Source organism: Peromyscus leucopus, chromosome 8a (assembly GCF_004664715.2).
Source record: "Peromyscus leucopus breed LL Stock chromosome 8a, UCI_PerLeu_2.1, whole genome shotgun sequence".
NCBI lineage: Eukaryota > Metazoa > Chordata > Mammalia > Rodentia > Cricetidae > Peromyscus > Peromyscus leucopus.
The window spans coordinates 48,933,935-49,078,113 of NC_051085.1; the positions used below are offsets into that span (position 1 = coordinate 48,933,935).

Genomic DNA, 144,179 nt, shown 5'->3' on the forward strand with positions numbered 1-144,179 from the left:
AACGTCTGTAGGGACTGCCTTGATTGTCAGTTGTTATGAGGAGACCCAGCCCACTGTGGATGGCATCATTCCTTTGGCAAGGGATCCTGAACTGTTTAAGAATAGAGGAAGCTAGCTGAGAGCGAGTGAGCAAGTGTATTTCTTCCTCTCTGCTCTTGACTGTAGGTATGAAGTGAGTTCCTGCCTTGACCTCCCTGTAATAATGGTCTGCAACCTGGAAATGTGAGCTATGGTGGGCCCCCTCCCCCCAAGTTGCTCTTTGTCAGGATTTTTTTTTCTTTCCTTTTTATCACAGCAACAAAATGAAACAGGACAAGGATCTTGCACAGCTTTACAGAACAGCACATTTAGTATGTACCCCTTTGGGTAGACACCAGGGATGGCTGTGAATCACGCATGGATCAAGTCAGAAGTGATACACACTGATCATTAACTGTGATGGATTTTCCTGAATGATGGGGTTGGAGGTCCCTTCTGACATCCTTTATACATTGCTTTCTGTGTGGGTGTTCTTAAAAACATCAGGGTTTACTTTTTGGAGCAGACGGAGGTTCACAGTAAAATAGAAATTGAGGATATGGAAATTTTGATCTCCTTCCTACCTCAGGCACAACCTACACTGTGGCCCACACCAAAGTGAGCAGTGCATTAACACAGGATGGGAAACTATCTCGGTGTGGCATGGTCACCCAGAGCCTGTGGTTTGTGTCCACTCTTGGAGCTGCTGCGTTTTAGGAGTTTGGACAAATGTACATGTGGGTGGACCCATCATGGCAATATTGCACTGAATATCTTCATTACTCTAAAACCCCGTCCCTTGTCTGTTTTCCTAAATCAATTTTTTTTTCTAACAACTTTTTCTTAAACTTCAGCATGTTTGGGCAGCCTCTGGAAGCTCTTGAAAACGTAGACTTCTGGGCCACACATCACTTTTCTGATTCAGTCTGTTGGAGCAAGTCCTGAAAACTTGCATTTCTGACAAGTGGCTGGGTGAGTCAGAGGCCGCTGCTCTGGAGTCCTGCTCGTCATGCTGAGAATCATTGCTCTTGAGAAGGAAAAGGGCATTCATTTCACACCAGAAATAATGATCTCTTTTTCCTGGCTTGTCTAGAAGCAGTGCTCCATTCATTCATTCATTTATTTATTTAATATGCAGTGTTCTATCTGCACTCCAGAAGAAGGCGTCAGATCTCATTATAGATGGCTGTAAGCCACCATGTGGTGGGGACCTCTGAAAGAAGAGGCAGTGCTCTTAACCTCTGGGCCACCTCTCCAGCCCCTGCAGTGTTCCTTTTAAAACACACAAAACAATGGGAAAGATTTCCTAAATGCACGTGCATGTGCATGTGTTTGTGTGTTCTTAAAATAGGTGACACACAGACAAAAAAAAAACCATAAAATCCACAGGAGACTCCCAAACACCTATAAATTGAATTTCAGCTAAAATCCCTTCTCTTCCCCGAGTCCTGGTATGTGACAGCTGATGTTTGTGTCTACCCACAGTCACTCCTTAACCTGTGTGATGTTTTTACGTTTGATCCGTTCTTGGCCCGAAGCCATTGCTCATAAAGTCACACCGTGATTGACATCCCACCTTGAAGAATCTCAGTGAACCGGAAGAGGCCTGCACACCTTGTTTGAAGTCTGTAGCAGCTCTTTCTTCTCCGAGCTCTGGTCTGCACGCATAGCCTCCACCCCCCGACCCTCATCCCCGGCCCCCAGCCTTTGACGGCAGCCCCTCCCTGCCTACTTCAGAGTTTTTACACTTCATCTGTCCAGGCTGGTGGAGGGTGCTGGGCACACTTGTCAATACCCAGGCTCTGCTTGGTGCCCCTGGGAACTCCTTCCCCCATTTCTTTATGCTCACCACTTACAAGGCTGCCATCAGGGTGTGGGAGCAGCCCATGGCCCAGATCCCCCGAGATAGCCATGGGAACATCCTGTGGGGCACCCGGGGAAATCATAGACCCCACAGGGCTCCGTGGGTTTCTCCAGCTGGGTGGCTCCGTAGGGCTTTTCTGTGAGATTGACCTTGGCCTAGCCTGCTCCCTCTTTGCTTCCTTCCTGTTCATTCCCGGGAGCGCCATTCTCATGACAATAATTCGCCTCCACACAAATCTTCATTGTAGGGTATGTTTCTGTGGAGTGTAATTTAAGATACAGTGAGAACTATGGGGCATAGGAATCTGTGTATTCTATGTGGGATTATTCCCAGCAAACCAAGATCCTGGAGAGTTAGACAGAGGTAAGTCACGACCTTGCCTGGAAGATGTCAAAAACAGAGATGAAGCTGAATGTCACAGAGAGCAGGGCAATGTTTAAAGTCCATGAGTTCCTCTTTCAACTCAGTTTTTTCCCTCGCCCCAAACATTGTTCCAGCAGGCAGTAGGCGAGTTCTGAGCCTCGCACACCTGTGGTGCTGAAACTACCAAATGGGCCCTGTGTCCTTGGGTTGGGCACAGAACTCATGGAAGCCACTGTCAAGTAAGAAGGTACTGTAGTTCAGGAACATGGGGGACTCGGGAACAGAGGACATGAGGGCTACAAGTCCTCACCACTGTCTAGGTGTCCTAGAACTTAGAAATGCCTCCATGAGGCCAGGCAGTGGTGGCGCACACCTTTAATCCCAGCATTCAGGAGGGGAGGCAGAGCCAGGCAGATCTCTGTGAGTTCAAGGCCAGCCTGGTCTACAGAGTGAGTTCCAGGACAGGCACCAAAACTGCACAGAGAAGCCCTGTCTCGAAAAACAAAAAACAAAACAAAACAAAAAAACAAAAACAAAAACAAAAACCATGAAAAGAAATGTGTCCATGGTAAGGAGTGGGAGTGTGCCTCCCTCATCCTGTTAGGATGGAGTATCAAAACAGAAAACTAAGAGAGGTTCAGAAAATAAAGCTTTACTTTGGGGCTGCGACACCTGCCCCTAGATGCGCAGGACACATGGAAATAGTAACGCACCCTGTGGCGGCTGTCATAGAAAAGTTTATGGTTCAGGAAGGTGCCAGCGTGCATGTGTATTCTTGTATGAAAACCCTAATATCTTGGGCCCTTAGGGAAGTTAAAAAAAGAGTTGGTTAAGCCAATAAATAAGAAAAATCCTGTACAAGAATCACACCCTCTTTCTGTGCTTTGGCTTGGCTTGCTTTACTTTAAGCTTGCCCTGAGGCCCTGTAATCCCCAACCCAAGGCTGGTTAGAGCTAATCAGAGCGGTTTCCTTAACAAAGCCGAGGCAGGTCAGTGGTTCAGAAGCGAAAGACTCAGGAGTCTAGCTTTTATGAACACGAATGTGTCATATTTACAGAGTCCCCGATCTGTTCCCGACACCGAGGGGCCTCTTGAGCCCTGTGAGGATAAATAAGGGCAGCGGGCTTGGTCCCTAGCCAGTTGCTCCTTGTCTAACTCTCAGAGTGAAGGATAGGAGTGCCAACCCTGGCTCCTTAGGGATTCCTGTTTTACTTCCTTATTTGTAGCTTGGGAAGGATTTTTCTACTAGTCATGAAAGCAAGAGAAAAGGGAAAACCATTTCACAGTGAGCATGGCCTCAGACAGCTACAGAAGCATCGATTGATGTTGATAAAGATGTTGGCAATGTCAATGCTAGTAAGTGCCTACATCAGCCAGGATCCAGCAAAGCAGAATCACTGGGGAAATGATCTATCCTCTCTCTCTCTACTTATCTGCTTATTATCCATCTATATATTACCAATTAGTCACCTACCTAGCAATTATCTATTTGTCTACCACCTACCTATCAGTTATCTAGCCTCTATCAATCATGTTTATGTATAGGTATCAATTATCATCTATCTTGCTATTGATCTACATATAGATTATCTATCTACCAATTATCTAGCTATTATTATTTAACTGTATCTACCCACTTAGCCACCTATCATTTATCTATCTTTACCTTATAATTATCTATAGATATCATAGGTATGGTGATATTTTATTTGTGCTGAAATGTAATTTTATTTGTATGCTAATAAAGTTGCCTGGGGATCAGAGCTAAGAGCAAGCCATTAAGCAGAAGTCTGGTAGTGGTAGCACATGCCCTTAATCCAATCACATGGCAGGCCAAGTCTCTGTGTGTTCAAGGACACAGCCAAGCGGTGACACGAACCTTTGATCTCAGTACCAACCATAGAGACCTGGAGGTCTGTATAGACAGGCAGTGTTGAGGAAGTCATGTGGTTGGGTTTAGAGCCAATGAGAAGGCAGAACAGAAAGGCAATACAAAGACAGGACACAGGAAGAAGGTCTCTCTCTCTCTCAGGGGAAGGACAGCAATGAGTGGTAAGATAAGGTGGTCTCAGCTCTTGGCGACTGCTCCATCTCTGGGCTTTTAACTCTTTATTTGGCTCCATGTTTCTTATTTAATAAGACTGTTTAGAGTTACATCTACACATAGGTACAGTGACACACATACACACAAGTACTAGGGACTTGGTCGCAGAGATTTGAGGCTGCACAGTTTTGGGAGCTGGGCAAGGTGTGCCAATGGCAACCTGTAATGCTAACTCAGGCAGTCGGGTAGTCTATGCTCTTGCTCCTTAAAGGCCAGCTTGCTTCTGCTTTAAGGCTGATTGTTTCTAGCTGATTGTTTCTAGCTGATTGGCTCTAGGCTGTTACAGACACGCCACAGGTGCCAAAATAAAGGCCTCAGCATAACTCCAACTCTGTAAGAATATTTTTGTGCCGGGTGATGGTGGCGGCGCATGCCTTTAATCCCAGCACTTGGGAGGCAGAGGCAGGTGGATCTCTGTGAGTTCGAGACAGCCTGGTCTACAGAGTGAGTTCCAGGAAAGGCACCAAAGCTACACAGAGAAACCCTGTCTCGAAAAACAAACAAACAAACAAACAAACAAAAGAATATTTTGCATCTAGACCACAGTACTACATCTCTCCACAAAATCTTCATGGTTATCAATTCTTGAGATACTTTTAGTCTCCGAAGGCCCCTGAAGTCTATTATGATTAGATTGACTCAATTTATTGGCAGCCGAAAATGACAGCATTAAAATGGACGGTGTCAGCGCCCCAGCTTCCTCACCTAAACAATGGAGATCATGATGGAACCTCACAGAATTGTCATGAAGAGTTAACACAGCAATGTGTTGACAGCTAGGGTAACTGCACGACCAGTTATTACCAGTTTCAGGTAGACAGTGGTCCTAACTAATGGCACGTCTAAAGTTAATATCTCCCCACAAATATCTCGTAGAACTTTAAACCGCCCCTCCCGTACTAATGGGTGGTGTTAGAAGTGTGTTGGGTAGTTAACCACATCCACTCAGGTACCTGGAGAAAATGGGAACAGAAGATAATGGAGTCAGTTTGAAAGACTCACAAGACACCCAGCTAGGAAAGACAAATGGGCTGCAAAAGTTGGGACTGAACTAGAAAAGCAGAAAAAACAAACCAAACAACCAAACCAAAAAAACAAAAAAACCAAGCCAGCGGAAGCACACATCTGATCAGCCGAAGGACATTTGTGAGCAGTGTATGACATTTGCAAGTGGTATATGACATTTGTGAGGGGTATATGACATTTGTGAGGGGTATAAGACATTTGTGAGGGGTGTATGACATTTGTGAGGGGTATATGACATTTGTGAGCGGTGTATGGCATTTGCAAGGGGTGATGTAGGACGTCAAATCTTATCCTAAAGTACAGAACGACTGGAAGATGAGAGGGGAGTTGGTGAGAAAGTGCTTGCCCTGCCTAGGGATGATGGAGAGTCTGCTGACATGGGACTGAGAGGACTACAAAGAAAGATGCTGCCTGCCGGGGCTGAGAGGGCTGAGTGGAGGGTTGGCTAAGGAGGGCAAGATCGTGCCCAAGGTTCTGTGGCTGAGAGCCTTCTGGAGTGGAGACCACTGACAGAAGTAGGTAGAGTTAATGGTTGTAGGGCAGGGTTTGGGAGATGACAGGAAATTATATAGGGTACCTTTCATTTGATGTTGATACTATAACAATATCCAAGTGGAAATATCCAGGAGGAAGTCAGGGAGGGGAGGCTGGGACACTCGCCCATCTTTGCAAGGGCTGAAGACGAAGCTGTGAAGGAGGAGGATTCCCAGGAACTCGCCTTATGGTAAGTTTGAAGACACACCAGGCTTGGTCGGCCATCTTTTCTCTGATTGCAAACTGTCAACCAGTGAAGCGCAGCAGACTCTCATTTTCCGTGGTAATTACGACCAGTGAATTTGCTGTGAACACTGCGTTAGCAAGTCCTGAGGGGATTCTCCTGGGAGGAAACACGGGTTAGGTTCCCGTGAGTCACAGCATTTTTATCAGCCCATCAATACGTGATAGTTTTCTCGGAATAGTAGTGTGTGTGTGTGTGTGTGTGTGTGTACATATGTATGTGTTCACATATGTGTGTGTAGGCTGAAGCTGATGACTAGGAGACTTCCACTATTGCCCTTCATCTTATCTTTTGAGACAGGGTCTTTCACTGAACCCAGAGCTCAGCAGTTGGCTAGCGCTAGGCTTACAGATACACAAGACCGTGCCCAGCTTTTACAGCGTGCTGGGGAACCAATTCTTACATAGCACACTTTTATCAGTTGATAAAGTTACCTCCCTAGCCCCCTAAGTTGGGTGTTTCTGTTTAAAGACACTTGATTTAACATAGTTTGTCCACTTACCACTTTCGAGTTCATGATGACCCACAGCATATCCTCTCCCTGCATGAACCATTTAGGAGAGTTGGTCTTCAGCACTCTAATGGGGACCATTAGAGACCCCATCAATGAGTGGCAGAGAAATGTGAACAGTGGTACATGTTTATCAAATGAGTTCTGGGGCAAAACAGGCTGATAGTTAATTTGTTGGCTCTCTACTGGAACAGGCTGGGTGGGGGATTCAAAGTTTTCACGACTCGACATGTCCACCCCCTGAGTGCTCTGAGCACTCAGACATTATAAGCAAGTGTCGGGAAATAGGTGGATCAGAAAATTGGGATGGGGATAATGGGATCATTGTGCTTGCCCGAGAACATGAGGTGAACATCAGCGGGCACTGTTTGCCTCTTAGTTCCCAAAGCCCAAGGCTTTGGAGCCCATCTGCAGATCAGCTTGTAAATATTTGTCATTGGGAAGTAAACTTGGACATGGACTGCCACAGAGTTGTTGGGTCAACCTCAACCAGAGCTCGCTCTTCTACATTTCTTCCCATGTAAGCAGAGTTGTGTCAGCTTCTCGTTAGCTGTGCGGATGAGCTGCTTGTCTCGTTGCTATGACCAAATATCAGATCAGAAGGAACTTTAGGGTGAACAGTTCTGGCTCACAGTTGGAGGGGATAGCCCCGACGGCAGGAACCCGAGGCTGCTGCTCACGTGTGCACAGTTGGGAAGTAGGTACTGGTGCTCAGCTCACGGTCCCCTTTCTACCCAGTCTAGTACCCCACCCCATGGGATGGTGCTGCCCACACTGAAGGGGGACCTTCCTTCCTCAGTTAAACCTCTCTGGAAATGCACCCACAGGTGTGTCTCCTAGATGAGTCTAGACACAGTCAAGCTGCGGATGGTGATTCGCCGTCACCCCACTTCAACAACCCCGGGATTTTAGCGACTCACTCTACGTGATAAGGTGCATTTCTCGTTCACAGCAGTGTGGGAAGCAGTCAGGTCAACAGTCATTTGGGGACTCAGGGGCCTTTCCATTGACTCAGCTGTTGGAAGGGCCCCGAATCTTCTGCTGGGCTTTCTACAGGTTGACCACCAGAGGGCGAGAAAGGCGCCGATATTTTAGGGGCCAGGGCTTGCCGATGGCCCAGTACTTCGCTGGGCACTTTGAAGGCCAGAACACAGTCACGATCCTCCTTTCCTAGAGGCGACCGGAGAAACGCTGGAGGCGGCACAGGGTGGGTGCTTACGCCTGGTATTCCAAAAAGACCACACTCATTTATTGTCCAGGCCATCTGCAGGTCAGAAGTCCAAACCGAATCCGGTGGATCTTAATTCTAATTGGATGTCTACATGGGGGAAATTCCCGGAGAAACAGCAGCAACAGTCACCCGGGAAACAAAACCAGAAACACCTGGCCAACATTGTGTGAGGTGCTGTGAACGGTTTCCATCACAAACTCTTCAAAGGTGGGATTTTATGATAGGGGGTCCAACTTATGTCATTCCTGTGGGGCAGGAGCTCCCCCTTGGGGTCCCTCCCTCCATCTCTTTGACCTTGACCCTGAAAGGTCAGACGCCATCAACGCTGGAAACGTCTATGGAAGAGAGGCTTCAACAGTTTGCAAGTTCCCAGATGCAGCAAGGATTAAGTAAATACAATTTATGTCAAGTCTGGGTTAGACGACTTTGGCGACTGAATTGGCACTGTTTGTGGCTTGAAAGGAAAGGAGACTCATTTGGTGGTTTAGTGGCCTCAGGAGTTACGCTTGTCTGAGTTTCCCTCTGAGGCAGAAGAACTTTATCCAATGAACATACTTTAGAGAGCAGTAACTTCTAACTGAGCTTAAGCGTGTTCCCTGTTGAGCCCACCCCAGGGTGCTCCCTGTGAGCCCACCCCAGGGTGCTCCCTGTTGAGCCCACCCCAGGGTGCTCCCTCTTGAGCCCACCCCAGGGTGTTCCTAGCTAGGTGTTCCTTGCTAGGTGCACCCCTTTCCAACAGTTCACCCAGCGGTGTTGGGGGTCTTGGTGCCTCAGCTTGGCTGTGTGTTCGTGGTCTCACCGCGGCTTGACACACACTGCTGTCGTTCACCAGCTCAGGATTCTGTAGCGGAGACGAACAACTTTTCTCCTCACGGGTGGGCTACGGGCCACCTTGTCCATCAACTTTGTGACATGGATGAATGGTGTTCTCGATGTGAGAGTGAACAGAAATTGTTTGATCTCTGCCTCCCGGGTTCCCTCCTTCTGAGAGCGGCATCCCCCTCCCCCAGTGGAGCTGTAATAAGGAAGTCCTGCTGTCCTTGTTTACTGCTCTTCTTAAATTATGACTATTGCTCCTGTCTCAGTCAGGGTTTCTATTGCTGTGATGAAACACCCTGACTAAAGCAACTCCGGGTGTGTGTGTGGGGGTATTTGTCTTACACTTCCACAGCACTGTTCATTATCAAAGGAAGTCAGGACAGGAACTCACACAGGGCAGGAACCTGGAGGCAGGAGCTGATGCAGAGGCCATGGAGGGGTGCTGCTTACTGGCATGCTCTCCATGGCTTGCTCTTTCTTACAGAACCCAGGACCGCCAGCCCAGTGATGGCACCCCCAATAAAGGGCTGGGCCCTCCTCCATCAATCACTAAGAAAATGCCCTACAGGCTTGTCTACAGCCTAACCTTATGGAGGCGTTTTCTCCATTTGAGCTTCCTTCCTCTTTGATGACTCTAGCTTCTGTCAAACTGGCATAAAACTAGCCAACACCCTCCACCCTACCCCTCATCCCTCTGAGGAAGAACGCTCTGCTTCCCACACTCTTGTGGAGCAAGGGAGGCATGTGATCCAATTATGCCTGACATATACTCCTTCCTGGGAACATGAATTCTGGACAAGCTAATAGAAAAACGGGAAATGATTGGAGACGGTGTGCCCCAAAATAAGAGTCTAAGAGAAGCTGGCAGAGAACCTGCCCTAGGGCTTTCCTGAGTCCTGTTCCCAACCTGTGTGATTTAGCTTTTTCCTTCACCCACTGAGTGACTTCTTATTCTTCTAACACTCTTTGAAAGCTTAATTTTTCAATTCTTGGCTAACAACATTAAGAGTTAATTTGTTAAGAATAATTAAGTTCATTTACTATTCCAGAAATACCCTTATTGGCCCCCAATCTGAGGTAGTATGGAAACAACATCTGGAAGAATCTGAGCTTTATTTTTATCTACTTTTTAACAATTCTGTGGTGTTATAGAGAATCTTCTCTTACATCTTCTCAGTTTTCCTACATAATACGACTATTATTTTCTTAATTATCTATTTTTACTTATGTATATGTGTGTGTGTTGTCTGGGAACACGTGTGTGAATGCCCAGAGGAGGCCCAGAGAGGGCATCAGATCCCCTGGAGCTGGAGTTACAGGTGGTTATGAGCTGCCCAATGCAAGTGCTGGGAAGTGAACTCAGGTCCAGAGCAACCATTCTTAACCATGGGGCCATCTCTCCAGCCCCCTTCCCGACTTTGATTCCTTAAGAGTTGTTTTATCTCTTAGTACAACGATTATGGCTTTGGACCGGCCAAGAAATAACTCATTTGTTGCCGCCACAGTACAACTGGTTTGAATTAACTTGCAAGAGGCACCATTGATGAAATGATCTAGTGTCCAATTAATTTTGCTGTTAGGTGGGGCGATTCTCGAGGATGTTAAGCCACAGAATTGGACACAGCATTCTTACACAATCACCTTAGAGACTATAAACAATGACATGATTCACAAATGCTGGCAAAAAGGACAACCTAGCATGATATTAAGAATCTCTTCAATTAACATATTTGCCATTACTATAGCCTTACTTTAAGTCTACATCAAGAAAAAAAAAAACAGCATAAGAAAACAGTTCAGACTCACCAACAGGGCCAGACACATCATTACATTTATAGTACATGCATGTAGAGTTTCCTGTGTTAGGTAAAGAAAAATTTCCAGGTGACTTACACAAAAAGTGAGTTCTACACAAATATGAACCACAGTGGGGACTGGATCACTAAGAACTATGTGTCCTTGGGAAGAGTGTGAAGAAATGAATCCATGCCCACAAACCCCTCAAAATATTTCATAAGAGGAGACATATGCCTGTCTTCCTAATTCTGCTTACTTTTGCCCAGACTTTTAAACACAGTGGAAACTTTCCAGAGGAGAGGGCTTCACAGAGCTGGAGCCGGGGCATTGTCATGCTTCTCCTAAGAGCATTCACAAAATTTGAGACCCATCCTAATCATGTAAATGAACGCATCAAACGAGATGAAATCAGTACCCGGCACTGTGCTTTAGAGGATCCCCTGCAAGGAAGATTACTTAAGCAAATAGAGTCGTGTTGTTCTGTTGCTAGGACATGTGGAAAGATTGGCTTTCGTGGGCCAAGCCATGCAGCTGACTGCAGGAGAAACTTCCAAGTGCCTGGGAGAGATAATGGATTCTGTGCCAAAGCCTCTGGCGTAGCTCGGATAGGACTGATGACCATGAACATCCCATACTTCCTGTGTTTCTTATTTAAGGACAGCTCCCAGGAAAGTCCCCATCAGTCTATGGATCTCCCTTGGGTCCTAAGTTTAGAAAGAATCATTTCATTTTTTTTTTTCAACACAAGATGTGGAATCTTATCAAATACTTTGAGTCAAAAGACTGTTCTCCTAAAGGCGGTAAATTACATTTACTCTAATGTTAAATATCCTCTGAGGTTCCTAGGACACAGGGAATTTGAATATGTTTTCATTTTCTTAATATTAACCTGGGTTTGATTTGTTAATTTTTAAAATGATATTTGTATCAAAACTCATCAGCTAATCTTTAACTTCCTATGTTATCATCTTTGTCTAGTTTTGCTATCAAGTCTGATTATAGGATCATTTGGGACTTCCCTTTTCTGGGGTTGAATTTAAAAATATCATTATTCTAGGAACTTTCTGTGTATTATTATGAGTGCCAGGGCCTGGTGAACTCTGGGTAAATGATCTCCATCAAGTCGCATCCCCAGCCATTGGTATTTCCATACAGGATCTTGCTATGTAGCTTGAGCTGGTCTTGGTATTCATGCCTCAACCTCCTGGGTGCCAGGATTGCAGATGTGCACCAGCAGACCCAGCTCAGGAGTTTTCTTGTTTTAAATAACGTTTCAAATTTACCAACATATTTGATGAAGTAATTTTAATCAGATAAAATAGTCATGACAATTCAGAATTATTCTTTTTAGCATCTACTGCTTTAGTTGTTTGTTTTTAAAATCCTATTAGTCTTTATCTGTGTATTCTCTAGATTTTTCTTGTTTCTTACATATTTAAATATAAGAATTTAAAGTTGCATATTTCTCTCATATTCAAACATTGAAGCTATACTTTTTTTTTTTTTTTTTTTTTTTTTTTTTTGATTTTCGAGACAGGGTTTCTCTGTAGCTTTGTGCCTTTCCTGGAACTCGCTTTGGAGACCAGGCTGGCCTTAAACTCACAGAGATCTGCCTGCCTCTGCCTCCCAAGTGCTGGGATTAAAGGCGTGCGCCACCACCGCCCAGCCGCTATACATTTTCTACTTTTTAAATTCCTTTATGCACACGTGACATGATCTTCATGTCTATACTTTCAAAATCTTACAAGCTACCATGTACACAAAGTTTATTATTGTTCATTTTTTTAGCATCAATTGGTTCTATTATGGCATTGTCTAATTTCTAAAAAATTATTTAAAATTTCAATTTTGACTTCCAATTTATCTTCATCTTAAAGTAAAAAGAGAACAAGAGTTGTATGATTTCAAGTTTGTAAAACTTCCTCTGCTCCTGTCTGATCTGATTTAAGGTCATATTTCCTAAAAAAGATCCTGTGTGTACTTGAGAACAATGTGCTTTATTTAATTTATGTCGGGCTTCTCAGTGCATGGCTCATGGTTTCCACCATGTTGGTATTTCATCTGGTTTACCTACTCACAGTGGAGAAAGGGACAGTGGAAGCCACTCACTCCTCTTGGCTTCCAAGTTGACTGCTCTATAAAAAATCTAGTTCTTACCAGCTTTCCTCCTGAACAAAGCCAGTTCGTTTGAACACCTTTGTTCATGCTCACAAGGACTCCACTCTTGCCGGTGTGGAGCCAGAATTTCCACGATCTTTTTCTAGGTTCCTGATCAGATGTCCTTACCATATTCTACATTTGGTGTCTGACTGGATGCACCTGCACATTTTAAGAATCTTTTTGTTCCCCTTTTCCTCTGGCACCCCGGACCTTCCTTCCAAGTCTGCCTTTCCTTCCTGAAGCACCTTTAGAAGTTTCTCTAGGGAAAGATCTGCAGGCAGTAATTGATTTCAAAGTTTATTTTTCCTGATCCTCGGAAGACAATTCTACCGAGCATACAGACCCGGGTTTGCAGTTACTTCTCTCCAAAGTCTGAAGATATGGTTGCGTTGGCTTCCTGTTGAGAGCTCTGCTGCTGAGCGTTCCCTTTCCCAGGCATCCCGTACTGCTTTCTGGCTGTTCTTCATCATCAGTTGCACCCTGATGTGTGCAGATGTGGGTTTTGACGTGCTCCCCTGGCTTCCTGTGTCTGGGGGTTCATCTCTGTCGTCATTGCTCAGCCCCAATTCCACTGAGGGTCGCTGCTTCTCTTCCGTCAGCCCTTGTCTTCCTGGGCTTTGTCTGGACACACGATAGACCTGCCAATGCCATTTTAATCCTTTTGCTTCTTCACATCCTCTATTTTCTTGTGTCTTTGTGCTGCAATGTTGGTGATTTCTTTTCCATTGTTGGTTTTGTTCTTGAGACAGGGTCTCTCTACATAACCTTTGCTGTCCTTGAACTCTTGGCATAGACCAAACTGGCATTGAACTCACAGAGATCTGCCTGCCTCTGCCTCCAGTGTGCTGGAATTAAAATCCTATGGCACCATGCCTGGCAGCCATTTCTTGAGGAGACTTTCACTTTTCTAATTTTCTCTTTTGCCATGTCTAGTCTACTATCTAGAATGTATTATACATAGTAATTTTTTTTTTTTTTTTGTTTTTTCGAGACAGGGTTTCTCTGTGTAGCTTTGCGCCTTTCCTGGGACTCACTTGGTAGCCCAGGCTGGCCTCGAACTCACAGAGATCTGCATGCCTCTGCCTTCCGAGTGCTGGGATTAAAGGTGTGCGCCACCACCGCCCGGCATATAGTAATGTTTTTTAATGTTATGTTTGGCCATGCTTAAATCACCATTTGTTTCATTGTTTTTATTTCCACAAGCACATAACATTATTTGTATTTTGAATTTAATAGTTTTAATATAGGAAGCACATAGAAGCCTTGTCTTGCTTCTGTTGGGTCTCTCATGGTATTTGTTTCTTGAAGGCTTCTATGTTGATTTGTTTGATTGATCTCAAATTGTGGAAGTTCTGAGGGCCTAATTTGGGATGTTTTACTCCGAAGAAGCTCTGTGTTTGTAAGAGGAGTCTCTGACCTAGGACACTCAAGTGTTTAGACTGATGGAGAGGTCGGAAGCTGCCAGAGCCACTCTTGGTCTGTGATTAGCCTAGACATTAATCACGGTGTCCCTCTAAGCCTCTTGACACACATATGTGATGTTCAGCCAGACTTTCCCTCACAGATGTTGTCTAGGGATTTGTTTCTCTGCTGATGTTCTCATTCGGGCCCTTGTGATGTCTGACCTGAATTATTTCAATACTTTCCCAACTTCCTCGATCTCTTTCTTCTCTGCCCCCTCCCCCCTGCCCTGCCCCGATCCCCAGCCAACTGCCTCGTATTTCTAAATCATGACTCTGAAGTCTTTAGGTTTACATCGCTTGTCACCTTTTTGAAGGACTCCCCTGGGCTGGGTCCCCTGCATCTATGACTGAGGCATGGCCGCTGTCTCCCCTACATCTATGACTGAGGCATGGCTGCTGTCTCCCCTGCATCTACAACTGAGGCATGGCCGCTGTCTCTCTCCCTACATCTATGACTGAGGCATGGCCGCTGTCTCCCCTACATCTACAACTGAGGCATGGCCGCTGTCTCTCCTACATCTATGACTGAGGCATGGCCGCTGTCTCTCCTACATCTATGACTGAGGCATGGCCACTGGCCTCCCCTTGCCTCGAGTCTTCCTTTGAAGTGCTTCTGTAATGAATTCTGACTTGTCTTTAACTCCTGATGTCCGTAGGTCCCTCATATACATCCTTCTGTCTATCCAACATGCATGCTCAGGTCTCCTGTCTCTGCCTTCGTCCCTCCATGTCCCTCTTGTCATCACTGATTTCCCTTCAAGTTCTAACTCGGTGATTACTCTTCTTTACACCCCACACCCCAGCTGACGGCTCTTGGAAGCTGATGGCTGCTGAGGGACAGAGAGTAGTTTTCACTAAGGCTGTGGTCCCTGGTAGGTAGGTGGATCGGGCTTCAGTGGATGGTCCCACGCCTGTGTCTATATGGGCAGTCCCAATCTGACTCAGTGGGCTATTAAAACTAACAAAGAGGGGGCATGCAGTTGAGGGGGTGCATCTGGGAGAACTTTCGGGGAGATGGGGGTGAATGTGATCAAATATACTGTGGGCATGTATGAAATTCTTAAAGAATTATAGAATATTATATTAAAATAATGACTCTTCTAAAATGCCCTGGTGAGTGAATCCTGTTCCATCTCCCCTGTGTTTTCGGCTGTGCTCTGTGCATGTACACACACACATGTGTGTACATGTACAGATGTCTTTGTCTTAGAAAGTAATATCATGTTCATTTCTTCCTCCCTACCCCCACCCGTCTTTTTCTTTCCAAAGTCTTGCCTTTGAAGTCAGGTTCTCCTTCATCTTTGCAAACCACTTTTCTCTTCTGTTCATTCCTGCCCCATCTTTAGTGATTTTCGTCAAGAAGGCAAATGCTTTTATGACATCCTAAATGTTTGTCTGGAGCACAGGCAGACGTGATGGAGAAAACCGCAGTGTGCACAATTACTTGATTCCACCCAAGGCTCCCCAAGACTCTCTGGACGGAGCAGGGGATGTACAGGGATGTATTTAGAGTATGGTTTAGGGACCAAATTGTTCCACCAGAAGTCAGGAAAACCCTTCCTCTGTGACTGGAGGAATTTCCATGAGACCCCATCTCTGAAAATTCTTACCAGCTCTCAACATTAGGCCACAGAAAAAAACAAACTCCAACACAGGAATCCTCCAGCAACAAACCACATCCATGACATAGCTGTCCTGAGGTCCAAGGTACCTTGTCTGTATATCCAGGGTCATTCATAGCCAACTGCTGACAGAGGAAGCAAGGAGGGTGAGTGTTACCAACGGTGAAAAAAATTGAATCTGATGAACGAGCATCTGCCACTCACACCCCCACATTGGAAATAAATAAACAGCCTCTTGTACATGGCTAGATGCATTGCAGTAGTGACTGAAAAAAAAAACTGAGTATTTCTAAGATGCAATGGCTGTACTGCCCCTCTGCCCCAAGTCCCCTGTCTACAGGGCACAGGATCATGCAGGGTGTTCACCATAGCCAGAGGGTGGGATGGGGGGTGGAATGACCAGATTACACTGACTTCTTGCAGAGGGCCAGTCTACCAAGTCTGCACCACCGAATAAAGAATGTGCCTACATGGACCCACAAGCCTTTCCATGTATTTGCTATAAGGCAGGGCTGGCACCAGGTCCTAAGGATGCAGAGTGTAAGGTGTGTAATTTGGATCAAAATGTCCCTTGAGTGTCTTTGTGCTAAAGCTTGGTCCCTACTTGGCACTGTTGGGAGGTGGTAGAAACGTTGAGAGGTGGGGTTTAGTCAGAGGTGGGTGTCTCGAGGTCATTGGGTAGATGCCCTGGAAGTGGATGGTGGTACCCTGACCTTTTCCTTTTTATTCCCAAACAAGAAGTTTCCTGTTGATGAGATGAATGATTGTGATTTCCACGAGTTTCCACTGAGATGTGCTTTCCTGCTACAGGCCCAAAGCAGTGGAGTCAAACGACCCTTTCCTCTAAACGAGCTGATTGTCTCAACTGTTTGTTATAATGAGGAAAAGCTGGCAGACATGCAGGCGGTGAGCAGAGCCAGACACGGCACATGTTCTTATGGAATTTGTACTCAAGCCAGAGTGGGAGACAAGGGTTAACCTCAAAGACAAGCCTAATTCCTCAGTCAGGAGAGTGACCACAGAGGAGAGTTATATGGCATAGAGAATGGGGGCAGGCAGGTTTCCCCGACCAAGGGAGGTTTGTGGGTGACTCTGGGGGCAGCTGAACTTGAAAGTCTAAGAGAAGGCAGAAAGGGTCAGGGGTCAGTGCCAAGCCGTGAGGAGATCCAATGGCTGTGGCCTGAGCAGACAGGGTGTGGATGGGTCTCCTGTGGAGGGCAGAGAGGACACAGGAAAAGGGCTTAGACTGCCAAGGGGATTCAGGGAGTGCCTGGGTTGTGTGTGAAGAGGAGCTGGCAGAGGCAGATGCTTCCAGACCAAGAAGATGTCTTGGCGATGAATGTGCCGAGGACTCCTTAAGTCCAGACTGTTGTGCAATATTACTACTTTAACTAGGCAAAGATGCGTTACATTTGTTTACGCTGCTTTTAATTATGAGAAGATGTGTTGCTGTTTCACCTTGCCTGCCTAAGGCACCTGATTGGTCTAATAAAAAGCTGAATGGCCAATAGCTAGGCAGAAGAGGGATAGGTGGGGCTGGTGGGCAGAGAGAATAAGTAGGAAGAGGAATCTAGGCTTGAGAGAGAAGAGAAGGAGAGAACGAGAGAGGAAGAAAGGGAGACTCCAAGGACCAGCCCAGCCAGCTGCCAGCCAGCTAGACCCCTCAGGTAAAATGTAGATGAAGAGTAACAGGTTAAATTATAAGAGCTAGCAATCAATGAGCATAAGATAAGGCCGAGCAGTCATAACTAATAATACGTCGTGATTGGGAGCTGGTTGGTGGCCCCAAAGAAAGGCTGTTACACACAACTGAAGTAAAGGCAGAGCCGACAGGTCCTTTCCTGTTGGAGACTAGAGAGGAGCTCACGTGCCCCTTTTCTTCCCCACAGCATCGTGTAAATAAGAACGAGGAATCTCCTGCGAGCTGCGTTAGAGAATGCTTTCATTCAGATGACACAAAAAAACCACAGAATGGTGCTGATGAGACACCTCGGTGATAAACTGCTTGCTACCCAGGCATGAAGGTCTGAGTCAAGTCCTTAGCATCCATGTAAAACCTGGGCATGGCAGAGCATGTCTGTAATTCCAGTGCTGTGGAAGAGAGGATGCCCGGGGCTTGCTGACCAGCCAGTCTAGCTAATCGCTGAGCTTCAGGTTTAGTGAGAGGCCCTGTCTCGAAAATAGCGTGGAGAACAGTAGAGGAAGGCAGCCTCCATGGCTAAGTGGGCTGGTTAAAACTCAGATGTGGAAAATGGCCACTTTTCTCAGGTTAGAAATTCCTTAAGTAGAAATAAAAGAGGCCTGGACCTGATGCCTCTCAGCCGACATTCTGTTCCTGTTAATGTCATGTTGGAGAATCTTTCTTTCAGTTCTGAGTCGGTGCAAAGACCACCAAGCTTGTCCACAGAAGATCAGGCTGACTTCCCTGGCTGTGCTGTTTGCTTGACTGAGTAAACATGAGTGGGATACAAACCCCACTTCTACCTCTGCAAAATGTCTCCACTGACAGTCCGTGAGCATGTTGGAGTGGGTGCTTCATGAGCTGCTAAGTACCACGTATGCACAGAGAACACTTGAAGGCTTCCTGGCCACTCACACAACTCAGTCAGAAAGAGGTGGTTGCCTCCCAGTCAGAAAAAGGGTGAGATTTTGGAGGGAAGGATTATTTATTCTACCGAGGCTTGAAGGTCTTGCTTGGCCTTTCCATAGCTTGCCATGGGGCAGCTCACTAGGGTGGTAACAACCAAGCCAGCTGGTTCTGATATCATTTCATAGGTGACCATGGGCCTGTGCCTTCCTTGTGGGCCAGGTGCAGTTAGGGCTCATCTCAGGACTACTGAACCAATAATTAGTTCCCCATCCTGAGAACAAGTGCCTGTCTGTTCTCACGCTGGCTGAGGCATGCGGGACTTGCAGGACATGGGGCTTGGAGGACATGCTCTGGATGACCCTGCAGCTTCGGCTTGTGAGGATAGCTCTGTAGTGGTGTTTGCCTCATGGTTGTCCGCTGCCCTCGGCAAGGGGCTGGGAGTCAGTGAAGTGCAGCCTGGGAAGGCGGCCAGACATGTTTCCCTACTATGGTGCCTGGGCCAACTTTTAAAAAACTGTGACGGAAACGTGAGGACTACACTTTGAGCCCTCTTTCTACCCAGACTTGCCAGTGTCTCGAACTCATACCATGCTCCCGTTAACTCCTCAGATTCAAGTGAATGTGACTGTGTCTCCCTACAGCAACAGTTCTTAGCTCTGGGTTGATACCTCTTTAAATATTTAATGCTACGATTCGTAACAGTAGCAAAATTATAGTTATGAAGTAGCAATGAAAATAATTTTATGGTTGGGGTCACCACAACATGAGGAACTGTATTAAAAGGTCTCAGCATTAGGAAGGCTGAGAACCACTGATCTATAGGACACGTATATGGTGTTGTACTTGGGGTCACACACCTCCTTGTGGGGGTCAATAGAGTGAAGGGAGGTAGGCAACGTACGTAAAATATCCTTTGAGCTTTGTACGGCCTTCATCGTACTGGACTGCAGTTTGGTTTTGATTGACTGGATGCACTGCATTTGATCTGGCACTCCTTGGCCAGATTTTATGCTCAGATCCCATCACCCTGCATGGTACAGGAGTAGATGCTGAATAGGGAGAATGCACCAGAGGTGATGGATGTAGAATCTCTCTTCATATAGTCCAAACCAAAGGCCCATTGAGGAATGTAGATACAGCTGCTTTGAGATATGTGTGCCTAACTGACCTGGGACATTGAACAGAAGGGTACAACCCAAGTTTGGGGCTTTCTATAGATCTGTGGGCACTCTCTCTGTCTTGTCTCTGTCTTTCTCTCTCTCTCTCTCTCTCTCTCTCTCTCTCTCTCTCTCTCTCTCTCTCTCTCTCTCTCTCTCTCTCTCTCTCTCTCGGCAGGGCGGGGGGCGGAGGCGGGGATGTGAGCACACTCATAACGTGTACCTGGAAGGCAGAGATCAACACCAGGTATTGTTCCTCTAGAGTCGTCCACCTTGCCTTTTGAGACAGTCCCTCATCGGCCTGGGGTTTGTCAGTTAGTCTATGTTGAATGGTGAGTCCTAGAGACCATCTGTCTTCCCTTTCCAGTGCTGGGATTATAATAAGAGGCTGTTTAAAAAAAATTTTTTTATGTTATTTTACAATACTATTCAGTTCTACATAACAGCCACAGATTTCCTTGTTCTCCCCCTTCCTGCCCCCCTCCCCTTCCCCCCAGCCCACTCCCCTTTCCCACCACCTCCAGATCAAGGCCACCCCAGAGGACTGAGATCAACCTGATAGACTCAGTCCAGGCAGGTCCAGTCCCCTCCTCCCAGATTGAGCCAAGCGTCCCTGTATAAGTCCCATGTTTCAAACAGCTATCTCATGCAGCGAGCCCAGGACCTGGTACCACTACCTAGATGCTTCCCAAACATATCAAGCCAATCAACTGGCTTTTTTTTTTTTTTGAATAGGTTCTTGGGATCTTACCTGGTCTTCGTGCTTGTACTGCAAACATTTTTTCAGCAGAGCAGTCTATGGCCTTGTGTTTTGCCCACAGAAGCAGTCTCAGCTAGAGCTTTTTAAAGATTTATTTATTTATTATGTATACAGTGTTCTGCCTGCATGTATGCCTGCAGGCAGAGAGGCACAGATCTCATACAGATGGTGTGAGCCACATGGTTGCATTGAACTCAGACTTTAAGAACAGCCAGTTCTCTTAACCGCTGAATCCTGCAGCCTCAGCTAAGCAATCATCTCTGTCTACACTTATAGGAAGATAATTGCCTTGGCACTGCCTTGCGGTGGAAGCAAGTCAGAACTTCTGTGCTCAGGAACTGGGCAGTGACAGAGCAGCAGGAGGATCCCCTAACCCCAGACACTGTTTCTTTCCTGTCCCTTCCAAACTCTGAGAAGACGAATGATGTAGCACCCAGGTCTTGCATAAGTGCATGCTAAAGATGATTGGGTCCCATTTGGATGCTACCAGAGTGTTTCTCTCAAATTTACTGTGGTATTTGGGCATGTGAAATAGACTTTTATCTGCACCCCTCTGCCTTGATCACATTCCAAGTTGTCATTTATGGTAGATTCAAAGCTTGGCTGGGCTGTCATGCCCACTGATTAGAGGACCCAGGGCATGCCAGACTCCCTGGATCACGGATCTCTCCATAAAAGCCTTTGAGTGACACTGATGAGACTCTTCCAAGGGCAGAATGAACACAGGTCAAGGAAAGGTTTGCAAAGCATCCTCTTAATGCCAGGTAAAAGCAGATCCATCCAGTCCCGCCCCCGCCCCTATAGCAATGGAATGAATGAGGCTCCTGTCGACTTCTAATTTTTTTTCCTGCCTTTTCCATTTGTTTACTGAGTCCTAGAGAAACATGCTTCCCTCCTGATTTGTCATGATGAAATTGTTTTCACTCCAATCACCCCAAGCATGTTGGGTATGTTCTCTTTTCCTGCAGAACCTGTAAAGACCGTGTGAGCACCACCATTGTGTAAGGGCATTTCACCGTATCTGTAGCTGCCATCATGAGGTACATCTGCAAAGACGGTGTTTCCAGAGGAATTGAAGAACCAAACCCAAGACTGAACAGGACTGGCTGACCTATGAAAGGGACAAGACGCACGCTTTCAAAGCTTGCGCTCTCTCATCTCTCCAGAGATGGCCATTTGGACTTTGGTTCCCATTTATCCACAGGAAGTATGAGAACAGCACTCTGATCCTCACCCTGCCACACAGGAATGCCAGGACAATGTGTAGGGAGAGTGCTGAACTCTTCTGATGCATGGCTATTTAAAACATAACTAGAACCAGAGACAGTGTGTAGACACAGCCTGATGCGTGAAGCTGGGAATAAACCATAGAATGGAGCTGGAGGCAGGCTGGCAGAGGACCACATAACTGAGGATCTACACAACCACTGAGAGACGACTTTTCCTCTTTCCTTCCTTCCTTCCTCTCTCCCTCCCTCCTCCCTTCTCCTCCCTCCCTTCCTCCTTCCTTCTTTCCTTCCTTCCTCCCTTCCTCCTTCCTTCCTCCCTCCCTCCCTCCCCCCCTTCCTTCCTTCCTTCCTTCCTTCCTTCCTTCCTTCCTTCCTTCCTTCTTTCCTCCATTCCCCCTTCCATTTTATATATTTATTTATCTTTGGAGACAGGATCTCATGTAGCCAAGGCTGGCCCCCAACTCTCGATCCTCTTGCCTCCAATTCCTAAGTGCTGAAATTTTAGTCATGTGCCACTAAGCCCAGGTTTTGTTTTAATTTGATGAGTGAAATTAAAGCAACAATCAGGAGATTAAGAAAGTGTGTGAAAAGATAGTAAAATGTGTTAAGGCAGCATTGGTGGTTGAGTCCACTCAAAATTAAAGCAGAAGGGACACTGTGGGAGAGGGAATTAGCCCGGGGTTGGAGTTGGGGTTGGGGAGGGGAGTGCAGGACAATGATGGAGGGGGCCAAATTAGAACAAAGTGTGTGTGTGTGTTATACATATATGAGCAAAATATACATGTGTATATATATGACACACATATAGGAAAATACCATGTTGAAAAACATTACTTTGAATGCTAACTAAAGAAATAATAATTTAAAAAAGGGCTGGGGATGTAGGTAGGTGGTAGAGCACATTTAAACACAGGAAGCCCTGTGTTCTAACCCTAGCACCACACAAGCCAGGTGTGGTGGTGACACACACCTGTAATCCCAGCACTTGGGAGCTAGTGGCAAGAAGAGCGAAGTTCAAGGTCATCCTCATCACGTGGCGAGTCTGAGGTCATCCTGGAATAAATGAGACCCTGTCTCAAAAACAAACAAGGAAAGCGTCAGCCTGCCTATGTTTCTGAGGCTGTCACAGGCAGGACAGACGGCAATGACTCGGGTCGGTTTAATGTCTCTCCTTGTGTGTTCTGAATCTAAAAGCTGGGATGGGGAGATGGCAGTTGGTAAAAGGCTGCTGTGCAAGCCTGAGGACCAGTTCTGATCTGCAGCACCCGGGAAAATGCCAGGTGACGGGAGCCTGTCATCCCGGCCCTGGGGAGGCAGAGACAGGAGGACCGCTGGGCCTCACTGGGCAGCCAGTCCAGCTAAAGTCGTCAGCTCTGGGTTCTGTGAGAGGCCCTGCCTCAAAAAATGTGGTAGTGAGTGACTGGGGAAGACACTGATGTCAACCTCTGGCCTACACACACACACACACACACACACACACACACACACACACACACCTAAAGTTATGATACCCTAGAAATCTCTTTTCGAACTTTAAAATTTCATATACATTGTCATTTTTTTTTTTTTTTTGAGACAGGGTCTCACTACGTAGACCAAGCTGGACTCCAATTCGCAGTGATCCACCGCATCTGCCTTCCAGGTGCGGGATTAAGAGTGTGTACCATCACACCTGGGTCAGATTTGTATTCAATCTGAACCAGGACTTGTAAGTGTTGGCTACTTCACTGAGTGTCCCAGCCCTCACTGACTTCGACTCTGTCAGAAGTCTAACACTGGAAGCTGGTTTGGCCTGGGCTGTCTGAAGAATTCCCCAGGAGAAAGTTACTCTCACAAGCCACCTTCTGGGGTGGGAGATAAATGCATGTGTGTCTCACACTAGAAGAAGGGACACACTGTCTGCTGAGTCTCTGCCCATGATATCTCACTGGATAATCTTATTGAGTCTAAACTGAGGAGTGAAGTCTTGGGATCACAAAGGTCCCAAGGTCGGGCTGAGGAGGGCGTGCCAAGGAGGGTGTGCCTTTGGGCACTGTCAATCTCTTTTCTTCACAGCTGGTCTGTTATGGAGTCACCCTGGCCATCCTTTCAAGATGATCCTGGGATGTCCCAGCTACATGCCCTGTTCTTTGTTAATCCCAAAGAGGGAAGGAGAAAGACCACTGGCCCAAGTCATCCTGGCCAAATGAATTAAAACAAGCAGTAAATTAAAGCAAGCTTTTTAAATTCATGTACACAGGCTGCCTCCCCCTAAGGCAGGGTTAGAGAGGGCAGCATTGGATGTGAGGAGGACAAGGCTCTTACAGTCCGGGTAGGGGGATTCCAAATGGGGGGAAATAGGCGGGGTTACAGGAGCAGAACAGGTGGTCCAAGCAAGGTAGTCATGGGGGTCATCTAACCTGAAACAAAGGTAGGGTTGCAAGATGATCATAGACAACTTTGGAAACAAACACAGTTGCCATTCCTGGAACGGGCAGTATAGAACCATATGTAGTTGAGATTACAGGTGGGACACAGCCCAATCCTTGAGAAACAGATTTAATCATAAACAGGAATGAACCTAGTGTGTCTTTACTATAAGTTGGTTTTTAAGCCTAAGATGGAGGCAGGCTGGTTCATCATCAGTCTTCCCTGGGTTATGAGGGCCTATTCTGGTGCATCTCCTGCTCAGAGTTCTGAGCCCAGCACTCCTCCTACCCCCAGCCCCCTACCCTCATTTGGTGGTGTTCTGTGGGAGGTTCCCTTCTCTCAGGTTGCATCCCTTGGGCCAGAGCCATAGCTTATTTTGGCTTCATTAGGCTTCTCCGGCCACTATCACAAAGTATCATACACTGGGTGGCATAAACTTCGCATGTTTCTTTTGTCACAGTTCTAGAAGCAGAGGTCTGAAGTTAGGTTGGCTGCACTCAACAGCCAGGGCAGGCAGGGCTGCGCACAGGCTCTGATGAGAACGGACCTTTGCATCTTCCTGCTTCTGGTAACTCAAGTCCCTCTCTCCTTTTAATAAACACGTTACGCTCATAGCCTAAACTCTCTTCGACCTCAGAATGCTCAGTTCAGCCACAAGTCTTACCCCCATGCGAGGTGCCCAGTTATCACAGGCTCCAGGGATGAGAGACAGTTTGGGGACTGTGTTTCAGTAAACCATGGCACTGCCCTTCACCATCCAGAGGCCAAGGAGGAAGAGAAGAGTTCTCTCACCAGCTCCACCTAGAGAGATCCCCACCTCTGTCGGACCAGCAAGAGCCACAGGAGCCCTGGGCCAGCTGGCTTGGAAGGAATGATTGAGAAAGAGTGGAGAGAAGGGAGGGTCCCTTGTGGGGGACCTGCTCCCCCCCCCCAGGGTACTCTTGAGTAGGGAGAAGTGATAAATATTTAGAACTATAGAGGGTAGAAAGACAGAAACACAGGATAGCCTCTGGAGGGTCTGGATCAAAACCCACCAGCCCCTTCTGTCTCTTCTAAAGGGCTTTTAAAGGAATGCCAAGGGGTGGAGCAAAAATCTCTCCCTAGCACAGCCAAGTGCAGACCCTTCTAAACACCTGGTTACCACGCACGTGGTCAGTCCATCCCCTTATGCAGCCCTGCTGGGTAAAGCAAGCTCAGCTCTCACTAGGAAACCTCTGTGGGCTCCCACAGAACCTGACACTCCTGAAAGAAGACCATGCTGGTATGACAAGTGCCAGCGCGCCGCTAACTGGCATGTGGAGAACCTAGAGCCCTAGAGGGGTGAGGCAGGAGTGTGTTTACAGTAGAATGTTCCCAAACTCTAAAGAGGGAATCGATGGAGGGCCCTCCGTGGGGAACCTGGAGACAGTGACTGCAGGCTGCAGCCAGGCTGGGCTCAGCATGTGGATGTCTTGATTTTGCTGTCTTGTTTCAGAACAGGATTTCGTGTTTTATTGCCAATCATTCCACACTCTGTTTAACGTGCTTTCCTTCCTGCGGGATGAAACAAGTCCGGTCAAGTTTGGGGTTGCCACGTGGGCGAGCCCATTCCATGTTCTGTCGCTTTTCAGCCGCGTCGGGTTGGTTTGCAGAGAGCCACACTCTGCTTCCCTAGCGCGCATCCTTGTCGCCTCCAGGGGCGCTCCGATTCCGCTTGCGTCTCAGGCCGGGAGTGGACCAAAACCCAGGCTGTTATTCCGCACAGCGGGACCCCAAGGCAGTGTTTAAATTACAGAAAGGGAGGTCAAATAAGTTCTTGGCCGGGCGTGTGCGGCTTGCTTAAAGCCTGCTTCCGTTTCAACTGGAATCACGCGCTCCAGCGAAATGACAGCCAGGAGCAGCTCGGTCTAGTACAGCTCATCACCCTTCCCCAAGTGCTCTGGCTGCGTGGGAAGGTCATGGCATGCCCGCGGACCTCTGCCATGTGCAGAAAGGGTGAAGGGTCCCGGCTTGGTCCCCGAAGTTGAAACCACACAGAGAGGTTAAGGGGGTTTAGGGGACAAGCTTACGTCCGGTCTTGGCACCAAGATCTTGGTTGCAACGGGCCAGAAAGTAGAAGAATTAGACAAAGAGAGGGACTTTCCTGTCACCATTTTTTCTGGTCTAGATAAACCAAGTAGGGTTCCGGGACTCCTGGACTCCTGGGTCACTCACCCGGCGCCCCGCCCGCCCTGTGGAGCCCCCGTCGCGAGCGCACCGGCAGGGGGCGCCCGAGCGCGGCTAAAAGGCGCGGCGGGCAGCGGGTGGCCTCAGTGGCGGACCGCGGCGGCCGTGCGCGGCCAGGAGCGATCATCGAGGGGCTGCAGCGCCGCCCGCACAGGACCCACCCAGCACGCCCGGCGACGGGCACCCGACGGTGTTGCCTCTGCGCCCCCCTCACTCCGGCCTGTGCCCCGCCGGCCACCCGCGCTCGGTACCCCGCATCCCGGGCTCCCGATGGCCCCTGAGGCCGGGGCGTCCCCGCGCCCGCTGCCCTGGGCGGCGCTGCTGCTCCTGGCTGCGCTGCTCCCTGTGGCCTCCTCGGCGGGGCCCCCAGGTACGCGCTTGCGGGGCTCCACGGTCGGTCGGCTGTCTTTTTCTCTGCCCGCCCGCTTGTCACTCTGGGGACCGCTGCCCCGCTCTGACTCCGTGTTGCCTGCGTGCGTGTCTTTTCACTAACTTGTGCATCCTCGTGGGTCGAGTCAGGGCGCGCTGGGTGTGGGCACTGGACACTCTGAGTGTGGGAGATGGGCTTGGGGACACCTTCAGCACAAGAGAACTGGGGTGCTTTAAACCGCGTCCTAGAACGTCCGGGAATCAGGGGACTGGAACTTGCCTAAGTGTCCTGGAGATCCAGGCAAAAGAAAGGAAAAGCGACTTTGGGCATCGCGAGGGGGTGGGAGGTGGAGGGCTGGGGAGCTGGGGGACGCTTTCTTTGGTCAGACTCTTGCTGGGGGTGTGGGTGGTCATCTTGTTCACCTGTCTCGAGGTAGGACAGGGTCACTGGGGAGCCCAGAGGAGGCAGACAGGCAGGACTGTACTCCAGGACCAGCAACAGCCAAAGCCCTAAGTTTCAGGCTTGGGAACTTTGCAGCTGGAAGAAGACTTGTGTCTTTGGTGGAGGGAGAGGGACCCGGACAGTCAGTGATTTTCCCGAGAACCTCACCCTCTCCTAAGCTGGGACTGCAGCGTGGATGGACACCACTTGCTTTGCAAGCAAAGAAGCTTGGCGGACTCTCAGTTTTCTTGCGTGTTTCACCCAGGAAGAGAGAAAGAAAGACACAAGCTTTTAGCGGGCTTTCATCCCTATGTCCTTGGTGTCTTGGTTTCCACCTCCGTGCATGTATTCCTACACTTGGAACTGTGGCTTTTATGTATGTCATCAGTTTTTAGGAACCCAAGAAGCAGACTTACTTTCTCTCTCTCTCTCTCTCTCTCTCTCTCTCTCTCTCTCTCTCTCTCTCTCTCTCTCTCTCTCTCTAAGTTTCTTTCTCAATTAGGGCTACTGGCTTTGTATGCTGGTGACTGCATTATTCTCCCCACAAGGATAAAGGGAGACACTGCTCTAACCTCTTTGGTAGCTCTATCATGCATATTGCTTGGTGGCATTGTATGTCACATACTCTGATGCCGAATTCCTTTTCCATAAAGAGGTCATCTAAGGCAGTGAAGGGTCTTTTCTTCCCTGTTCACGATCTTAAGGCAAGTATTCATATTTTATACAATGCCTGACAGAATAAACCTATTCTAGTTTTCCAACTTCCCCACCTCCAGTCCCAGGGCTGCTTCTCTCTTTCTAATCTAAGCTAACGTTTTCTGAGCGTTGAAAGAGTTTTAGCTACAGAAAGCGACTTGAAAGCGGAATCACTAGTAAGCGAGCTTTGTGGTGGCCCAGCCTCCCTTTCCGATTCCCCGATTCCAGGGTCGGTGGGTCTCCTGCGGGATGGGTTCTGCTTGTGAGTGTGGGGAGGCAGAGCTGTTTGCGATCCCCGGGGGTTCCACAGCGCTGCTGTCAGCCATCCTTTCTTAGGCGCGCTGCTCTGCAAATCTCTGCACTGTGGAATGTTGGAACTGGAAGGCTTGTTGGCACTTCTCTCCGCTGCGTCGACGTGGGATTTGCAGTAAAATGATGATCAGACTGGAAACGGACAAAGAAGACAAGCATATTTCCAAGTGCCTATTTACCCCACTTAAGTTCAATTAGTGAAGGGAAGAAGTGGGCACAGCAGCCCGCGGATGGCTCCCGTGCTGGGGAAGAAATCACGCAGCAGCATGTAATTTATTCCATGGGCTCCTCGAGGAGCCTTCCTGTCTGTCTTGCCATTCAGTTGCAGCAGCTGCTTGGATTTGTGTCTGATGGGGAAGGCCATGGGCAGACTTAATTCATGCTTCCTGCAGGCGAGCGGCTGCTGTCAGCCTCATCCCTCCTCTTTTGGGTCCAGCGTTTTGGGCCCAGGCGAATTACCCAGAGCCATGCTGACAGTAGCAGACAGTTACAGTGCCACAGAAGTTTTCTTTGCAGCGCACCCCGAAGATCCCACGTGAGCCCTGAGACTCGGGATTGATTAAAAAACCAAAGTAAGCAAGCCACGCCCCCTACGCCCACCGCATCCATTACTGCAATAGGTTACCATGCAAACATTAAAATAATAGTAGTGCTCCCTAGTCTGTAGGACACATTTTCCTAAGACCACGTATTCATTTACGGTGGACATGCAGGGATGGCTTGGGATGATTTTTATTTAAAGCTAAAGTTCTTTTCAATAAGTCCTCGAGTCAAACTTATTCTCAAAGCTCTTTGCCTCTTTTCTGCGTTGATGTTCACATGGATGTTGCAAAAGCTTCCTGGGTATAATAAATGGTGGCTAGTAATAAGGCCAGGCAGGGATGCTGAAAACACGAACAGTGTTGAAAGAATATGTGGCAGTTTAAATGACTAATATCTTTGATATCATTTTTTAGTAGAAGTATTAACTCTAACCCCAGGGAGAAACACCTGTGTGACTCCATGTCAACAGCTGAGTAACTTGCTTTCTAAGTGGAATGCTGTATTTACTTAAAAGAAATGGCTACAGAGAAACTTTAGTTACTGACTTGGGTAGCTCTGGCACATTTTTTTTTTCTTCAAAAATGAACAAAGTAGTTGCAAATTTTTCTTGTCAGTGATACAACTTGAGTTTTTTTTTTTTAAGTTAAAATTTCATGTTTTAACTTAATGTTGCTGAGCTGTCTCTCCGGTTGGCAGGTGCTTCTCAGTATTAGACACCTTACTCATGACAGTGGTGGTGTGAATGAATGTGGTTTTCATAGCAATGTGAGATGAATGTGATTTTAAAACGTCACATGATGAAACATGCCAAGTCCCAATGGCTACCATCCCCAGTATTACCCAGGGGCCCGATGTGGCGGCACGCATCCGTAACGCCAGCGCTCCTGTAGTGAGATGGGAGGCGGAGATGAGAGGGGGAGTCACTGGAAATCCCTCACAGTTGTGAGTCAGCTGGCCTGGGGTGCATAGCACAGCAACAGAACCATGAGAGACTCTGCCCCAGCGAGGTACAAGGTGAGAAGAGACTTCCAAAAGTCTTGTTCTGGCCTCCAGTGCAAATGTGTGCACATGCCAGAGCACACGTGAATCCACAGCTCTCTCTCTCTCTCTCTCTCTCTCTCTCTCTTGTCTATCTTGAACTTTGAATCTTTTACCCTTGTAACATTTTATTGTGTTGAGAATTGAACACAGGGCATTATGCTTGCCGGGCAAATGCTGTACCACTGAGCTATACCCCTGCCCTAGAGGGATGCATTTTTAGTGTACAAAAAAAGTGAAAATTCTTTCCATAGTTTCGGATTCTACAGTGCAACCAGCCTTTAGAGAAGCTCCATGGAGAGTTTGATGTAGTTGAGATAGATTCCCAAAGTTGTCCACAAAGGCTTTGGAAACACTTCCCCACCATACATCTGTAGGAGGCCAGATGTTCCTCAGCCCAAAAACAATGTGTCCTAGTGGATGGAAATAGAGGGCCAGCTACCTTTTGTGAAGATGCTTTGCCAAAACACAACCAATGCGCCGCCCCCTTCCTTTACCTTCTCAGTTTGGAAAACATAGTTTTTTTTTTTCAAAGCTTTACTTTGTGTCAACATGTAGGGGCCTCATATAGTTATTTAAACATTTTTAAATTGAAATGTTCTGTGTGTACGAGTGTCTGCACTATGCATGTATGCTGTATGCATGTATGCATGTATGGGAGTGCGTGGTGCCTGTGGAAACCAGAAAAACAAAACAAAACAAAAAAAACCATTGGGTTCCCCTGGAACTAGAGTTACAGATGGTGTGAGCCACCATGTGGTTGCTGGGAATCAGACCAGGGTCCTCTGCAAGAGCAGTAATCTCAAGATCTTAATAGGTGAGCCATCCCTCCAGCTCTATGGTTATTATTTTTAAATGCATTGGTAAGTGCATATCTTATTATTTTGTCTGTCACTGTGGATCAAACACAGGGCCTTATACATGCTAGGCAAACACTGCCACTGAGCTACACCCTTATTATAAACTAATTTTTAGATGAGTATAATTCCTAGCACAGTAGAGAAGAACAGAGGCAACCCCAATCACGCACAAGTTTTATGGGAATTTTGTAAGTTTAAGGGTAAAAAGGAATCCAGAGGCCACAGCGCTTCAGAGCTCCTGGGATACACAGCTGAATGGAAGTTGGAAGACAGGGCGCTGGGTCAGAGTCAGCTCCATCACGACTTCTCGGCTGGCCTTCAGCAGTCCGTCATTATTTGCAGATAGACCTGGTCAGTGCGATCCTCTCGCCCTTAGAAGTCTTGGAAACCTCCCCATGACCCAGCCTGCTCCAGCTCCAGCTCCCTGTTACGGGGAGATCTTTGGGAACCACTACTCTCCCAAGGGATGTGAATAAAGAACCTGGACACAGACAGGCCCAGAGATGCTCTCGGAGGCTGACTCGGATCGGACCTCTGCTTTGTTCCCTATGGAATTCCAGGGCTGTCTTAGGCTGTAATTAAACTTCTGCTGTCAGGAGCTTTTGTTTTAATTAGAAAATACGGGGGTGGGTATTTAAAGCTATAAAAGGAACAGGCCTGCTGTGTACTTGTGAATGCGCGGGATTCATCTGTCCAGATACAGAGCAGACAGGAAACCCCGTCGGTGCTTTGGGGAGAGCAGGTAGTTGGGGGAGGCGGGAAACTGTGGCTGTTGTTGCCCGTACTGCTTCGCCAGCGTAAATAAGTGCCCACTCGAGTACCTGGAGCAATTGGTTAGTCACATAAACCAGCACCCTCTTTGCCTTCCTGCTAGAAGCCCTCCCCTTAAGACTTGGTTTCATTCCTGGACCACGAGCTCGGCCGCGCTTCCAATCTATGGCCCATAGAGGGCGCTCCCGGCCTTTCCGAGGCGGTCCCATCTTCTGTGGGCTTCTCTAAAAGGGATTTATTTATTGGTGGCTGGGCCTCAGAGAGAGAAAATGAGCACAAACGCCCAGTTACCTGCGTTGTTCCCTTAATGCGCGGTTTTCTTTCTGTTTGCCACTCGTTGGAGCTTCCTGCAAATATTAAGTTGGGAAGGTCAAATTACTCATTAATGGTCAACATGGCTGTGCATTAACAATTGCTGATTAAATACTAATAAAGAAGGAATTTCAAGCCTAAGTCTAAAGATGGGGTTTGCAACCTTTTAGCTGTTGGGGTACTCTTGGCACCCTTGTAGGCCCAGGCCAAAGTTGAAGCAGCTAGACCACGGGGAGAATATGGAACATGGCCGGGGTGGGGGGGGTGGGGTGGGGTGAGTGGGTGGGGGTGGGGGGGGAGTGGGAGGGTGGGAGGGAAGGGTTCATGGTCTTGGTAACCATGTTCTCTCTCCTTCTCCCCCCTCTCTCTCTTCCCCTTCTCCAGCCTAAAGCTTCACTTTTGTACCTATGGAGAGTATTGCACATTACTATAATTATAATAATCAGAATATATCATATATCATGTTAGACTAAAAAGGAAGTATAACAACCTGTGGTGGTTAGAAAAAATGGCCCACCCCCAAAGGGAGCGGCACTATTAGGAGGTGTGGCCTTGTTGGAGGAAGTGTGTCACTGTGGAGACAGGCTTTTAGGTCTCATATATGCTCAAGCCATGCCCAGTGAGACCGACGACTTCTTTTTTTCTGTGCAAGATGTAGAACTCTCAGCCACCCCTCTAGCACCATGTCTGCCTGCGTACTACCATGTCCCAACATGATGATGATGATGGACTGAACCTCTGAAACTGTAAGCCAGCCCCCAGTGAAATGTTTTCCTTTATAAGAGTTACCACGGTCATTGTAAGTAAGCATAGTGGCCCAGTTCTAAAAGTATTCTGGCAGTCGGGAGCCAAGGAATACCACAGGTCACAGTAAGCATAGCAGTTTACCGCCCTGCTCCAGGGAAAGATTTCCCCAATGTTAACAGCTCTGGCAGGGGAGGGTTTCCCAAGCGAAACTGTTAGATTTCTGCTCCAGTCCCCAGGGGCAGAGTGTGTAACAACTCCGCTCTGCTAGGGAAGATTTCCCCAGAGAAAAGTGTTATATAGCCTTGCTCAGCTCTGCTCAGGCTCTGTCTCCGCTCCTGCTAAAGAAGGTCTCATCCAAACCTCTTTTAAGAGGTTTATTGGGAGGGAAGAATTCAGGAGAGGGGCTGCCTCTGCCAGGGTGGAAAAAGGCGGCAGCAAACTGAACAGGCACAGGGCGGAGTTTTTCCAGGGAGAAGATTTTCAGGGTGGGAATTGGTCAGATTTCAGTCCTTGAGCCCAGATTGGCTAGATCGCATGCTCAGGGATTGGTTGGTTTTCCTGCCCAGGGATTGGTTGGTTTTCCCGCTTAGTTGGTCAAGGGCAAATTTGGCTGTGGGTTCAGGACCAACGTGTGTTTCTTTCAGTGGCCCATTTTAGCCTTTTGGCTTTAATTTCAGGGGCAGGGCATATTTCTTTCACTGGCTCTGATTCTAGGACCAAAGTGTGTTTCTTTGGTTTCAGGGTCAGGGTGTGTTTCTTAGGTTCTGGGTTCAGGGCTAAAGTGTTTCTTTCACTGGCTCTGGTTTCAGGGTCAGGGTGGGTTTCTTTGGCTGGCCCTTTTACCCTATAGCCATGGTATGTCTTCACAGCAACAGAAACCCTAAGACATAATCTAACTGGAGATCTGTAAATTTTGATTAAAAGGGATAGTGTTGTAGTTTTCTACTGTGCCACCAAAACGCCCAATATAACACAAGGTGCAGACATGAATTTCCCCCTTGGGGTGTAGGTAGACTTTTTGGTTTCCTTTTCATAACGGACTCTTCCCAGTTTGTTCTTACACTGAGTTTCCATGGTCACCATGTGAACTTGGTGAAATTCATCTTCTTCCTGTGGGAGCCAGGTTCCAAGCAGTTAACGTGAGCTGTTCTCCCAAAGGCATAAGCTAGTGCATACTTGTCCTGGGATTTGGACTCAAATCTTAGAAATCCTACAATCCTCCCCTGCAGGCTACCTGAGGTTGCATGTCTTGGAATTAACTGTGCTACTCTGATTTTTCTCCCTAGGCTACATGTAAGGGCTGGTGCCAGCATTTCTGACCTGCTCTCTCGGCCGGTTGGTTTTAACTGTCAACTAAATACAACACAGAGTCATCACCTGGAAAGAGAGTCTGATGTGGAATTATTTAGACTGGGCTGGCCTGTGGGCGGGTCTGTGGGGATTGTCTTGGTTATTGATTGGTGAAGGAAGACCCAGTCCACTGTGTGTGGCACTATTCCCTAGGCAGTGTGCCGTAAACAGTGTAAGAAAGGAGAAAGCTACCTGGGAGCAAGCCAACAAGCCAACACTCATACATCCATTTCTCTTCACTCTTGGCCATGGATATCATGTCTCCCCTAAATTCCTGCTGCCTCGACTTCCCTACGTGACAGACTGTCAACTGGAACTGTAAGCTGAAGAGATGAAACTAGAACAGGCCCCTTTCTGGGTCTCTTCTACTGTGGCAGGCTGCTAAGGAATGATCCCATCACACCGTGGTGTGCTGAGCTCAACTAGGGCTTCCTTGAAGAAGCAGTTGTTGAGAATCTGGTCCCTATTACAAAAGGGACCAGGGGAGTGGCCATAAACAAGGTCCTTCCTGTGATAGGGCTTGATAAACTTGCCCCATCAGCAGCTCGAGAGCTTGTGTGTCTAATTCCATCCTTAATCCCATCCTGGTCTAACTCCACACACTCACAATCCACACACATGTGTACCTCACACCTTACGCTTTCTGCCTGTAGAAATTTTGAAAGCATGCGCTATGATTTCAGCCAGATAGGGGTTGGATCAGTGTCCCTGGCGAGCTGTGCAGTGGGATTGGAGAGAAAATGGCTACCACAGGTGACTGCGTCTGAAGTCACTTCTGTATCCTAGTGACTGCCTCAGGACACTGATAGCTAGTACTGTTGGATAAGTGAATGATCTGGCTGATGAAAGGTATCTGTTCAACCAATGCTCATTTCCTTTCTTCTTTAAGATTTTACACATGCACGCTCGTGCGTGTGTGCTCACATACACACACACACACACACTTTTGTTCATTATATGGTTTGTATTGCCACTCTTTTAATAGACCATTTGTCTATCCCCATTAATAGCCAACCATTCAGTGGCTTCTGGTCACATCTGTCCCACTTGTCTTTTTTTTTTTTTTTAAACCTACCTCCCCATACATGTCTGGCTTCTCTTATTGGTGTTCTGTTTTGAGTCCCAGGATGGCCATCAACTCACCATCTCACCAAAGATGATTTTGAATTTCTGATCCTTTTGCCTTCACACGCTGAGATTGCAGGCATGCACCACCATGCTTGGTTTCTGTGGTGCTGGGTAATGGACTCAAGGCTTTTCATGCACACCAGGCAAGCACTCACCATCCAAGCCCCATCCCACGCCACTGCCTGGCACATTTTCTAAGGGAATTTTCCAGTGAGCTTTCAGGGCTAGCTGAGTGGTGACCGGGGACACAGGAATGCCTGAGTGTTTAACATAGTTAGACAATGACTTTCACATTTTGGGGAAAGCAATGCATTTTTAGAGGGCTGTGTGTGTGTGTGTGTGTGTGTGTGTGTGTGTGTGTGTGTGTCTTGGCTGGCATGTCAAGCAGTTGGTAGTGGGCTGAGTCCGAGTTGGACCAGCGAACAAAGGCAATTCTTTAGGAAGTCATTTCTTGGTTGCAAATTGAATTTGAAGAATGTGCAAAAGATCCCATGAAAACCTGGAAAGTGCCGATGTCCCGTAAGTCCATGGCACTGTCATGGGCAGGCATGACACTGTGCTGCCTCCACAGCTCCCAGCATTTGCTCTTTGGCATATCTTCTCATGGCTGTTACAAGGACACTATCCACCGAATCCTTCAGCTTTATCTTTCTAATCCATTCCAGACAGCTAATGGTGTAGATGGGAGGGGGGTGTGTCTTATTTCCCCCGAAACAGTAGCTTTTGTTTATGTTAGTTGCTAAACAAAGTGTCCGAGAGCTTTACGATTTTAAATCCTAATGACCGCATTTTGCCAGTGGGATTGGTTAAATCCTCCCTCTTTTCTGGTTTCATTGTTCTGGGGACAGATGTACTCAATGGCATTCTGACAAAAGGACTGACATTGTCAAAGTGATATTTCCAGAGTGAACCCCTAAGATCGACAGGAACAAGTTAAAGTGAAAGCAGTTCTCACTTACAAGTCAGAACTGATTTGACATCATGAATCCGCAAGCAACAGTGTGGCTAACCCCAAACCCTTTGTGATACCAGCGGATAAACAACAAGGGGACTGTTTATCTCTTCCGCTGTAAACTTGGGAGCAGAGAGTCCAGGACTGGTTCTGGGGTTCAGTGAGGCCATCCTTACTTAAGCGGGGTCATCCCATGTTTCCACTCTACCGTTGCTGTCCATGTCACCATCTCCCATTTGTCACTTCCTGTTGCTAGATGGTGGCTGCTGCCTGTCTGGGGAGATGTGTGAAGAAGAAGCTAAAAGAGGACCTGAGCACATTAGGGCCCCTTTAGGTTGCTTTTCCACAAGCGACAGCACATTCTCTCACCTGTGTCTTGTAAGTGTATCCTAGCTGCAAGGGAGGCTGAGAGCGAGGGCTTTCATGTGTTTAGCATTCTAGCTTTCTGGCAGGTGAAAGCAAGGGACAGAGAAGTGGGGAATGGCCTTGGGGTGGGCCATAGGCAGTGTTTATCATGGCAGTTTCAGATTCTGTCAAGCTGCTAAACTGTTAAAATTACTTAGGAAACTTGAATCGGATTGATAAAAATCCAACAGAAAGCATCTTGGGAGATAAGACAGGCTTATTTTAAGCGTATCCTTGGGCACCTAGTCAGTCTCTATTGACTTATGCATTTCATTTTAATTTTGTCATTTGCTGCTTTAAAAAAATTCCTTAGTGATTTCTTAATTATTATTGTTATTGTTGTTGTTATTATTATTTTAAAATTTAAAACAGGACATCCCAGGCTGGCCTTGAATTATGTAGTTCAGGATAACCTGAACTATTTTAAACCAGAGATTTATTTTATCTGGGTGTCTCTGCAAGCTGGTATTGGGCATGAGTATGTGCAAGAGACCAGAAGAAGACACTGGCTTCCCTAGGATACCGATCAGGGATAGTCCGTGCCATTGCTGTCTTTAAGAAGTTGCTAACCCCAGGCAGTGCAAGCTGCTTGGTGGGAGACATCATGAGCCAGCATCTTCCTGGGGAAGCTAAAAGAGGACCTGAGCACATTAGGGCCCCTTTAGGTTGCTATAGCGTATTTTTGCAAAGAGAAGTGGCCCTATGTGGTGGCCTGTATGTGACCAGTTCGAGTGCTGCTCCCATACAGATCTCCAGGCGACATGGTGTTGGGTGCAGTTTCTACAGCCAAGTGTGAACCCCCTGAGGTGGCCCACCTTCCACAGAGGTGAGTGCAGACTGGCGGTGCTCACAGGACAAGGGAAGCAGAGTGGGCTGTGGCATAGGCTATGTAAAGGTTAGCGAGTGAGATTTGGATAGTGTCACCATTTGGCTTCTGGGGGCCGATGAAGAAGGAAAAAAAAAATGTGATTCACAATTGTATTCAGAGCCTGCCCGGAGCTGTCATGAGCACTTTGGCATGCATGCAGGGGGATGGAGCCTTCTGTTCTGAATAAAGTGATGCTTTGTTATCGAGAGACTGGCTGGGGAAACAACCACGGGGAATCCAAGTTTAGCTGAAGTGGCAGTAGATGCGATCCCGGGGGTCCAGCCGGCTCCTGTGGGCATCAGGGAGTGCTGACGGCATCTGGGGATGCTGTGGCCACTTGCCAGGAGCAGCCCAGGTCATTCCGGGTCTCTTGAGCTGGCGCTCACTTGTGCATGGTGCTTTCACTGTGCAAATGCAGCTGGGCACAGTGACACCTGCAAGCAGACTCCAGCTAGTGAGCACTCTGTGGAAAATGATTGGCTTATGAGGACCATGAACCTGGATGAAATCAGGGCACCCAGGCTGTTGCCTTGGCTGTCCTTGTCCTTGTGGGGGACCCGGGATATCTGCTTGTCTTGACGCTTCTCTTTGCAAAAATACGCCATGGCTTCCCTGTGGTGGGGTCAGACTCTTTCTGAGCAAAGCTCTTTCAGCTCCTTGAGATATTTTATTATTTATTGTTTTATTTTGGGTTTTTCAAGGCAAGGTCTCACTATGTAGCCTTGGCTGTCCTGGAATTCACTATGTAGACCTGGCTGACCTTGAATGCACAGAGATCCACCTGCCTCTGCCTCCCGAGTGCTGGGCTGAAAGGAGCACACCATCATGACAGGCTCCCTGTGGTGTTTTAGAAGAGCATACTTCACAGACCCTGAGTCAGAATCCCAGAGAACCAATGTCAACTGTGGAAAACCCTCTTATGGACCCTTGAAGTTGAGAAATTTCCAAAGAGGAACCAGGCCATTGTTTTAATGTGCAGATTGTCTCTACCTGATGGCTGCCTCTCAGGGAAGATCCAGTCAGCCATCTGGGGGTTGTACTGGTACCTGTTCTATGTCACATGGCCTTTAATCACCCTGCACCGTCAGTTCCCCCCCTTTGGGGAGACAGGGAGGGTCACAATTATTTGGCAAATACCTTTCCATTTGGAGACTGATTTAAACGTTGGCCAGTTAACTCAGAGATCTGGCCATGTGTGCCAGCCTACTGGATGTTTCTGGATATTCCTATGCTGTCCAGTGTTTGGGGGAGATGGCTGAGGGATTCTGCTTCCCTCTCAAATAAATCTCAAGCTCACCTGTCACCTGATTCCCACTAGCAAGCTGGACAACAACCTAAGTACGTCCTACCCCTTTTCAGCTTATCTGCTGCGTTTTTGGTTAAGTACTTGCAGTTGAAGCTGAGGAGATGACTCAGTTGGTAAAGTACTTGCCTCATAAGCACGAGACCCCGAGCCTAACTTCTAGAACCCAGCCAAATGCCAGATGTCATGGTACATGCTTGCAATCCCAGTGCCGAGAAGACAACCCCAGGTGCATCCCCAGGGGCTCACTAGGCAGCCAGTCTAATGGGTGAGCCGCGGGGCAGGGAGAGGCCTTATTTCAGGGAGGGTGGACAGTGTTCCCGAGGAGGACTCCTGCGGTTGTCCCTTATCTCACCACACACACACACACACACACACACACACACACACACAGAGAGAGAGAGAGAGAGAGAGAGACAGAGACAGAGACAGAGACAGAGACAGAGAGAGAAAGACAGAGAGTCAGTCTAGTGGTTGCACTGAACTCAATGCTTTCTTCAATGGAGAAGCTCCAAAACATTTAGATCAGTGATTCTCAACCTGTGGGTTGTGACCCCCCCTTCCAAACCAGGGGAAAACACAGATATCTACATTACAATTCATAACAGCAAAATTGCAGTTATGAAGTAGCTATGAAAATAATTTTATGGTTGAGGGTCACCACAATGTGAGGAACTGCCTCAAAGGGGCACAGGATTAGGAAGGCTGAGAGCCACTGGTTCAGATGTTTCCAACGGATGGTGAACTTGATTTTCAAAGACGAAGCGTGGAGGCTTCTGCCAACAGCCAGACCTCACACCGCTGGAGAATGATAATATCAGTGTGTTTGGGGTTAAGTGACTTACCTGTTTCAAAGGCCAAAACATTCCTCTGGGGGCTTTCTTTATAGCCAAGCTTGTCCTCGCCTGCACCGTGGACCCGCCTGCCTCTCCTGTCTATGGTGGGTGCTCACTGGGCATGACAGCCTCTTTCTGCTGGTGCTGGCTCTCCTTGCCTTGCGTGGTTCATCACTGGCAGCTTTTGTGACCGCATGTATTGGCTGCTGGGTTAGTGTCAAAGGTTGCTGTTGATTTTCCCGGAAGATCTTTATTAACGGTGTCCTAGTCCACCTGTGTTTGAATACCAGTAGCAGAATCTCAATTTGGACTTATTTAAATTTCAGAATTCATTGTTTCTTGGAGCCAGATTATGAAAAGTCCAGGAATTGGCTTTAGGGACCCTTAAAACTCAGAACTCCTTATTAAGTCTGTTTTAGTTGCTATAACTAAATATCCAAGGCTAGATGCTGTATAAAGAAAAGATGTGTGCTCAGATCATAACTTTAGCTCTCTAGTCCCTTCTGTTTGTGACAGCTAGATCAGGCTTCCCGGAGTCCAGTATCTCCCTCCTTAGCCTCTTGGTGGTGTCCCCGCTTAGAATAAGTGCAGAGAAGACTTCTGGGCTTGTTGGGGTCGCAGGGTCACAGGGTCACAGGTCTGTTATGAATTGAGGGAGCCTTACTGGACAGGCAGAAGAAGATGCAGCCATTTGAAGCTCTCCTGAGCCCACTACAGTCCTCAGGGTCTCCACCGTGTGAGTCACTGGCTGACTCTAGACTCAGTTTCTCTTACTTTAGGGTGTCATGAAGGTTTGGCATTGAGAAGGTTGTCATCTGAGGGAGCCCTGTTCCCACCTGAGCATCGAATGAATCATCTCTAATGGAGGCCAGCTGGAGTAAGAAGCCGGGGAGGAAAGAGGTTTAGGTGTTTATTTCTCTTGATAATAAGCTAGAAGACATTGAAGGCTTCATGTCTGCACTCTAACCATGCCTGGGGACTTTCGTGATGGGATGGGTGTACCTGAACACTGACTGGAGCGTGTTTCTCTGCCGGTGTCATCTAATGAGGACATTTTCAGGATGTCACAGCTTCTCCTTACACTCTGCTGAGCTCCTTTGGATGCCACACAATTTGAGATCAGGCTAGGACAGGCTAGCAGGGGACTTTCAGCCTAGAAGTCAACTTGGGTTTGGAGTTGGGTGGTTTTTGCTCATTTCAGAGCCTTCCAGGGCTTAGGAAACATTATCTCCATTTCTGATCCTGGGAAGTCATGTGCTGGACATCAGTGGGTATGGCAAGGGTCTCCTGAACATAGGGTGAGGTCATCTTGAACCTTGCCTGGAGGAGTTAATACGGCCTGACCACAGAGTAATTGTCATGCCCAGTGTGGGCAAGAACAGCCCACCAGCTGAGGCTATTTGTAAGGGCACACACTTCCTTTGTCCTCTGTTAGGGAGTGCCTGGCTAAAGGGCTCTGGCTTCTATCCTGGACTCCTCTGTACAGTGCTCAGAGGACTATATTGGGGGACGTTTTCTACTAGGCAGGATTACTGGCTCAGAAGCTCCAGGACCAGCCTCTTCGTGGGAGCTTGCATTCCGCTTTCCCCTGGTGCCCATGAGTAGCTCCATAGGCTAGGCCAGGCCTGGTGCCCTGATCCCCTGGGATCTGGCAGCCTCACAGCTCACCTGGGCTTGTCTGATGGTCCGGAGCTTGAGAAGATGGACAGAGAAGCAGGAAGGACGGTGGTGGAGACACACGAAAGCCACATTCTCTGATTCAGTGTCATCAGCAGTGACCTTGATGTTTTCATTTTTGACCCATTTTTTTCTCCCTCCATTTGGTGTTGAATTTAGGTATCTAAAATAAATACATAGAGAAGTTCTCTTATACACCTGTCAGACAGAATAAAGGTGATGCCTGGTTTGTTATTTATTGATGTGGAGGAAACACGTGGCTCTTCTCTCTCTCTCTCTCTCTCTCTCTCTCTCTCTCTCTCTCTCTCTCTCTCTCTCCCGCATGCAGATAGTGTTTGCTATCGAAGACTTGCAAACTTGCTCTAAGAACCCATGACTGTCATAGCAGAGTATGGCCAGGTCTCTGGAGAACCAGTGAGTCACTTAAATTACTTTTCAGATTTTTTTTTTCAGCCCAAACAAACTCACTTTTAGTTACATAAATTTCTTCAGTAAGTACTTGGGTGAGTATCAAGGAATTAGTATTTCTTTTAAAATCATCATTGTGCGGTTGGTTGGTTGAGCAAGTATCTGCTCCTCTCTCTCTGGTCAATATTTTCATAGTGGTTTTCTCTACAGCTGTGGGGTTTAACTTTGGGATCTAGAACGATTCTGTCTGCAGTAGCTCTCTGGGGCAGAACCCGAGGTGGAGCATGGCTGCGTGGTTATCGGCTTTCCTTTCTTTCTAGATGGTAAGCTGCCTGTAAGTCAAACTTCAGTATGGACCTAATTCATCTAATGCTCCTTGAGTGCCAGCTTGATCCAGCGCTTTCTGTGATGTAACAATTTGGGCTAAAATCATTCAGCTGCAAAATTACATTGTAGCAATTCAAAGTGAGTGGGCCAAACAGGAGGACATTCCCGCCTTGTTTCTTCTTGGGTTGGTGTTCCCTGGAAACCTTTCTCTGGCCTGCCTTCTTCTCGTCTCCCCCCAGTTCCTCCAGCTGTTTCTCCACACACACCTTCCTTTTTCTCTTTACCTGACGAAGCTACTACACTTTAAAAAAGAAAACAAAACCTGGAAGGAATCCGTTATAACTTTGAATCCATTTTTCTGAGCATGGCTTCTCCATAGATGCTGCCTGTATTGGGTCGTTTTACTGACCATGCTTTGGACCCGGTGTCTGTCTTCTGAGACGATGTTGCTTTCCACATGGCTCTCATTAGTGAAAACCTGTGTTTTGACCCAACATGGACTGGCCTGGGATGCAAGGAGGGTTCTTAGCATCTGGCTCCAGTGCTCAGGCCAGGCTTATCTGGACCGAGACACTGAACACTGAGATGGTGAGGTCGGTCTGCAGCTCACACAGAGCTGAGGTGTACCTGGAGCCCTTAGGCCACACATGGATATGCAAGTCATTAGTTTTGCTAGTCACTAAGCCTGGGTGGCACCCCACACCCTCTCTACCCACCCACCCCTGTCTCTGTTAACTCTTTGTAGCCCAGGTCAAGCCATCTCCAGAGTCCTTGTGTTTCTCGGGAAGAGAGGGATGTCTGGATGTGGAAGGTGATAACTGGACTGATCTGTACATCCTCTATCAGGCACGGGTGGGGAGTTCTGCCTCCTTCTCCGTTTTAATCCTCAATCCTTGCAGTCTTTCCTCATGGATGCATACTCACAGAGGCATCTCTGTACTGCAAAGGACCAAAGGATGCTGGAAGGTTGTCTGGGTCAGCAACTAGAAGAGCTCGGTCAAGCTAGAGGTTGCTGACCCGCCATCAGTGGACTTGGTCTGGCCTACAGATTGTGTGTGTGTGTATGTGTTCCCACACTGTTTTTAAAAGTGGAATTAATTGCTAATTAGCTTAAGAATTGAGATATTTAACCCCAAACTAAGATTTCTGTCTTGGAGCTTGTAAGGTGGCTTAGTGGGTAAAGGTGTCGGCCAGAAAGCCTGACCACCTGAAGTCAATCCAATGTGGTGGGAGGGGAGAATGGACTCCTATGAACTGCCCTCTGACCTTGACACATGCCCTAGGGGGTATATGTGCCTCTCTTCCCCCCTCTGCCCCGCAAAGTAAACAGAGTGCAGGAAGAGTTGAAATGACTTCTGTCTTCTTAGGAGAAGGATCTCTGCGCACCTGCCAGTCTGGAGCCTGAGGGCTGTGTTGTCAATAGGTGCCTGAGACTAGACTTTGACCCCAAATCCACAGGCATCCTTTGCTACACCTTCCTGGCTCTTATGAGCAGTTGGTAGGAGAACCCTGGGTTGATGTGGTTATCACACACCGTTTCCTTCACTTATTGCCAGTGTGTGGTTAGTGATGGGTGCCAGGACATATCAGGCAGAGCGGGGGCCAGCCAAGGGTGGGACCTGCCTACTCTGGAATGGCCACTGTAGACTTTGGGCAGGCTGGCCCTGAGGACTTAGCTCTGGCTTGGGGTTAAGGTTGGGCCTTAATGCTGGAAGTCCTCTGAGTTCTGTTCTCAGAAGCTGAAGACTTCCCAAGGACAGTCATTGCAGAGATGCTGGAATCTAGCATCTGTCTTGACTACTGATAGCTTGATCCTTTGACCTTGAACCATACTGGCTCCCAGGAGCTGCACTTTGACTTTTGAAGCAAATAGCCCTCTTGGAGTCCTCTTGGGTTAGTCTTAAGGTTTGGAACTAGACTCACGCCTAAATAAGCAAGTAGATATCTTGTGGCAGCTGAGATACAGAAGTGTGGCAATGGGTGGCTACCTGAAATTTCACCAGAACAGCATTTTTCTATTTAGAAACTGGCAGAATATTCTCAAGTCTAGACAAAGTCTCCTGGCATGAACTACTGGCATGATTTTGCCACAGTAAGGAATTGCTGGAGCCCTAGCTGACTAGGGTTGGCTGCTGCCTCAGGATGAAGCACCTTCCTGTCTTGACTTCAAAGCCAGCCTGGGATGCGAGGGAGGGGCAGGGTGCAGCCAGAAAATTCTTCGAATCTAACCCTAAGCCCCTCCCTTCAGCCGTGGCTTAAGCACACCTCCTCACTTAGCATGCCTTGGAGATGAAAAGCAGCTTGCTGGGGTCCTATCTGCCCCCCCCCCATTACACTTCATAATACTGCAGCATTGACATTTGAGTTTGTCTGGTTCCTGACAGACAGACAGAGCTCCTGGGACAGACAGCCGTCAAGCTGCACCACTGTCCTCCCTGAGACGTGTATAGAAAACTATTTTTCAAAGGCTGTGTGTTCCAGCTGTATCCTGGGCACTTAAGAAGAGCCTGGCCCTGGTGGTTCAGGCCTGTAGCACCAGCTACGTGGGAGGCTGAGGCAGGAGAGTGGGGTCAAGGCCTAGTTGAACTATAGAATGAGTTCAAAGGAAACTTAGGAAGAACCTGTCTGGAAATAACATGTGTGTGTGTGTGTGTGTGTGTGTGTGTGCTGCAAATATAACTCAATGATAGAACACTTGCCTAGAAGTACAGGCCCTAGATTTGATCCCTGGTGCCATAAATAAATAAGGGCCTCTGTGTGGTAGTTCAACTTCACGCTATCGGAATGCTCATTTCCTACCCAGAGCCTGGAACCCAGCCTGGAATTCCAGCAACCTCTACCCCTTCGTGGCTTTATTTCATATTTAGAGAATAGAATCGATAGCCCTTCAAAATGATCATCAGAAGTAAGACATGTTGTCATGTTTCTAGACCAGGTACCAGCCTACTGTGATCCGAATCTGCATAGTGGTATGCACTTTCTGGAAAGACTGACCTCTCTCTGTACCAGGTTGGTACCCAGTACCCAGGCACTGATGGAGGAGGCAATTATTGTGGGGCCTGCGTGGCCCACGAGGTTGTTCTTGTTTACCATCTCGTCCTCTTGTCTTAGTTATCCATGTGTTACTAGGAGATGTTGGGAATGATGTCAGTCTGAAATATCAAAGCCGATGGAAATCTAGGAAATGAGAACATATGGAATCAGGTCAAAGGCTCCATTTCACTGGCTCCGTGTGTATTTTGGGAGGAAGGGGAGGTGGTATGTCAACCTAATGAGTTTTGAAAAACCTTAATTCCAGAATGAGTCTAGGGCTGCCTCTGAGACATGACTGCAGGGTGCCCCCAAAGCCTTTATGCTCAAAAGTGATTTCTACCAGGGGCACTCGGGAAGGCCTAGAAAGCTATTTCTCTGGTTCTGTTTTCGTCATGAGAATGCAAACATCCCCAAGAAAGCACATGAAGGTTCAGTTCCCGCTTTCTTCCAAGAAGGCAGGGAGGAGACCTTGGCCAACTTTGGTTTGGAAAAGGATTATTGTATGAAGTCTAAACGACAAGGCTGCTGTGGCTTAGATGAGTCTGCAGAGGTTCTCTGTTAAAGGCTTACTCTTTAGCTCATGGAGGTGTTGGGAGGCTGTGGAATCTGTAAGAGGTGGGACCTAATGGGAGATTTTAGGCCATTAGAGTTTTGCCCTGGAAGGGGACAGTGGGACCCATCTGTTTTGCTTCCTGGCCACTGAGAGGTAGGGCGTGTTATTATACCATAGGATTCCACCACTGTGGCTGCCTCACTACAGATCCAGGGGCCACAGGAACAACCAATCATCGACAGACACTTCCCATACGATGACCAAGAGAAGGCCCTCCTGTTTCTAAGTTGACTTTCCCTGGTTGGTTAGTTGGAAGTTAGTAACCAGGAAGTTGGTTAGGACAGAGGCACAGCAGGGAAGTAAAGCGAATGTTTGTAGATGGCTCTTCTTTCTAGATGGCAACGATGAAGTGTTTTCTGACTTGGGAAAAGCAAGTATGGCTCGTTTCTCATGCCCAGGAAGCATTGGCATTCTGTCTCTATGGCTTGAAGATGGTTTACCTGTGAATTCTCCTCCATGGCCCTTCAGAGCTTCATATCTGGAGTTGGGAGGGGTCCTCTGTGGATTGTGGTCAATGAACATCACCTAACATCTTGTTTTTTTGTCCCCAGACTGAACATCCTTCCTCTAACGCTTCCAAAGGCATCACATCCTCTTTACGCATGTTGTGAATACTCCCAACACGCTTTCCTCCAGAGGCGGTGGGGCAATGTTCAGGGAGGGAATGTGTGGCGAATGTTACAGTCACCTGTGTTCTTCTGTTCAGCAGGTTCATTGGTATCAAAATCACATGCTAACCCATGTATGTGTGTGTCCTCAGGAAAACATTGGCTTCTACTTCCTCTATGAGAGTCCAAGTGCATTTTTCTTTTTTCTTTTTTTTTTTTTTAAAGATTTATTTATTTACTATGTATACAGTGTTCTGTCTGCATGTATGCTGCTGGCCAGAAGAGGGCACCAGATCTTATTGTAGATGGTTGTGAGCCACCATGTGGGTGCTGGGAATTGAACTCAGGACCTCTGGAAGAACAGCCAGTGCTCTTAACCTCTGAGCCATCTCTCCAGCCCCTGCATTTTTCTTAATGCTATTAAAATTAAGGGTTTCTCCCCATGCGCCCCCCTTCCCCGCCACTTTGGTGTTTTTGGAGTTTTTTTTTCTGAAAGTTCTTTGTGTTACTGAATAGTCAGTTATCTTATTGCCCAAATGAGCTGAAAATCTGTTCAGCTGTTGCAATTGCTTTGTGAATATCTAGCACACATTACCACCATCTTGCACTACAGTTCTAGTTACGCAGTGAACTGAGAGACGTTGTTAGGTAAAACGTTATGTGTTATCTTGGTGATTTTGAAAATGAAGAAAACTTTAAGACCTCATAATTGAAGATACAATGGTACTTTTAAAAATTATTTTATGTGTGGAACTATTTTGTTTGCATTTCTGCAAGGGCATCATCATGCTCATGCGGTGCAGTGCCGACGGAGGCCATGAGTGGGTGTTGGATCCTTTGGAACTGGGGCTACAGATGATCCTGTACCATGTGGGTGCTGGGGACCTGCATGTGTCCTCTGCAAGAGCAGACTGTGTTCAGAAGCACTGAGCCAATATTCCATCTTCACAATGGTCCTACTTAATGGTCTATTTTTTCTTTTTCTGGGAAATATGAAACAATTTAAAAATAAAGTATACATACAGATAAAAGCAGAGTTTTACATTCCCTTTAACCTTGCGATGGCCTTGGTTTATTTTCTTCATGGAAATCAGCACTTTTATCTCCTCCCTTTAAGTATGGTGGATATTCTTCCTAACTCTGGTCATACTGCCGCCTTCAAGGTGTTCCAAAGCTGTCCAACTTAACGTACATGACACCGGGAACAGATGTAGTGAACAACTGCTTCTGGAGAATCTGTGAAATTACTCCTTTGTTTCGCTTGCCCCGACATGTCCGCATAACCAAGGCAAGGAACACCAAGGGTTTATTTTAACTCCCCCTGCCCCCCGGTTTGGTTTAAATTTACCACCCACAGTGATCCAAACTACAGAGCCCCATGTGGGATTGGCATGTTTGTCTCGCTGTCATGCTGTGATGGTGTGCAAACATGATTGCACTCAAGTCTGTAGGATCAGGCAGATCAAATGTCATTTACATTCTTACTAACAATGTCAGGGAACACCAAAAACTTCTTCCCCCAGTCTGCCCTCGATGTGAAGTTGATAGTTGCACTGTTTGTATAGTTGACCACCCACTGAAGCCAAGGCATGTGAAACTGCTGTCCACTAAAATGGGCCTGAAGGTCACATGGGACCCACCCAAAGATGCCACCAGTAGACCCGTGGAGTATTACAACATTGCCTATGGGAAGGCACTGAAAAGTCTTAAGTACATCAAGGTGAATGCGGAGACAGACTCCTTCCTTATTGAGGATGTGGGTAAGTGACTTGCTCTTCTTCCTGCTCGCAACTAACTTTCCGCTCGCATCAACATTTGCAGCTGTGGTCTTAGATAACTGTCAGCAAGTCAGAGTGTGGCTGGCCCCGGCTGCCCAGGACTCGCTGGCAACAGGAAGCCGAGTTCGCAGACACAGCAGGTTATTCCTCAAGGCTTCACTGTGAGGCCGTTTGGATTTACCTCAGGCTTCTTGCCCACACACTTAACCCAAGCATTCCTAACCTCAAAATGAAATTGAAAGTTTTAGTTTTTGAATGTGCTTTGGAAAACATACTGCTCCTTTATTTTTCGGTCTTATAGAAACTTGACTATTAGATGGTTTAATAGCCTAATATGAACATTTTCCCATTCAGTGGCCATTTAATAATTAAGTACAGCTGACCCTTGAACAACTTTGGTTTAAACTATGTGGATCTGCTCATATGTGGAATTTTTTTGGGGGGGGTGGAGACTTGTGACAATTGGGAAAAAAAATCTTGCTGAAGAACTGCAAAGCCTCGTGATACCATGAAAAAGTTGGTTGTGTCAAAATGCAGAAAATACATAAATAACTGCATTATCATCTACTACTATAATGTAGTATATACAAATCTGTTTAAAGCTAGCATTTATCAATTATACACGCAAACACTTAGAACCACACACAGTGCCTGTCTCAATTAGTCTTAATCGTCAACACGACCCAGGCTAGAGGCATCTGAGAGGAGAGCCTTAGCTGAGAAGTCACCAAGATCATCTTGGCCTGTGGGCATGCCTGTGGGAGACTGTTTTGAGTATTAATTGATATAAGAGGACCCAGCCCACTGTGGGCAGCAACATCCCTAGGCAGGTGGTCCTGAGCCATGTAAAAAAAAGCTAAATAAGTCCAAAGGTGAGCCAGAGAGCGAGCCAGCAAGCAGCCTTTCCCCAGGGTTTCTGCTTTGAGCCCCTGCTTGAGTTCCTGTCCTGATTTCCCTCAGTGATGGAGTGTGACCTGGAAGTGTAAGAGAGGTTGCTTTGGGTCAGAGTGTATTACCACAGCAACAGAGAAGATGTTAGAGCAGTACCCCTTACCTTTGTACCTTATACAAGAGATGTATAAACAAAGGCTGTGGTATTAAATCATGACTGCAGAAAACGGACCCTCGCAATGTCGGCCACCTCTCTCTGTGTACAGTCCACCTCCACGGTAAATCACACATCTCAGTAAGAAAATTATACCTTGTCGCTCTGATTTACCTGTTGTTCACTGTGATACATGTGAAATGGGAATAGGTATCACTTGACTCCTGTGGTCCATGAGGCTTCCAGTCAGCAGCAAGCTCTTTGTAGCTAAGATTTTTGGGAAGGTCAAAGTTATTATATGCAGGCTTTTACCTGCATGGGGGGCTGGGGCCCCTAACCCCTGAATTGCCCAAAGTCTAATGTATCATGTCACTGTGAAGGCATGTAGAAGATCAGGCATGTGGACAGGACAACCTTTTCTGAAACTGGAACTTTATTTTCAGTTAATTCTGGAAACTGGGAACATTTTAAGCTTTGGGGGTCTGGACTCTGCCTTTGAGATGCTGCCTTTATACCCTCTTTTCTTCTGCTGAAATTCCTATCATCATATTAGGTCATAACTCGGAGACTGGGCATGAGGATGCTACAGAGCCAGCTACAGAAAGCCAGGCATTTCTTGTGCCATGTCAGCATTCTGGTCCTGGCATGAATTCTAGTCGACCCCTCAGCATCAATGCCCAGGCTGAGTCTCTGGACTCACTCCTTCTCCACCTTCTGCTGGGTACCACTGTATTCTTTGGGTAACTGAGAAGAAAGTGAATAAAGCAGACATAGAGGTGTCCAGCTTCCCTTCTTCCTGCCTCCAGCTAAACACACAGTCCTCTGAAGCGCTGTGGCTCCCACCCCCAGTCCAGCTGTGAGGTTAAGTGTGGATGCCATCAGGCCAAAGGCATGAGCGAGGCCCTATTTGCTTACATGCTGGGTTATTGTGTTTGCTGTCGAGAAGAAAAACACGCGACAAAGAGCTGTACCACCCACTAAACAACATCTCCCAAGTAAACGATGAGTTAACTGGATGGGAGTCAGAGACATGTGGACTCCTTTGCTGGGAAATTCAAGAGTCCAGAGTGAAGAAAGTCTGGCAAAGCACAGTTCTGTATTCCGGTGGGACCTGGAACATTTCCCCGTTAGCTCGGCAGCTTGTGCCAGACCCTAAATGCCACCAGCTCCTTCCATAGAGAGACACAAGTCAGGCTTGAGCACAGCAGGTGTCCCAGATGGTCTTGAACTTCTGGCTCAAAGATGAATGAGGCTTTGTTTTTAAAAAACACCCCTGACTTTGAGAAATGCCATTATTACTTGGGCTTTCAACAGGGCAAACACCCATCTCTCCAACCCTCCATCTCTCCTCATGCTCACAGACTTTTATCTCTTTATAAGGATTGACTCCCTGCCCACCTGTCAAAAGACAGTCATTTTGAGGAAAATTGGTGTTGTTTAGTTTTGGTTTTGAAAACTCTAAGTCCGGGGTGTGTCCTCTTTGGGCTGTGGTCCTGTGGGTTTCCTTTTGAATCCCAGCAGCTTCAGGGGTTCAGCCCAAGGAGATCTCTGCTGCTTGCCTTGACCCTGAGACCAAAGTGAAAAAGCAAAGCCTAATTATTTCAAGATTAGCATTTTCAGAATTCCAGGAAATATTTTTCTAACTTTTTTTTTCTTTTTTAGTTGAAGTAGTCAAAAACCACATGCAGACATAGCCTGGGGAACATTTTACTGTGAAAAAGAAAAATTCCACGGAGCTTTATGTAGAGCAATAAAGAGTTTATGAGTTTCATTGATATTTATTTATTTATTTTTTCTAGATCTTTCCATTTGGAGCTTCTATGTTCAGTGTTAGTAGTTTGTGACACTGTGTTCAGATACTGTGTGGTTAGTGAGTTCTAATCCCTCAGCTGGGCTCATATTAAAAACCTTGAGTCTGTTATCAGTGGCGTAGGGATCCAGGTTTGTTACACTTGCCTGCACTTTGTACTAACCACAGCCAGTGTTCTTAGGGTCAGCCATGTTTCTGCTGCATGGGGAGAATGTTAGCGATTTTCGTAAAACCAAGAGAAAGCGACTGTTGGACTTGCTACTGTATTTGGGCTTTTATACTTGGTTATAACTGGTGTAAGTGAGACGGTTAATGAAGGAAGTGTGTGTTTCTGGAGGCCTGGGACGGTGGTTTGATGTGAACCGTGTGTTGCAGAGCCGGGGGTGGTGTACTTTGTGCTGGTTACCGCAGAGAACCACAGTGGAGTGAGCCGCCCGGTTTACAGAGCTGAGAGCCCACCCGGTAAGTCTGGCCTGGAACGGGAGGCTGTGCTGAGCTGATTAGACTGGGAGAGCACTCTCTCCTTGCTTCTTCTTGCCAATCAAAACACAGAATTAATGGACGGGTGAGATGGCTCTGTGGGTAAAGGCACATGCCACCAAGACTGATGACCTGGGTTTGATCCCTGGAGCCCACACAGTGGAAGGAGAGAACTGACTTCTGTACGTTATCCTCTGATCCACACATGCACAGTGTGGAATGCACACACCCCAATAAATAAATATAACTTAAAAATTAAAATTAGAATAACCAAACAATTCCCAAACAATCCACATGGTAGGCTTGTAATGGCAAGACCAAAGGTGAAAATTAGGAGAGAGGTTTTTTTTTTTCCGTGTGTGTGTGTGTGTGTGTGTGTGTGTGTGTGTGTGTGTGTGTGTGTGTGTGTGTGTGTGTGTGTGTATTTTCCAATTTGGGGAGTAGTTTTGGTGCAGTTTATAAACATTTTGTCCGATGTTTTTCAACATGGCTCAACTAGTCATGTGCAGACCCTACAATTAAGCTTAGGTGTGGAGTTGTTCTCAGCCTGAGCCCAGCCTTCTGAAAGACCATTTGACTAGTCACTAAGATGTATGGAACTTCTGAGAATCCCGAAGACCTTGTTTCTAACTATCCAGTTGCATTTCCCCGATTTAGGAGGTGAATGGATCGAGAGTGATGGTTTTCCCATTAAGGGTCCAGGACCATTTAATGAGACCGCCACAGGTACTTCTTGCTCACTTGGTTCATGTCTTCACCGAAGCCACATGTCCCAAGAGGGCTGTGGTTCTGTCACACACATGTGCTCACAAGCCTTCATCTTGTTCCCATCGCTAAACTAATGCACATGCTGGTGGCCCAGACTGCAGCTGGTGGTGTTTGTGGCTTCCTGTTCCTTCCCATCCCCATGTGGGCAGCGTCTGTGTTTACATCTGGAGACCGTCACCTGCTAACAAGCAAATATGGTGGCCGAGATGGTAAACTGGCCCCGTTAGGAATTTCATAGCCTTTTATCTGGGAACAGCGTAATGGACTCAGACCCTTAAAAACAATGGCTCCCATGGGCCGCTGTGTGTCCTCAAGTCTTGCACTTTTCTTGGAATACTCGGGAATATTTTGTGATATACGAGATCCCTGCCTTCCATCTCTGCTCCATATTTGCCTACGTGTGTGCTGCTGTGTGGACATTGATGTCGTCTGGTCATATTGTTTTACTTATTGAAAGAAGAGCAGCTATTTCTTATGAGCTGTTGCTTGAATACATTTACTTGATGGTTAAAAAAAAATAATGCACAAGAATGTAGTTATTTCAGAATGTGGTTGGGCAGTAGCCCAAATGTAACAGGGCAAAGAGCTGTGCTTTATTTTTGTATACCGTGTGTTGAAACACATTGGCCTGGTAGTGTTTCTCAGAGAAAGGTGAGTATATGTTGAAGCTCATGACCATGATAGGTTTTTCCAATCAGTGTTTCTGGTGCAGACAGTTGACGGTGTTTTATACCAGAACAGGGGATGGAAGAACAAAACAATGAGCCAAGGAAGCTGGCTGCGGGGGAGGCAATATGCTCTTCCTTAGGTATGCTGGGCTCCAGGCAACGATGCAGCGTTGCCATGGAAACATTTTGTAGGTGAGTAGAGATGAGGGTCTGAAAGCTGGAAGAGGGAACAGGAGTTAGATATGGTTTGGGGAGTCGTTCTACAGAGTGAGGGTTGAATTCTAGAAAGCATAGTAGGAGAAGATTGGGAGAGAGAAGAAGAGGGAACCAAGGATCAAGCTTGGCACACACTGGTAGTATAGAAAGTCCCTTTATCCGCAGGGAGCATGTTCCAAGAGCCAAGCAGAACCTGAAATCACAGATGGTACCAGATTCTATACACATCATGCTTTTCTCTCTGTTTAGATACCTGTGACTATTTAGAACTCATAGGTTAGGTACCATAAGACTTTAGCACTAACTATAATAAACAAAAAAGTTTTAACAATGCATGATAATAGTAATGTGAATGTGACTGCTCTCTCCTACCTCTCAGAATAACTTGTACTGTATTTACTCTTCTTCTTAGGGTAAGACTAGGAGCTGATACAATGTGCAGGTGATTAGCTAATAGGCATTGTGATCCTAGTAGTAGGATACTATGTGTAAGAAGATGTTACTAGAACAAAAGTACCTAGATACTTGCAAGAGCCAATTGGATGACTCAAAAAGTTACTAGGTAATTAACAAGTGGGTAGCGTGTAGTGTATACACAATAGATACACTGAATGAAGGTATCGTTTCTGTCTTGGGCAGGATGGAATGGGATAATGGGAGAGTTCATTACACTTTACAGAACAATGCCCATTTTTACTATGAATTGTTTATTTCTGGAATTTTCCACTTAACTTTTCAGAGGATACAGTTGCTTACAGGTAATTGAACCTGGGAAAGTTAAGCTTTGGAAGGGGGGTAGGAGGACTACTGCACATGTAAGATAAGGGCAATGTAGGAAAGGATATTTATTTCAGACATGTTCACTCATGAAGATATACATATAATCAGTCAGACACAAACATTTTACTGACTGGTGTACATGTCTTGTATTTGAATTTCATATTTTTATTTTATACTCTTGATCTGACATTAGTTTTAAAACTAGGAAATTTCTTACCTTTTCATAGATAATCATTTTCTTCTTCCACCTTTAATGGGAGTGTATGAGTGTGTTTGAAAGTGTTGATGCGTACATGTCTGTACATGTGTGATGTGGCCTCCCAAGTGTTACAGATTAGGGCTTGGGAATCAAAGAAATCCATGCTCTGACTCATTGTTGGTTTTAGGCACCGTGACATTATTTGGTTTCTTTCTGAAGGAGTTTTTGGATCCGTGACTGTCAAAGCTCTCTGTTACAATACATGATCTCCACTTACCATTCATAATGAATAAAGGATACTTGAAGAGGTCCCTAGCTGAACTTTCGGCATATGATGTAGGCTGTACCTCAAAACACTGACTATATAATGCCTGATATCCAGGGAGCATAGACTCAGAAAATGCTATATTTCACTGTCAATGAAAATAATAAGACTTTTCAGAAAATTATCCATGAGTGATTGCCATGTTTTCTCTATCTTTTGCTTTTGAGACTTAAAACAAACAAACAAACAAACAAACAAACAAACAAAAGAACCCAGCCATTTCTTGTTCAGGGCAATGGTTAAGTGGATAATTCGATCGAACAAAAGGGGCATTCAGAATGGTGCAGGTCCTCATTCACAGGAAAGCATTTGCCTTTAAAAACAGAAATAAATAACACAACCTCAGCGTCAGCGCTCGGCGAGAGGCCTTGCAGGAGCTGTTTGATGCTGCGGCTGACAGTGTCTGGTAGTCCACCAGTGCTGTTTGAAACCAAGGGAGAATCCATTCTTTCTTCTGCTGAAAACAAGGATTTCAATCCAAATTCCAGGAGGCCTCCTTTGCTGGCTTAGATCTCTCAGGTCCAAATACTCTTTACCTAAAAATAGAACTCTATAGTTGTCAATCTATTCCTCCAGTGCCTGTGGTTTGGCAGGCATAGGACCAAGAGGTCTCTAGCACGGGGGGGGGGGGGGGGGATGGATGGACAAGGAGGATCACTGGCATGAAATGTGCACACTAGTGGGGAATTAAACCAGGAAGCGGCTAAATGGACCACAGTGCATCTGACTAGTGTTGGGTAGGGCGGGCACCAACAGGGGTGGGGAGGGCGTGCACAGCAAACGTGTTTCTGATGGTTCTGGAGTGTGGTGGTCTAGGAGCAAAGTGTGGGCAGGTTTGAACCCTGAGAAGCCTCTGTGTTTGCAGATGGTCTGCTCTTCTGTCTTCACCCAGACTTCCCTCTGTCTCACCCCAGACAGAGGCAGCAAGCATCTGTGGGTCCACACTCCTTCCTTCTGAAAGGACACCAGTTGGGTTGGATGAGGGCACACCCTGATAGCCTCATTTAAACTTGATTATCTCTTTAAGGACCCTATACACCAATATAGCCCCATTCTGAGGTTCTGGGGTTAAGACACCAATGTATGAATTTTGAGAGGACAGAATGAGATAATCACAAATTATTAAAAGATAAACTGTATAGTAATCTTAAATAAGCAGATGGGGAAGCCTGGTGATAAGACAGTGTCGTCAAGCTGAAATGGTGAAGTAACATGAGGAGGAGGAGGAACATTCCAGAGAGTCCTGGAGGTCGGACAGGACCTAAGCGCTCTGAGTACTGTTGCTCAACCAGATATGAAAAGTTTGGACTCAGAAACACTAGACTAAGCAAAAACTCAGTTCCTGGGCAGTGGCCTCGGCTTCTTCCCATCCATCCGAATGTCTCCTCTGATCTTCATGCAGAATCCACTTTCTGGGACATCAGTCTGTCTCCCCCTCTTCTCATCCCAGGGAAGTGATGTCACGAGTCTGTTCATTTTCTAGAACACTGGTCTATCATTTATTTCAGAATTCTTCACTGCTGTCTTAGCTTTTCCAGCAGCTGGCTCCAGAGTAACCTGGTCTTATAGAGGCAGACCCCTGGGATCAGGACTGTGCATATCTCAACTTTGATAGTGAGCAGCCCACAGGTACAGCTGGGCCAGTCAGTCTTCATTTGCTAAAATTTTGTCTTGGAAACCATGTTGCATCCTCGTTAATTTTCGTGCAGACTAGGCTCGTATCTATTTTAGTAATTTTTATGGCTTTCTACAAATCCAGTCCTCTGTGCTTTCCCTCAAGTTGTGGAGCTGAAATGGATCCAGAATTGAACCAAGGTCTGAGTTTTGCTTCATGGCGTCTTTGCATTGTATTTTAGTTATGAAGGTTGTTTATGTGCTCAGTAGCTCAACGATAGTTTGATCTAAGTTGGGTGTGGTGCACACCATTGCCACCAGCACTGTGGTGCAGACATTCCCTTTGGGTATAGCCACTGGCCTTTCAGCTGCTCCCCCAGTCCAGGAACATGAGTGCACATATCTAGTAGTTTATCTCACACACCAGGCATCCTGGGCCGTGTCAATCTCCATGGTGACGGTCCATTTGCTAACCCTACCTCCTAGTCTCTAACTGCTAGGTCTTTTTTTTTTTTTTTTTTTTTTTTTTTTTTTCGAGACAGGGTTTCTCTGTGTAGCTTTGCGCTTTCCTGGACTCACTTGGTAGCCAGCTGCCTCGAACTCACAGAGATCCGCCTGGCTCTGCCTTCCGAGTGCTGGGATTAAAGGCGTGCGCCACCACCGCCCGGCAGCTAGGTCTTATCATAGATCTAGAGTTAGGCTAAAGCTGAACCTTGCTCAAGCTGGAGTTCTGAACTCCTCTGTCTGTTGGCAGGATATGTTGTTTCTTCTAACCCTCACACCATAAGCCTGCTTCCAGACCTTGTCAGGCCCCAGCTCTGCAGGCCTTTCCCCTCGGCAGAGTCCCGAGGCCACCCTTGGCTTGTTTCTTCTCTGCTTCAACCCAGACATGCACTCACACTACCTCCCCTTTCTGAACTTCCTTCACTGGTTCCACCAGGACCACCCAGCTGCTTAGAGCTCCCTCGCTGGCCTCTAATTAGCTGGACCAGGGGAGAGAAAGAGCTAAGCCACCCTGTGTTGTCTCTACCATCACAACTGTGTTTCTCAGCCTGGGCCCTCGGTGCCGCTTCAACAAATCTGTAGCACGAATTGTTAGAAGGTCTCATTAATAAAAACAAATCTGGTGCCAGGTATTGGGGTGAAGGCTGGAAGATCAGAGGAACAGAAGAAGCCACAGCTTCCTCACCTTGCCAATTCCTCAGCTGATCCTGTTTCCTCAGACTGGAAGCCTCTGAGTCCTCATCCAAATGGATCTCAACTGAACTGCGGCTCAAAAGCCTAAAAGCTTAACCAGCTCTAGTTTCTGGTCCTCACGCCTTATATACCTTTCTGCTTCCTGCCATCACTTCCTGGGATTAAAGGTGTGAGTCACCATGCCTGGCTGTTTCCAGTGTGGCTTTGAACTCACAGAGATCCGGGTGGATCTCTGCTTCCCAAGTGATAGGATTAAAGGCGTGTGTGTGTGTGCCACCATTTTCTGGCCTCTATGTCTATCTAGTGACTGTTCTGTCCTCTGACCCCAGACAAGTTTATTAGGATGCACAATATATTGGGGGACACAGTATCACCACACGAATCTGTCTGTTCTTACACAGTTACCTTTTTCTCTTCCAAGATGGCGGCTGCAAAGGGTGACCACTTCCACCGGCTTCTCTCCTGGCCTGTGTCCTCCTCCCCTCTGCCAGGTGCTCTTGCTTCCTGCCCCTTGGGGTAAAGGTGATTAGGTGACATACCTTGTCTTCCTTAGGCGACTTCCATCTCCCCTTCTCCCTGCTTTGGGGAAAGGTGAGTCACCCCTTCTCTTGAAGGCTGGCTTCACTCACAGAATGTCTTTAAACCACAGTGAGACCGTGGGGTACATTTGGGGTTGGATTCCTCTTCGGAGCCTTCCCTCCAGTAGCCTCCCCGGTGCCTGGTTCAAAAGGCTGAGATACACTGTTGCACAAATAATTTGACACTGAAACAACTTAACCATGAAATCCTCAAAAACCGGTTCAATCTCTTCTTGCTGTCTTGCTTAGCTGGTTGTTTCTTTTGTGGTTAAAGCGGAATGTCTGAGGCTAGATAGGTTATGAAGAAAAGAGGTCCGTTTTGGTTTGTGGTTCTTGCCATGTGAGTGGCTGCTCCTGGTCAGGGCCAGCATGCCCGAAAGCTGGAGAGACTGAGCTGTACTTGCTCATGCAGCCTTGAATGAGTGTTCTAGAAGGACCTCCATAGTTTAATAAAGGCCAGCATTTGTTCAGAGCTCAACATTTGTAGGGCCATGGGCTGCTGTCTGATCCTGTGTCTACCAGAGGCTCTTCTTTCCAAGTTTGAAAATAAAAAATCCCTGCAAGTGCTCCAGTGAGGGTAGCCTGAAATATATTATCTAGGATCCCTGAAAAATGCATTAGTCTGGAAAAGATACACCTCCTTCTTATCAAGCCATTCATAAATTACAGATGGATTTTATTACAAATTACAGATGGATTAGCTAAAAGCAACAGGCCAAACGAAACAAGCAGCTATTCAACAAGACCAGGCCTCTCATTCTCAGAAAACACATGCCTTGCTCTCCATTCAAGCCCTCGATGAGGCAAATGCAGAAAGACTTCTGTTAAAACCATCCCAGAGAAAATCAAACCTTTGAATGGAGACATGGCTTTCCCTAGAACATTTCACGCGGGTCCTTCTTAGACTCCACAGTCTAGGAGGCTGCCCCTGCGTTGTCCTGAGGGGCCCAGAAACATCAGCTATTAAAGTCAGAAAAGAATTACTGCTCTCTTTGCTTTTGGTGGCCCTTGTGAACTGTCAGGAAGTGTGGCTGGAAACTAACATGCTACCGGATGGGTCCATGGCAGCTGTGGGATCTGACTCACCCATTAGGAGCATCGGGAGCCTTCACAGCTGGTTACCCTGAAAATCTGGATGATCCCTTCATATGTGTTGGGAGAATCAGGCCAGAAATGGGATCCAGTAGGCTGGTCTTGGCAAGGGCTAACTCTGAGTTCCTTTCACAAGTGAGATGGTGATGTTGCCATCAGAATGACATCAGAATCTGACATTGGTTTCCTGGGTGTATGGATAAGTCCCTGCCACTGAAAGGGCAAAGACATTGGCTTTGTCTACTTAGTGAGAGTCCCAGGGAAGGTCTGTGACTCATGAAAGTGTAGACATGTCCACACAGGCAGTTGTAGAGCCTCCTGATTCTTGCGCTACTATCAAGGGCTTCTTCACTGACCTGTGCAGAGTTCCCTGATGTCAACGAGTTGTAATTTGTGGGTGACTTGGCCTCTTGCAGCCCAGCTTCGGCCCCATGTGGTGAAATAGATGCTGGCATTGATGGATCTTCTGATGGTCAACTCTGGTGGGGTCAAAACAAAGCCACCTGCTGACTGACAGAATGTGATCCTGACTGTGATTTATGGAGTTACTCAAGCAGGCCTCCAGAACCTGAATCCACAGGATTTAATCAGGAACCAGCAAAGGCATGAGAAAAACTGGCCACCTCCAGTGGGAGTCCCCTCACAATGATCAGACATTAAAAAAATGTTATTTTTAATTGTAGAGTGAACACTAACATTTGGTGGTGTTGTTTACAACATTCAAATGCAATCTTGAGAATTTAGAGATTAAAAACAGATTGTAAATAAGCAGTAGCACTCCAGGCTTTGGGTGGGGGCACTGAGATAACTTTCTTTGCTCTCCTGTGAAAACCTTGAGGAAAAAAATTTAAGTGGTCAAGTGCTGCACCCTGAGTGGCCCAGGGTAGCGCAAGGTGTTTGCCTCGATTCTGGTTGGTGGTTTACTGGACTTTAAGGGCCAGTTGTAGGGTATAGATGCTGGCAGTGTGGTGGTGGCCTGGGGTCACTTCTGACTACAGCAGAGTTTTCTGTCCTTGTGATGGGCAGGCTTCTGGTGGAAGCAGGAAGGCAGGGTCTCTGACATACTCCACAGGCCCAGTGAGCTGGAACTGAAGGGCCCTGTGGAGGATGTTTGAAGTTAGTTTTATGTCCTTTATGAAGGCTCTTTGACTTCTGTCACCTGTAATGTTTTACCTGGTATTAACAAGCCTGGGGAACATCAAGGTTCTTCTCTCTCCCTTTTCTCCTTTTCATCTTGTTTTGCTTTTTAGACTGTTATCTTCACCTCCTGCAAATGCTTTCCTGATTCTAGGCACTGGTCAAGAGGCACTATTCTGGTGTCTCTGAGGGTGCCAGGATGTCTGTGTGCTGTCTTTCTCTACTTCAGGTTCTGAATGATTCCTTGGACAAGTCAGCCAATGGATCTATTGGCATGGTTGCCTAGGAACTTGGCTCTTCATCCTATGGTCCTTCCTTGGAGCACTGGGTATACCTCTAAATTTGAAAGAAACAGGGCAATGAGTAGACCTCAGTAGGACAGGATGTCACTGGCTAACTTCCTGATAAGGAGCCAGATCAAACCTTTCGAATCTCACTAATAGTTTGTGTAAGCAGGTGTGTGTGTGTGTGTGTGTGTGTGTGTGTGTGTGTGTGTGTGTGTGTATGCATGCAATGGACAGGGACTCCCACTTCACCTGAAACATTCAGGAGGCACCAGGGTCTTCTCCAAGACTGGCTGCTGTGTTTATACCAGTGTGGCTACAGGGATGCTCCCAATGCAGCCACCAGGAGCTTCCGAGTAAGTGCTACAGCGCATTGAGCTAGGACTACAGATCCAACAGCAGGGCTCTAATTCCCGCTCAGTGCCTGTTGCCATCCAGCTCCAAAATGTTCCCCCCACCTTTGCCTCTCAGATTCTTTGTCTGTTATTGGTAGGATATATTTCTGGTGCATGATAGTCTCATAGATCCTTTCCAAAAATAAGGAAATTAAGAGTCCTTCTTTGTAATTATTAGATAGTTGATCTTATTTCATTATCACCCCAAAACTCACTTAGTAAAGAATTAAAAGTATTGAGGTTGTTTATTGGAGAGGACACTGGCATTAAAGAGACTTTCAAGTGTGTATAGTCAGGTGCTGCCTCACAGTGGGCTGTGTAAACAACTAAGGCCCTGGAGATCATGTCACTTAGTGATGTCATAGTCACCTTAGCAACCATATAACATGCACAATGCATTTCCCAGGGTTGTTTCTGCTGTTGATGACACAGGACTGTGTTGTAAATACTGGGTGTGTTCAAGAGTTTTGTGAATCCATTCAGAGATAGTTCAGGAGTCTGTGTATCAGAATATGCCCAGAAAGAATGGCTTCATGATGGCTATAGGCTGGTGAGGCATTGCTGTAGCCAAAGCTATCCCAGGACCCGTTATATACCCCAGGCTGGCCTTCAGTTCACTTCATCCTCCCAAGTGCAGGCCTTACAGGCATAAGCTCTATACCCTACTCTTATATACAGTCTCACAGAACAAGAAACCGATGTAGTCAGGGAGTGTTCTTGGAGTCCCCCTGTAAGTAGTAGATTTGATGTAGACTCAATCTACAGGCAGATTTAAAATCTGCTACATTTAACTAGCATAGAATTATACCCGGGCAAAGCATCGAGTGGAATTTTTGCCTCTTTCTTCTTCTTCTTTTTTCTTCTTCTTCTTCTTCTTCTTCTTTTCTTCTTTTTTTTGTGGTGAAAAGAAAAGTTTGATTCCCCACAGCTTCAGAAATGTGCTGACTTGCAAAGCCAGTGACACAAATCTGGAGGAGACAATCCAGTGCTGCCTGGCTTCCTGATCTACAGCCAGGTGGCACTTGTTTCGTTCTGAGCCTGGCAGGGGGACAGTGTGTAGCTGTCACAGGTCTTCTGTGACTTACCTGGTTGTGTTGCGCTAAGACCGATGGGGGGGAGTATGCCCTGCCAACTGTGAAATTAATATGCTCTGCCCTGGTGGGTGTGAGCCTGATTGCTGTTGGCAGTTATGACTTCCTGCTTTCAAGATAAAAGACCTACAGAGTGTATTAGAAAATATCGGAGGGCTTTTGTGAGTCTATTGCACACAGCTTAGAGAAAATAACTTAAATCATTTAATTGCAAATGAATTCTAACCATATGGAATGTTTTCCGGATGCATGCATCTGCTTTAAGACAGGCTCCCTGGATGATCTGGAAAAGATAGTTGACAGATTCCAGAATACAAGGAAAAGAGAGTTTCAAAGTGTTTGAAAATCAAACCCTTGAGAGAGAAGTCTAGGGGAGTGGACCCTCTCTTTGTGACTTTTACCCACACTCCTGTTGTTCTGGGAATAGCCTCTGGCCAAAGTCCTTCTCTTCTCCCTGGAGAGACTGCAGTGTGGTTTGTGTAGAGTCTTCTGGGCAGGGCATAGTGTGCCCACTCCTCAGGGAGCCTGTCTAGACCCAAACTCCTGTTTCATACTTGTGAGTAGTAGAGATGGGGTCACTAGTGGGAAGGTGTGTGGAGCGAGTCATGGGTTTAACCCAGGATCAGAATGGGTGGCTTCATGTCCCTGGTTGACACTAAATGGTCCCGTGACTTTATTTGCTTTTTCTCCTGGATGTGAATGTCTTCCGCCTCGCCCCGAGGCACTATGTGGACAACCAGGATGCAGATGGGTGAGGTTGTTGCTGACTTTCATTAAAGTTCTATCTAACATAGGTCACTGTGTTGGGTTATCAGCTGCTCTGTGGGGCAGGCCACACTCTAGGGCCCCTGCAGGAAGATTGGCCACCACTGGTGGCAGAAGCCACACAGTCCATAGGACAGCTGTTGTCTCTGCCATACAGATGTGTGGTTAATGCTTGATAGGCACTACCGTGCATCAGAGTTCCAGGATGCACACCACAGCCAACAAACGTGTGTGGTCTTGATGAAGCCTCCTGCTCTGGGAACTTCATCCTTTCCTCTTTGTCCATCCCATCACTACAGAATTCAAAGGTCTTCTTACCTCTCAGTGTTCTGCTAATGAGTGCAGGGCTTTCCGAATGACAATCTGTTCAGAGACAAGACCTGCAGCTACCCTCGAGGACAGAATAGTCCAGGGGACACCAGGTCTCCTTCAAGTTGCTTGACTAGAGACAACTCAGGGATGAAAAGCAAGTGCAGGCTGAGAGTGTTGGACCTATATGCATCAGCGAGTGTCTCTCCTGGACTCACAGAGGTCCCCCTGTTCATTGCATTCTGCTGGACCATTCTGTTGAATTACAAAAAGTTTAAATTTTTGTATATTGGGGAAAACTTTTGTTACAACTTATATACTGTTCTCAGATGACTTTAAGGAGAGGTGGCTTATTAAGCAACTCCAGGCACCCCACAAAAGCATGGTCCTTTGCTTAGATGGACAGCATTGGAGATGGTCATTTCAGAGTAACTGTCTGAAGTGGCTGTTCACGTGTGTTGGCGAAGCCCATGCTAATCATGGCATTAGTTTTCAGATCTCATCTGAGCTTGGAATTTGTAGTGTAATAGAATTAGTCAGAATTGGTGCTAGAGCTAATGTAGCTATGTAGAGCTTTGCCATGTAGATGGTAAAGAAAGGATGCTTGAAAGCAACGGCCTTATATGATTAGAGAGATACTCTTCTGCTTAGCAGCATCCACGAATGAGGGCCGGAAGGTGATTCACTGTTAGAAATGGGCAAACATGGTGGTCACATGATCACTAAACCCTTGTTTCTCAACACATCAGTTCTTACTCAATGCAGATACAAAACTGCAACTAGTGTCCCCCAGGACACATTACTTTGAGAAAGTTAACAATGGGGACATTTCAAGTCAGTTCAAGATTTTTGGAAACTGGCTAATTCGTTAGTAAGAAAGCCAGAGACCCTGAAGATAGCGGCAATGTGGCGTAGCTAAGATTTGTTGTGGGGCGGGACTTACAGAGGGGTGGGAATAGAGACTCCAGGTTGAAATTGGTTGGTCTAGCTCATTAAAGCAAGGGGAGCTATCTTTTCAATGTGACAGAGCAGAAGCCTTCTGGAGCCCAGTTATAAATACCCCCTAATGATTTTCTGCTGTATTTTAATATCTACTGTTAGCCCTCATCAGAGAGTATAAAGTCTGTCTGGCCTAAAGGGGGTGAAAGGAAATGGATGAAAAGTGATATTATAAAGCCTCCAAGATCTGTGGCTGGCAGCCCCACTACATGGAATATTTTCATTTTAAGTTCAGGAGACCTCTTGGCAAGAAATAGAAGACCGTGTAGAGAGAATACACCCTGGAACTTAACAGAACAGGTTACCCAAAATGAGTGTTTTAAGCCCCACAATTAATTGATGAGACTCAATGTGTGAAGAGATTTCACATACATTGATGTAAGCTCCATGTGGTGCATCATTTATGCATTTATTTCTATGTCATGTCCTTTTTAAGAAAGGGAAGTGCCCAACAAGCCCGTGCGCATGCGTGTCCGAGCCTCCGACGACAGGCTCTCCGTTGCATGGAAGGCGCCACGCCTGTCCGGAGCCAAGAGTCCACGCCGATCTCGGGGTTTCCTTCTGGGCTACGGGGAAAGTGGCCGGAAGATGAATTATGTCCCGCTGACCAGAGATGAGAGATCACATGAAATTAAAAAGCTCGGTGAGTCTGAAATCCCAACGCTTCCATCATGCAGTACTGAGACGCTCACTCAAGACAGAACGCTGTCTTAGTGGTGAGGTGCGTCTCCCGGCTCTGATGATTAGCCAAGGCTATGCTCTGTGCTAGTTACTTTTCCCCTTGCTGTGACGAGATGCCTGACTAAGGGAATTTTAGGCAGGAATGGGCTCTTTTGGCTCATAGTCGAGGGGATGGAACCCAACACAGAGGAGAAGGTGGCTGGTAGCTCTCCGGCAGCAGGAAGGAGTGTGCAGCTGGGACTTCTCAAATCTCGGCAGAACAAGAAGCAGAGTGAACAGGAAGCAGGGACCAGCTACAAGACTTATAAGACTTGCCTCTGGTGACGCACTTCCTCCAATAACCCTCACCCTATGAAAGTTTCACCACCCACCGAAACAGTGCCACAAGCTTGGGGCCAAGTGCTGAAACTCATAAGCCCATGGGGACATTTCTCATTCAAACTACATCTCTTTGTTCCACCCTGTCTTGGCCTCCATCATATTAACCTTTGTTCGGTGGCAGGACCACACTTCTTCTAAGTTGTTTCTGCCCACAGATGCCTTGAGCCAGGACACTTTGCTCGAGGTGAGGTGTGGTGAGGAAGGGAAAATATGGTCCTGTTCTCATCACTTGGTTCTTTGCAGTTTTTTCTTCAAATCCTGAGACCCTGAACCCTGAGTCCCACTGAGATTGAACACTAGGACAGCTGAGTGAAGCATGCCAGGATGGCTTCTCTCCTTTCCTTTGGGCAAAGGTAGCAGTAGCTATGGAGTGCTGGTGGGCACGTTCGCGGGGATCAGGAGATACCATGTGGTCCATCTTAGAGGGTCATTACCTTTATTGGCAAGCTAGAGGGGAACGCAGACAATGCTCTGAGAAGATGCTGTGGCCCCCAAGGCTCCTGCATGTGCAGGAAGTGCCAATGGCCCATCACTCTTGCCCCTTATCTACCTGATGACCTGGTACATATCTGGGACCCTTTATATACCCTCCTGGGGGAAGCCAGGCTATAGAAACTCAAGGGTCCAGGGTGGCCCTGGCAGCACATCTGTCTTGTGGCCCTGGCAGCACATCTGTCTTGTGCTAGCACTCAAGTTGGAAAGCCCCTTGTCTCATTGTCTCCCAATTGCTCTTTTACCAGTGATAAGTATTTTTGGTCCCCATGGTTCATGTTTCTTTTATTTCCTAAGGGGTCAAGATCCAGGCAAGGGAGAGGCTATGACTTACTAGGACCACTGAGAAGATCCTAGTAAAACATCTGGCCTCTTCCACCCATGTGCAGTCTGGTGCCTCTCAGGCTCTTGCTAACCTGGTGGTGTGGACAGTGGAGGTGGGGCTCGCATCACTCAGGGGCATGGAGGCTGGAGGTGGAGACAGGCATCACTGGGAACAGAGGCTGGGGTGGGAAGGAGCGAAAGAGGCACCCACAGGACTGTGGAGTGTAGGAGTGGAACACAGGGAAGGGAGTAAGGTGTCTCTTGCTTGGCACCTTTGTCGTGAAAGGTAAGTTCTTCTCCAAGATGGGTGAGGAGCAGAAAGACGATAGGATGTGGGAGTGGAGTCAGAGCATGTACAAGAGAGACTCACAGCCAGGCCATGCATGGTGCACAGTGGTTTGAGCTCAGGGGACAGCCCTGGGTGAGAGCAGCTTCCTGGAGACAGAGTTCTGGGAAGAAAGCCTCTGGCCTGCACTGATGATTTGCTCTGAGAGCTCATCTGCTAAGGGCAGAAATATAGATCTTTAGAGAGCCTAGGCAGACACTCTGATAGCCCAGTCCTGGCCTCCTGGATTATGCTGCAGTGTAAATAGCTCAGATTTGAACTGGTGAAGACCTTGAGCAGATGGCTATACTCCTCTTTCTGAAGCATCCCAGAAGTCTCTGTTTTATCAGATGCTGTGTTCAGCTACCTGGTGGACAACCCAGGAGAGTGTCTATCAAGCCCCTTGATTGGGTGTTCTCAGCATGAGAGAACTGTGTAGTGGGTAGCCATTCCAGCTTGGATCTGGAAGTTCCAACCCCCATTGAGACTCTGGCAACTGTCACGCCTATGAGGCGGGGCGAGAGGAGGCGTCTTGGGACCCGAGAGCTGGATGGGCCAACGCTTGCTCTGTGCATTCTCTCTGTTCCGGGACCCTGAATGTTAGAGGTGGACTGAGCAGAGCTCCAGAGAACACCGCTGGACTGCGATACACCTTCCCCAGACCCTGCGACCTACCTATCACTTAATTTGTGAGTTACGCCATTAAATAAATATCCTTTTAACTACATGGAGTGGCCAAAATAATTTCACCAATAGAACTGTGTGGTATTTTTTGTGTCTGCATGATCCCACAAGGAGGTACAAGCCCTTCTGAGCCACACAGAACCTCTGAGCCATCTCAAAGCCCAGACTCCAGCAAAAAGGCACCAGCCAGCTTTCTTCTCCAATGCCACAAGAAATGCCGAGAGAGCCAAGGGAGAGAAAGGAGGCTCCAGGCTGGGTGTGCTTGCGAAGAGCAGATGTGGAAAAAGAGACTTGGTGTGAAACCACAGAACGATCTGGAGTCACTCCAGTCCCTCATTCTTGAACTGTCCCTTTTGCCGCTGGATGGCTTCCTTATGCAAGTTGTTCAGCTCTGGTTTGATGACAGGGACCAGACTCCACCCAGCTCTCCGGCCAAAGAGTAGAGACACTCTTTGTGGGTCCAATACCGTGGGAAAGTGTTGTTTGCGTGGAGCGTTTCATGTGAACGCCCATAGGAGTTTCACAGGAGTCTCACTCACGTCAAGCACCAAAACGTAATTTGGCAGCATCCTGTCCTTCACGGCTGGCCCTGCTAGTTTTTCTTCTCTTTAGTACTACACCTCTGCTCACCTGAAGAGGATACAAACTTGCTCTTATGCTGCCTAAATGTGAGCAAATTTGGACCTAAGGCATACGTGAGCTCACATCCCCATCACGCAGGGTGGCCTCCTCTCAGGATTCTTCTACAGTATGTTATCCTTTGAATTGTCGTCTCATCAACAGCTTGGGCTTCTCATGGTGGGTTCCTGTGAAAAGGAGGCCTGAAGAGATGCCTGCTTCGGGACAGGGTGGGATGAGGGTAAAGTGAATTCCCTGGGATCTGCTGTTGCCCGGAAAGCCTGTCTTTGTGATTCATCCCGCACAACACTTTAACACCACTCAGCACAGAGGTGCTGCAGCCATGGTCACGGCAGGAAGTGGACACACACTGAGGAACCTTGGAGACTGGCTTGAAGTCACGTCAGCAACGCATCTCGTCCCTAGACAATCGTTAAACACATTTTATCGGTGGTCTTCTGTGTCAGTGAAATCCCTGGGAGATGTAGCAGTTCCCAAGGGATTGTCAAAGGAGACCCCACACAGAAGGGGATGGAGTAAGCCCTGGGGTGGAGGGGCCTCAGGACTACAGAAGGGAGAGGAGAAGATGAGATCAGGCCCTACAGAGGAGTGGTAAACAACGGGAGACAGGCAAATCTGAAGGCCTTCAGGAAGATGCCAGATGGGAGACACTTGGGAAGTGAAACGCAACATTCTACTCTCCTACACCAGAGGCTGAGAAATGAACCAGCCGAGAACTGCGTTGATGAGGTGTATGTGGGATGCCCTGGGGGTCACTGGGTGGTGATGTTGGTGTCAGTTTGGAGGTTGTATTTCCATCCAGTATTCAATAACGCAGGTGCAAAGAGAAGTGTATGTCTAGTGTTGGATACTTCCTGCTGTGTCTGTGGCAGCGGCTTTAGGGCTTGCTCCTTCCTCTGCTGAAGTCAATAGGAGCCGGGGTCCCCACCACTCTATGACGTCAGCAGTCACCTTACCCCTCTGAGCCTGCCCTTACCTGTGAAACAAAGACAGTGACGGGGGCCTCTTTCTAGAGCAATAATGAGGACTAAATGAAGACTAATCGAAGTGCTTAGCATAGTTGACAGGGGCAGGGCAGAGGAGGGTTATGGGCTGTTCTGTAGACAGGCTCCTGAGAAGTGAGGACACCGTCCCACGTCCTACTCTTTGGTCCACAGCCTCTGAGTCGGTGTATGTGGTCTCCCTGCAGTCCACCAACTCCCAGGGGCCGAGTCAGCCTGTCTATAGGGCTGCCCTCACAAAGCGCAAGAACTCAGGTATGTTTCCAGGGGTGCAGTCGGGGGAAACCGTGGTCTGGTGTGAATGCTGTTTCCCACCTGATGCTGGCTGTGATGGGGTGATGCGATCCGTGAATTTCAAGGGGGAAGGAAGGGGCCCATGGGGCAGAGTGTCAAGGGTACGAACACCTTTCTTTCATGTGTAGAGACAGGAGAGTTTCTATGATAAAACCCCTTTCACTGAGGATTACGGACAGCTTCGTAGTACAGTTGCTTTGCTGTGCCAGGGGGAGAGAGGCATCATTCCACGGAATGACACAGTCTAGTTCGTCTGTTAACTGACCCCAGTGAGACACAGAACGAAGCAGGAGAGCAGGAGAAAGGGATAGGTGTGTGTGGGCGGCACGGACACACACACACACACACACACACACACACACACACAGCACGGTGCTTCATTTGATGTAGAAGTGTGGACCTTGAGAGTAGTATGAAAACACCTAACTGTGGTTCACTAAGAGCCCAATCCTTGGGCTCTTATTTAAGTGTATTTTGTCTCACATCCACTGATGGGTATTTGTGACATCACTCATAACACTAGCCAATTACACAGATATTTTCTGGCCTTGAATCTCTATTTAAGGTGGCCTAGTTTCGTCCTGTTGCTGTGATAAACACCATGACCAAAAGCAGCTTAGGAGAGGAAAGGGTTAATGCACTATTACCCTTCAGGTGACAGTCATTCTTGAGGGAAGTCAGGGCAAACACTGAAGCAGAAGCCATGGAGGAATACTGCTCCAGGCTCACCCACTGGCTCACGCTCAGCTAGCTTTCTTAGACCTCCTAAGCCCACCTCCGAAGGGCTGGGTCCTGGCTGGTCCTCCCACGTCAATCAAGGTCATCTCTTATAGACATGGCCACAGGCCGATCTGATCAGGACAGCTCTTCAGCTGAGGCTCTCTCTTCCAAGATGACTCTAGCTTGTATCAGGTTGAAAGTAAAAACTAGGCAGGATAGGAGGGAACCCCAGCACGATCCTTTAGTGGACTCACGGTGTAAACTGGAACTTACTGTGTTTCTCCACATTGCATATGTCCCACCTAGATCCTGATCCATTTGTACCCTTCACTGATTACTACCATAGAGAACGGACAGCTTTTCTAACAGTCTATTCCAACTTCCCCCATTTAGGTAAAATCTGTATTCTTTTGAAAAAAAAAAAAAGTATAAAGAAAACCAAAACAAGAGGAAGAGAGTTACAAGCAAAGTTGAAGACATCTTGTGAGTCTTAATTAGTCAGAGACCGAAGTCAGTGAGTCCTGTGACTGTATTTTTTGATTATAAAAATAAACCCCAGTAAGAAACTGGCAAACTCAACTCTATCTTATATTGGAATATAACATTTAATCTGCCTTGCAACCACATACTCTAAAATGTGAGTCTAACATCGACTCCCATGAAATTCATAACCATTGTTTAAAGCAGAATTTTTACTTCACGTCACGGTCTCTAAGGAATAACACAGTAAACTTCTCTTCCCCCCACACATATGCTTTCATGAAAGTTTTATTATTTCTGAGAAACTTACAGCACATAATGAGCAAACACTGAGTTTCTTGCAGTGTGTTCTTCCAAGGCGTAGATGCCCCTTTACACTCTTCCACATACCGACGGGCTCAGGCAGCTTTTACAGTGAACTACGTGCTTCTCAGATAATGGTTAAGAAAAGCAAGAGAGGAGATTTGCCTCCTGCCTTAGTCAGGGTTTCTATTGCTGTAAAGAGACACCATGACCACGGCAACTCTTATCCAGGAAAACATTTAATTGAGGTAGTGGCTTACAGTTCAGAGTCTCAGTCCATTATTATTATGGTGTGACGTGGTGCTGGAGAAGTAGCGGAGAGTCCTACATCATGAAGGAAACAGGAAGTAGACTATGCGAGTGTCACACTGAGCGACGCTTGAGCAAAAGAGACCTCAAAGCCTGTCTCCACAGTGACACACTTCCTCCAACAAGGCCACACCTACTTCAACAAGGCCACTACTTCACTAGCAACTACTTCACAAGGCCTCTCTCTTTGGGGGGCATTTTCTTTCAAATCACCATATCCCCCTTATACTGACAAAATATTCACTTAGCTTTTGTTCATCTCATTTTACCTAAATTAAGCAATGAGCAACTAAAAGTTAGGCAGGACTTGACCAGAGGAAGTCAGTATAGAGCCTATGGTAAGAGGAGCCTTTCTGTGTGCCCACTGTTATTTCAGAAGACAGTGAGCTGGATGTACCTGAAGACATCAGTGTCCGGGTCATGTCATCTCAGTCCGTACTCGTAGCCTGGGTGGATCCTCTTGTGGAAAAACAGAAGAGAGTTGTCGCATCAAGGTACACATGCTTATTTCTTATCTTTATGTATGAGAAATACAGCTTCTCTGGCCTTTAAATGAATTCAGTAATTTTCTTTTTAATTTTGTAAAGATTTATTTATTTTACTGTTTATGCATGAATGTTTTGCTTGCATGTATGTATGTGTACCATGTGCATGTACTGGTGCCCACAGAGGTAGAAGAAGGCACCAGATATTCTGGAACTGGAGTTATAGATGGTCGTGAGCCACCATTCGGATGCTGGGAACCAAACCTGGATCCTGTGGAAGAGACCAGTGCTCTTAACCACTAACCCATCTCTCCAGCCTTACTTTCTTTTCTTTTCTGTGTGGGTACCAACTGACCCCTCTTTTACTGTTGAATGGTCCAGTACCCTGTGACAATCTATTTCCTGCAAATCAAATCAGGCCTGGGAGTATAATTCACAGAACAGGAAGTCACATCTCATGGGCTCCTTTTTGTCTTATATGTGGAAATGTCCTGAGTTTGTTGTTCCTTTGCCTCAGTTTCCCTCTGTGCAGTGTTCACTGTGAGAGAAGTCTTCTTGAAGAGTCAAGGCAGGATGAATTTTTATGCAGAGTGGTAGATGTTGGTCTGATGCTGCACACATGACCCCTCAGTAGACATTTGCTGACATCTGAAGTTCGTCATGTCCTGCTTGGTTGTGTGTAACCAAGAGCCCCTTTTCTCTTATTTCATGATGTTGTGCTGTTCTGCCTTTTATACCCATTTGTAGTAGCAACAGCCCAAAACAATCTTACCAAGTTACAATCTTCTTTATGTGAGCTTTATGATTTTCCACATTGCAGAGAAACCCAGTGAATATGGGTAAAAAAAAGTTTGTTCCAAGACTTGATAGTCTATAACAACCAAGAAGAAGCCAAATATTTGTAGCCTGATTATTAGGTGTTAAGTTTTGAACCTATCTACAGCAAGAGAGTGGGACGTACTTTGAAATAAGAGAAATATAATGCTCAGATTATAAATGTATATACACTGTGATCCACAGTAGGTACAGGATGGCCTTGACTGTCTGCTGGTAGACTGACACCTGCTGCTATTGAGGGACCCAGAAGAGTCACTGTGTTTCTCAAGCAGTATACTCTCCCCCAACAGGAAGTGTTCATGTTTACCCTGGGCTTTGGTGTCCAACATCTTGCTGGAAACCAGAGGAAGCTAGACTCTCCTGAGAAGGACTGCTTTGTCCATTGCTGTGCTGAGTCCTCAGCTGATGCCTCCTCCTGCCTTCCACATATAACCAGCAGCACTTGTGTGTGTGTGTGTGTGTGTGTGTGTGTGTGTGTGTGTGTGTGTGTGCCAGAGGTCAGCCTTGGGTGTTGTTCCTCAGGTGTCCTCTGCCTTTTTCTATTTATGGTCTTGAGAGAGGGCTGAACACTGGCCTGAAGCTTGCCAAGTAGGCTAGGTTGGCTGGCCAGCAAGCCCCAGGGTTCTCCTGTCTGGTATTACAAGCATGCCTGACTTTTTTACATGGGTTTTGTGAATCAGACTGGTCCTTACACTTGCCTTGCAAGCACTTTATCAACTGAATTATCTCTCCTGATCCCTGGATAGAACATTCTTCATGCCTCAAAAGCTTTCTATTGAGAAGTAGCCATGAAGAAAAGCTTGATTAAAAGGGGTGCAGTCTTCAGAGTTTGCTGCCCCTAGAGTGCCGAAGATGTCTGCTGTCTGGGTTTTTTTGAGTATCAGTACATTTGGTATTTCTCCCCTTTGCAGATCATACTGGACACCTCTCCAAGCTACTCTGTCCTGCTCTGTTAGAGACTTTGGTTCCATTTTTCACAGCAGTAAATCTATTCAAGACCACATGTTCCCTGTTCTGCTGAGTCTGTAGAACATGTTCAATTGAACATGAAATGAGGCTTTTTTGCACACTTACATGTGCGAGCATGCATGTGTGAGTTTATGCATGCGTGTGTGTGTGTGTGCATATGTGTGTGCATGTGCGTGTGTGTGCGCGCGCGTGTGTGCGTGTGTGTGTGTGTGTGTGTGTGTGTGTGTGTGTGTGTGTGTGTGTACCTGGCTACCTGGAGTCAGTTCTGGTTCTTGGAATTGTCACATTCTTCAGCCCGTGTGCACACACATCACTGAGAAATTAGCTGCTCATAAATTCTGCCTGCCTCCTTTGATCCCTTCCTTTTGTCTTCTCTGTTTGGTCTTTGGAACACTGGGACATTCTGAGTTTTGGACAGCAATGCACTCTGTATTTCTTGGCCTGTCTTCCACACCTTTCCAGGGACCCTGTCTGCAGATTCTTAGAGCCAATGAAATGGTCAAAAGTTTTGATTTTTTTCCTCACATCTCCCTGCTTGCTTTCAGAAGTCACCAGGGAAAAACAAACATCAAGGACTCTGGGATCCCACTTCAAAGACTCTGGTCCACAGGATGATTGTTGTGTGGTTTTCTCATAGACAGTACACCGTGCGCTACCGTGAGAAGGGAGAGTCGGCCAGGTGGGATTACAAGCAAGTCTCTAACAGGCGCGTCCTGGTGGACAACCTGATCCCAGACACAGTGTACGAGTTCGCAGTCCGGATTTCACAAGGTGAACGGGATGGCAAGTGGAGCGCATCCATCTTCCAGAGAACGCCAGAATCCGGTTTGTGTCTGAAATGGCCTTGGGGTTTCTACTCCTCCATTGGAACTTAGCATAATCCAAGAAGTCCGTGGCGACACAGGGCAGCACTGGCAGTTTTTAAGGTCTCACTAACTATAAATCTCACTAGTAGAGTTTGTATGTGTACTTAGAATTAGAGTTGGAGTTTGGGTTTAGAACTATTAAATTAAAAGGGAGAGAGAGAGAGAGAGAGAGAGAGAGAGAGAGAGAGAGAGAGAGAGAGAGAGAGAGAGAGAAATGATAGGGGTTGAGAAGCAATTGTGTTGGGTCCATGCTTTGTACTCCAACGGCCCATTTCTGCCAAAACGTTCTTCTGGCATGTCAAGCCTACCAAACTCCAGTGTTCAGCACACACAGGTTGCTGTTGTGGCCACAGATGTTCCTGGGTGGCCTAGCTTTTGTTGCATGATCTTTCTGAGGCTGGGGTTAATATTTGAGTTTGGGGAAAATCTTTCCTGTAGCCCAGGCTATCATTCAATAACAGCTGGAACTACATCTTTAAAGTTTGTCCTGGGACAGATAGGAAGCATGGCTTTTATCCCAGCACTTGGGACGCAGAAGCGGGCGGATCTATGAGAATCCAAGGATAACCTGGTCTACCTATCAAGTTGCAGGCCAGCCAGGGTAACATAGTTAGAGCCTGTCAGAAAAGCAAAAGTTGTCCTGAAAGGATGCTGCAGATTTTGAATGTCTAATGTAGTAATATTGAGCCAGAAGGGAAACTTGGAATTCCAAAAAGCCTGTTTCTAGATGTGTCTAGACTTGCTGTGTGAGTTGGTTGAAGTGACATGAAGTCACTTCACGAAAAGCTGGCGTACCGCCATCTCTCGTGTGTCATCAATGTGAGCACACCATCTCATTAGTAAATAGTGGGTGAGGGGCCTGTCTCTGTTTGCATGGGGAGGTCCACGAGAGCCTCGTGAAATGTTTGATTTCCTGTCATCGTCTAGCTCCCACCACAGCGCCCGAGAACCTGAATGTCTGGCCGGTCAGCGGCAAGTCCACAGTTGTCACGGTATCCTGGGATGCACTGCCAGAGACAGAGGGGAAAGTGAAAGGTAGGCATCTCCTCCTTACCCTCTGAGTAGCCCTTCTGAGCAATGCTACTTTGGTGACCCTGACAAACACGTGATGCTCTAGACAAGCAGCATGTATAGTGAGGTGCTAACTCGGGGACATGGAGGCTTCGTTCAGATGTACATTATCTGAGAGCCAGGCAGGTACCTGCCAGTTATTCTTGTCGTCTTTCTGTAGGCAGGATCTTCAGCATAGCCTCCCTGGAGATATTTGTAACTGTACTATGTGCTACCATATCATTTATACCCTGTGCTAATTCTAGAGCTTTCCATTGTGCCTGAGAGATCCTGAAAGTAGAAGCTGGCAGGGGTCTGCCAGGACCATAAAGATCTTTAAGGAGACCATAAATACTTCTAATGGAGCTGAAAACCTTAGGTCATAACTTCCAGAAAGTGGATTTGTTTCGTAAATTTCAGCCTGTATTGATTTATTTGGGTCAAGAAAAGGATTATAAAAAAATAGAGGTAAAGAGTATCGGAGCTTTAAAAGAATAAAAATAGAATGGGATATGTACAGCAAGTGAAGCTGAAAAGTAGTCTGTTGGGACTGTTGAGAAAGCCCAGAAATATTTTCATTTCAATGTAAAAGTTTCAGAAATCTGAAGACATTTAAAGATTCACATTGGGTTTTGCCTGGCTTTGCTGACAAGTATGCCCTCACAGTAGGAAAGATGGAATCCTTATTTAGAGACAGGAATCTTTCTATTGTTATTAGGTAGTTTAGTTAGGGCTTTTGTTGCTGTGAAGAGACACCATGACCATGGCAACTTTTAGAAAGGAAAACATTTAATTGGGGTGGCTCACTTACAGTTCTGAGGTTCAGTCCGTTATCATCATGATGGGATATGGCAGTGTGTAGGCAGACATGGTGCTGGAGAGGGAACAGAGTTTCTACATCTTGCACAGGCAACAGGAAGTGAGACACTGGACGGTATCTTGAGCATAGAAGACCTCAAAGTCTGCTCCCACAGTGACACACTTCTTCCAACAAGGCCACACCTACTTCAACAAAGCCATGTCTCCTAATAGTGCCACCCCTTATGAGCTTATGAGGGCCAATTACATTCAAACTACCATGTTAGGTTTGGGAGAGGCAAATTTAAGTCTGATATACCCCAAAGCTCTGAGAAGTTTGTTTAGGCTTAGAGAAACACAGAAAACCATGACCAGTCTCCTTTGAGAATTTCCTGATGGAAACTATTGAACGGTTCATTTTTTTTTCATTCAACCGTAAGATGACTTGGCTCACATGTAGTGTGCCTTTTCATAGGAAAACGGGCCTCCAGGAGGACGATTGGTGTGATATTTTCTGTGCTTATTTTCTTTTCACTCTTTTAGAAAGAATGGACTTTTATTATTCTTTTAGCTTGTCCCCATCCCCCACAGGAACAAATGAAGAGAATATATATTTAGCTGGCCCCTTTAACTTGTGATTGCTATGAAAACATACACATGGCCCCGTATATAAGGACCGCAGTGCTGGAAAGGCCTCTTTTCGGCAGATTAGATTTTCAGCTTTTGACAACAGCAGTCACTGCCCACCTAGCGGATTTATTTTCACAATACTGACTCATTCTTTTTCTAGCTCACATCTTAGTGCCTATCACAAATAATGCCAAAGGAAGCCACATGTCACCAGCTAAATATTGCGAGAAGTAATGATAGCTACTGAGTTCTTATAGATGGAAGATTTGTGTATCTTAACCCTGTAGAGTTTCCATATGGGTATAATTGTGAGATTAAAATTCATAGTTAATTGGGGGCATAGTAAGAGAGCACACTTTTTGACATGGTTAAGCATTTTTCTAGATGTGCTTAATCCTCTAAGGAATCATAAATATGTGATTTTATAGCATGAGGGCTCTCACTTCTCTACAGTGACTAGTTCTACGAGAAAAGGATGCTGGGTCTCCCCAGACAGATGATGCAAAGACATTTCTAGTTGGAATTTTTTAGTGTACTTTTTAAAGCTTAGACCTTAGAGAAAGGGGAAGACTTCCCCATACTCATGTAACTGCTTGTTCTGAGGCCATTCTCATATTAACTTGGTATGTTATTTGAATCTTAAATTCATTGAGAGAATAGGCAAGGACGTTTTTTTTGTTGAACATTAAAATTACACTGTGAAATATGACTTTGGCTTTCATTGTTGCATATATATGTACATATTTCTAAATATGTACATGCAACCTACTCAGCCCATCTAATATTATTTGTATGTATGTGATTTCAGGGCTGACCACTTGGGAGGGTTAGGAGGGGGCAGAGGGAAAATGGTGTAACTATATTTTAATTTTAAAAAATAAAGAACAAGATTAAAAATATAAATAAATATAAACAAAATTCACATGTAATAAAAAGAAACAGTTCCTTACACTGGACTGCACATGGTTTTCAGACTCCAAGGGCATTATGTGCTTGTAGACAAGCCAATAAAAATGGAAGCATTAGGCCGGGCGGTGGTGGCGCACGCCTTTAATCCCAGCACTCGGGAGGCAGAGGCAGGCGGATCTCTGTGAGTTCGAGGCCAGCCTGGTCTACCAAGTGAGTTCCAGGAAAGGCGCAAAGCTACACAGAGAAACCCTGTCTCGAAAAACCAAAAAAAAAAAAAAAAAAAAAAAAAAAAAAAAAAAAAAAGGAAGCATTAGGAACATACAGCCCTATTAGTGGCTTTTCCTCACAGTTTTGAATATTATGAAATATTCTCAGCAGCACAGAGTGAATAAAAACTTTTATAATTCTTGCAAGAGTGAAGATTTATGACAAATATGGTATTTTTTTCTGAGTTAATGTACTAAAAGTCACTTCATTTGGTAAATGAAATGTGATGTGAGCAATTATTCAGAACCAGTTCCTGGGAGTCAGCACTTTTGTGGTCCTTGGTTTCTTGCATTGGCGTATGTAATGCCACTATAGAAACTCTGTAAATTAATGGAACCCCCCAAACTAGTACATATATTTGATCAGTTGTATAAAGATAACTGCCCCCACCCTGTGTGCTTCATGTGCTAAAAACAGCAAGCTGCCTGCTTGCAACTTCCGAGGGCTCAAATGAGTGTGAGCTGGCCTTGCACCCCATTCTTCTGCTGCAGCTGTTGGCCAGGTGTGCATCACCAGGGTGTGAGCTTCAGCAATGTGTGTTCTAATTCCTTCTGCCCACACTGTCTGTCTGCCGGATACAGGACTGTGTTCATTTTCTTCCTTCCAACCGTCTGCCAAATCATTTCAGAATACATTCTTTCCTATGCCCCGGCTCTCAAACCATTCGGAGCAAAGTCCCTCACCTTCTCTGGACACACTACTTCTGCCCTGGTGGACGGTCTGCAGCCGGGGGAGCGCTATCTGTTCAAAATCCGGGCCACAAACAGGAGAGGCCAGGGGCCACACTCCACGGCCTTCATTGTCACTATGCCAACAAGTAAGCATTGTGTGTTTGTGCTTTCCTCTCTCTCATTCCTGCTGTTTGTTTTGTGTTACTTCGAATCATGCTTTGGGGTTTAGAAACGCTCAGTTGGTGGGTTTTCAGGGCTGAGTTTGCTCAGCTATTTCTGAAGTATTTTGTAGTCCCCTTTGAAATCAATCTTTCCCAAAACTAAAATGTTACTACTGATATTAATAACTTATTTACAGCATTGTCAACATATTAGTTACATGATTACTTTAGTTTAGTATTTAGTTTGGGGCTTATACTGGGAGGGAAAGAACACATTTGTAAGCTTAATATGGCATTTTAATTGTTAGCCTTCTGCTGCAAGCATTAAAACGTTCACTTTGTATTCTGTTATTTTGGAGTGTAACATTTCTCAGAAGACTTTCAATTGTTTGGTTTGTCTGATCAGTATTAAAGCCAGCAAGTTCGCAAAGATCTGGACATGGGGGGGACTGTTTGTGGACCATGCATCCTTTGTTACTTCTCGACATTTATTCTGGATATGCACAGCTCTCCCCTTCACTGTGTGCTGTGAAGACCCACAGTTTCATGCAGGAAGACACTGAAAAAGATGTTTCTTCCTTCTAGGTCCTCCTGTTGCCATATAAATTCCTTTCCAATACAGTCTCCCTCCCCTCCGTCCTTCTTTCAAGACAGAATGAATCACAGGATATGTTTAAGATATTATTTTGCCAACCTGGGGCTCTATTTTAAGCCTTATTTGGGGGATACAAATACATCCATTATGAAAGAAACTTGAAGTCAGAGAGGAAGCAAGTGAAAGTGTGCTGAGGGGAAGCAGGGGTCCCCTGTGGTGCTTCAGAGTGTACGAGCTCGGTGCTCGCTCCTGTCGCTTACACGTTCCTTCGGTCATTCCACTGTGACTTGGAGTGCAGGTCACTTGACATTAAGAACAGCCATACTACATTGCTAACACACTGATGATTAGCTTAAGAAAGTCCTATGTAAGATCTTGCACTTACAAAACCAGTGACTCATAGTCATCCCTCAGTATTTTGGGGTTGGTTCCAACACCCCCAGTGCTACCAGCTCTGCAGACGTTCAAGTCCTTTTTCTGAAATAGGAGTGTTTGCACAGGACCCATACACACATTTCCCCATATACTTCAGCTTACTTACACAGCAATAGAGTGGAAATGCTGTGTGAATGCTATGTTATTTCGGGGGGCGGGGGGTGGGGATGAATCTATACATGGTCAGTACAGACACATTTTTTTCCCTTCAAACATTTCTGAAGCAAGATTGGCTGAATCTGAGGCTGCAGACTCCCTGGATGCAGAGGACTGACTGTACATCTAGGCACTCATTCCAGAATTTCTTCAAATGATAAACTGTGGCGTCCCTTGATTCAGTCCACACATACATTCTAGAACTCTGCTATCTAAAGTGAAAATAAAACAAAAACAAAAAGAATGTCATAATTGGGAATGTGCGTGTTTAGTGTGCTAAGGAATTAGAAGTGATCAGTTATAATGAGAAATTCAGAACACCTCCACCCTGGATGGTGGTTACTACTGAACCTCCTCTGACACCCGTCCTTTAAAAATCTGTTCCAGCCAGTTCCACGGAGACCAGCCCACGCCAGGATGGGAGGAACACACCTCAGCCTTCTCCCCTGCTCCCAAAGCTGCAGCTTCTTCAGAACCCACTCCCCCCGCCAAAAATGCCAAGGATGTTCTCCTTGACTTAAAGAACAAAATCCTGGCTAACGGTGGGCTGCCCAGGAAAAACCAGCTTCGCTCTAAACCAGGAGAGCTGGATCCCCAGGCCACAGAAGTCACTGGTGAGGAGGAACTGGATTCCCTAGAAGACCCTCGTTCATCACGGTTGGAGACCCTAGACCAGAGGCGACCCCTAAGGGTACCGAGTAGATCTGGTCCTTGGGTTCCAGCTCCTGGCAGGACTCCATCAAGGGCTGGCCTGCCAGTGCCACCCCGAAAGGAAGGGATGGACAGGCGTGGCCCCTCACTGGTCCCCCACCCTCGTCCAGGAGTTGAACCTTCAGTGACAGCCTCTTCTGCCTACTCCCGGCTCAGCTCTACAGACAATGATTCTGTGAACCAAAATGAGGATGATCAAGATGTCTCCCCCGGCCCTAAAGCTGCTTCTTCCCAGTCACCTAAGGATCCAGTCGGGTCACTTAAGAATTCAGTCAGGTCCCAGCCAACCTCGACCCCTAGCCGCCATGTGGCTTCTCACATGCTCAGGGACAAAAGCCGGCTGCTCCCAGGGGCAAAAGCAGAGTCCTCTGCATCGACACATTCTCATTCTTCCACCAGTGAGGAAGATTCCAGTGCTGCAGCCCAACCCTCGGGGCTTTTCCCACTGCACAGAGGGCTCACCAGACCACACTCCAGATCCCAGCTTTCCAGGGGCTGGAAGGACCGCCAGGGTGCCCCCGCCTCCAGGTCCCACACACCTTCCCAGACTGCCGTGTCGCCCTCCGGCTCTTCTCACCCCTTGGCCTTGACAGAAGGCTCCCAGGAAGAGAACACTGACGCCGGGGACACTAGAAGGCAGGCTGAGGCCACTGCACAGACCCAACAGACCCGGCCTGCCTTGGTGCACTTCAGTTTGACACGGAATAAACCCTTCACTGCCCAGGGCAGAAATCCGAACAGATTCTCCAGATTCCGGGGACTAAGGCTGCAGCCCTCTGGGTCCCCTCAGTCTACCTCAGCTCCGAAAGTCCTCACCAGGGCTTCTTCACAGCCTGCATCCCACACCAGGCCTGGCTCTGATGTCTATGGAGATGGCGAGGATGAAGAACCACTTTCAACCACTGTGGTCAACGATCGTACACCTTCCTCCTCCTCCAGGCACCCAGCCTCTGGGGGATGGGACACCCTAAGAAGAGGTCCCCAGAGAGGGGCCAGCTTGTACAGAAAGGACCCCACCCCAGAAAACCCCAAAGCTGCTGGAGCAGATGTACATCCTGAGGGCAAATCCCCTCTGACCTCCACGGTACAAGACTTTCAACAGAGCACCAACGAGGATGCTCACCAAATATCCCCAGGGCCCACCACCCGCCAGTTGCCCCCTGCTCGGCTTCCAGCATCAAGATCACAGCCCTTCCCCGGGTCCACGGTTCCCCGAAGAATGGTGCCTGGCCGCAGCTCAGAGGTTTCCAGTTCTCAGAGCAAGGATGACGACAGGTCACTTTCCCAGCCCAAGCTGTTGCGTGACCGCCTACGCACAGCGAACTCCGGTCGGATGCTCCCCGCAGCCCCCCAGAGTCGGCATGAGGATTTCCAGAGCAGCTATGAAGATAACAGTACCGAAGTGGAAGACCCAGATCCCCGGGCTCCCACTCACTCGGCTCGTGCCAAAGATGCCAACCAATCCACTCTCAGACATCGTCAGGGGGGCTCCCAGCCGGGGAACGGTGATAGAAGCCCTCAGCCCAGTCACACGGGGGCCTCTGTGAGACCCAGTCGGCCTGGCAGCTCCCATCCTCGGACCCAGGTTTCCAGCAGGGCTGGGGTCCAGGCCACACCAGTGAAGAAGATCTCACCTTCCAAGGGTCCCCTGCCACCCGAATCTCAGCAGTCCGTCTTTGCTGAGGAGGAGGAGGAGGAAGAGGAAAACGAAGGAGTTTTAAAAGGCAAGGAAGACTCTCTGTCTACCTCAGTTTCAAAGTGGCCTTCTTCCTCCTCCCGCAGGGGTGACAAGTATGGGGACAGAAACTTTGACAAGGACAAGGCTGCCATTGCGTTGGCTCCCCAGGGGGGAAGCCTTGTGCAGGAAGAGAACACCATTCCTGGAAGGCGACCACCAGGTAGCCCTTCAATAGTCTCACACCCATCTCCCCGGTACCAGCCTCGAAACCCTGCTACGGCAAGCCCCACTGGCAGCACCCACTCTTGGCCAAGGTACACCACCCGAGCCCCTCCCAGCTACGCCTCCACAACCCCCATGCTCTCCTTGCGCCAGCGGATGCAGCGGAGATTCCGGACCCCAGTCTCGCGCCAGCCCCCAAGACCCGTGCTTACACAAGGTAAACTGGTCCTCACCTAGGGCCACCCAACCTGTTCTGTTTCCTTCTAGAAAGGGCTCAGTGGCTCAAATTGGGTTTTTTTGTTTGTTTGTTCATTTTAAAGCTTATTTTGTGTGACTAAGCTTCCCCAATAACCAAGCAGGCATCATTCCCACTTGTTTGTTTAGCTGTGTGTCGGGGGCGGGGATGGGTGTGCCCTGTGGCCTCTCTGCTTTTAGATGGGTTTGACCCTTGCCAGAGACCAGAACTGCCGACTTCAAGTCACATCAACCGGAGATGTCTGAGCTGCATTCGGGCTCCTAACATGAAGTCACCCTCCAAACTGTCCCTTCGACTGTGAAGATGTGTCATAGCCAGATGTTGTTTTCACTTGGCAGAACATATTTAAGGAACCAACACTAATAATACATATTATGTGTGTGTGTATGTATGTATGTATATATATATATATATATTATATATTTATATTATATATTTGTGTGTATATATGTGTATGTTTATATGTATGTGTATGTGTGTGTGTATGTGTGTACATTTGTATGTGTGTGTGTGCGCACATACTCGTTCATGTATACTGGCTTGTCTTCTGCTTGGTTCACCCTTATCTTTTGCATATAAAACTCAACCAAATAAACCCTAGTTCAATTTCAAATGCCTTCTGTAGGAATTGCTTAAGACATTTCATTCACGAAATGGTGTCTATAACCTGCAGAAAGCATGTGGTAAAGTTGTCATAGAGTTGGGTCAGGCTAACATAGGCCCTGAATTCTGTAACAGACAACAGAACATAGACTGCTATGAACTAGGGTCCATGTGAACCCGCAGGGCAGGGTCCGAGGCATTTGTGACACCTTTGTGTTCAGTTGAACCTGGCACTTCTTTCCCATGTAACTGGAGTTTTTTAGAACGTCTTCAACAAGTGTGTTAGAATCTGGTGGTATTCTTTACTGATTCATTAATTCATTTGAGACAGTGCCTCACTCTGTAGACCTTCCAACATAAAGCAGTTCTCTTGTTTTAGCCCCTGAGTGCTGAGGTCGCATGAATCGCCACACCTGACAGCATTTGTTAATTTGCTTGATGCAATGGCCCATGTTGGGATGGTTTTTCTACTATGACTTTTTAAAGTGACAGCCGCATTAACAGATGTAGAGCTAGATGTAGAGTTTGCCAATGCCTTGCATGTAATAGAACCCAACACATGCTTTCTGTACAAGGGAAGGCATGAACTAAGTCTGAAAAGCAGTGGTGTCAGAAGCCCTGACACTTTTCCTGAAGGCAGGCTGGGCCACAGAGTCTCCTAGCTGAGAATAAATGCCGCTGTCTCCCTGAAGAGCTGGTCCAAAACAACTCAGTCAATACTTCTCAAGCTGTACTGCAGGGCCCGGCATACTGGGACAACACCGCGTGACTACAGAGACCTGGGACAGGGTCCCTGGAAATAGCTGTCCTGTTTGATGGCCTTTAAAACTCCTTAGAGATCATCTCCATTGTTCAGACACCTTCCCGATCTTCAGGTGAAAATGAGGCTAGAGCTACTGAGGTCTGAAACTTCACGTACAAAGGTACTAAGGAGGCCCAGTCTCTGTCCCCCAGCACTGTCAGGATGTCACTTGACTGTCCTTCTGTAGAAGTCACAGTGGGAGCTCATTATCTCATACGTAGATGCTGTTGGTGGAAATTCTGTTTTGTGTTCGTTGGAAATGAAGTGCTCGCACTTACAGTTTGGTGAAGTCAATGGTCTAGCAAGATTGAATTTACTAGGAACTGTTTTTTCTCTTCCCTGCTGTGTAGGTTATAATGGAAGACCAAATGTAGAAGAGAACATACCCCCTGGTAGTATTGGAAAACCGAACGGACAAAGAATTATCAATGGTCCTCAAGGAACAAAGTGGGTAAGGTAAACTTCTTCACATGCTCAAGGTGTTCTTATGCTGTTGGGAAGAGAAAAATCACAGATGCTGTGTGCCAGTAAATCAAGTAGTCTGCCCCTTCCCCTCCCTTCTCCTCCCCTCCTCTCTCCTCTCTCCTACCCTCCCCTCTCTTTTCCTTCCCTCCCCTCCCTTCCCCTCTCTTACTGATAAATTTTCCGTGTACTCCAGCTGGCCTCCAACTTGAGATCCTGCTGCTTCGTAGCCTCTCTGGCACTGGGATTATACAGGTGCCCCATCCTGTCTACCTAATAGTTTAACAGCTTAAGAAAGAGGAAAAGTCAAAAGTTTCTACTTGGTAAACTGAGGATATCTCTCATGTTCAGCCAATTCACTCCGCAATAGAAACTTTCTCTTTTTTCATCTTTAGTTCTAACTACCTTAAATATAATTGTTTTCAATGTCTAGAAAGTCTTTGGTGATCAGTGAGGCTTGGCCTTGGAAAACCTCACTGTGGAATTTTCCATTTGTCCTGATTGACAGGAAGATAAGAGAAATTCATGGCCTCACCACAGCAGTTACCTAGAGCCTAAGAATGGCTTCTCCTATGTCCCTCCCTGTATTTAATTTTTATTTTTAGTTTAGTGTATAATTTGATGTTGCATGTATTTTCTGTTAGCTGTCTCAAATCCTCTGTAAAAGAGACAGTTAACCAAAGAAAAAACTCTACACCAAGTAGACAGTTTTATCAGCTAATCCCTTGAATCCAATATTGTCTGACTGAAATTGAAAATATGTCAGAGTGCTTTTTGTTTACACAACAAATATGCTAAACTCCTTCCTGGGGCTACGATAAATGTTTAGGGCATTTTTGTGGGTTGAGTGTAGTGAATATCAAACAATATGCAGGGCTTGAAAATATTCTTTGAAAGAACAAAAAAATCTCACTGTGGAATTGCCGGTCAAGCTTTCTACTTAAAATGAAAAGGTTTAAAAAAAATATACTGAGGGTCTCTGAAAATTTTCATCACAGATGACCTAAGGATGAGAGCCGTGCCAATCAAAATAGAATTGTTTTATAAATGGTTCCAAATTGAAAAAAGTCTTGACACTACATACCATCCTAGCCATAGGCTGAGAGTTGGCCAGAGATGATTTTGAAAGTAGGGTCTATAATAAATGTCTCAGGATGATTTTTGCATCACGGGTATGTAGAGATGGGTCTTGGGTGTTTCTCAGCATGGGGTCACTGGGGCCCTGTCAGGCCATTGTGTATCTGAAGACACTAACAGATGAGGAAGCTGCTGGTCCAGGACCACCGCAATTAAGGGACTACCATGGAAAAGCATGAGATTCTTCCTCAGAGGGAAAATGAGAAATTTTTAAGTTTTATAATTCCTTAGAATAAGAAATTTCTGTATGTATTCTGTATTTTATAATATTTCAATAAATTAAAATTGTTTAATTCAATAATCAAAATTTTATTTTTAACGTAAGTAGCACAGTGAAAACATTTCATATTTTTAAAGCAACTGGTGATATCTGTTCATTTGATCATTAAAGATAAGGAATACTAGAAAAGGAAACAAACATTCTGTACTCCAAACTACTTCTCAGAAGTGACCCCTTGGTGACAATTTGGTGGATACCCTTCCAGAACTTGGGTCTTTGACATTTTCAAGCTTATGTATAAAGTGCATTTTTTTTTTTTTTTGCAAAATAATCAGTCCTGTTACCTGGGTATGCATGAAGTTAGGTCACTACATACAAGATTCACACATTCCTCTCCTGAATGCTGATGGCCCATTATTTATTTAAGTTCTTCTATCAATTGAGGGATCCTTAGGTTGGTTCTGTTCACGATGTACTAAATGGTTGAAGCAAAGTACCTGGGATGTCTTTTGCATATTTCAGAAGCAAAACAGCTCATCTAGGTGAGCAGTTGTGTTACAACACAAGCAATACAATACAAGATACAACTGCATCTAATTTTGCAAACCTTGCAAACGATAGTGACAAGCTTGCTTTGTCTTGTGTCCTTTCTTTTTTCTGTGGATGCTCACATGTCTGGACACATAATTGGGGATGTGAACATTTGGGGCTCCCCAGTACCTCCTTCCATCTGTGTTGTCTTGGTTTAGGTTGTGGACCTGGATCGTGGGTTGGTCTTCAATGCTGAAGGGAGATACCTCCAAGACTCACATGGCAATCCTCTCCGGGTGAGACTCGGGGGAGATGGTCGCACCATCGTGGGTGAGTGAGACTGATTCCTGGGAACAAAAGCTGAGTGAGCTGTGGAATAGCTTTGGTCTTCACCACACACACCCCTTGTTTCTAATGGTTGCCCGGGGTCTTGTCACTTTTACCCATGTGGGAAGAAGGTCCCCAAATGGGGCCAGAACACAGCATTTTCCTCATGGCCTTGTGTCACCCTATTTCTTCAGATACTACCCTCTGCAAATATCCTCTAGTTTGTTCTTGAACTTGGCCATTTAGAGCTCAGGTCAGAAAAACAAAGCACACAGGCCAACCTCTGTACGGCCTGATTTGGAAGACTGTGAGCCCAGAATAGTTCTTACATTTTAAAACAATTCTTCCTCCGTGCCCCAAAAGAAGAATGTCTTGTGACGTGGTAAAATTATATGAAATTCACATTTCACTGTCCATACGCAAAAGCTTCGTTGGAATACAGAAACATTTATTTATGTATCCTCTAGCTCATGGCTTGTGTGTTGTTTATGCATTGTCTCTTGTGTGTTTTGCTCGACAAGGGCTGGGTTGAATTGCTCCATCTGGCCTGAAAAGCTTAAAATACTTACTCTCTGGACTTTTGTGGAAATGTTTGTGGGCCCTGGCCCAGCCTAGCGTGTTTTCTACCCCAGGAGCAGAAACAAAGGGCCAAGAACTGCTTCCCTTAACAGACAGTTTTCTCTGGGAATGGTGCACACTGACTTGAGAGTTTATATAGTTCCATAGTGGGAATGATGGACAGACCCCCAAGCCCACCTCTCTGGATAGTAGCAAATATCACCACTGCAGATGCACAAGCAGCTACTCCCCTGCCTTTCACTGATTAAAGCATAGGCACACATAAGCTTCGAGAAGGCACTCTCTTGTGTTTTCTGGCCCCCGATTGTTTCACCTTGTTGCATATCTCTTGCTTGATGTTATTTCAGATCTGGGAGGAACTCCCATGGTGAGCCCTGATGGCCTCCCCCTCTTTGGGCAGGGGAGACATGGCAAACCTCTGGCCAGTGCCCAGGATAAACCCATCTTGAGTCTCGGAGGGAAGCCCTTGGTGGGTTTGGAGGTCATCAAAACAACTACTCATCCTCCCACCACAACCATGCCACCAACCACAACGATGACCACCACGGTGCCAACCACCACCACCCTTCAACCCACTACCACCCGCCGGACTACCACCACAACCACCCGCCGGACAACCACCACCACCCGCCGCACAACCACCACCAGGCGTCCCACAACTACGGTCCGAGCTACCCGGAGGACAACTACCACCACCACCACTCCAGAACCTACCACCCCTTCTCCTACCTGTCCCCCTGGGACCCTGGAACAACAGGACGAAGCTGGCAACCTTATAATGGGCTCAAATGGGATCCCAGAGTGCTACCCTGAGGAAGGTAACCAGCTTTGTTCTCATCTAGACAACTTACTTGACTAGTATACCACAAGTCAGAGGTGGGTCTCAGAGCCTGCCAGAGATGGGGGAGTACTAGGCAGAGGAGAATGACGGCTAGACAGAGGCGTCTTGAATCCCAGGGACTTTGTTTGGCAACACTGTGATACAGTCAGGGTTGTCAGATTCAGTAACTAAGAAATACAGTGTGAAATGCACCGCATCACATATGTATATATATGGTGTAAACATATATACATTTGTTGTACATCTAAAAATGCAGGGTGTCTTTTGTTTGTCTAACAATTGAAACTTAGTATTATTGGTTTGGGCTATGTTTCCTTAGGTGCTTTCTACTGTGAATTGGGTGTGTGTGTGTGTGTGTGTGTGTGTGTGTGTGTGTGTGTGTATACGTGTGCATGTGTGTATGAGAGAGAGACAGAGAGAGAGAGAGAGAGAGAGAGAGAGAGAGAGAGAGAGAGAGAGAGAGAGGAAGAAATATTGGTAGTTGGTTCTGTGCTCATGTGATGTATCAGGTCTGTTGGGCTCTGACTGGGTGGCCCATCGGATAACAGTCTCCCTTTGAGCTCCAGGAAAGCCAGCAGCGTGTGCACTGGTCAGCAATGCTCCCGGGGATCAGCCTTCCCTTTGGCAAGTGCCAGCCTCAGGTGGTGAGGCTTCTCCTGTGAGGACCGGGTTTCCATCAGAAGAACACACTGCTTCTGCTTTGCCATGGATGACTTGGGCTCTCCAGTCATTCCTGACGTCTGCCTGTCTTCCCACCGAGGAACCAGAGCCTCGAAGATCCAAGTCATGGTAGAAGAATACGTCGTCATCCTCCCTTCTCATTCTTCTGTTCAGATTCTCCAGACAGAGCTTTCCTCTGACACCGAGGGGACAGACATGTGCTCTTCCCTTGGGTCGGAATGGCATGGAGGCTGGAAAGCCTGGATCTTTTCTCAGTCTAATGCAGGGAAGACCCTTCCTCTTAGGATGGATTTACAAGCCAGGAATTCTCACCGAGTGTTGCTGCCTGTGATGAGCCCTGATGACTCTGAGCACGCACACTCTGCTCAGAGTGAGGATCCACTTTCAAGGCACAGTGTGCATGAAAAGGTGCAAAATTAACTGGACAGATCTTAAAAGTCCGCAGCAGAAAGCCAAGAAATAAACGCAAACGAAGGGAGAGAGCGTTGGGGAGAGAATCCTTATACTCTTCACTTGGTGAGTACAAATCTGAATTTCCTTTTTTTTTTTTTTACATTTATGTATTTATGGGGAGGGTTCTGGGCACACATGTACCAGAGCATGTGTATGGAGGACAACTTGTGAGAGTCAATTCTCTCTTTCCACCCTGTGGATCCCAGGAATGGGACTCAGGTCATCAGGGTTGGTGGCACGTCCCTTCACCTGCCAAGGCGTCTCTCTGGCCCTTGGATTCACCTTTAACTTTTTAGTATTGAAGTGACTTCTTCCTTCTGCATACATTAGTATGTTTGTTTCTGAAAGTAGAAATATAACTATAGGCAATTGCTTAGTAATTGGTTGTAAACAGAAGAATGATTGCCTAGGATTTGATTTCACCACTGCTGTTGGGCATTTTTATTTTGTCTGCATCTTAAAGGCCCTGGAGCATGTTATTTCATTCACACTGTTCTATTCCAGACTTTAATTTGGCATGAAACCCAATAGGTTTCCTGGCATTAGTGTCAACGCTTTTCTTTGCCAATGACAATGCATCCAGCTCTTTTCCCTCGTAACCCTCCTCTGCCTCCTTGGTCCAGCCCAGAGACTAATGTCCCTTTAGGCAGCATTTTGAAATCAAGTGCAAATAAACACACAGTCCTGTGGAAAAAGTTTAATTCGGCGAGAGTGGCACATCTCCCTGCCATTTTCAATGGACTACGCGTTATTTTTAAAAATCCTTCAGTGAGAGCTGTATTCTATCTCAGCTGTTTCTAAAACCAGAATGTTCTCTTCCTTCCTTTTATTCTAATCGTAGTTATTTAATATTTTAATTAAAAACCCTCTCACTGAGGTGTGGTTGACCTATAAAGAGCAGTGCATGTTAACGTAATCTGAGGAGTTTGGGGTGAGAAGGCTTGTGTGCACATCCAGTCATCAGGACCATAGATCTGTCCATCACCCCTCAGCGTCCTCTCCCTTGTTGTTAGATTTATTCTCTTGTATTTTTTTCCTCCATTTCATGTCTTGGAGTTGCTCTTGTTCTCTGTGTCACTAATTTGGTCCCCTGACCGACCTAGCACTCACAGATTCTTACTTCCCGTGTTTCTCACAGTGGGCACCAGTGGCTTTTTTTATCCACTCGTTTCCAGTTTAATGTGTCCTTATCAAATATGACCCTGAGCCAGGCACAGTGCTTAATGGCCTCTCAGGTAGGAACTTAGTTCCAAAGATGGCTGGAGATGTGAAAACAACAGAGTCTGATTGCTCTAGAAAAACCTGCTCGCCAACTACATCACGCACACCTCCTTTGTCGATGGAGCGCCCCTGTAATGGCCTCCATTGCGGATGCTCCGTCATCACTACAGTGGCGTTCGGAGCAGAGGTGGTCCCCGTCAGGCCCCAGCATCAGAGGAAGGAAGCCTGTTCCTTGGCTCCCCTACAGAACCCATAGAAGCACCCGGGTCTCACCCATGCTCTAGCTTTCCCTTTCATGGTCCTTTCATGTCACCTTCTCCGTTGTTAAGTCGATTTCTGTCGGGAAGGCACACTCACCGTGCCTACACTGTGGCTCCCTCTGCACACAGCTAAAATCAGCCCGACACCAGCCTGTCTGCTGCACTCCCCAGCCTGGGAACCTGAGTGTTTATTGTTGCCACGGTGATGATTTGGAGCCTGCATTGGTGGTCCTGAAGAGTACCAATGGGGGGCTTTTCCAACCCCCTCTCCTCACCCCGCTTCAGCTGGACATTCCATTCCGTTTGTAAAGTCCTGGTGTTTTGTTTCAGCTCTGCAGCTTTTAAAGCATCTTTTCAGACATCCAAGTCTTGGCTCCCTTGCTTAAATCATGCCTCCTCCTCTTTTCCTTTGAAAACTGCTTTCAAGAAATGTTCTAGGAATAACCCTGAGCCGTTCAGTCATGCCAGCAACTCTGTTATTTATGGATACTTCCTCATTTGTTATGGATGCTGTGCTTCCCTGTAGCCATAGATGTACATGACATGCTTGTTTCCTGTGTATTATTACATTTAGCTAGAATTGACTTCTCTGCTCAACAATGAACCCCAGAGCTGAGATAATAGGCTCTCTGTCATGTATCTAATTTCTCAGGGTACCATGTTATCATCTTGAGGCATCTAAACATCTTAAGATGCAAGCATTCTGGGTTTTCTAGCTGGGAAGTAAAAGCCAGTGATCTTTGTTTTCCAGGCTCTTTCTACAGTACATTGGATGAAATTGCACATATTTGGAAGTACTTTGAGCCAACTGAACATTCGAGAATTTGTAGCGTGACCTCGATACATGTTGGAGAGACACATCCATCATTATAGAAAACAGTTCCAGCCTGCCACGCTCACGCCCTTGACAGAAAATACAAAGAACTGAGTAATCAGGATGTGCTTGCTGTGGACCCACCATACCATGTGGGAATGTGCCCAGGTTCCCATGACTGGTATCTAGTTCTCTCTCTAAATTTCTATGGAGAACAAACTTTTAAAAAATGACGTTAATGTCTCTGGAGATGAGGCCCTAATTCCTTGGAGACATCATGCGTTCATTGTCTTGCATGACCACGGGTGAGGTACTAGAAAGACTCGGCGGCACCCACATGCCAGTGACTGGAAGCCACTTTTGTATGAAGATCAAGCTTTTGACGTGTGGTCTGGGCTGGATTACAGGATACCCAGTTTTACAGGATTCCAGATGGTCTTGTGTGGTAGAGTCAAGTGATCATCAGTTCTAACAAAATGTGGATGTACAGTCATTACACAGAGAAGACACATTTACTCAGAGAGAAGATGGTGGATAACTCAGAAATAAACTAAATGATTTTTTTATTTGATTTTAGAAATGTATTAAATGACTTGGTGGGATGTTCACTTATGCCAGAGGCCTTGTGTTGGTTATCACATGTAAGGTAGCACATGTGACCTCCTCTGAGGCGCCAGCCATTCAGCAGTTCAAGGAGTTGCCATGGACATGGGATTCACAAAGAGAGCTCTGCTTCATCTGTTCCTGTTTGTCCTGAGATAGTAAAACACACACACAGACACACACACACACACACACACACACACACACACACACACGCACACGCACACGCGCGCACGCGCACATGCACACGCACATGCACACGCACATTTTTGTTCATTTTTTTAAAACCTGGAGACATAATGAAAATGGAATGGAAATGATCAAAATAGGAAAGTCACACTGTGTTCCTAAAAGCTAAATTCACAGAGTTAAAAAAAAATGGTGGTCAGGATCCAGCAACAGCAAGATAAACCCAAACTTCAGGCACCATGAACCTGAAGACAGATTTGACTTGGCTCAGAAGTAATTCTGTCTTGGAAGCAAGCATGTTGATGTTGCCCTAGCCTGTGGATAATAATAATAATATATGATATATATATATGTGTGTGTGTGTGTGTGTGTGTGTGTGTGTGTGTGTGTGTATAAATGACCATGCTTGGGATTTTTTTCACAAGATGACCACCCTGCCCCTGAAGGGTGGATGGTCTGGAACTGGCCTGATTAACATTCACTGTCAACACAGGTTGTCACACTAAGGTGATGTTCCAGGATGCTGGAGCCTGTCTTGAGCAGCTGAGGGTAGCTGTGAGTGTCCTGCTGCTACGTTCAGAAGATGCCAGGCAGGCGACAGCAGAGTGCCCCCGCCCTCCACTGTAGCTCACTTGGGCACTGTAACACTCACCGTGGGAAACACTGAAACATCGCTGTGTAAATTAGATCTCATGGAAAAAAAATGCCAGATTGTGCATATGGTTTCCCGGAGATGGGAATTTATATACTGTTCCCCTTTCATTTCACGGTGAAATGTTGAGTCAACAACACAGGTTTACAGATAGTTGGCTTGGCTAGTTTAGTGTCTTGAAAGTAGAGGCAGTTTGATGGAGTAGAAAGCACATGGTCTCTGAGCCACAGAGGCTGATGCTCAGGTTCTGTGTTCCGCCCTGTGTGGCTTCAGGTCACTGTACGTCCTCTCAGAGCCTCGGTGTGGAGCCTGAGAAGTGAGTGTGACAATTATCCCAAGCATGCGTTGTGACGATGAGCTCACACAGGACAGCATACACTGAGAGCACCTAGCGTCTCCAAAGGCATCTGGTAGCCACCGCCCCTTCCTCCTGTCAGCCCGTCATCATCCCTTTCAAGAGGGCATTGTGTCCAGAGAGTTCTGTACGACGGCTGTGGACTTCAGATCATAAGAGGGGAGAGGGTTTCTTTGAGTTGTTTCTTTGGACAGAAAATTTTTTGGATATAAGACTTTCCCACCATAGCGATCACTCTGTAGTGACTTCAGACTGAACTGCCCAGAGAATGCAAAAAACGTCCTTCTATTTCCTTAAATCATTCACCTGTCTTGAATGCCCCATCCCCACTCCCATGGGTGTTTGCCAGTCCAGTCATTACTTCACTACTGGAGTTCTAAATCTAGTTTTCATGATTAAGTGGAAGACATTAAAGAAAACTTGTCTACAATTCTATAAATCACATTGAAGTAAAATTCTGTCCTCCTGAGGAGTCTAGGGGTTAGTAACGTCGTAATGAGAAATGTAGTCATTGACGTAATATATCCAAAGCTCATATGCAAGTTCAGGAATCCAATCAGTGTCAGCAGGCAGGAAAGACAGACGAGAAAGAACGACTTAAGACAATATGGGCCTTTCATTAGGAACTGGGGCGGCAGAGAGGGGTCTCTGTAAACCCTGAGCCTGCCATCTGCCTACAAGTGGGGGTGGTTTAGGGCACAAAGGAAGCAGGGAAGGAGGCTGAGGCATGTCCCTCTGGCTCTCAGTCAGCCGTTGCTAGTGGTAACCACCGAGCCTCAGTCAGTGTCAGGTGATCGACAAATATTTCTCCTAGCAATTCCTAGGGTCCCTCAAGGCAAGAAGGGCAGGGGCTAGAGAAGCACGTCACTTAACTTCTGCAATCAAATGACTGCGGTTGCAGGAAATGTCACATTCCAACCGAAATGGAAGAGCCTTTCAGCAGGGCATGGCCCTGGACGACACAGAGAAGCGCAGGAAACTCTGGGAGAGCAGTCTGTCAAGCCTGAGGCAAGCAGAGGCAGGAAATCACCTGGTTCTAGAATATTCGAATGGCAGCATAGAAGCAGGAGGAGAATAAAGGCAGATGACTTGAGCTCACCGGGGAAGGGATATTCATCGCCTTGCAGAGCCTCCCTCTCCTGACTGATCTCTGAGCATAGGTGTCCAGGCTCGTGGCAGGAGCATGGCGGCCCTCCCTCCAGGTCTAGAGCACTTTCAGACAGGTGGGAGGGTAGCCGAGGATGCTAGGAACACAGAGCTGGGTGTTTGCTCCTGCGCTAAGGGTATTGGGTTGCCTTCCTCTGATCTAAAAGAGAGGAAGCCTGGCTTCCATGTGGGGGTTCTGATGATCTTCCTTCTGCTGAAGTGAGGTGACACTGGTCTTGGTGCCTGGTTTCTGGGAGTCACTCAGGATGAGTGAGTTGCCATCCTCGGGGGCAGGATTCTGAGACAGCATTGGGAAGAGCCATGGGCCCGTGATGATCTGTGCTCTTCCCTCTTCCTCCCTAGATGACTTCTCGGGCCTGGAGACTGACACGGCACCACCCACGGAAGAGGACTATGTTGTGTATGATGACGGTATGGAGCTGATCCCAAAGCACACGCTTCGGTTTTTTGATCGCTGCAAGGTCTTATGTTAGTTATAAGTGTTTGATCCTGATTGCATTTTCTTCTCTGGGACGGTGGTGGTAACTACCCCCTCTCCTGAGTCAATCTCAAATTCAGATTGGATCTAAAGGAAAGCAGCCAGCTTGCGGAGCTGGCACCACTTCCAAACCAGTCCCTTCAAATGCCCTTGCTGCCACTGCCAGACTTTCCCATCTGCAGCAGCTCTGTTGGCAAAACCATGTGGTTTAGTTCAGCATGGAGCCTCTTAGTTCTTCCTCACCCTTTCCTTTTCCAGCTACAGATGCGTTGATCCCTTATCACAAATATCAATGGTTTTCAAATGGTTAATTTCCATATTCCCAAAATGCCCCTAACCCAGCTACAACAGCCCCCTTAAGAAATGGCAGCTGCCCTTGGTCGTTACAGGGCCCTGGAGTTATCTGGTCTCTTCTGTAATTACTTCTACAGTTGAGAAGTTCCCCTTGGAGACTTGCCCAGCTTCTGTGGACCTTTGCTGTCCAAGCTTAGGACAGGCTTCCATTCATCTGCTGGTGTCAGGTGTCTTGAGCCATGATCTGGTGAATGATGTTGCCTTTGATGTTTTGTTCATTCATAATTAAGTTGGGAGACTTGTCGGGCCTGCAACAGTCAGCTGGGTAGCTGGGTAGAGGCGTGCAGATTGAAAAGACAATGAAGAAGACAGAAAAGAGTCGAGAGGTCTGCCGGTCAATGCCAACAGCCCCGAGTTTATTTCACAGCCAGCTTATATACAGTCTTGAAGGACAGAGGCAGAGCAATGCACAGCGCAGGCATTCAGCCACTATCCATCCTGCCTTGCATCAAGGAGCAGGCAGTTTCATTTTCTATCTCAATGTACCTGTGGCTGGCATCAGCAGCCTGCATCTAGCTAGATAGTGTGTTCCTTCTTGTGGGCTAATCAGGACTTTCTCAAGCCCTTCAAGGAGGCTCTGTGGGCTAATCAGAACTTTTTCTCACAGCCCTGGAGCAAACAAGCTTGAACTCTATTGACTCAGAATAGACTTCAGATTCAAACTGGGAAACTGAGTCAGTTGTGGGCTCCCACAGAGACTCTGTGGCTTAACCCATTGCAGTTTCCAGATAAGGACTGACCTGAAAGAAAAACATCAGGTGTTAGAAAGCCCAGAAAGATTCCTCAGCACCTTGGAAAACGCTGTCTTTCTTACTATCTTTGAGCAGCTGGAGGGGATCAGTTTTATTTTCTCTTTTAAATATTAAAAGATTAGTTTCTTTTAGAGCTTTAATCCCAGTCCTCTCCCCAAAAAAGTCTGTACCTACATTTAAAAAAAAATTCATTTTTTAAATTTTATGTGTATGTGTTATAGCTAAGTGTGTGTATATACACCGCTTGAGTGCAGTGACTCTGGAGGCCAGAAGAGGGCGCTGGATCCCCTGGAGGTGAAGTTACAGGCAGTTGTGAGCTGCCTGATATGGGTGCTGGGAACCAAACCTGAGTCCTCTGCAAGAGCAGCAAGTGCTCTTAATTGTTAAGCCATCTTTCCAGTCCCAAGGTTTTTTAAATATAAATTTATGTTTTGATGTGATTTTTAAAGATTTATTTATATTATACTTATTCACTAATTATGTATGTGTACATATGTGTGTTGCATGAGTTTATGTGCGTCACATGCGTGCAAGTGCCTATGGAGGCCAAAGGTGTCAGGTCCCCTGGAACTGAAGGTGTAGAAGGTTGTGAGTCACCTGCCATGGGTGCTGGGAACTGAATCCAGGTCCTTTGCTTGAGCAGTAAATGCTTTAAACCACTGAGACATGAGAGACATCTCTCTCGCCCTGATGTGATGTTTGTTTGTTTGTTTGTTTTTTGAGACACGGTTCCTCTGTGTAGTTTTTGGTGCCTGTCCTGGAACTCACTCTGTAGACCAGGCTGACCTTCGAACTCACAGAGATCTGCCTGCCTCTGCCTCCCAAGTGCGGGGATTAAAGGCGTGTGCCACCACCGCCTGGCCTCTGATGTGATCTTTTATAGCTTTAAAAGGAAAAGAAAATTCAGGTAAGGACTAGCTTTGGGCACGAACATTGTCTGGAAATTTCTGAAGGACTCTCATTTCCTGTTCCCTAAACTTCATTTTTGTGGGTATATGTATTTCTTTGTTCTTTCTCTCTCTTTATTAATATGCAGCTGCACATAGCAGTTGGTGAGGGTGTGTGTGTCTGTGTGTGTGTGTGCAGAAGGGGGATATGTGTGTGTATGTGTATGTGAGTGTAAATGTGTGTGTTATGTGTGGATGTCTGTGTGGTATGTGTGATACATGGTACAGTTGTGTGTATGCTGTATGTAACATCTGTATATTTGCATGTGGTATGTGTATATCTATGTATGTGAGTACGGTATACATGGTATCTAGGTGATGTGTGGTGTCTGTGTATATAGTATAGCTGTATGTGTGGTGCAGTATGTGATACATATATGCGCATGTGTATATGTATATATAAGTAAGTGTATGTATATTGGTTTATGTTGTAGGGGGTAGGTCTGGTGTGGTGTGTGGAGTGTGTCTGTGTTTGTGTGTATTTGTGTGTGTCTACAGTTGAATCTTAAGTATCCTTAGATTGCAATCAGTGCCTCTTTTGGTAGGACCCAATTACAAAGACTTCATTTCTTTTCAGATTATGGACTTGAGACCACGAGGCCACTGACCACCATCATGCCCTCGACCACCACTGCCGCAATGAAGGTCATCCCAGAGCAAGGCACCGTCAGCTCTTTCCCAGAGGAAGAATTTGATCTGGCTGGAAAGAAACGATTTGTCGGTGAATGTCACATCCTTAATTGGAGAAGTTGATTTTAACTTTTGCCTTTGAAGGCAGCGTAACTAAGCCTTGGCCTAGCTAAGGTGGTGCATTTTAAGAAAACATTCCTTGGGTGAAATTTCCATTTGGAGTAATTTAGTGAGTCCACTTTACTTAGATGCACATTAATTTTCAAAAGTCCACACTAACCAGAGAGCTGTTAGTGCTCAACAGAGGACTTCAGCAAGTGTATACACACGAGTGTGCCAACGCCCACACGTGTGCTCACAGAGGCCAGAGGACAGCCAGTGTCTTCTTCCTCCATCACCTCTCCTTTGTTCCCCGAGACAGCATCTCTCTCTGAATCAGAAGCTCGATATTTCAGTTGGACTGGCTGGCCAGTGAGAATGTAGATCTGTCTGTCTCCAGCCCCAAATACCTGGGCTACAGAATGCACAGCTATGCACAAGCTTTTTATGTGGGTTTTGGGGATCCAAACTCAGGTCCTCTTGCTTATATAGCAAGAATTCTTACCCCCTGAGCCATGTTCCCAGCCCTGTGGCCAGTCTTTTGAAGACGCTGCATGGTTGGACCTTAACGTGCACAGTTTCCTAAACTCTGAACAGTGCAGCTTGGTGAATGCTGTCACTAGCCTTGACAAAGTTGCAGAACCAAAGCTGTCTGTCTACAGTTATCTTCTCCAACTTCATTAGCCTCAAAGAATTGGGATCTAGAAATTGATTTCTCCCCTCTTCTTTCTCAGCAATCAAAACAATTTCAACTGAAAATTCTGTGCAGCTGAACTATGCTCTATTCCCTTCCTGAGCCATCTTTCCCATGACCTTAATGAACTGCATTAACAAGACAGTTGGATTAATATGTTACTGAGTGGAGACAAGCAACAGCTTAAATTAACATCACACTTTTCAGTTTCCAAAACAAATGTCTTGCCATGAGCAGAGAAGAAGTCTTGCCAGCCAAGAGGCAGTGACTGGGCGTCTCACCATACGAGTTAAAGAGCAAACCCATTAGTTTGAAGCAGCAATGTCTGGGGCTAATGCCAGCATTTGCCTGGTGTTCAGCAGCCTGGAGAGTCCACCAGACTTACACTACCCCACGGCTGTACCACAACTAAAAGGGAAAGAGGCATTTAGTGGTATCATTAGCCCTTCCACAGATTGCTTCTAAAGACTAAGAGGTCTTCAGAAACTTCTAGTCATTTCATTTGAGAGCACTTGAGGTCTTGGTTATATAAAGCCTTCACTTCAATTCCTTGGCATTCTTAAATTCTCTTAGAATGGAATACAGTCCAAAGAACTGTGGGCTAGTAGCAGAGAGCCTATTGCTTGTCCCTGGCACATTCTCATATTAGGACGCTCAGTTGTAACAGGGTACCAGGCCATGACCTGCATAGTCCCAGTCTCCTGTAGTCCCTGAAATCTTGTGGATGGGCTTCAGCATGTCATAAATATGAGGATGAGAAATTAAGCAACAATGTTGCAGAGGGCTGCTTGGCCCTTGGCTTTATGTCCAAACTTCCAAAACGATTGTAAGGTTCACAAAGCTCTGCAGGAAGCCACCTAGGGAAAAAGCTTGAGGCTGCTGTATGTTTCTCTGGTCTTAAGATGGCTAGGGGAATGAAATGTGATGAGGGGATGCCAGTTAACTGACTCACAGTTTTCCAAATTTGAGGGCATAGGAACGGAAAAATGCTGGAGGCTTCTATTACATCAAACTCGTCGAGGACCTCTCTAAAGCACTTTGAGGTTCTAGCCATTGGCGTTGATGGGACAATGAGACCTTTTGCAGTCATCACATTTCAAGCTATGTGTCCATGGATCCATTAATGAGAAGCAGGGATTGCTCTTTGATTTTACTTATGTGTATGTGTGTAGTGTGTGTGTATGCGTGCGTATTTGCATGTGTGGAGGTACACTTGTGTGTAGAGGCCAGAGATTGGTGTTGGGTATCTTCCTTGCTCACTCTTCACTATATGTACTAAGGAAGTGTTGTTTGTTGAGCCCAGAGCTTGGCAATTATTATAGTCTAGCTAGCCAGCTTACCACAGGGATCCCTTGGGTCAGCCTCTCGAGTGTCGGGATTACGGGTGGCTACCATGCCGGCTCCATTGTCGCGAGGGTGCTAAGGGTTGAAATTAGTCCCTTACTCTGTGGTAGCATGCACTTTATTCACAGAACCATTTCCCCAGCCCAAGGATGTGCTCTTGAATTAGCATCAGGTGTCTCCGGAGTCTTGGCAGGGAGAGGCTGAATTGTGGATCTGATTTCCTCCATTCTTTCCAGCTCCTTATGTAACATACCTCAGTAAAGACCCGTCGGCCCCATGCTCCCTGACTGATGCTCTGGATCACTTCCAAGTGGAGAGCCTGGATGAACTCATTCCAAACGACCTGACAAAGAACGACCTGCCTCCTCAGCATGCTCCCCGCAACATCACCGTGGTTGCCATGGAGGGCTGTCACTCATTTGTCATTGTGGACTGGAACAAAGCCATCCCCGGAGATGTGGTAACAGGTGTGTCCTAGGCGGATGCTCAGTTTTCTCACTTAAGAGAGAGGAGCCGGCAATGGGTGGATGCACAAACAGACAAGTAAGGTGGAGAAGGCAGACGTCATTTTCAGTGGCATGGGGAACACGGGTAAGTGCAGGAGCCCCGTGAGTAGTTAAAGAACACTGGATGGAAGCCAGGGTCCTCAGTTATAATTCCAGATTGGTTTGTATGACCTTAAACTAGTAATACGTCATCTTGCTGGGAGTTCTTTCCTCATAGGAAAAATAAATATCATTATATCTTTAACATTGTATCATCCTGAAAATAACCAGGCAAGCATTTGTCAGCTGAAATCCTGTAGGAGTGGGTGGTGAACATGTTTCTACTGAACTGATACTGTGTGGCTCCTTCTGTGTCTGCTGGCTGCTCCCATGGCAGCTTGGGTGTTTCCCAATTCCTTACGTGGACATTGGGGAAAATGGAAGAACCCTAAGGGTCTTGAGCCTCTCTGGTGGGCCTTTGACCTATGAGATGCTTGTGAGTTTCTGTGACTGTGCCAAGATGACAACAGAGAATGAGTTAAAGTGAGTTCTTACAGAAAGAGAATCGAAGCATTCTGTGAACAGTCTCTTCCTTTGCGGATGATTTTTTTTCCAGGCCTGTAAGCTGTGTAGAGGAAGTAGGTACATGCTGGCTGTGAATTTGTCTCTCAGTGGCAAGGGTAGTGTTGGAGGTTAGAGATCAACATTATCCATCCCAAGTGTCACGAATGTAATTCCACACTTTGGGTGCTTTTGCTGTAGGACCCCAGCATTGTCTTTTTTTTTTTTTTTTAAGATTTATTTATTTATTATGTATACAGCATGTATGACTGCAGACCAGAAGAGGGCACCAGATCTCATTAAGATGTTGTGACCACCATGTGGTGCTGGAATTGAACTCAGGACCACTGGAAGAGCAGTCAGTGCACTTAACCTCTGAGGCATCTCTCCAGCCCCCAGCATTGTCTTTTAAGGAGAGAAAAGTGTTCAAGAATACTCAAAGTGCAGCTTCTCTTATGGAGCTTGTACAGTGGCCCCAGAGCCAGGGTAAGGGACTAGGAAATACAGTCCCCATGCATCCTGCTAGGTATGGCTGAAGGCTTATAGGGCACAGGGCAAGTGTGGGTGAGGGATCCGGGTCTTTGGCATAACTGACAGTGCTCATTTCATGGTGTGTGCTGAGTGAGACCAATCTCTGAAACTGTATAACACATTTCTAAAAAAAAGCAGAGATCAGTGGAGGAAGGCCTGTACCCAAATCCCGGAGAATCTTTTTGATTGAATGTGGTTTTATGAATGGCCTCTCCCTCCCTCCCTCCCTTCCCTCCCCCCTCCCCCCTCCCTCCCTTTCTCTCTCTCCCTCTCTCTCCTCCCCCTCTCTCTCTCTCTCCCTCTTCCCTTCCCTCCCTTCCCTCTCTCATGTGTGTGAGGTGTTTGTGCACATGTGTGTAGTAGGTACGTGTGTCTATGCATGAAGGGAAGCCAGAGGAGGATGCTAAGGGCCTGGATCTATTACTCTCCACCTTATTCTCCTGAGACAGGAACGGAACGTGGAGTAGGTTGGTGGCCACAATTCCTGCATCTTCCTGTCTGTGCCCCACCCAGCAATGGGGTTGTAGGAAGGCAATTGCCCACACTCGGCTCTTTACGTGCATCTGAGGATTTGAACTCAGGTTCTCATGCTTGAGCAACATGCTCTCTTCTGCTGAGCCATCACCCCACTGCCATAACTGGCAAATGGGTGAGCACACAGGACAAAGTATATATATGTGTGTGTGTGTGTGTGTGTGTACTTATGTATGTATATGTATATGTATATGTATATGTATATGTATATGTATATGTATATGTATATGTATATGTATATGTATATACATACATGTATATACATATATACATATATACATATATACATGTATATATATCATTTTAAGCTGTCTGGCTTCAGATCCCTCATATAACCACTCTCCTTGAACAAGGTCAAGGTCAGCAACTGAAAATCATAGGTGAGTTATGACAATGAGTGAGGGTCACTGTGGGTCTGTCAGTCACCCCTGCATGCCTGGGAGTCACTGCCGACATTCTTCATTTCATAGAGGACAACTGTCTGTCTCTACCAGGGAACTGGGTTTTGACCATCTTTTGAGTTCTTATTTATGTATTCACTGTACAGTGGTGGTTTTCAGAGTCACATTTTCCTTCCAGTGTGTCATGTGCTTTGACCATATTCACCCTTCTCCCCTCCCCCTTCAACCTCCCTTTCTGTTACTTCCATGGCATATATATGTGATTCTATCTATCTATCTATCTATCTATCTATCTATCATCTGTCTATCTATCTATCTATCTATCTATCTATCTATCTATCTATCATCTGTCTATCTATCTATCTATCATCTATCTATCTATCTATCTATCTATCATCTGTCTATCTATCTATCTATCATCTGTCTATCTATCTATCTATCTATCTATCTATCTATCATCTATCAATCATATATCTCTCTGTATCTATCTATCATCTACCTGTCTATCTACCTGTCTATCTATCTATCTATCTATTCTATCTATCAATCATCTATCTGTCTGTCTGTCTGTCTGTCTGTCTTTCTTCCTTTCTTTCTCTTACCGTTCTATCTCTCTATATCTATCTATCTATCTATCATCTATCTGTCTGTCTGTCTGTCTGTTTGTCTTTCTTTCTTCCTTTCTTTCTCTTACCATTCTATCTCTCTATATCTATCTATCTGTCTCTCTAAATCTATATCTATCTACCTATCTGTCTGTCTGTCTATATTCCACATATAATAGGGAAAACAGAACATTTGTCTGAGTCTGGCTTAGTTATGCTAAGTGCAGAGCACTGTTCTTTACCTCCCACTTCTCTCTTCTCTGTGCAGCCATGATGGGGTGGAATTGGCCCCGATGAGCTGAGTGAGGCCAGGGATGAGGGTACAGAGAAGGACACGAAGCAGGGAAGCAGTGAGATGCCAGAAAGCGTTTGACTTTTCTGTCCCTGCCTGAATTCACCAGAAGTAACTGAAGTGTACCATCTCGTCTCACAGTGAAACTTGTTCTCCTTGAGGTTCTCACGGAGCTGTATGCATGCGTTACCCACTCCCTAGCACGGCTCAGTGTGACCTGGTTCGCTCTTAGTTAGCTTCAGCTGTCAACTTGACACAGCCCGGAATTATCTGAGGGAGTCTCACCTGGGGCATTGCCTCTATTAGATTGGCCCATTGAGACAGCTGTGAGGCTTTTTCTTGATTGGTAATTGATATGGGTGAGCCCAGTCCACTGTGAGTGGTACAATTCCTAGGCAGGTGGGTGTGGGCTGTATATGAAAGGGAGTGGAGCAAGCCGGAGGAGGAAGCAAGCCACTAAGCAGCTTGGTTTCTGCTTCAAGTCCCTGCTTGAGTTTCCTCCCTCACCTCTCTGCATGATGGAACATGACTTGGAATCGTACAGTGAAATAAGACCTTTCCTCTCCCGAGTTGCTGTTGGTCATGGAGTTGGTTGAAGCATCAGGAAAACAAACTGGGGCAGGTTCCTCTATGCTCACCAGGTTCCTCCCTCTCCGTTTCCAGGATACTTGGTCTACAGTGCCTCTTACGAGGACTTCATCAGGAACAAATGGTCAACTCAGACGTCGTCGGTGACCCACCTGCCCATTGAGAACCTGAAGCCGAACACAAGGTATGACCCAGCAGTCACTTACAAACATACAGCGGGACCTGTGAGCTTGGCCATGGTTTCATTCGCTTGGGAAGAAGGAATTAATCAGTCTCACCATTTCCTTGATGTCTTGATTTAGCTCATGGGATACCAATGAAGGCTTACCATGTTCCTTGTCCTTTGCTTAAGAGAAATTACTGCATGTATTGTAGCTGTTACTTAGCAACTGGGTTTGTTCCTTGTTTTCCTAAATATTACCTTCCATAAGGGAACTTATAGAAGTTGGAATAGAATTGGTTCAGTTTTTAATACAACCTTGCTGTGTGACGTTAGTGGAAGGTATTTTGTCAAACACATTAATTAATTGACACTTAAGCTTTGTGATGCAGATGTTCAGAAAATTCTAGAAAAGTGTACTGCATGCATTGGTAAAGGTTACAAGTGTGTCTTCATCACTGAGCAGTGGCTGGCTGACAGGGCACTGTTCTGGAAACCAAAGTTTATGGCACTCAGTGAGAAACTGGCAAAACTTGCTCACATGGGAGTGACTGGCTGTATATTCTTCAGTTGTATTGCCTGGCTTGGGAGGTATGACTAACAGAAAGTGACCTGGTGGATGAACATAAGCAAGCCACTGAGCATGCCTTGGCCAGGCAGTGGCATGCTGGTAAACTGGGCATGGGGAAGGGGGGATCCCTGGTTTATAGCATTTTCAATGTCTATGGTTCAGGTACTTTTGCTATGGTCAATCACACAACATCAGTAGACCTGTAGGATCCCCGAATAGCTCATGACCGGCTCCTGCAGGTTGTCCAGGTAGCCACAGTCCCACACTGATGGACAGAGCCAGCAGGCTTGCCGTGAAGAGCTCAAAGTAGCTTCCACAGGCAGAGAGGCAGGAAACAGCCGGAACAAATGACTCGATAAACAGACGTGTGCTAGAGGGGACAGAATCTGGCCAGAGCCTTGCTACCAGGAGACGTCCCCAAAGCTGGGAGCACTCCCTGTGACATTTTAACGTGCCCCTTAGGCTCCCTGGAACCAAGCTTCCATAAACTGTTATGAATTGCAGGATTTGGCAAATGAAACGAAGCAATAAGTCAGGGAGAGGAGAAAGTACTCCATTCCTTTCTAATGAGATGAATGTTGACCAGAGGTGAAAGTTCACCAGAGGAAATGAAAGCAGCAGAATCAGACGAAACAGGGTCAGCATCCTTTTCCTCTACGTGCAGGGATTGCTTACTTCTACAGCACAGCCACCATGCATATCAAAACGCTGGAAGATGCCTTCCAGTGGGCAAAAGTTGAACCTTAATCTCTTGGCCTCTCCCTGTCCCCCTCCCCTGTCTGTGTCCAATGTTCTTTCCACAAAATTTGTTACCATATTGGATTTTGGGAATTTTGTCTGTCAGGTGATGGTGGGGTAAAGTGGAGGTGTCCTTATTCTGACCATGGTTCTGGGTCCAAACTTCATTTAAGCGATTCTTCCTCCTGTTTATTTTGGGCCAGGGTTTAGGGCATGGGGGGGTGAACTGGATGCAGCTCTCATAGAATGTACAGTGCTGTCCTCACGGGGTTTACTGTGTGGTACAGGGAGGAACAGATGTTAAAAAGGAAAAACAGTACAAACAGAGACTTCCACAGTCAGTGTCTTGAGGAAGTTTAGGGAGAGTACATAATAGGGAAATTCTTGCTCTTATGAGCCTAAGGCTAGTCAGGTAAGACTGAGAAAGTTAGGGCTAAAGCATATGGAGCAGTTAAACCAGAGAAGAGGTAGGCAAGGTGAGGTGAGGTGTGAGGCGGGGTAAGGCAAAATTGCTCCAGGAAGAGGAAGCCTCGATGTTTGAAATGTTCTAGGAAGATGGAAAGCCTCAAAAGAGAAGAAGAATGAGGGAAAATGGACAGTACCAGGCTCCATCTGCCCATGCGCCCAGCCTCTTCTTCTGCTTCCTCTGAGCAAGCACAGGCTGTTGGCTCTTCAGGTGGAAAATGCAGGTGGGATGTAGCCTGGGAGCTTCTCTGATCAAATCCCCTCAGGACCCATGTGAACAGCAACTACAAACAACTAGGGGGGGGTTGCCATAAATTACTCCACAGCCACTGATTAAGAGTGTGAATACAGTGTGGATACAATGAGAAGAAATTCATTTTTCCCCCTGCACATGGAGCAGCTTCCTGTGATGCCGTGGAAACTCAGGTAACCATCATGCTGAGTCAACTTCGTTGGGAGGTCACTCCAGTTCTCAGGGCCTTTGACAACCAGCCTTCTAGTCCTCAGGAGAGACAAGAAATCACTCCACTCAAAGGAAGAGCTAGAGTCTAAGCATGAGCATTGGTAGTTTAGGTCATAATCTACTTTTTACTAAACAAGGGTCCTGCTATCATTCCTTGGGTCTTCATATTTTAAAATCCTATTTTACAGTAGAAAGATTGGATCAGAGTTTTAGGGCAGTTCCATCAGGGATGTGAGGAACCACGCAGCACAAGTGTCCCATGTGGCTTCTGAATGTAGATATCACTCCTAATTTTTAAATGGCTTCTCTTTAAAGAAAAAAAGTGTTTGCAAAATGCAACTAGAATCGTTGATGTGTACCAACCCCCCTGTTGGAACTGCCTTTGGAGCTTTTGCCATAAATTACTCCACAGCCACTGATTAAGTGTGAATAATCAAGAAACATGTACTACTGGGTCGATTGATATTTAGAACCATGTTCTTAATTGTACATATCTTTAAAAAAATAATCTGAAATGAAAAAAATCAATATGTGGATGACGTCAGATTTTACCGAGTGGCTTTTCTTTTCTTTAGTCAAACCACAGGAGAATGTCTCTGCATGCTGTGAGGCCAGAGGTGGCCTTGGTGATGTCATTACCTGTAGTCAGGAGTCAGTGGCACCCCCCAAACATTAATAGTCCCTCTGTAAAACTTTGTATTACCTTTTTTATCAGCACATGCATCTGTGTACCTGACTTAACCAGATAAAGAATTTTGAAATAGTTAGGTGAGACATTCCTTCTGGCCAAAAGCTAGGGGAAAATACTATTTATAAGGTTCAAAGAGCCACCATTCATGGGTCCTATGATAGCCTTATGCTATGTGGAACCCCAGGGAGAGGAAGTCACAAAAGTTAGCAACAGTGGTTCCAACCGATGTGCTGATCCTCAGTCCTTTTTTGAGCATCAGTATTGGCAAAGTAAGATGCCTGGAGACTCCGTTTCCTTCTTGATGAGCTAGCTGGCTCAAACTGTGCTTTCTAGAACATTCTCTGTTCCAAGACAAAGTATGGGCCTGCAGTAAAGCCTCTCCCCTCAGGTTTTCCTCACCTCCTCTTCCTGGTCATGCTTCTCTTTTCTGGAGGTTACAAAGCTCAAAGCATGGCTTTCATGTTAGTTCACTGGAAAGGCCACCCCTTAGCCACTGTTTCTTGCTAGTCACAAGTCACGTTAGTGCTGAATCCACCATGGAGTCTGAGATGTTGATTAACATTTGAGTTCTACTCTGTGTTTTGTTGTACCAGCTCTTCTCTCTTGGAGCTTATACTGGCATCCGAGTCTTAATCAGGTCTTTAAAGGATGGACTGAGAGAGTTACCCAGTACCTGCCTGCTTGTATGCTCTAGCACTCTGGGCAGCTGTCAGCCTGTTTTCTATTCCATTCCCATCAGCCATGTGCTTGTGCTGTGTTAATTGTACCATTTCAAGAAATCATCACAAATGAGAGAGTTCGGGGAAAAAAAATATGAGGATGACTAGAGGTGTGTGTGTGTGTGTGTGTGTGTGTGTGTGTGTGTGATGTGCGTGCACACGTGCATGAGTGTGTGTAAAAACTGACCAACACGACTCCAGAGTTATAACAGAGGCATGGTTGGAAGGGTTGGGAATCTGTCTCATTCCTCAGAGGTCAAATCAATTTCTCTTTTAAAAGATGTTATCTTTGGATTTCAGGTATTACTTCAAAGTTCAAGCCAAGAACCCTCATGGCTATGGGCCTGTCAGCCCTTCGGTCTCATTTGTTACAGAATCAGGTATGGGTACATTCATCTTTGTTTTGATTTTTTGAACAGTGAAATAAATGATCAGAATGGCAGCATTGGCATAGTGAAAATTAAGGCAAGAAAATGTCTTCTTTTCTGTTGGGTGAGTTTGGGTTTCTCTTTATAAAACAAGTATCCCCCATCCCTGACCCCTGCTAAGTGAGGAGAAAACTAAGGTCAAATTCTAATGAAAGGAAAAATAAATTTAGTTTTCAACCTAAAGATAGCTTTGACTCGTTAGCATAAAATAGCTTCAGAACTTGCTTTACTGCTGGATTTTTACTGATTGTTTGGTTTTGGTTTTATTGAGACTGAGTAGCCCAGGCTAACCTGGAACTGTCTAACTAGCCCAGGATGGCCTCAGGCGACTGAGTACTGGAATTATAGGCAGAGAAACCATACCTGGTATTAGTTTAAAGTTTAAAAACAATACTTTTGTTCCAAATCACTGGATAACATCCACCTTAGATGATGTGGGAGGCAGCTGTCTCTCCAGGTTCCAAGTCTCCATCTAAGATGACCTTTATGAAGAGGAAGAGATATCTGTACTGAGTATTTAAATATGAACATCTATTCTGTCTTAATACACTATCCCATATATGGCCTTGCATTTTGGAGTGTCGTGGGGCAAAGCTCTCAGGCTCTGTAATTCTATGTTCCTGCATGGACCCCAGGAACAAGGGGCAGATGGCTGACCCAGCATACCAGAAGGCATGGGCTTGTGACCCAACATTACCTAAAAATGATCTTTTTCTGAAGCAAAATGTCTTTACAAGCAAGTTTCATACTCTCTGCAGTGGTTTTTGCAGCTAAAGCACAGATAGTTTTAAAATACTGAGTGTCGTAGATTTGAGTTATATTTAGTCCTGGCCAGGATCCAGACAGTGGCATGTCTGTCATCACCAACGGCTTCCTTCTGCTGTCCTTCGTCCTCTGCTCTCTCCACTGAGTTCACATCACCTAGGATTTGATATTAGTGCCCTAGAGTGTAGGCCCTTTGGCTGGATTCTCTCAGAATCATCCACACATTGTGTTTGTTAGTCTGTCGTTTATCACTGGTCTGTATTTCATTGTACAGCTGTGCCACAATCTGTTCATTCAACCCAATCAACTGCATTTTAAGTTATTTCTACTGTTTGATAATTACAACGATGCTATAAGTGTCTACATGTAAATGCTTGGGTTTGAATTTTATCTTCTCCTGGGTGTGATATTATAGCATACAGAACCTTCTGAGAAATCACTGGACTTCCCCAAATATGAAGTTTAAAAACAAGAGCATTGACTTTTTATGAAGTTTTTATATGATTTGTTTATATTATTTTTAATGTGCGCGCGCGCGCGCGCGCAAGAGAGAGAGAGAGTGTGTGTGTGTGTATGTGTGTGTGTGTGTGTGTGTGTGAGAGAGAGAGAGAGAGAGAGAGAGAGAGAGAGAGAGGAGAGAGAGAGAGAGAGCCACAGTGGAGGTCAGAGGACAACTTTCAAGGGTTGATTCTCTTCCTGCACAGGTCCTGGGGTGAAACCCAGGTTGCCAGGTTGGCCTTACTGACCATCTTGCCTGCCTGAAGCACTGTGTTACTTTTGTAGCACATAATTTCAAAGACTTTGTCTCTCCCAGAAACTCACAGCTTCTGTGTCGACAACAAGGCAGTTGACCAGAGAGTATTTCTCAAAAGAAAACACTTACAGAACGAAACCCATAGGAAACTTTGGCATCTGATAAACAAACCTTATTTTTTTCTCTCTATGCCAACTGGGTTAGCTCTTTGAATTCCAGTCAGCATTTCACAACTGCTCCACATGTCATTTATTTATTTTTTTGTCCACAGACAATCCTCTGCTTGTTGTGAGGCCACCAGGTGAGTTTTCCATCCTGAGGATTCTGATGCTCTGGTTGACATGAATGTAAGCTGTGTGGTCATTATGGTGGCCCACAAGTAGAAATGGTGGAACATTTTACACCTGCATGATCTTTTCTGACAACTTTGGTTCACCCACCCTCCATTCTCTTTGTGGAAGAGAATGACTTGAAAATGCTTTAGTAGGACTATAGCTGTTGGTATCTATGAAAAACTATGATGGGACTCGCTAATACCTATAAAATAGGTACATTGTTTACATGTTTATGAGCATTTTAATGTGATAAAAAAGATGACAAAATGCAGCAAGTATACAAGGGTATTTTATACCCCACCCCACCAATGAACTGAATAAACCCTGTGTTTTGAGTTCAAGACAGAAATAAAGAGTGACCAAAAGAGCAGGACTGTAGCTGTGGGGACTACAGTAGTACTGTGGCATGTCCCCAGGGTGAAATATGCCAATACAGCTGCTGTTATTTGAGGCTTACATCTTTCATTAGCTTTGAGAACCCTTTATGGAAACACCAAGATCTTAAATACCCTAGGGTAAAAAGCACCCTGCCCTTCAAATGTGGTAGTTAGCTCTTTGGTTGTCATGGCAAAACCAGGGAAAGCCAGGGAGAAGGGTTTAGCTTGGTGTATGGTTTTGGAGATTTCAGAGCACGGTCACTCGGCTCCCTCAATCCTAGGCTTAAGGTGAGGTGTATAACAATAGAGTGTAAGGACATGAGCAGCAAAGCTGTTCTTCACGGCAGGCAGGCAGGTGGGGGGAGGAGGGGAATCCCTTCAAAGCCTGCTCTGTTTCCTTCCCCAGCTCCCTTCTTCACTCAGGTATGAGTCTATCAGCGGGTTAACCTATGATGATGTTGGAACCTCTTGAACCAGTAATCTCTCCACAGCCCATGAGAAGCTGACCAAGCCTCTAACACATGAGCCTCTGGGGGACATTTTTAGATCCAACTCATAACACCTCAGTTGGACTCTAGTAATGAAAAAGAAAGGGGAATACAAAATGCATACACATGTGCTCAGAGAAGCCCCGAGAGGAACACAGGCCCAGTGAAAATGCCCAGTTTTCTGATAGTTTGTGCAGACAGTGACCCCTGTAACCACCGTACCTTAGAGCCTGTGTTTTGTGTTGTCAAGGTGGTGAGCCCATCTGGATCCCATTTGCTTTCAAGCATGACCCTGGCTACACTGACTGCCACGGTCGGCAGTATGTGAAGCGGACGTGGTACAAAAAGTTTGTGGGAGTCGTTCTTTGTAACTCGCTGAGGTACAAGATCTATCTCAGTGACAACCTCAAAGGTAGGTCTTATGCTTGGGTGGCTGCAGGAAACTTCTCCGGGCACTGACTTGGAAAGCAGGGCCTTAGGACGTGACTGAGAGCTGGAACTGTGGGGACTTCAGTGCAAACCAGTTTTGTATACTCTGCTCTGAGATTACTGGCTTCATATGTGCGTATCCACTGTATTTTAGGAATGAAATCTACAGTCAACTAGCCTGATCGGTTTTAAATTTATTTATATTTCTTTCTAGGAAGGATAAGCTTGTCAAAACCAAGTCTTCCCTCCCATCCCCAACTCTGGAGATTGATCTGTCACACCTCATCACTAGATAATTAGCACCCCACCCCCACCACGTGTGTGTGTGTGTGTGTGTGTGTGTGTGTGTGTGTGTGTGTGTGTGTGTGTGTCCATGTCCATCTCTTCCACCCGTTTTCTCTCCCTTCAAAATCTCTGGGAGAGATTGCGCAGTCATCTTTAGGATCCCAGTGTGGGAACGCAATGGTGTCCAACCTTAACTTTGTGATTCAGCACCATGGACAGCACATCAGCCTGAAGCTATGTGTGGAAAGTTTCTTCAAATTATACAGACATGCCTGACGTCTAATCTCTATTTTGTTTTCCTTCATTCTCTCTTGAAAGCTGAGGATTAAAAGGTCCATCACTTGCAGGATGGAGCTGACTGTATTGTTCAAAGTCCTCCCCCCAACTGAACATATGTTAAGTATTTAATATACAAGATCTTGCTAGCTTCTTATAACACTTAATGACATTTGAGCCATTACAAACATTTTTCAGACATGGAAACTATGGAACACATGATTTAAATAATGTTCCCAATTCGAACAATCTCCAACGCTTGTTCTAACTTATAAGCAGTTGTGACACTCTCCGACAGCCACTGACCTGTGATGTGTCCTTATGCAGACACGTTCTACAGCATTGGAGACAGCTGGGGAAGAGGTGAAGATCATTGCCAGTTTGTGGATTCACACTTGGATGGAAGAACAGGGCCTCAGTCTTATGTAGAAGCCCTCCCCACCATTCAAGGTAAGAAGGACAGAGCTGCTATTTTATGCTGTGGGCGGGTGGGAGCGGAAATTGTTATAATGAGAAAATGCATGGTAGCTCTGCCTTTGACCTAAATTTTAGAGATTAATGTTGGGAGCTCTTTGGATCATAAAGAGTAAAATTAAAGAACTGATGAATTAAAGTACTACCACCATATGCTGGCGTTGAGAAGCTGGGAATACAAAGGATACAAGATCCCATCCCTGTTCTCAGAAACAAGCTCTGCTATCAGGAAGACAAAACAACTGTGTGAAAGGATGCTCCAGTAGCCTCGACTCAATTGTCTTCACATTTAGCCTTATTTACTTTACTCTTGTCAAATAATGGTTTGGACACCATGGTGTGTAAATGACAACAGATTATGCCACCTGGTTGTCCTCTTGTCAAGGAATTGTGTTCTTGGTGATCATATGAATTCAAGGTCAGGAGAGGCAGTATGAGTTTAATCTTATGATATGGATGAACATGAAGAGTGCACAGTGGCATCCTTCCAGAGGACCCAGCTTGAGTGAAGAGTAAGCATGAAATTCACCAGGAGAGTCCTCAGGGCCAGGGTGCCAGCTCTCTGATGATGCATTATGAGGTGGAACACAAAAGCTGCCAGCTGTGGTATGTCACAGATGAGCCCAGCCTTCTTTGCAAACCAGCAGCAACTGGAAGTGGTCCAGCATCTTCCCATTGGACACTCAGCTCTCAGTGATGTGGTACATTCAGGGTATGACGTGTGCTGATTTATCTATGCGGACTTTACATGAGTGTCCTGGTTTAGTTTCTATGGCTGCAATAAAATACCATGACCAAAAGCAATGTGGAGATGAAAGGGTTTATTTGGCTTGCACATCCTGATCATAGACTATCACTGAGGAAAGCCAAGCAGGAACTCAAGCAGGGCAGGAACCTGAGGCAGGAATGGAAGCAGCAGCTTGCTTTCTTATATACCTAGGACCTGCTCAGGACTAGCCCCTCCTGTGGTGAGCTGGGCCTGCCCACATCAATCATTAATAAAAAAAAATACCCACAGGCTCCCCTACAGGCCAGTCTGATGGAGTAATCTTCTCAATCGAAGTTCCTTCCTCTCAGATGACCCTAGTGTGTGTCAAGTTGATGAAAATACTAACATAATGAGTTACCCATTTTCAAATTATTAAAATACACAGGTAGTAAAGTAAGCATATTTAGAATCTTTCATCTGGAGTAAAGAACCAATGGCATTTATTTACTATTTAGATTTATTATAGACAAGTGCTTCGGGTGACTGCAGATTTGGGTGGAGGGGACATTTCTAACCTTCGGTGGATGGAGCAAAACCTAAGATGCAGAGACAATTTCATGCCATTCTTCAAGTCTGAGTGAGGCTGTGAGGCACAATTCCTTCCACTTCCTCTCTAGTCTTTCTATTAGGACTTAATGGTCATTTTGGTTGAGAATTTTAGCTGATTAGGTGGGCCACAGTGTAGAGATAATCTACTTAGTCTGCTGATTTAAATTGTAACCTCACCTAACGGTGCTTCAGTGGGAACATCTAGAGTACCGTTGAGTCAAATATGTAAGCCAGCCCAGTTCATCACAATAAATATACAACATCTATCCAATCCATATCTTTTCAGCGCTTGCCATGCCCCAGTCTCTGTCACAGTCCTGTGTTGCCCGTATTCCTCTCTGTCTATGTCCTAAGGTTGTGGTATTGACCATGACTGGTTAATATGCTCACTGGTAGAGTGGCAGCTAACCAGCTAACCATTATTTGACAAGAGTAAAGTAAATAAGGCTAAATGTGGGGGCAATTAAGTCCCCCAAAACATGTTGAGGCTACTGGAGCATCCTTCTACATCAAGAGGTTAGCAATGTGTAAAATTTTTTTTTCTGCCGGGCGGTGGTGGCGCACGCCTTTAATCCCAGTACTCAGGAGGCAGAGGCAGGCAGATCTCTGTGAGTTCGAGGCAGCCTGGGCTACAGAGTGAGCTCCAGGAAAGGCACAAAGCTACACAGAGAAACCCGGTCTCGAAAAACCAAAAAAAAAGAAAAAGAAAAAAATTTTTTTTTCTGGAAAGATCTATAAGTCTGCTCTAGGTTCTCAGGCTTAAGTCTTGGAGCTGAGCAACTCCGGGAAGCTGGGAGCTCTGAACTCAGAGAACAGGATGGGAGTGCATGCTGTGCAGTTTCCCCAGATCACGGTACACTCCTCAGCGAGTGCTCTCTAGTGACTGGCTAAGATCACATTCTTTTGTGGTGAGTGAGAGGAGGACTGGATTATCCCCCTGTAAACATGCTTGGGGTAGACCTCTTGTTATTCTGAGGACACATAAAACTGGCCCAGTGTATTCACAAATAACACCTAGGAAGTGTTTGCCGGAACATACTGTCTGAAAGTAGACTGTAGGATGAGATGTTTTCCTGCTAGTGACTTTGACCCGTCTTCTTTCCCTCTCTTTTCCGTTGCTGTTCCAGGCTACCATCGCCAGTACCGCCAGGAGCCTGTCAGCTTTGGCAACATCGGTTTTGGAACCCCCTACTATTATGTGGGCTGGTACGAGTGTGGAGTCTCCATACCAGGAAAGTGGTGACCAAGGATCAGCTTCCTGCAAGTTCACCCTCCCGGCCTGCTTGACTAACTTGCACTAGGGACTGTGGGCAAGATAAAGACAGTGCTCCAAGCCCACATCCCCAGGGTATCAGGAGGCCACAGGGTGGACACAGGGCATTTGGTCCTCTTCAGTTGGGATTTGGCCACATTTCTTGGTCTGGACTATAAATAGAATCCGGTTTTGTTGAAACTTCACTTCTCCATGCTTTGTTTATTCATAATCACACATTCCAGAGACGTCAACTTAGCAGCAGATCCAGTGTGACCTCCAGACCCTTCCGGCACAAAATTTGGACAGTCTGGGATCTCCAGGGAGCAGCACTGTCATGCTGTGTTTGCTTTACAGAATGCTTTCCGCTTTTCCCATCTTTGAATCAGCTGAGTTTAAGCTTCACACCTGTTTGTATGAAGTAGAATTGAATTGCTGAAATTACCAAAGGAAATACACTCTCTTTGGGATTTATACTAAAGACTTATCCACCACTGGGCTAAGTGCATCAAATCTTATTTGTAAATTCTCAATTTTGATACATATGTTGTGTATATATGCATATACATATCTACACTCATCAAGAATATTGATTAAACTTGATAAATTTATATTTGTTCTTTAGATGAATGTGTGCAAGACTTTGTGGACAAAGGTTCTGTTTGTTAATGTCTTTCTGAGGTGTCCAAGAGTAGGTTCTCAGCAGAATATAGGTTCTGGGGAAAGGTATGTGTGCTTCTAGGAGTTGCTGTTGAACTCAGGCCACGGTGGAGGCATTGATGAGCAACACCATTACCTGCAAACCAAGTGCTTTTCTCCAGGCTTTTAATATCATGGAGCAGATGACTTGATTACCTTTGTTGAAGTGTGTGTGTGTGTGTGTGTGTGTGTGTGTGTGTGTGTGTGTGTGTGTAGGCTTGTGTGCATGTGTGTGTGTATGTGTAGCCTTGTGTGTGTGTATAGGCTTGTGTGCATGTTTGTGTTTATGTGTGTGTAGGCTTGTGTGCATGTTTGTGTGTGTGTGTAGCCTTGTATGTGTGTGTAGGTTTGTGTGCATGTTTGTGTGTGTGTGTGTTTGTGTGCATGTGTGTGTGTGTGTGTGTAGGCTTGTGTGCATGTTTGTGTGTGTGTGTGTGTAGGCTTGTGTGCATGTTTGTGTAGCCTTGTGTGTGTGTATAGGCTTGTGTGCATGTTTGTTATGTGTGTAGCCTTGTGTGTGTGTGTGTGTGTATGTGCTGTTGTGTGCATGTTGTGTTGTTTGATGTGTGTGTGTGTGTAGGCTTGTGTGCATGTTTGTGTGTGTTGTGTGTAGCTTGTGTTGTTTGTTGTGTGTGTGTAGGCTTGTGTGCATGTTTGTGTAGTGTGTGTGTGTGTAGGCTTGTGTGCATGTTTGTGTGTGTGTGTGTGTAGGCTTGTGTGCATGTTTGTGTGTGTATGTGTGTAGGCTTGTGTGCATGTTTGTGTATGTGTGTGTGTAGGCTTGTGTGCATGTGTGTGTGTAGGCTTGTGTGTGTGTGTAGGCTTGTGTGCATGTTTGTGTGTGTGTAGGCTTGTGTGCATGTTTGTGTGTGTGTTTGTGTAGGCTTGTGTGCATGTCTGTGTGCATGTTTGTGTGTGCATGTTTGTGTGTGCATGTTTGTGTGTGTGTGTGTGTGTGTGTGTAGGCTTGTGTGCATGTTTGTGTGTGTGTGTGCATGTGTAGGCTTGTGTGCATGTTTCTGTGTGTAGGCTTGTGTGCATGTTTGTGTGTGTGCACTTGGATGTGTGTGTAGAAGCCAGAGATCAGCTCAGACATCCCCTCTCCCAGGAGCTATCCCCCTTGTTTGTTGAAATAAGGTTTCTTACTGAGAGTTGGAGTCTACAGATTGTTCTAGACTGGCTGGCCAGGGAGACCTAGGGATCTGCCTGTCTCTGACCCCCCTTCCCTCCCTCCCGCCACCTCAAGTGCTAGGATTGCAAGAATGTGCCACCACACCCATTTTGTGTGTGTGTGTGTGTGTGTGTGTGTGTGTGTGTGTGTGTGTGTGTACTGGGTATTTTACTCAGTTTACTCAGATTTACTCAGCAAGTGCTTTCCTGACTGGGTTCTCACCAGCCTCTTTATCTAATATGTTTCCAGATGAATGAACACTTTAGGTTCAATGTGATTTTAAAGTCATGTCTTTAAAAATTCCGTTTTCCTTTCTTTCCATCTCTACATCTGTTCCTGAAATGGAAGCATCTTCCTCCCTGGACTCTAACACAGAGGGTTTATTTGAACCTTTTGTTTCCACTGTTGTAAACGTGTTCATCCTTCCTATGGGCCCCAGCCAGCCCTGTGAATGAAGGGCCTCTCTTCTCACACTGTGTCAGCATCAGAGGACCTGAGAAGGAGATGGTTTGGAAGAGAGTGCTGCTGGGTCTCAGGGCCGTTCCTGACACAGACCACGGGCAGAGCGCAGTGCTGGAGTATGGGGGGGCCGGTGGTTTTCAGACCCCACACTGTGCTGAGGTAAAACCCGTGTATCTGGCAGTTCTGATGGTAAAACTTACAAGGACACAGCTGTCTTTTCACAACTTGGAGACCAGCCTGTGATGTCAGGCACCTTCCTGGCATTTCACCATGACTGCTGCACAGTGCCAACAGCAAAGAAAACAGCCTGAGAAAAATGCTAGAATTTCTCCAAATAGCCTGCAGACCCTGGGATGCATGTTGCCAAGGAGCTACGACTGGGGCCCACCCCACCCCTCAAAAATTGTGCATTTAGATATAACATTGTGAAAGTTTTTGCACTTTCTGTAGGTCCAGTGTGCAGTTCTCAAGTGTGAACTCTGTGGAATGACAAAATCACACTGCAATGTCAAAGGTCATGCACATCTGCTTTAGAGACACAAATCATATGTTTATCCACATTCAGTTTACAAACTACATAGGACTCTTTAAGCAGTTTTGGGAGGTTCTCACACATAATAGGGAGATTGTTGAAGAAGATGCTTTAGTTTCCACACTGGCCAGCATCCAAATGTGCTTCATGGTACCAGATTGAAGGTAACCCACACAACATTTTCAGAAAGTATATAATCTGTAGGGCTTGCCCCCTGGAGGCTGCGATCTGGCATCTTTCTCTGCTCTCAGTAGAAGGCTAGTGACTTGAGAACCAGAGACTGAGCATAGGCAGCAAATCAGGAGTGAACTCCAGGTTGATCTAATCAATAAGATAGACAGACGGACAGACAGACAGACAGAGGTGCTAGAGAGATGGCTCAGCAGTTACAAGCACTTACTGCTCTTGCAAAGGACTCAAGTTTGATTCCCAGCACCCACATCTGGTGGCTCATAGCCTCTTATAATTCCAGATCCAAGGAATCTGACACCCTCTCCTGGCCTCCACAGGACCAGCACACACATGAACACATACACACAAAGACACACACACATAAAAATTTTTAAAATAAAGAAAGGTAGATAAATTGATAGATAGAAAGATAATAAATGATATACAGGTAGGTAGATAGATAGATAGATACATACATACATAGATACATAGATACATAGATACATAGATACATAGATAGATACCATCAAAGGTCTTGACTGGGGCAATTGACTCACATGGTTATGGAAGATGACTAGTTCCACAGCAGCCTGTCTGAAAGCTGGACTGTCTGGAATGCTGGCAGTACACCTGGGTTTAGAGCTGAAGGATCTAGATCCAAAGACATCAAGGGTGTTACTGTCAGGCCTGAGAACCTGGCTGGGCCAATGGCGTCCAGAGCTAGTGACCCTGGAGTTCTCTTTGCAGAAGAGCATGCCCGGTTCCAGGAGAATGAAAGCGTGCTCTCTTTCCTCTATCTCTGTTTTCCCAGAGGCCCCAGCTGACTGAACAGTGTCCACTCACACAGAGGGTGGGTCTTCCCCACCAGTCCACTGACTAACTGCCAGCTTCCATGGAGCACACCATCACAGACAATCCTTTTAACACATCATGGGTTCTCTAGGCATTCCTTGATCCAGTCAAGTCGATACCAAAAATGAGCCATCCTGAGGAATGCTATCAGCAACATTCCATTCCAATTAAATTACAGAAGACATCAAATCAGTCTCTGGTGGTCATTTTGAATTTTTAGAAGTGCAAATTCTGGATGTGACACTTTAGGAAGGCCATTGAAAGCAAGGTGACATTGAAGACAGAGGAAGTTATGAAAACAGGAGACCATATTGCAATGACTTCTACGAGATGCTTTGTCAGAAGCCTGTGATGAAAAAGAGAGCTTGTCAACTCCAGATGTCAGTGCGCATAACCGTGGGGTCACAGGAAAAAGTCTGTGAGTGGTCTCAGAGTGACAACGAATTTTAGAAGAGTCCAACCACAAGTGAGTGAGTGTCTCTGTAAAATGGTGACCTACCCTTCCACAGAGGAACCTTTAAACACAACCAAGGATGATGATCCCTGGGCTCTATGGCCACACTGTTGTATGTGGCCTGTGAATCCACAATGGTCTGTACACATCTGAAGTGCTATAAATGATGCAAAAGAGGTTAAAAAAACCAATAGTCTGGGACAGAGACCACAAACAGTGTGTGAGGCCTGAAAAATTTATGATCTGGCTCTTTTAAGAAAAGTCTATAGAGCCATGAGTTTGAGTTTTCAAGGTTTAAAGTCTTAATTTAAAAGTAATGTATACTAGTCTAGGAAGAGATCTTAGTAAAGTGTTTGCTGTGGTTTGAGTTGGACCCAACATAGAACAAAAAACAAAAACAAACAAACAACAACAACAAAAACCACATTTTAAAAAAGCCTGTGTATCATGGCATATGCCTTTAATCTCAAACAAAGGCAAGTGGAACCTGGGACCTCACTGGCCAGCCAGCCTCACTGGTGAATTTCAGATGAATTGAAAGGCCCTGTCTCGAAGATAGGTTCCAAGCTCAGTTGATAAATGCCTGCTACCTAAGTGTAAAGACTGGGGTTAGAATCCTAAGCACCATTATGAAAATCTGGGCATAGTGGCATGTGCCTGTAATCCCAGCACTGGGGTCAACCAGCTTTTATTTAAAGGAGAGGCCTTGCACACAAGTGTTCACATTCACACAAACAAGAATACCATACATGAGCAGCACACACACACACACACACACACACACACACACCAGCATGGATGGCTCCTGAGGAACAATACCCAAGGTTTACATCTGGCCTCCATACATGCACACATACTTATACACACACTTGCATGTATATTAACATGCACACACTAGTGTATACTAGCATATATTGTTTCGTATATTTGTGTTCTTTTGTCTTCAACTATGTTTATTTTTCTGACCACCACCTCCCTGTGCCCTGAGGTCTGTGTTTTGTGGCTGTGTCCTGGGTTCCCGTGCTTCAGGCTTGGAAAGTCCTTTGCTTGTGTTGTGATCTTGGGAACTATGGAGCCCTTTAGGCAGCTTCATGCACATTTAACATATCCATTCACTTAAGACGTAGTGTGTGGCATTTTCCAAATGAGTGTTGACTTATTTTTTCCCTTTTGACCTATTCAAGCCACAGGACTGGGTTAGTTGGCTATAGGGCGGGGAATTTGAGAACGTGAGGAGAATGGCATTAGGGTGGGTTGGCCTCTCTCAGCATGGAAAACTGCTCTTAGTCATTGTGAGTAATCACAGAACAAGTCCACTGAAAGCATCAGGCTCTAACCTGTAACTTCTTTTCATTTTTTTTATTACTATAATTATTTTACTTTATATGAATGGATGTTTTGCTTGAATATAGGTCTGTGTCTTTGGCGGGTACTGGATCCCCTGGAACTGGAGTTATAGACAGTTGTAAGCTGCCATGTAGGTGTGGGAATCAAACCTGGGTCCTCTTCAAGGGCAGCCAGTGTGCTTAACCAATGAGCATCACTCCGGCTCCCAGACCTATAACTTCTTATACAGTGCCTCCAACCATCTCCTTAAGGTGTAACTATTGCTGAGTGGTGGTGGCAGATGCCTTTAACCTCAATGCTTGGGAGGCCAAGACAGATGGATTTCTGAGTTTGAAGCCAGCCTGATCTACAGAGCAAGCTCCTGGATAGTTAGGCCTGTGCAGAGAAACCCTGTCGAGAAAAAAAAAGTAACTATTTTGCAGAGGACTGGGTTCAGTTTCCAGCACCCACATCCATCAGCTCATGAATACCTGTAACTCCAGTTCTAGAGGCTCTGACTCCCTCTTCTGGTCTCTGCAGGCACCTGCACATATTTGGTGCACATAAACTCACACAGGCATACACCCATACACATAAACAAATAAAAAAGTATCTTTGTTGATAAGGTGTCATACTTGGATGATTTAATCTTTAAAATAATGTAAAGTACTTTTCCAAACACTTCACTCAGATCCTAGGTCATGCCTTAGTCTCAGATTAGGCTGAGCTCAGGGATGCTGTGGAAAAACAGAGCTCACAGTCACAGAGGGTGAGTACATGTCTATGTAATAGCAAAGCCACAGTCTTGGGACAGAAGATGCTGTGTGACATGCTGCTGGGTCTCTGGGGGGCCTTTCTTGGATAACTCTTGCTCTTGTTCTGTTGTGTGCATGTCAATTTTCTCCTAGTGACCAGCTTCGGCTGAGTGCTTATGATGTAAAAGAACACCATTTCCAATTTCCTTCAGCCACACTGTGCCCTCCCCTGACTCCATGCCTGTAAGCCCTCAGGAAACTCAGCTGTTCTCAGCTGCCTGCCCGGGTCTCTTAGATCCAGACTCAAAGGTGTAGACTGAGGCTCTGGCTGGCTTACTGATCCATACATGCCCCTGTGTGAGAACTGTCACTCGGTATAAACTGGCAGCCGCAGCCCGACTAGAGAACAGAAGACGAGGTCTCTCTAGAATGGATAATCAGGTGAATGAAAGTGAAATAAAGTGAGTTGCCTTATTAGGATAGTGCTCATTGTTAAATGACTTCACTTTGGATGTGTTGAGACTTCTCTAAAAGACTCCAATATTTCTACTTCATAGAGGAGTCCAAGAAGGAAGTTTGAGAAACATTCCCTAACCCACAATGAAAGGACTGGTTAGCTTCATTCCACTGCACTTGTGTTTTCAAGAAGTTCTGCCTTTCTCTGTATCCAAGATGCTCCCAAGACGACATCTCCCGACAGTGAGGTGACAGGTGTGGTCTTTCTACGATATTCTGTTATGCAAACAAACAAGACAGACTAGGGTAGAACAGAACGGAATGAGATGGAATGGAATGGAACAGAATTCCGAGAAAGCACAGGATGGGTTAGGCAGAGATAGACAATTATTAAAAGTACCAACTAGACACTTTGTACGAGTCTGGGGTGCTCAGTTGGTAAGATGGGGTGACTCTCATCTTTGTGGTACTTGTGTTAGACAGGCCAGGACTCTCTGGGGTGCCAGAGAGTTACTCTTTCACCTCGTCTTCCAAGAGAGCTGCTTTGTTAAGGAGCAAAAGCAGGTGGCCCCACTGTGGCTCTGGAGATGATGCCAGGACTAGATGCCCAGTGTAGGGACACTCTGGATGGGTCTGTTAGGTCACCTCTACAGAGTGATACAAAGAGAGGAAAAGGAAGAGAATCATTGTGTAGTTTACCATCTATCCATCCATCCTTCCACCCATCTATCTGTAGCTGGAAGTTTCTAGGTCCCACCTAGCCCTGCAGTTCCGACGAATCTCTCCCACCTGTGGTCCAGCAGCCACTTATAAAATAATTACTCAGAGGCTTATATTAATTACAAACTATTTGGTCTATGGCTCAGGATTCTTGCTAGCTAGCTCTTTCATCTTAAATTAACTCTTTGCTATTAATCTATATTTTGCCATGTGGCCGTGGCATTACCGGTCTGCTGGCATCTTGTTCCTCCTTGGGTGACTGGATCATGTCTCCCTGACTCTGCCCGCTTCTCCCTTTATCTCTCTTATATTTTCACCTGGTGATTATCCTGCCTTACCATAGACCAAAACAGCTTCTTTACCAACCAATAGTAGCAACACATATTCACAGTATACAGAAAGACCATCCCACAGCATCTATCCATCCATCCACCCATCCATCCATCCAACCATCCACCCATTAATTTATGGAATAATAATAATAACCACCAGGATTTCCACAATGACTCCAAGACACAGGCTCTGACAGCAGTGGAGATTCTAACAATTTGGACTTTAAGTGTCCATCCCCGTTTGATCCAGGGATGTTTACTATCCTATGGAAGCCTCAGATTTTGCTTGATTCTTTCCTGACCTTGCTCTCCACAACCTTGACCTTGTTCTCCACAACCTTGTTCAGGCTCCTGCACAGATTCTGGGACCATATTAAGCTAACAGACACAGATCATGTATGCATTTCATGGATCAGGCAAACACTCATTTCATACGGCATGGTGATAGTGAATCCATATCCCAAGAGTAAACACACATCACATTCCAAAGAGGCTGACTGAAGGAGACTTAACAGAAGGACCACTTGTATAGGTGTGAGTGAGCACCACATCAGTGAGCTGCTATTATTCGAAGCCAAAAGGGCCAGAGGAAGGAGTGCTGGGAAGAATTTAGAAGAGTCTTGGAGATGCATTTTAGAGAACCAGCGATGTTGCTCAAGAAACTGTGCCAGCCAGGGGCATCCTGCAGGGTGGACACATCCCTGCTCTCTTCCCTCCCTTCTCTCCCGTACACACCCCTGCTTCCTGCTAATGTTTTCCATTGGTCAAGACTATCTGGAAGCCAGATGGCCAGGAAAATGGTTGAAGCCCCTTCAGAGTCTTTTTTGGAGAGAGTAGAGACTTTTAGTAGGCATTTCACTGGCTCCATCATTCATAGCTAAGGAGGCCAGACAGGTGAATAGTTGGTGACGTTGTCTCTGGCTGGGATGAAAACTTTGAATCTCGGCTTTTTCAACCAGCACATGGGTCTCCACTTGTCTTTCCCTAACCTGGGACAGACATCACTAATCAATCAAGCCTGTTCTTCCTCTGAATCTGCATTGGCTTCATCCTCATCACCAACCCTGACTGCAGGGCAGCTATCTCAAGTAATACCAGAAGCCAAGTTTAAGCTCATTTACATCTTCGCTTAGTCAAGGCAAATGGCTCTGTTCTGACATTTGACAGAAATGAACCTTCCACCCCCAGGACCCCATGGTCCGGATGGAAGATAAAGGATACTGTGAGTAAAAGAGGTAAAGGACAATGTGAATTCAATCAGCACTTTCCACAAAAGGGACTCCTGGTTTTGTCTTATGTTGACATGTTTTTACTTCCTGCAGAACCCAGTTCTTAGTTATATGTATCAATATTTGTTCAGCCTCCATTATCTGTCAGCATCAATCATGTCTAACTGTGTGTTGGTTTCCCTTAAAAAGTTTAATCAAGTTAGACACCCACGTCCACGTGGCTGAGGAAAAGTCCCTCCTGAAATGTATTTCTTTTGCACATTTAGAACTAGTTATTAGTGAAGCTGCAGAGCCCCGCAGTCACAGGAAGGGATTTGAGACTGTCCCTTTAGTACGTAGCAGAGGAAGGCACAGGAGTGTCCACCAGCATCTCAATTTCTGCCCTGGGAACACTCTGCCTGCAAGAGGAAGAAACAAGGGATCGGACACTAGCCCAGACAGAAGTGGCCACGGTGGCTGTTGTTCGGGAGACCATCTGCACCCAAGACTGCACCTTCCCCTTCATGTATCACTTCTCTCAGAAACTGGCCTCTTTCTGAGCCATTGGCCCCTCCCTGCCTCAGACCAAAGGCGTGCGGCTCCTGTACTTAAGCACATAATGAAACTTGCGTATTCCTTTTCCTGTTGTCTGTATATTTGACTGACTAAAATTATCAAGCCCTCAGAGGGAAAGAATAAACTTCAAGCTCCCTTCACAGTTCCTCCCGTCTGAGAGAGCAAGGTGACTACAGTTTAGTCATCCTCTGCAACCACCTCCTCCTTTCTCCTTGCCCCAGAGTGGATGCCAAAGCATGTCCCCCAACCCTACCTGGGCTGCCCACTTGGTGCTAGGCATGTCTGGCTTGCATTCTATCCATCTACTCTAACAAGAAGGCTAAAATCTAGGGTAATCAGGTAGGGGGATCAGATGGGAGGATCCGATGCTGGATGGCCAAAGTCTCTCATAAGCGCTTCCCTGCTGTAAAGAGTGTGAGGTTCCTTGGGGGATGAAGTTGTGGGTGAGGATGTCTTCAGGATATAGTGACAATAACAGCCTTCTCTTAGGGCCCAGGTCACCTGTAGGATGACACTGACCCACAGATGCCCTCACTTCTGGAACTTGTCAGACTTTCTCTTTGTTCAGCATTTATCCAACCTGTCTTTAATTCAGCAAACCCAGAAGTGCCGTGTGTGCTGGGAGCGTGAGTGATAATAAACACAGCCAGGCCGGCGCACAGTCCGCAGTCACTTTATTTGACAAATTGAAGTAGAAAAAGTGGGAAAGCTTCATTTTTTTTTCATACTAATTTGGAAAATGAGGACTAAATATTAGATTTAAAATATTGTCCGTGCACTACGATCTCAAACGGTCTAATTTTGTGTGGAATACAGCTGTTTGATGTCTCTGGATTCCACTTAGAATGTTTTGGGGCTGCCTTATCATATAGGAAATATTTATTTGGTGACTGTGACTCCTTTCTGAAAAGTGCTGTTTATCCCCTGGGAACACTGTAGTTAGTGGAGAACAAACTGTGGTCTGAGAGGCACAAAAACTTGTTAGCCCTTCCAGAGGGTTTGTTTGGTTTTGCTTTATCTATAGTCAGGCTATTTCTGGGCTGAATTATAATTGAGTTGAAAACGGTTTGTGCTCTGGTTCACAGTTTGAAAATGACAAGGAGAATATTGTTCATATATCTGCCCATATGTCAGCAACAGTACACTTCAGAAAGTGCTTACTGAGTGCCAGACTCATACTGTTTGAAAACTCATGCACCATAAAACTCACCTTTAGTGCGTGCTTCTGTAAGTTTTGACAGATGCACAAGGTCATGTAACCACTCACAGCAGAGCAATGCTATCACCCCAAATAACTCCTTCCTCCACCTCCTGCTCCCCAACCACCAATCTGTTTTGTATAATTTATGTTTTTCAGGATGTTGTGGGAGAGAAATCATATAGACAGTGCATCTGAGAGTCTCACATGTTGTTCCAAACTCCAGGAATTTGTTCTTTTTCATTATGAATAAATTTGCTATAAGTTTCCATGCACAGGACTTCTTTATAGAAGATATCAGTAAGAAAAAAAACATAACCAGATAGTGATGGTGTATTGTAGCATGAATCTTAAATGGTCTTATTAATAAGATCAAACCCGAGGCCAGTTATTGGGGTGAATGCTGGAAGATCAGAGAAGCAGAACAAGCCACAGCTTCCTCACCTTGCCAGTTCCTCAGCTGATCTTGTTTCCTCAGACTGGAAGCCTCTGAGTCTTCATACCTGAATGGATCTCAGCTGAACTGTTGCTAAAAGCCTAAAAGTTTAACCAGCCAAATGCTTAACCAGGCCTAATGCTTCTAGTTTCTGGTCCTCACGCCTTATATACCTTTCTGCTTTCTACCACCACTCCCTGGGATTAAAGGCTGGCTTTCTGGGATTAAAGGCATGAATCACCATGCTTGGCTGTTTCCAATGTGGCCTGAACTCACAAAGATCCAGAGGGATTTCTGTCTCTGGAGTGCTAGGATTAAAGGTGTGAGTGCCACCATTTTCTAGCCTCTGTATCTAGTGGCTGTCTGTTCTTTGACCCCAGATAAATTTATTAGGGTGCACAATATTTTGGGGAACACAATACCACCACAGTGTATGCCTTTAATCTCAGCACTTGGGAGACAGAGGGAGGCAGATCTCTAAGTTCAAGGCCAACCTGGTCTAGAGAGCACGTTCTAGGACAGACTCCAAAACTACACAGAGAAACCCTGTCTTGAAAATCAAATCAAAACAAAAAAATCCAAAACAAACAAACAAGCAAAAAACAACCAAGCTATGCACTGGGAGAAAATACATGATAATCATATGTCTGGTCAAAAATGTATTTCCATACCATGTTAAATACTTGGTCTTAATGATAAGAATACAATAGCTAGTTAAAATAAGTGGGTAAAATACTTTTTAAACTTCTTTGTCATTTTTGGGTGTGGGGGTGTTTTGTCTGTTTGCATGCCACATTCATGCAGTGACCACTGAGGCCAGAAGTAGATGTTGGATCCCATGGGACTAGAGTTATAGAAGATTGTAAACTGCCATGTGGGTGCTGGCAATTGAACCTAGTTCCTCTGGAAGAGCAGCTTTTAACAACTGTTCTATTATGGTGATATTTTATTTGTGCTGAAATGTGATTTTATTCGTATGTTAATAATAAATAAATAATTAATAAATAAAGTCGCCTGGGGATCAGAGCTAAAAGTGAGCCAGTTAGCAGAAGTCTGGCGGTGGTGGCACACACCCTTGATCCTATCCCATGGCAGCCAGAGTCTCTGTGTGGTCAAGGACACAGCCAAGTGTGGTGATACGAACTTTTAATCCCAGGACCAACCATAGAGACCTGGAGGTCTGTAAAGACAGGCAGGGTCGAGGAAGTCATGTGGTTGTGTTTAGAGCCAATGAGAAGGCAGAACAGAAAGGCAACAAAAAGGTAGTCACACAGGAAGAAGATCTCTCTCTCTCTCTCTCTGGGGAAGCAACAGCAGCCAGCGAGTGATAAGCTTAAGGCTCTTCGCTAGTGCTCTGATCTCTTGGGCTTTTAACTGAATTTGGCTCTGTGTTTCTTATTTAATAAGACCATTTAGAATTTTGTCTACATTCCATGTCTCTAGGCACTAAAATATTTTCAAAAAGATATTTCACTAATGATATTTGGATGGACACTAAGCATGGGAGCAGACAGAGGATAAAGTTTCTTATTGTAACATTTACTGTTTATTTTTACATGTCTGAGCATTTGCCTGTGTAAATGCCCTGGTTAACCAAGATGCACTTTGGTTGTATCATGACTTTGGTCTGTCATCAGTTCTCCGTTTGGAGTGAGTAGGTTTGTTCACATCCCCCCAGGAGTAGTGCCATGCAGCAGGGGCCCAGGCTCGCCACCAAGCTTTCCTTGCACAAGACAGAATCAGAGCAGCAGAGCAAAGATTTAGGAGACGTAGTGTAAGATCTGAGCCATTGCCTGTGGACAAGAGAGAGGTCAGACTCAACCTTGGCCTAACTAGGCCAAGGTCAGACTCAACCTTGGCCTAACTAGGCTAACCCACACTGTGCAAAAACATGAGCATCCTCAGAGGATGACAGCAGGACAGGGTGGAAGTGGCCAGGGGAGGTGGCAGGTAGAAAGCTCCAATGCACGCTGCATGGCTGTCTTCCAAGCTCCCACAAGGACAGCTTGTAGTATCCAGTGGCTTTTCCAGCCCAACGTTCCAAATTCTTCCACATACGAGTCCAAAAAGCCTAAAAACCAGGCCAAGTTTATCATAGCAATGGCCCTACTTCCTTGATACCAATGTCTGTCCTGATTTCATTGCCATTATTGTGATAAAAAATACCTTGTTCAAAAGCAACTTAGGGGAGGAAGGGTCTAGTTAGCACACAGTTCCACAGTCCAGTCTATAACTGCATAGCAGTCATGAAATCAGGAGCTTAATACAGCTGCTCGCATCACATTCGCAGTGAAGAGCAGAGAGAAATACATGTATACCTGCTTATCTTCTGGCTTGCCTGCCCTTTGCTCGGTTTCTCCACTCTTAAACAGTTTAGAGGGGCTGGAAAGATGGCTCAGTGATTAAGAGGACTAGATGTTCTTCTAAAGGGCCAGGGTTTGATTTCTAATACCCACATGGCAGCTCACAATCATCTGTAACTCCAGGCTAGGCAACTTTCCCAGACTTCTGCTGCACCATGAACTCATGATGGCTGCCTCTGAGACCATCATGTCAGCTGAAGAAGAACCCCACAGAGTGGTTAGGAGTATGTTTTGTATATGGAAAGCCTTCCGTTAATTGCAGAGACTTTGATGAACAGATTGCTCTTTGGTTTCCTAGGCTCTAACATCCACTCACACATTTTGCCCCTCTACGTCTTGGGCATCATAGTGGCAGACATCCCAACACTGTCCTGGGCTCATTAATTACACAGAAACTTTGCTCATATGTTTGGGTATAATTAAACCCAATGCGTTTGTGCTGCCCCTGTTCCTCCAAATTGGATACTAGGTAAACAGTCATCTGCAATTTATTAACTTAGGTTCTGTTCAGTTAACCTTATTCATTTCAGCCATTTCTTGGGGCAGGGGGGGGAACAGCTGGATGGATGGGATGACTCATATTTGTCATTCCAGCATTTGGGAAGCAGAGGCAGGAGGATTGCCATGAATTTGAGACCAACTGGAGCTGCATAGTGAGTCCAAGACCAACCAGGGTTACACAGAGAGAGACTGTGTCTCAACAAAACAAAATGCCAAAGTCATACTTTTTTTTTTAAATAATGTGGAAATAAGAAGAATCTTAATTCAGTCTGAAATTCTAACCTCACTAATTTTTGGTCAGTTTGGCCAATGAATGTGGTTCTCAGTTGTGAGTGGTCTATATTTGTCCCTAGTTTCTGCTATAATAACGAACAAATATGTCTCCCCTGAAAGACCACCTATGCCCTCTAAGATTTCCAAATGTATGAACAGATGTCACCCATACAAAAATCTTTATAAACTCCCTGAATTCTTGCTATATAATTTCCTAAAAATTTGACCTATTTGCCGAAATTAAATATATATATTTAAGATAGAATTACAAACCTTTCTCAGTATCCCTGTGGAAAAGATGCGTGGGCTGTTGTGTGGCTTCTGAGGGTGCCCCTTCTGGGTGCCCCTTTCTTCCCAAGAACTGCTTACACAATCTTTTTTTTTTTTTTTTTGGTTTTGGTTTTTCGAGACAGGGTTTCTCTGTGTAGCTTTGCGCCTTTCCTGGAACTCACTTGGTTGCCCAGGCTGGCCTCGAACTCACAGAGATCTGCCTGGCTCTGCCTTCCGAGTTCTGGGATTAAAGGTGTGCCCCACCACCTCCCGGCTTCAATCTTTTAACACAATAAACAGTGTGCAGTAAGGTCTGAGCAATACCATTACTTTTTGTTACTTTTTCAGGCATGCCCATGCAGTGGTGCTTGCTTGTGGGTATTGGTAAGAGCTCTTGGAAGCTGTGTAGACTGAGCCACCATGGTTATTCATGTAATACTGTGCACAGTCTCCATGGCGAGCGACAGTGTGGAGGCCTGTTTTTAAAAGAAATTTTGAAGAGATAAGTCTCTGGTTCATGTTAATTTATTTCTGTTTGAAGTCATCAAAACCCATTACCAAATTTGAAATGTAACTGAAGTGTCTGTTTTTCATATTTACCAGGAGAGAAGAAGTACACTCATTAAGTACACATCAACTTACACAAATGTCCGCACATTATCTACTGCATGATCACTCTGCTCATCAGGTGCCAAGACCTATTCAAGCAGCATGTGGGCCCCGTCAGACCTAGGAATCATGAGGAAATCCATAACTCCCATCAGCTCTTGGCTCCTTTTCTCTTTTGAAATGAGGGGAAATTCAGATATGACAATCCTGAGAATCTTTTTAGAGACATTGGAGGCTGCATGTGGTAAGTGAGAAAAAATAGGGGTCCCTGCCTCTGAGATGGTGCCATCCCCTTTGGGTTGGGTTTACAGCTATAAAAGATGACCTGCGTCTGCCCACAGGATGAGGATGGCCCATGTGACCTTTGCAGGAAGGCCCGTGGTGTCCAGAGTTCTCCCCTGTGACAAACATTGCCATCTGCATCAATGAATAAACATAATAGTAAGATTCCTGATGTTCCGATTCTCTTTGTCATCAGAAGCCAAGTGCGCTATCTCCAGGCACGATCAGCTGGTGTCCACTGAGGCATCCTACCACTTCCTTTCCTGTTGTGGGGATTGTGGGTAAGTGTTGTGATAGGCCCTTCCCCATCCTGGCATCTGAATGAGCTCAAAGAGCAGAGCTACCTGTTGGCTGTATGTGTCCCACTGAGGCAGAGGAGTGTGGTCTGCTGTGGTCCTCTTGTTACTTAGTGGCTCTTGGGTACCACAAAGTCACTAGCTCATCCTGGCTGATGTCGGATGCTTTAGCTCCTCCAGAATCCACTTCCCTCCCTCAGGTAAAGCTCCCCAAAGAGAACCATCTCCATTCTCCACCGTGCATCTGATGTGGACGAAGCTCACCTCTCCTCCAGCTTCAGGAGTGGAGTGGACATGTGACAAGAGCCAGGCATGTGAGAGAATCTGTCCTTTTAGGGTTCGGGATGCTAATAATTGCAGGGAAGCCAATGAGCACCACTCTGTCTGCCATAATGTATAAAGAAGTGCCATCTCTCCAGCCAGGCTAGGCTGGGAGGATGTGCATCTGATGCTCTTTCTGGTCATCTCCCAGTAGCCGTACAATACCAAAACTAACACATAATTAGACATAGCCCATTAGATGAAGAGAAGCAGGTTCCAGGAAGTTGAGTCCCTGGTGTTAGCTTACCCTGGAACAGAACATCTCATAACATCACAATTAAGTGAGTCCACAGTAACTATTGGGTCTCAGTCTGTTGTCATGGGGCTTCTGAAACTGAAACCTGAAATAACCCTGATAAATTCTTAGAGGAAACATGAGTGGTGGGAGAATTCACAACCTTCCCATCTCTTAGATGCTTCTAATGACAGCTCTGTGGGAGGTGGTGGAGGTGGGAAGCGGTGAGTGACTCGGGAAGGAGGTAGGGATGGCCAGGAGCCGGTGGCTAGTGGATTGAGCACCAGGGGCAGGATGCTGAAGGGGTGGCCTGGGTGGATAGAGGGATTTAGTAAATGACTCTAAGAGTGTGGGGCCCTGGGTTTAGGTCTTCTCACTGTCCCTCAAGAAAAGCCAGACAAGGATGGATGTCTTTCTAATTATAGTTGGCTTTCAGGCTGCATCCCTGAGTTAACAGTGTTCTGTCCCCGGGTCACAGGAGTCTCTCGATTTACACATTTTATATTTCTGTTTGTAGAGCCCGGTTTTCATGGATGCTTTAAGTGGAATACTTTCTTCCTCCTCAGTTTTAATTCTCCTGTTTATAACTTTTCTTTTGACTTGAGAAGCCTTCAAACCTGGCCAACAACATTGTATTCTATCCAGTATTAATATTACTAGGAAAACACTGAAATGCTTCTAGGAAGTGACTCATACAAGACTAAACTGTCCAAGTTTTGAGTATAATTTTATTATTAACAAACTGTACAACAAACAATTTTATTTTATGCAGAAACTGCCTTCAGAAAGCACGAAAGTTGTGTTTCACATGAAGTCTGTGCTGAACAAAGTGCCGTAGGCAGCCCTGGGGGAGCATTTTCTTGATGTTTGTGAGGGGCCAGGCCACTGTGGACACTGCCCACCCCAGGACTGGTGTTTCTGAGCTGTATGAGAAAGCAGGCTGAGCATGCCATGGTGAGCAAGGCAGGAGACAGCATCCTCCGTGGTCTCTGCTTCAGTGCCGGTTTCCAAGTTCCTGCCCCGACTTCCCTCCACGATGGATTGTAACCTGGGGGTTGCAAGATTAAACCAACCTTTCTTGCCCTCACAAGTTGCTTCTGGTTATGGTGTCCATCACAGCGGCAGGAAGCAAACCAGGACTCTGGGTTGACATCTCAGCAGACGGGTCAAGTGCTGTTCTGGAGAGGTCGTCACGGTTTTAGAAGCATAGCTCCAACACTGGAGTTTTGCTTTTGAGCTCCTGAGGATTCAGGTCAAAGTTCACATGGTAAAGAAATGCTGACGGACAGCACAGGTGTGGGATGGACGACAGAGCAGGCACATGTTCACCTGGACAGGCCACACTGGGGTCCGGTGTCTCCAGTCTCCCTCCCATATGCATGATGGACCTGGACAGGGAACACCCACGTAGAATCTTGCTACAGCTCCAGAGACAGAAAGGAGGAGTCTAAATATCCGAGGCTCCCTTGTACCCTAATGGGACAGAGATGTGGCGTTAGAAGTTAGGTCTGTTTTCCTTCATATCGGGGAATGAGAGTGACAAGCACCGTACAAACAATTCTTCCCAGAGATCTGTGCTTGCTGTCACGCTGGAAAAGAGGAGAACAGACACAATGTACTTAGAAGTAAATGTCCCGAAGGCCTAGCTTCTCACTGATACACAGCAGGTGACCAGGGAAAGGTCCCTTAGCCTCTGGGTGCCGACCCGGGCAAAACAAGGAGAATGGTGTTGCTTCTCAGCCTCAGTATCCCTTCCCATCAGTGGCCTCTCCTCGTCCCCTCTTCCAGAGTGTTGGGGAAGGGCTGGTTCTTTAGCCAGCCAGCCAGCCAGGCCCAGTTCTCTTCTCACACCCTGCCCACTCAGGCCTTCTCCACCTGTGCTGAGAACAGGAAGCTAGAAGCAGAGCTAGGAGCAAAACTCTAAAAATAGGAAGGCTAATTTAAAAACAAACAAACAAACAAAAAAACTGGTACCATAAACGTGACTGGAGAGGTGGCTCAGAAGTCAAGAGCTCATACTGCTCTTACAGAGGACCCGTCTTCAGTTCCCAGCACCCACATTGAAAGGCTCACAACTGCTGGTAAGGTCAGGTCTGTGGGATCAGACGCCCTCTGCTGGCTTCTGCAGGCAAGTGTGCGCGCTCTCACACACACACACACAATTAAATATCTCAAGTACAGTTATAAAATATAGCATTATAAATTAATTTCACCCAGTCCCCCAATCTTTTCGAATCTCTGTGGATTCTCTTTTTGTCAATAATTCTATCCATTCTCACTGCTAATCTCCTTTTAGAAATCTTGGGGGCTGGAGAGATGGCTCAGAGGTTAAGAGCACTGGCTGTTCTTCCGGAGGTCCTGAGTTCAATTCCCAGCAACCACATGGTGGCTCACAACCATCTGTAATGAGATCTGGCGCCCTCTTCCTGCAGGCATATGTGCAGACAGAACACTGTATACATAATAAATAAATAAATCTTTAAAAAAAGAAAAAAGAAATCTTGGAACACCACTTTCCCCACCATCTTCATTCCCATTCTTCCTGATGTCTGATAAGTCAGCCACTAACAATAACACAAGAGTCAACTGCATTTAATCTGTTTAGATTTCATTTTTATCTAGGCTGCATGCTTCAATATTCTACAGACCAAAAACAAAATCTGTTTTGGAAGCTGTGTGTTAAATTTAAAAGTACATTTTTGGGAAATAGTCTCAGATGCAATCTGGAATAAATTTTATTTAAAATATTGATGAAAACATTTTTGGCTTCTGAGCAGGCATGCATTCTCTGCTGAGTATTTACTTGAATGTTCTTGCTTAAGTCAACATAATTACATTATTTGGCTTGCTTCGACTCAGCTATAAGCTATTATGCTATTAACAGTTGTTAGAGCCTAGATTTGTGTATAGTAATCTGCTAGCTAGACATTTCAGGCATGATCTCTAACTTTGAAAACTAGCAGTCTGATTAGGAAAAAAAAATGGAGCAATTATAATAAGGTAATGTGTAAGCCAAATGGAGTGCTTAGAAAAGCCAGGGATGAGAAGAATCACATTATACTCCCCTTCCACACCATGACAGACATTACTAATCATTGCTGTGTGATCTCTGTGGCCAGGGTGGTCCTGGGATCTTTTTCATCAGTCACTACCAATCTATTAGAGTCAGTATGCTAACTGCGCCTCATATCCACTTCTGGGATAGATTGCGTCACTGCTCAGAGACCTTCCAAGTTGAGTAATTCTGTTTGGGTCCTGTGGCTGCAGGCTTTGTGCTCGAGAAGTAGCTGGATAATTATGAGATCTGTTAGTTGAGAATGAATCCATGGCCCATGAATCTTTAGTGAATTTTTCCACCCATCGACTCACATCATGAATTCATGTAATACTGTGAAGAAGCATTTGGAAGATTAATCAGAAAGTTCTGAAATCTGAAATTTAGATAAATCTGTAAACTGAAGAGACCCAGAAGAGTAAGATTCCACTGTGTTCTGCCACTAACTAATGATGTGATCTTGGGCAATAACCAACTTCTTTGGGATTTGAACTTTATCGTGAGGACACAGAGAGAGAAACATTTTAATAACATTTTTTTCCTTAATGATCCAAACCAGTAAACTAATATCAATATTGGATGAAAACACAATGGTTCTGCTTGAATCTGATGATTAGAGTCTTACCCTGGGCCCCTATATGAGTCTTGTGGAAACTCCTGGAGTACATGCAAGTAGCCTTTGTGACCCAAGGGACCAAATCTGGAAACTCCCTAGATAAGAGATTCATTAACTCTCTCCCAGCTGAGCAAACACAAGTCGATGAATGTGAATCAGCCGTACCTAACACAGTGTGGTTGTGCTAGGTGTAGCTAGAGTTTTCCTGCCTTGGCCCACAGTCAAGACAAATCTTTGTCACCCGACAGTCCCACAGCCACTCAGACCCAACCAAGTAAACACAGAGACTTATATTGCTTACAAACAGTATGGCTGTGGCAGGCTTCTTGCTGACTGTTCTTATAGTTTAAATTAATCCATTTCCATAAATCTATACCTTGCCACGTGGCTTGTGGCTTACCAGCATCCTTACATGCTGCTTGTCATGGCGGCGGCTGGCAGTGACTACTTCTGCCTTCCTGTTCTTACTTTTCTCCTCTCTGTTAGTCCTGCCTATACTTCCTGCCTAGCCACTGGCCAATCAGTGTTTTATTTATTGACCAATCAGAGCAACACATTTGCCATACAGAACACCCCACAGCAGCTGGGCTTTGCTAAAACAAGACCTTGGGTCTGGGGCACAACTCAGTGTTGGATCTTATATCATGGAGGAGGTATTGGGTTCCATGTCCCATGCTGCTGAAATAAAATAAAATAATACCAATACATACTGGAAATGACTTCTCTGGGGGGGGGGGCGGGATTTCAAAGCAGAGAAAGCGAGGATGCCTGTTAGGTTTCGGACTGCTCACTTCCCACTCTCTTATGACGTCCTGTTTTGGGAACTTCTGTGTAGCCACATGATTATCTTCACATTACTTCACTCTCACTAGCACGGGACAGTGTGACGTCACTTCTGTCTATATACAACGAGGAATGAATAAACTCCTGACGGGTTCAGAGGCCGGATTTCTAACTTCAGTCTGTTTGTAGTATTTTGACATTTTCTTCCTGACACGGGCTCGGCAACATATGACAAGCTTTTTAAGGCCTGAGTTTATTGTTGCTGCCATGAGGATGGTTCGCAGGGACCTGTGCTTTGGCAAGACATCCAGCCCATGAAGCTCCCCGTTTAGCTAGTGCCTGTGACGGTGAAGCAGTTTTTGATCATGGAGAAGCACAGGAAATACAGCAGGTACTTGTCAGCTGGGTGTTGTATTTGATCTGGAGTCACATGGGCTGGTCTGTGTTGGGGCAGCCTGGGAATTCTTTACATGGTCCTCACCCAGACAGCTCAGGGATTCAGTCCTGCTGGAGCTGTGCAAAGACAAAAGGCAAGTGAAATCACTTAACACATCCTGCTTTGCGATGGCTCACTCCCGAGGAACTAAATAGAACTCTGGAGAGTCCATTCTGTGATCAGTTTTCATAATGAGTTTCCTGAGCTCGAGGGTGTTGAAGATGCTGGATGAGCTGTGGGTGATCCAGGCTTTATCATAGTCCTGCTAAGAAGCAGAAAAAAACACCTTAAGCGTAAATAGACCTGGCCAAGATCCAGCAACACTGGAAGCCAGTATTGCCAACTCTAACCCAAGCTACAGCAGGTGAGCAGACACATTAACATTTCTTTATGGTAGGATATCTTTAAAATGGGAAAAGTGAAAGAGAACCAGAATCTGTAGATCCCTGGCTCTGGAGGGGGAGTTCTGAAGCATTGGCATTTTCTTGTATGATTCCACAGTGACATGTCACATCTGCCTGGCTTGTGGATCTGTGTCCTAAATGGCTGTATTCACCCACTAGGCATGAAGGGGCTGGCTCTTCCTGAGTCTTGTACAATGGAGGACAGTTCTAGAGCCTGCATATAGGAAACATGCCTTCCGGAGCTACCCCAGACCTGCACTAAGAGGGTCTTGGAGACCAGCATGTGTTCCTTGCTGCTCCTGCTCCTGGGCTCCTCCTTGTCCCAAAGAGTCAAGTCACATCAACCCTGCCTCCTCTGTGAGTCTTTTTCTGTTCTTACAGTATCAGGTGCATTGCTGACTCTGTGTGTTCCCATGAGTATTTATCTGCCTTGCCTTCGGAACCTAAGCTGAGAGCTGGGACAGTGACATTCTCATTTGCCATCGAATGCCAGGTCTTTGCACAGATGGTCCACCACGACAGAATTGAGTAGTACCTGTTGAACAAGCATCCAAATGGACAGGTAGGTGAATGGGTGGATAAATGGCCAAGCGGTGATCACCATGCTTAGAAGATGATGCTGGAGGCTGAAGTCCTTATTTGCTGCCAACAGCATAGTCCTTACTGTGTGTTCTAGTTACTTTTCTGTTGCTGTGGTAAACAGCAAGATCAAAACAACTTGGGGAGCAAAGGGCTTATTTGGCTTATGGGTTACAGTCCATCATCAAGGGAAGCCAGCACAGGCCCTCAAAGCAGGAACCTGGAGGGGAGAACTGCAGCAGAGACCACGGGAGATGGCCGCTTGCTGTCTTGCTCCCAGGCTCAGGTTTAGCTAACTTTCCTAGAGATAGCCCAAGACCACCTGCCCAGGGTTGGCACCATCCATCATCCACCAGTATGCTGGACCTCCATATCAATCAGTAGCTGAGAAAATGTCACACCCACAGGGCAATCTGCTGGAGGCAATGCCTCAACTCCTCTTCCCAAGTTAGCCACTAAGATTGGCCATCATATTATGGGATGCACACCATATGATGACTAAAGAGAGTGGAGAAGGAGGCGTGGGAATGAACTTTGTGATGTGCCGAAGGTGATCAACTACAGGGAGGCTGGTCACAGCTCATTGTCCTTAGCAGGAATCATTTTGTCAGTTCAACTGGGCCACTGATGTCATTAGGAGGTGAACATTGTCCATCTGAGACCCAAGATTGATTTTGTCTATTACCACAGGTCTCAAAAGAGACAATGGCTACTGAGGAATCTGTGGGGTGATAACAATTTTATAACATGACCACGGCCCACTAAGTCACCACTTACGATGGCATGTGACTAAAGGCTGTCCTGAACTGGGCCCACACAACACCAAAGCAGTTGGATGCTTAAGTGAGACTGGTTATTGTATGTAGTTTAGAGTCCCAGGCTCAGTCATTGGTCAGAACGGGTCCTTTCAGCTCACGTCTTGGCTGTGCTGTCTACAAATAACGTAATCACGAGGCTCGGGAAATGACATAGCGATCATCCCTGGGACAAGAGCTAACCAGAATGAGAAGGAATAGGTAGTAGTTGAGGTGTGTGATGGGGAAAGGGCCCCTGTTTCTTTTAGACTATCTGAGAGATCACGGGGCTGAGGCACAGCTAGACCTGCAGCTAAAAGTTGGAAGCAAGCCTCAGTAAATGACGTCGGCACATGAGCTTCGAGACCATGAAGAGCTTCTCTATTAGGACAAACCTGTCTCCCCGGGACATCTGACAATCATTTCAGCTGTCGTTTCTGAGGAGAGACAAGCACAGGGCATGTAGCAAGCAAAGGTCTGGAGTGCTGCTAAATACCTTGCAGGCCTGGGACAACTTCCCCAGCAAAGATACAGCTAGCCCAATCTATCAAGAGTACAGAGACTGAGAAATGGTACAGAGACTGAGAAATGGAATCCACACGAGAACACGTAAGTACAATCAAGTGTTGTGAGTTACAGGATCAGACTTCCCAAGATGCAGTGGTGTTCCTGTGGGACAAACAGTTCTGTGGAGGTGGAGTCCAGAGGGTACAGGGAAGGAAAGGAACCCAGGGAGGGCTCACCTTGAAGGGAGAGGAGGTGTTGCCCTGTCCTGCGAGACAACCATGGGAATAACAACGTCCTCCCAAAGGGGCAGCCATGGGAGTCAAGGCCAGGGCACGAAATGCCACAGCCTCCGAGGCATGGGGAGGTTGTCTAGTCTTTAGTGCATGGTTCTACTCAGTTACAAAACCCGTCCTTTGACATAACCACATAAGAAGACAATTACACATCAGCTTTGCCCACAAAGAGGTCACATTGTAGAAGATCAAAACAATCTCTCTGACCAGGGTCCTGCTTGAGCATGTAATTGAGAAGAAGTCAATTAGAGTCACTCTTGGTGTCAACTCTAAAGTGTCTTCTAGATTCATCTTGAAGGGCTAAGACCAAGTATAGGAAATGTGAGCTCCAAGGTTCGAAGTCAGAGCAGCGAGGTTAAAATCCTACGTATCATGTTTTCAAGAGAGGCCTGGGGCTATCAAGAGCCTGTGAGACTCTGCTCAGGGGATTCAGCAGAACACCTTGCCCTTTTACACAGGCCTGTCACCTGACTCCTAACATTTGTCTCTGATCCTGTCACTTAGGGGTGAGCTCAGCCAGCCAGGGATTCAATGTTAACAGAGTGTTTGAGAACGTAGGATAAAATGCACTAAGAGTTGCTTAAAATTCTGGTTGATGTGGCAAACAGATTTTCCTGAAACCCTGGTGTTCTAACCTCCGTCTATGGCATGAGATAGGGTTACAGGGACATAATGTGCTTGGTCAATGATCAAACCCTTAAAAACAACACGAGAGCTTAGAGCCTCCGAACGGGGCCGGGTTCTCGTCAGAGCACAGCTCGATTCGCAGAAGTGCTGATGTGCAGCTTTGCAAAGTCCTATAAAATTGTGGTGAGAAAAGGGAAATTTATATTGGAAGCCTTCCACTCGTCAGCTGAGTTTCCATTGCTCCGCTTGCTGGACTCTCTGGCGATCTGCTGCAGGGCTGTGGCAAGGCAAGAAGCAAGCCCGGAGCTCATAGCCAAGTACAGATGGCTGCCTCGCCACTGGCTGTCAGGAAGGTGAACTAGGGAAGGACACAGGGCTGTGAAGAAGACATCCATGTGGCCTGTCAGGTCTTGACAGCTCCCAAGCCCTGGATGCACCTGCAGAAGAGATGGCAGATAGTGAGTGTAATAGCAGAGCCACTCTCGTCCGGTCTGTTGGGAAGAAAACAAATCCATCTAAGGGCAGGAATGGCTGCTCAGGACCACATACAGTGCTCCCAGAGCCTTCCCTTAGAGAGGAAACACTTATCTCCTGATGTAGTGATGTTCCTGTCCCTGGAGCCTGCTCATAGCCCTGAGATGAAAGGATGCTTATGTAAGACTGGTGTTCCCATGATTAGGAAACACTGGGACTGATATCTTTTAAACCGTTGCCTCAGTATTGTTTATTAGTCAGCATCATTTTTAGTTTATTACTCGTGTTCTGGGAAGGGAAGGAGAGGGAGAGGGTGAGGGAGATGGAGATGGGGAGAGAGAAAGGGAGGGAGGGAGGGAGGGAGGGAGGGAGGGAGAGAGAGAGAGAGAGAGAGAGAGAGAGAGAGAGAGAGAGAGAGAGAGAGAGAGAGAGAAAGAAGTAGCCTGTCTTGCTTGGGCTGCTTGAGCCTGTAGACTGAATCTACATAATGCTTCAGCGTTCTGGTCCCAGGATTGAACTGTCAGAAAGCCTTTTTCTTGCTCACCCATGTACATGTGATACTCTTGTAATCTACATGGGGATACCTTTCTGTCATTTCCATGGGGAGACTGCACGTACCCCCTTCTCCGGTTGAATTCTTGAATCCTTGAGTCCCTACAGTTGCTAGAAACACTGCCTGAAATGCATTTTGAGCATTCAGGGAGAGGGCAGGAGTTGTTGATGTGACAGGTGAATCAAGAGTCATCAAGAGGCTGTGCCTGGTTGCTGTCAGCCTTGTACACACGAGTGATTGTGTGTCTCTGTTTGTTTGCCTGTAAGTGGTGTGGTGTCTAGGTGGAGTCTGGGCAAGACCGATAGCCATTATGTCACAGTCAGCTGAGGATCAAGTCACAGCAAATGAGCTTCGGGTAGTGCTGTCTGAGTTGTGGAAAGATTCCAGAAGCTGGGATCTTTTAAAATGCTCACTTATAGCTGCATCATCCCACTCATCCACAATACTGTAGTGTAGAGGAAAAGCTAAAGGCCACATATCCAGTCCTGACTGCACATAACAGGAAATTGTGGCTTGCAGAAGTCGCCTGTTACAGGGCACTGCACAGCTCACTAGTGGCAGAGCATGGATTTAGAACTTGTGTCTCTTGACCAGCTGTAGGGCTCTTCTTCATCATCCTGTGCTCTAGGCTGCTGCTCTTCAAAACCATATCAGATTCTCAGGAGCAAGCTTCCAGCAGTTTCCGCCAGCGTCGGTACTGTGCATGGCACAACAATCACCCCCTCCCCCATGGGTGCATTATTATTTCTCTGTAAACTCATGTGTTCAGATTCCTGTGAAAATATTTTCATATTAAAATATGAGGTCCTGAAACACAAGAGGGCAAAACAAATGTTTTAACTTTGAAAAATATTTTTAATTGGCAAACCTCATATTTATAGTAGAAATCCACATGCAGAAACATGCCAATGGTGGGGTCTATAAAAGGGATAATATTGGGGGGAAAATGAGTTTCTGCTAGGAACACAATTGATGTTTGTACTTGGTCTGAAACCCTAGTTGTTAGCTATTAACAGTCAAAGAAATCCTGATTTCTTGCTGTTAGAGATATGAGGATTCGGATTAGGGTGCTCCCAGGTCAACATCATCCATGATGCTGTGATAAAAACAAAAGCCTGAATTTTAGAGTCTTTTTCTCTTGAGCTCCAACTCAACCAAGTTGGTCAGTAATTATTAAAAAGGTAACTACACCCCAGACTCAACGTCACCCCGTGCTTTACTGGTGACAGTATTGATATGATATATGATAGTCCTGTTCCTTTAAAACACTGGGTAATGGATCTTTGATTAGAAAAGAGAGCAGGGCCTGTGGATCCCCATGGGCAATGTCTACTGCACATAGTATTCCCAAAATGTGTGTAGATGCTTACAGTGGCTAATCTGATGGAGTTTAGAGTCACCATGGACAAGAATCTCTGGACACACCTGTGAGGAAATTTCTAGATTGGATTAATTGAGGTGGGAAGACTCACACTAATCGTGGGTGGCATCATTCTTTGGGCTTGGATCTTAGTCTGTATGAAAGGATAAAGTGAGCTGACCATAAGCATTATCTTCCCCTTCTCTCTCCCCCCTCCTCCCCCAGTAAGCTTTCTAGTTAGGATTGACAGCCTGCAAAAACGACATGGAGACTTCTATTAATTATGAAAGCTCAGCATTAGCTTGACATTAGCTTAGGTTTGTTCCACTAGCTCTTATAACTAAATTAACCTGCTTCTATTAATCTGGCTTTTTACCTTTCTTTCATTCTGTATGTCTGACTCCCCTCATGTCTCGTTGGTGCCTCTCATGTGCCTAGATCCCTTCTCCCTTCCTCTCTTACCCTGGAAGTCCCGCCTAACCTCTTGCTGCCTAGCTATTGGCCATTCAGCTCTTTATTAAACCAATCAGAAGGTACCTTGGCAAAGACACATCTTCACAGTGTAAACAAATATTCCGCCTCTCCCCCCTCCCCCACCCCCTGCAGATACAATGTAACCAGAAGTCTCAGGTTGCTGCTGCCACCACGACTTCCCCTCCATGATGGATTGTACCCTCAAACTGTGAGCCAAAATAAACTCATCCTTCCTTAAGATGTTTTTGTAAGCTATTTGCCATAGCAATCAGAAAATGAGCTAACATTGTGCTGTTGGAATGAGTAAAACACAGATTAGTAGTGTTGCTCTTGCAATTGCCCCATTTCTGGCTCCATGGTTGTCAAGACTGTGGGGGATGTAGACACACAGGTAGAACATTTCTACAATGTATTTTGTGTTCTAAAGTTGGGAATCACAGTAAAGCTTTCACCTCAGTCTTTAAACCTAGTTATGCACTCTTCTTAGTTCTCAGTTTGAAACATGGTAGTGTCTTTCTTACAGCTCTTTCCACTACACAGAGAAAAAAATCCAAAACTGGGTCACCCTTGTCAAACTGGTTTTGCAAGCCCATAGATTCTCGATGTGTCTAAGTCTCTTTTCAAAAGTGACCTTTGGGTGATATATTTACCAGATCTTTTTGTTTGATGTTGATCTGTACTTTCTCCTGTCACCCATTCACATCCAGTTGCTTAATGTGTCCAAACGAATGAGTACCAAATTGGTAGCAAGAATCGGTATTAGTTAGGAACAATCTCAGAATGTAGTTCTACCTACATCCATTTATGTTTATTGAATTAGTTATGGTAAACATAAGTTGTCAGTTGGTAATAAGCTGAGAACTACGGTGCTGCCCTGACAGTGGTCTTGAAGAGGATGTTAATAATTCATCAACTGAGCCACTTCTACATGCACAGACAATTCTCCATGCTGGAGAAGTACTGGGGGCAGGCTTGGAGATTCAAGGTCTCCTGTCTCTTCTGCTCTACTCTCTGTTTTGTGTTTGAAGTCAAGATGTGAACTCTTAACTTCCTGCTTTTGCAACCATGGCCACAACGTGTCCCCCTGGAACTGAAAGTCCAAGTAAACCATTCCTTCTACAAGTTGCCTTGGTCACAGGGTTTTGTCACAGCAACAGAAAAGTAACTAATACACTATCCCAAGCAGATTCGTTTTAACATGGTTTATTACATTTATTTATTTGTGTGGGGGCACATGCTACATCGTGGAGGATTAGCGTGCCACTTGGTGGGTCAGTTCTCTCCTGCTGTATTGGGTCCCGAAGATCAACTTAGGTCATCAGGCTTGGTGAAGAACATCTTTACACATGGAGCCATCTTGCCAGCTCACAGATAATTTTTACAAAATGTTTGGTGACTATTTTAGTGTTCAAACTCACATGCTTCCTTTTTATGCTTAAAGATAAAGCAGTCTTCCAAAACACTGCTCCCTCTCTCTCGGGGAATGGCCACCAGGAACATCTGCTCCTGGACAGGGATGTATTTTCAGGCATGGAAGGGAGGTTGTCTTGAATACCATTAACCAGCAGGATAATAAAGTGTTTTCCTGCTGGGAGAATGCTCCTGTCCTCATGCAAGGACTCCCCGGGGCCCTTCTCACTGTTTGATCTTCTCTTTAATGTTGGCATTTTGGAGAAATGGTCCAGGTCAGCGGTATGAAAGTCACACTCTGTGAAAGGCCGAGTTGGAAGACGGCTGGGTCCTGGTGCCTTGTTAAATCAAACAATGTTCTGAGCAGTGGAGCTACCCTTGGAGACAGTGTGTTTACATGTCCAACTCCCAACAACAAAGGAAATCGGAGCTCATGACAGGGGAAGTCCACACCACATGGCAGGCAGCAGCTCAGAGCCATGCTTTCCTGCTTCTTGTCACCCCCCTAAGAGGGGGCCTCCTCATTTCCAATTTCCTGAACTCCAATAGACCCTTGATTTCCTGATGGCAGTCCACCCCTCCCACCAGATGTTCCCTGTAGGCCTTTCCAGTGAGATGTGCTGTCTGTCACCTGATACCTCTAAGGGATTGTCTCAGCGAGAAGCCATGTTCCCTCCTCCAGCTATAACACCAACCTCTGGGGGCACAACCTCTGGGGACACATTTAACTTGAGCAGGGTTGAGAGGAAACCAGCAGGAAACCCAGGTTTTGCTCTTCCTGGAGCCACTGGGTTCAATGTTTTATTTTTCCTATTTGGAGACTATCATTCTACAAAGGCAACATTACAAATGCAGATTTGACTCTCACCCCTCCGAGATTGGGTCTTACTGTAAATGTCCCACCACCACTATACACATCCATGTGTTACAGGCTTGACCTCCAGGGTTAAGAAGGATAGAACCTTTAAGAGGTGTATTCTAGAAGGTTTTGAAGTCATAGGAGGCATATTCTTAAGAAGGACTATGGGACCACAGTCCCCTGCTCTCCCTGTCCCCTTTTTGTTGATCCTAGCCATGAGCAATGGTGAGCAATTTCACTTTTCCATCTTGCACTGGTGCCCCCTGAAACCATGAGCCAAGATAAGCCTTCTTTCTTGATAAGTTGATTACCTCAGGCATTCATTACAGTAACAAGAAGCTAACACACACTTGAATTGTACATACAATTTCCCCATAAAGGGGTGTGACAACAATTCTGCATGTACTTGTTTATATCATTCATGGTTATAAAGCAGAACAAACAAGTAAATATCCCAAATTACCTTATGTGCTTTTCTAGTTCCCTTTAGAGCTTGCTATTTGGGAAGGAGGGGCTTGGGGAACCTGGAAAAGAAACTATTTGTATTCTGATGATGTTCAGAGCTAGACTCCAAGGAGGATAGCCATGAAGGGAGCAGAGACCATGAGGTGCTAGAAAGAGCCAATATACCTGGGCTGCCTTGTTCTATTCATAAACACTTTAGAGTTGATTTAAAAATAACAACATGTTGAGGAATGGGATGCAGCTCAGTGG

The 144,179-nt window shown here is 46.1% G+C and overlaps 1 protein-coding gene across 1 annotated transcript; it reads left to right on the forward strand.

Moving 5' to 3' along the window:
- Positions 1-26,361: 26,361 nt before the first annotated feature.
- On the forward strand, positions 26,362-114,367 carry Fndc1 (fibronectin type III domain containing 1). Its single transcript, XM_028860319.2, is given in 24 exon segments — positions 26,362-26,476; positions 47,270-47,464; positions 50,713-50,799; positions 51,475-51,543; positions 63,671-63,877; positions 67,918-68,016; positions 70,244-70,361; positions 72,796-72,983; positions 73,952-74,059; positions 77,307-77,495; positions 79,084-79,134; positions 79,137-81,524; positions 83,319-83,419; positions 85,537-85,648; positions 86,572-87,042; positions 93,803-93,871; positions 96,569-96,712; positions 98,995-99,225; positions 102,831-102,939; positions 106,863-106,942; positions 108,781-108,810; positions 109,960-110,121; positions 111,027-111,149; positions 113,619-114,367. Coding segments are annotated over 24 exon segments (5,547 nt in total). The 5' UTR covers positions 26,362-26,376; the 3' UTR covers positions 113,735-114,367.
- The last annotated feature ends 29,812 nt before the right edge of the window (positions 114,368-144,179 follow it).